Below are 144,179 nucleotides of genomic sequence, written 5' to 3'. Positions count from 1 at the left end.
GCCGTAATAATGTTCCCTATTTCTATTGCATATTAAGTTGACTCATACCTATGATCTTTTTAAACCAAATTTTGGGCTCTACTAGTTTTAATTTAAATGAATTCACTGAACAACTTTGAGTTGATTGGCAGGTTGGCGTCATTCTTTTCATGTTCTGATGCCATATAGTGGTTTATTCAATAATATGAGGAAATCTAGGTGACATATTGATTCATATCACAGGTCTCATAATAAACAAAATTCAGCTAATGAGTTTGAGTTTTTTGGTGATATTTTTCTTGCACACCAGTTAACTAGTTTTCGTTTCTGATATAATAAGTGATCAGCTTAATAAAAAAGTCTTCATGAAGTTCTATAGTGTTCTTGTGGCTTATTGTCCTCAGAACTTTTTTTTTTCATATGATTTGTGGTCCTTATTTGCTCAAATTTGATTGAGCATAGATAACCCTTATGGTTGTTGAAATGTATATCATTGTCAACCTGAAGTGGATGACGGTGAAACTTTATTTTTTTATTTGTGATAATAATATATATGATCCTGTATTTGTATATACTCCAATATTTTCATCCTTGATAGTAGAATTTCATGTAAATGTTTAAGTACATACATTGCCATTGAAAATTTTTGCGTTACAAGTGTCATAAATCTTAAAAATTTCGTTGGGCCATTTTATATGTCTAATCTCATATTTAGGATTAAGATGTTTATATGTCAAGTGCATTGGGCCATTTTATACATAATGTGGTGCAAGTTTTGAAATAAATTGACAATTCAATTGGATTGAGTTCGATAAAATAAACATTAGATTCTAAAAGATATAGTCATGACACTTTCATTTAAGTAACTTTTGGTGAATTACTCTTGAGAGGAAGACCTTTAATCTTTTTGGTGGGCATCTTTGGTCTCATGAATAGATGAAACACAATTTCTCCAATTAGAAATGAGGGCAGATGTTAACTATCATTCTAAATATCACTAACAATTAAATGATAATCAAAGGGCAATCTCCTTTTAATGTACATACAACAACAATTTCATAAAAGATGAAAGAAATTAAAATCTTGTCCCCTAAAATGATAACTCTTGGTTAAAACTGAAAATAATTTTAAATGTTTCATTTCTAAAATTAGGTGAGATACTTTGGTGGACAAAATTAAAATTTCATCCCCTAAATTGATCATTATAGGACAAAACTAAAATCTTCTCTAAATTAAATATTTGTTTTAGTAACAAATATTGTTCAATTTGTCATTTTGTGAACTTTATGTGCCTCAAACCACATTATTGCTTGTCATTTCTGTTTCAATGTAAATGAGGTGTGTTTTTGATGATTAAAAAATGACACATACTATTTTAATGAAATTTATGTTGTGGAAATAGATAAATATATCTCTAATTAGTTAAGTTTATTTAGAACTTATATAATATCTTAAAATCATTTTTTGTAAACTAGTTCTAGGCTTTCTCAATTTAATTTAGTATTTCACAAGGTAAAACAAATCTAAATTTTCATTTTACAGCAAGTATTTATTAAACTTTACCATATACATAGTTCATATGTCAAACTATAACCATCTATTAGGTTGATTTTGGGTGAGCTATTATGTCAACAATCGTTACCAAAGTAAGCCATGCTTGACTTGTGGTCTTGTACGATGCTTCTCAAGTTGATTTTCATTTGATCTCTAAAGATTTTAGTATAAATTTTTTATTCATTAATTGCAAGAGGATGTTTGTTTACTCTCTAAAAGGAGTAAGACTATGTAACTAACATTGATTACAAATATGCGTATTAATGACTATATATTACTATATGATCGAATTATGTTTGAATTCTAATTTAAAATTATTCAATTTTATAATGACATATCATTTTTAGTACATAGATTTGTATTCATTATTAAGATATATAGTTTTTTTTTTTTTGTTTTGAATGTTGCATCTTTATGACAAAAAGTTGGTCATTGGCATTTGTGCTTAAATTCTAATTAGGATGTAAAAAACTTTTACTGAAATCATTTCTCTGTCAATGCAACATTGAAGGAAAATCATTTTTCATGTTTTGTGAATCTAGTCTAAAGCTTGAATGGTTTCATAAGATATTTAGCAGGGGTATGTATCCACTTCCAGAAACATACATAAAGACTTGTATTTTCACATTGAAGGTTGAGATTTTAATATTAATGTTAAACCTCTACCTACTAGCTTGAATGTTAGGGTTAAGTGGTCATATAATGTTAAAGCAAAAGCTTTTTAGAGTTAATGTGAACCTAACTGAAGGAATTATACAATATTGTAAATCCTTGGAGACTTATCTTTTAAGCTTATTTTAGGTCAAGTATTAACTTAATAGAGACAATCTTGCAATATTGTAAACCTAAGAAGCTAATCTTTTTTATCTATCAACTAGCTTAAGCTTTTAGGTTAGGTGATAATTTATTGTCGTATAGGTTAGATTAGCCATTAAAGAAGGATTTAAGAAACTTGTTGAGCATAAAATTTAATGGGCACACAAAGGGGAATTGTTAATCAATTTGCAACAGAATTGTATTTGTTCACCCTAGATTTTAGACTTTTGCTTCTGATTTTGGGTTTTCTTCCCCCTTCAGTTAAGTACTTTTTTAACTTGCATCTTCAATGATGATAAATTTCGTGGGATTAATTTACATATTTTCCTTTTGAAGATGTGATCTTATGCAATTTCCATGTGTTGGCTCACTTAGAAACTGACTTTCTTATTATTAGTTTGTTTTTGACTTGCTATAATAATGTTCCCTATTTCCATTGGATAACACGTTGACTCATACTTGTGATCTTTTTTAACTAAATTTTGAGCACCACTAGTTTTAGTTCAAATGAATTCACTGAACAAGTTTGAGTTGGTTTGCGGGTTGGTGTCAATTTTTTCAAGTTCTGATGCCATTACTAGTTTATTTAATAATGTTAGGAATTCCAGATGACATATTGAGTCATATCACAGGTCTTATAATATGCAAAATTCAGTTAATAAGGTTGAGTTTTTTGGTAGGTGGGTTGGGATTTTTCATGCATACTTGTTAATGAAAAAGTCTTGATGAAGTTCTACGGTGTTCTTGTGGCTTATTGTCCTCAGACCCTTTTCTTTTTTCTATGATTATTTGCTCAAGTTTGATTAGGCATAGATAACCCTTATGGTTGTTTAAACATATTTCATTGTCATCTCAAGTGGATGAAAGTGGAACTTCATTTTCTTTGTGATTATAATATATAGAATCCTGAATTTATACATTCTCCAATATTTTCATCCTTGATAAATAAAATTTCATGTAAATGTTTAAGTTCATAGATTACCATTGAATTTTTTGCTTTAAAAATGTCATACATATTAAAAATTGCTACTTTAATTTCTTAATTGGTGCAAGAATTTAAGTATTTGCATAGCTTCATGAGGAATGTGGCTGCAGATTGATGACAAGGGATAAGAAATCATGTGTGCTTTGACATTAGAGTATTGAATTGGAATTTCATATATACATAAATACATACATACATACATATATATATGTGTGTGTGTGTGTGTGTGTGTGTGTGAAATTTGCTGTGCATGATGCCTATATATGAAATTGTATCTCTTTCTGGAATTTATTTCTACATTTATTCTTCTTGGAGATAATTGCATGTGCTGAGCATGAGGTGCTAAATCAATCCTCATAACATTCTTGAAATTGTTAATAATTATTATATAACTGGTAAACTTTCTCTCATAAATATGAACTATCCTACTAGAAGTGGATTCTAGCCAAGTTAGTTTGGGCTCAAATGCATGTTTAGCTTGTGTTTGGGTTCATCAACAATTTTTCATCATAGCTCTTTTTCCTGATAATTTTTTTTTGATGATTCTTCTTCTTCTATTTTTTTAGCATAACTTTTTTTTTCTTGTGTCACTATTTACCATTCAAACTGGTTTAAAATTGAATTTGCACTTATCATTTCATTTCAAGCAAGTTTGATCTGCCTTTGTTTAGGCTTAACTTGACTCAAATAACCCATACTCATCAATAGAATCTGACTCAAAACCCTTAAATATGGTTTTAATTACAATTAAGAATGATGTGATTATAGTATTAAAAAATAATGACCTATTTGAACTTGTAATTTATATTACAATATGGTTCCATATATTTCATTAGCATTGTTGATGTTTTGTTCAAGACTTAATTATTTAATTTTTTTCTATGACTAATTTATTAATAAAGTGTGATAAGTATTTGAAAAATATTATGTGCATCTAGTTTTAAGTATTTAATTGAATATTCATATAATATATTATTATATAATTATGTATTATTTTATCTTTAATTCAAAATTATTTAATCACATAACATATCAATTGAATAGTCAATTATATACTTAAATTTGGGTTTACATAGTTTTATTGTTAAAATTTTAATTGATATATGTAAATTATGAGTCATTTCATAGATTGAATTTCATATAATATTATATTGTATTTTAAATTTTTGTAATATTCCCAATGTCAAGAATATTGTTGATAATATTGTTGATATTTATGGTTCAAAATTTCAATAGTTCTATGAAAGTTAGCCATGATCAACATCGAAAAAACTTTTTTGAAGGAAAAATTGATTATATGAAATATCAAATACTCACTAGCAATGCTTTTATATTCAAAGCAGACATTAACTAAATCAAACGATTTGTTTAGAGTTTGATCAATCAATTGGTTGTTCAAATCAATAATATTAAAGATATTAAATATATATATAAAATTATATATATTAAATATTTTATTAAATAATTATAAATATGAATATTTCTAATGAGCAGTTGGTTTTTTTTTTTGGACATTAACAATTTAATTAATTTTTGTTGTAAATAGATGTTTTTTTTCTAATTAAGATCCCTCATAAAAATTAAAGGAGATGGTGCCAAACTTTCCATGTGCCAAGAATAGCTCAATGACAGGTGCCCTTTCAGACGAACCAATTTTTTCCGTCCGCGCATTGTCTTATTCTAACTTAACAAGAACTCCATTCTCTCTCTCTCTCTTTGCCCAATTGATTATGGGGTGTTTCTTCATTTTCAAACTTGGCAACACCAAAAACAGTTCCTAAAACACCTTCTTGGCTGCAAACGCAGGCAATTGTATGAGAAAATACCTTTGCGGGTGCGTGCTAACGCTCTTTCTGTCAGCTCAAAACTCTTCACGTCTCTCTCGTCTTTACAACCCAGACTACTGAAATTTTTTCTTCCGCTTATATCTCTTCACGTTCGCTTTTCTCTCTAAATATGCTTCTATAGAGCTCTTGACTTATCTCAATATTGAGTGTTAAAACTGAGAAGAAAATGAAGAAGGAACAGAAGTCACACATTGAGGGTTGAGCTCTTCAACATGAAGAGAGAAGCTAAAATTGACTTAAGATCGTATTTAATTGATTTGATGAATATGTATATATGTACGTTAATCTTATTTTATAATAATAAGAATAATATGTGCTGGAGCTTGAAATTGGAAAGCGTGACTTTCCATGGTCCTCTATCTGTCTTTGAAGAGGAAGAGCTACTTGAAGGTACGCTTGGTGACTGTTTATACTTTAACGGAAAACTATAATTTTCTTTTGGAATTTTTATATTCTTTCTCATTTTCTCCTTCTTCTTTGCTTATCAAATTCAAAACCCTCTTCTTCTTCCTTTTTCTCTTTTTTTTTTTTTTGACATCCAATTTTGGGTATTTTCTCCTCTTTTTAGCTTGGGTTTTCTCTCGAAAGTTCTTAAGTTTTTGCTTTTTGTGAATCTTGCTGATATCTGTTTAATTTTGTTTTCTTTTATGTGTTGCAGCTTCCCTACCTTATGTTTTTGCTTCGTCTTTGTGATCTGGATTTGGTTGACATGAAAACTTTTGTAACTTTGACTCGATATTTACTATCCCTAAAATGAGAAAAATGGTCTGCTTTCAGTTCTGGGAAAATATGCTCGACTTTGTAGCCATGAATGATGTTTCCCAAGAAGGCAATCTTCTTGTACAGGTTGGGAATCCCTTCTCTGGGCACGCCGATTTTTGTCGACTCTTATTTTGTTTCCTTCTTAGGGCAGGAGCAAATTAGGTCTGTTTTTGTTTCCAGCACCATTTGTTGTTTGGTTCTGGGGGATAACAACAAACAACTTCTATTTCCTGGAGCAAATTAGGTAAGTTTACCCGCTAATATCTTTTCATGTTAGCTTTGTTTCCACATGTATTATGCAGCAATATTCTTCTGATTTTATGTGATTTATTTGGTGGATTTGTTCTAAGTTTAGATGCAATTAATCTTTTTCCCCTTGATGGGGTAGTTTCAATATGAATGAGCTGTTATCATGGAAGATTAGCCATTAAAGAAGGATTTAAGGAACTTGTTGAGTATAAAATTTAATTGGGACACATAAGGGGACTTGTTAATCAATTTGTATTTGTTCAGTCTAGATTTTAGACTTTTGCTTCCTGTTTTGGGTTGTCTTCCCTCTTCAATTAGGTGCTCTTTTAACTTGCAATCCTCACTGATAATAAATTTCATGGTATTGATTTAGATATTTGCCTTTTGAAGATATGATCTTAGGCAATTTCCATGTATTGGCTCACTTTGAAACTGAATTTCTTAATGGTAGTTTGTTTTTGACTTGTCGTAATAATGTCCCCTATTTCCACTGGATAACAGGTTGACTCATACTAGTGATCTTGTTAAACTAAATGTTGAGTTCCATTAGTTTTAATTTAAATGAATTCACTGAACAAGTTAGTGTTGCTTGACAGGTTGATGTCATTCTTTTCATGTTCTGATGCCATTATTAGTTCATTTAATAATGTGAGGAAGTCTAGGTGACATATTGATTCATATCACAGGTCTCATAATATACAAAATTCAGCTAATAAGGTTGAGTTTTTTGGTGGTGGGTTGGATATTTTCCTTGCATACCAGTTAACTAGTATTTATTTCTGGTATAATCAGTGATGAGCTGAATAAAAAAGTCTTGATGAAGTTCTATACTGTTCATGTGGTTGATTATCCTCAGAACCATCTTTTTTTCTATGATTTGTGGTCCTTATTTGCCCACATTTAATTAAGCATGGATAACCCTTATGGTTATTGAAACATATTTTATTGACAACTCAAGTGGTCAACTGTGGAGCCTTAGCTGCATAAATTTCTTAATTGGTGGAAGAATTAACTCTGTGCATAGCTTCACTAGGAATGTGGCTGTAGATTGAAGTCAAGGGATATGAAATCATGTGTACTTTGACATATTTTCATATGATAGTGTTGAATAGGACTTTTATATATTTGCAGCGTTTGTTTTTTTTTGGTTAAAAACTAAAATTTGCTTTGCATGAGGCCTGTGTATTGAAATTGTATCTCTCTCTGGAATTTTTTTCTAGATTTGTTCTTCTTGGAGATAACTGCATGTACTGGAATGAGATGCTGAATCATCAAAAACATTCTAAACATTTTATGCAAAAGCAATAGCATGAGCTTTCATGGCATTTTCATTTATGAAAGCCGTATAGCATAGTTTCTTGCATGCTATGAAACTTTATATCACGCAATTCTTTATGTCATTGTTCTATATCATCTCTTAGCTCATTTTCTTTCCATGGATCCTCAGTGAGTGCTTTATGACTCAAAACCAGAATATTGAAACATCAAAAGGTGTGGAAATGGTGAAACAAACAATCATCCAAGGATGAAATTTCCTGGATTTAATTGCAGCTATACTTTGGATAAGATGCTTATGTGTCAAGTGCATTGGGTCATTTTATACATAATGAGCTAACAGTTCTATAATAATTGATGATTCAACTGGAATGAGATTGACCATATGAAAAATTAAATTCCAACAAATGTTTTCATGCCCCTTTTCTTTAAGTAACTTTTGATGAATTCCTCTTGATAGGAAGACCGTTCATCTATTTGGCGGGCATATTTGGTCACATGAATAGATAGAAGCACAATTCCTTTTGTTAGAGAGATGGGTAGAGGACACTAACCATTAAGTATTAATCAAAGGATCGTATCTTTTTAATTCACATACTATAATAAATTTCATAAAAGGTGGATGAAATTACAATCTTGTCTCATAAAATGATCATTTTGAGATAAAATTGAAAACGTTTCTACATATTTCATGTCTAAAATTAAGTGTTATGATTTGGTGGGCGAAAATTAAATTCTTTTCACCTAAAATGATCATTATAGGATAAAACTAAAAACATTCCTAAATATTTTGTTCCTAAAATTAAGTGTTATACTTTGGTGGATGAAATCAAAATTTTGTCCCTTAAATTGATCATCTGGGATGAAACTGAAATTGTCCCTAAATTGAATATTTTTTGTCGCAGCAAATATTGTTCAATTTTTTATGTCATGAGCTTTACATGCCTTTAACCACATTATTGCATGCCATTTCTGTTTCATTCTTAGTAAGGTGTGTTTTTGGTGATTAAACAATGTGAGATGCTGTTATGTTGACATTTATGATTTGGAAATACATAAAAATGTCTAATTAGCAAAGTTAAGTTAGAATTTATCACACATAATAACTTAGATTCATTTGTCATAAACAAGTTCTAGGCTTCCCTTATTTAATTGAATATTTTAACAAGCAAAACTAATCTAAAAATTCATTTTAAATCAAGGTGTTTATTATACTTTACCGTATGCATAGTTCATGTGTTAAACTAAAACCATCTATTGGTATATTTTGGGTGAGCTACCATGTCAACAGTTGTGACCAAAGTCTTTCGAGTTCATCTTGCAGTTTGCTAGAAGTTTCTCAACTTGATTTCATTTTAATCTTTAAAGATTTTAGTATAATTTTTTTACACATTAATTGTGAGATGTTTGTTCACTATCTGAAAGAAGTAAAATTATGTGTACTAACATTGAGTACGAATATATATACTAATGATAACTTGTTATTTTTTAAAATTAAAAATCATTCAATCACATAATGACATACTATTATTAGTACATGAATTAATATTCGTTATTCAGAGCCATAGTTTTATTGCTATTATCGTTGCATTTGTATGGCAAAAAGTTGGTCATTGGTATTTGTACCTAAATACTAATTATGAAGTAAAAAATTTCATTGAAATCTTTCTCTATCAATGCAGAATTAAAGGAAAACCATTTAACATGCTATGTGAATCTAGTCTAAAGCTTGAAAGGTTCCATAAGACATTTAACAATGGTACATATTCACTAACGCTAACACACATAAGGACTTGCTTTCACATTGGAGATTGAGATATTAGTAGTAATGTTAAGCCTCCACTTACTAGCTTGAACTTTAGGGTTAAGTGGTAACATAATATTAGAGCTAAAACTTTTCAGTTTAGATATGAGCTTAACTAAAGGAATTATGAAAGACTGTAAATCCTTTGACGGTTATCTTATTAAGCTTATTTTAGGTCCATTATTTACTTAATAGAGACAATCGATTAGCATTGTAAACTTAAGAAGCTAATCTTTTTATCTATTTACTGGCTTGAGTTTTTAGGTCAGGTGGTAACTTATTGTGATATTATTAGGAACTTGGAACCTTTAACACCTGAATTAGAACAGGAAATTAAAGCAAGCTAACACGTCATAAATTGAATGAACGAGCCTTTACTACTGCTATTTTATATATGAAGAAGGACACATTTACAAGATTGGTCCCTTGTGGTTGATTAAAAAAAAAAGAAGAAGAAGAAAGAAAAAAAACAAAACTCAAAATGCTTACTCGCAATTCAATGAGCCAGAACCCCCTAAATTAGCTAAAAGCTAACCTAACAAAACCCAAATTCTTTTCTTGCTTTTCCGCTGTTGCAACCATCTCTAATAAATATTCTAGTTCAATTTGGACTTACTAAACAATGTTGTATAGCACTCCAAAACACAACATTTCCAATTTACCTGCTACCTACCAATTACATCTACTTATTACTTGCATCTTCACTCCAATCCTTATAATTCTATCTATTTACTTGCTACCCTCATCTTCACTTTAATCTACATAATTCTATCCACAGACAATCCTAACAAGTATCAAAGCCAAAGATTTCAAATTTAACTTCCAAAATTTTAACCAAATGAAAACAAAACCAAAGCCTCCACCAACTAGTTTAATAATCTTTTAATTTAATTATTTACTAAACATAAGGAATGGTGCAACTTTGTAAAACATAAAAGGCCGATTTTTTATCTAAAGCACAGGGAAGATCGATGCATAAATTAATTAAAGTTTCCTATTAGTGGTTGGTAACATAAAGAAATAAAACATTTAACTCAATGAGGTCTGCTATCTTTTTCACTATTGTGAGCTTTTTTTAATGAGAAATATTTGCATGTTGTATGTTGACTAATAGATTTTGACTTCTTCACTACTGTGAGCTTCCTTTAATGAGAAATATTGTATGTTGACTAATGGATTTTGTTTTTCTTGAATTAATACACACTTTCATCCACTTATTCATGATTTTAAATTAGTTTTTGGTGTTGTGAGAGCTGAAATTGTTTAAGTGTAACTTAAAACTATGAAAATTAGTTGGCATAAAAGACCATTTTACAATGAATGACAATGACAATTCATTCGTGGCCTTTAGGGGTAGATTTCCACCATGCTCATGGCTAGCTTAAGCTTGACTCAAATCCATAATATATAACTTGAACTCAAGCTTTTTTGAGCTAGTGTGTTGTATTACTGAAGGGTTGTCAATGTGATAAACAATTTTTGCTAGCAAGGTAACAATATCAGTGGAGTGATAAATAGTGTTATAGAAGAGACAAACAAGCCGAAATCGAGAGTTTGGCTTGAATCCACCCCTATGATCTTAATTAGATACATTGAAAAAAAAGAAGGAATTTAGATTCTCTCATCTGGTAATAATATTTAGTGGACTAGGAATAATAATTTTAGTTATCAGAAAATGTTTTATCCATTGGGACAAAGAAATTTGGATTGCTTTTGTTGTCTTCACTCACTGTCTTTGTAGCTTGTGGTTGATAGGCTATTTTAATCAATATTTTTAAATATTTGGGATTCCTAGTTTACTCACTGCTTAAGATAAGTTGATAGTGCCCTAAATATCCATTGTTTATGTCAAAAGGGCTATTGTTGTGAAGATGGAACTGGAATGTACTAGTTGTATAGATGTGTGCTTCTATTGACATAATTTGAAGTTGGTGTAGGTTGTGATTGAGGTTAAGATATGGAGTATGGTTTGTGCAAGTTTTCATTCTCCAATGTCTTTTTTTTTTTTTCCTTTTTAGAGTTGTACATAAGCTGATGTTAGGAAAGCATTCATGCTTATATAATACTCCATTTAACTAGTTTTAGTAGTGTAACATGTGCATGGCACATTGAAAATGTTAACAAATAAAATAAGAATAAAACTTGCATGAAGTGATATGCTCCATGTTTCATGAAACTTGGTTCTAAAGTTGTTTACTGCATTTTTATTTTTCATCTAATTGTGATTTTCTTTTTCTCAAAGTTTGAGGTTGACTTGATTACTCAAAGACAGTAAACTAGGGTTTGAAAATCAAGAATTAGTTGTGAGATGTCAAATCAGGGCTGAAAATCTGCATATTTAAACTATTTACTATAGTAGGATGTAATTTGGAAAAATAAAAACCTTGAATTTGTGCATCAATCTAGTTTTACTAGCTTGATGCTGCCCATGGTTAAGAAAATGCCAGTGAGCCATTTAGGTCTCTCTCTTGGCCATTGTGAAACTATATATGAGCCCAAACCTAATCCTTTCGCTAAGCTTGCCCTAAAATCTTTTATGGTGGCTTAGTGTTGAACTTGGAATGATCCTACAAGTATGTCTTTTACATTCTGTCAAAACCTCTTCATATCATGTTCCAGAAAACCTAGATAGCATTCAAATTGAGTTGAGCCTGTATAGGAAGTAGTTTGAACTCGATTCAAATTTATAACATTCAGTTCGAGTCTAAGCTCATTCGAGCTAGATAAACATTCTTCGAAGGGTCTTTAGTAGGATGAACAGTGTTGTTAGAGGATAATTCGAACCAAACTCAAATTGGGCTACCATGTTAAAGCTCCAATTCAAATTTGGTTTGAATTGAACCGATCATCTAACCTAGCTGAGCTGGCTAGGCTTATATAAAAATGTCTCAAATTAGCAAAGTTGATTTAGAATTTATCTTATATAATAACTTAGAATCATTTATCGTAAACCAATTCTAGGCTTTGTTAATTTAATTTAATACTTCAAGAAGCAAAACTAATCTAAAAGGTCATTTCAAATAAAGTGTTTATTATACTTTACCATATACATGTTCCATGTGTTAGACTAAAACTATCTATTAGGTAGATTTTGGGTGAGCAACTACAATGTCAGTAATCGATACCAAGATATGTCATATTTGTCTTGAGGTCTTGTTAGAAGTTTCTCAACTTGATTTTAGTTTGATCTTTAAATTTTGGTATAAATTTTTTACTCATAAATTGTAAGAGGATGATTGTTCGCTCTATAAAAGGAGTAAGATTATGTGTATTAACATTGAGTAATATTTTATTTCTAATTGAAAATTATTCTATCACACAATTATTGTTAATATATAAATTAGTTCTCATTGTTAAGACACATGGTTTTATTTTTCTGAACTTTGCATCTATATGATAAAATGTTAGCCATTGGTGTTTGTGCTTAAATTCTAATTAGAAAGTCAAAAATTTCTCTAAAAACATTATTCGTAAATGCAAAATTGATGGCAAATCATTTTACATGATATGTGAATGTGGTATGAAAATTGAAAAGGTTTCATAAGGCATTTAGTAGTAGTACATATTCACTTACACAAACGCAGAGACTTGTATTCACACTCAAGGTAGAGATTTAGGTATTATTGTTAAGTCTCTACCTACTAGCTTGAATTTTAGGGTTAGGTCGAAACATAAAATTAGAGCCTTTTAGATTACATGTGACCCTAACTGAAGGAATTATGCAAGAGTGTAAATCCTTGGAGGTTTATCTTATTGAGCTTATTTTAGGTTAAGTACTAATTTAATAGGGATAATTGAACAACATTGTAAACCAAGAAAGCTAATCTTTTTATCTATCTATTAGATTAAGCTTTTAGGTCAGGTGGTAATTTTTAGTAACTTAGGATCTTCAAGACTTGAATCACAACACTCCAGCAAAATAAAATACAAATAGTCTATTTCCAAGGCATTAAAGCAGATCAACACACTATTAATTGAATAAAATAACCTAAAATGTTGTTTTATATAAGAACAAGGAGAACTACAACACATTTACAAGTTTGATCCCTTGCAGTAGGTGACAAATAAAAAAAGAAAATTAAATAGAATCCAAAATGATAATCGACAATTTGAGGAGTTGTGAACAAAACCCAAATTCTTCTCCTGTTTTTCTGTTATTACAACCAAATCTAATAAATGTTCCAATTCAATCTAGACTTAACTAAACGATGTGGCATAACACTTTAAAACAAAGTGTTAATTTATTCCATTTTACCCGTCGCCCACTTATTACATCTACCCTTTACTTGCCTTTGCATTCGAGTCCACATGATTCTATCAATGTATTTGCTGCCCATATCTTCACTCTAATCAACATTCTTCTCATAATAATTCTAACAAATATAAAATCAAAATTTTCAAATTCAACTTCTCAAATTTCAAGCATATAAAAATAAAACCGATGAGGTCTCCTACCTTTTTCGCTACTATGAGCTTCCTTTATTGAGAAATATTTGAATATGGTATGTTTACAAATGAATTTTGTATTTCTTAATTAATATGCATTTTTAGCCTTTTATTCAAGGTTTGAAATCAATTATTGGTGTAGTAAGAGCTGAAATTGATTAAACGCAATTGAAAACTATGAAAATCAATTGGTGTAGAAGACCAGTTTTCTAATAGTGTGCATAAAAAAACATTTTACATTGAACAACAAGGAAAATTCAATTATTGTCTTTAGGGGTGGATTCAAGCTAAGTGTAGGGCTGGCTTTAGTTTTATTTAAATTCATATTTCCCAATTTGCGACTAAACTTGTTTGAGTTGTTGTATTGTATTACTGGAGGGTTGTCTATTAGATAAATGGTATTGCTAGCAGAGTAACAATATCAGTGGAGGGATGAATAATGTCACCAAGAGTTTAGCTTGAATCCACCCCCTAATGGCCTTAATTACATACATTGAAAAAGAAGAAAAAATTAGATTATTTCATCTAGTGATAATGTTTGGTGGATTAGTAATAATAATATTTTAGTTATTAAAAAATGTTCTATCCATTGAGACAAAAAAATTTGAATTGAATATGTTGTCTTTCCTCACTGTTTTTGCAGCTTGTGGTTAATTCACTTATAAGTGTCAAGATAGGTTTTAATGATATCTGTAATTATTTTGGACTAGTTTACTCATAAGTTAACTTATGTTGTTAGTGCCCTTGATGTCCACTCTTTACTCCAAAATGGCTATTATTTTAAAGATAAAACTAGAATATGCTTAGTTTTATAGATGTGCGCTTATGTCAACATGGTTTATAAGTTGGTGTATGTAGTGATTGAAGAGAAGGAGTATGGTTTGCACAGGTTTTCATTCTCTAATGCTTTTTTTTTTTTTTCAATTTTCTTTTTTATTTGTATATAAGCTTATGCTAGTGAATCATTCATTGTTATATATTGTGAAGAGTAAATTTAGTTCAAGTAATGGAGGAAGATGGTTTAACCAAAGTTGGAGTAGGTTGTTAGTCTTTTTAATAATATGATGCATTTGAGTTGAAAACGCATCGTATCACTTAAAACTTCAAATAAATAGGAAAAAGTTAAAATTTTCTTCTTGCTCTATGAAGAAAGACTATTGGTGTTTCAGTTTCATTATCACTTTTAACGAAAATAAAAGGAGAAGGACATGGAACTAGACTTGTCAAATGATTTTCTAATCTGAAGACTAAAGTTGAAGAGATTACCAAATTGAGGTATCACACTTATTTTTGACATTCTGCTACTGTTGTATACTATGTAAAAATGTATTAGGCCTATAAGTATAAAAATAGAATTTCATATTATATAAAATCAATTATCTTATATTAAGATCTAATCTGCTACACTTATATACCACTCACTTATATTGTTTTTATTTGATATGAAACTCTTCAGTCTCTAACACCTTTTTTCAAATGCAATCACCAATCAAAGAAATTGGTTACTTTAATTTTTCATTAACTCACACCATAATTGTTTTTTCACAAGAAAAATAAAATTTATACAAGTAGTCATCTGTTAAAAATACAACTAACTGTTGACTGTTGTCAACATAAATCTAACGACACACTGAAGACTAATCCAACAATGACCAAACTTTCTCTTTTAAAATTGTAAAATGATGGTTGCTACACTTTTGATTTTTTCACTTATGAACAAATGAAGCTAGAATACTAAGAGTCTTCTTTCATTGAGCAAGATAAAAACCTCAACTTTATTTTTATTTATTTGAAGTTTTAAGTGATACGATAATTTTTCAATTCAAACGCACCGTATTACTAAAAATAATAATAACTTACTCTAATTTCGATTAAACAATATTGATGGCAAGGTAACAATATTGCATGTTATTAATCTTATGCAACATGTTTGTTCCTCAGAATAAAAATGGAAGAAGAAATGTTAAGTGTGACGTTAAATGGTATAACAAATGTGATTACATAGTTGCCCAATTCAACTAGTAGTAATATCGATCCTGCATACAAGCCAAGTGAATAATGTTACCCTTGTAAAATTCAAAGGTGTTGTACTGCAACAAAATGGGCATTGGGATGCCAAATTATATGCCAATAGCTAGCATATATGGCTTGGTACCTTCAAAATCAAGATGGAAGTAGTTATGGCTTATGATAATGCATTAATTTGGTTTCATAGTGTATGCTTATACAGTAATTTTCCTTGGACAAATATTACTATTGAAGAATCTAATTTTCAAAGTCATTTTAGTACTGAAGTAGTGCATAACATGATCAGAGATGATTCCTATGAATCAAAATTTGCATATTTCTTGAGAAATTATTCCAAATATATGCCAAGAAATGTCGGCTTTAGTCTAATGAGCCTTATGGAAATGGATGACTTGTGTGTTAGCAACTATTCCAAAATGAGCTAACACCAAGTTATGTGGGTAAGCTTATGATAGTTACCTTGAGGTAAGTTGCATTTGATCCAAAACACAACAACCAAACTCCCTGTTGTTGCCCAAAGACTTAGTCCCTTAAATGTTCATAGGAAAATTATGTTGTGGTTGAAAATGTGAATAAACATTATAATATATGTACTCTTTATGTAATCAACCCTTACTATATCTGTCATTCACAATTGATATTAAACTCCCTTTATGGATGTTAATAGGTCATATGTAATGTCTCTGTGCTCATACTATACTTTAAGGAATATCTATGTTGCATGTTATAACTTTCGAATTAAATTATGTCCTATTTAGCCACTAAGGAATTATTTTTCAAATTTTTATCTAGCATGACCATATTGACTTGGTGAAAACTTTTGAATCGGGAAGCCATAATTGTAATTGTATGCTAGGTTGATTAATCTGGATCGGATACAAGGATTTAACACTTTGGTCATGTGAGTTATCTCTGTATTCCATTACACCATATTGTATCTTAATCTAGGCTTTACTACGAGCAAGCAACTTATAGTGGGTCTAATGTCTTATTATGGACGTGTCTATCTACAGGCAGTGTAAGAAATGTGTAGTTATGGTGCCCCTTTGTAACGATTCTTTGATATCTAACATGCATGCATTTTGAACCTTTACTCACTTGACTTGTTCTTGCTTCCACCTAACAATATATCTTGTGTCACACTATGACTTAACTCTTATGCATATGAAATACTACTGTGTATCCACGATTTGTGTACTGTCTTTTGGGATAAGCCATATATCCTTACCCTAATTTTCTTTCTCTTTTTCTTTGATCTGCTTCACACACACGGGCGTGTATCCATGGACACATAAGGGCATGTCTCTCATCACTCATACATAATCATCTATTATCATGGTATTTTCTTGTGTGTTAAATTTCTACACACACAGGCGTGTGCCCTTTTAGAGAATCATTTCTTTCCTTTTCTATTGTCTTCTCGATCGCACTACTTCTTAGAAGTATTATAGTTTTTTAACCCTACATGTAATCATGCTAAAACTATATAAAAGAAGTTCATGTGTCCTAGTTAACCATTAACTAGTCAATGATGTCCAACAATCATCGGATCGCTAGAAAACCTGACATAAATCTGGTGTTTGGGTACGCACGCATGTGTTCCATACCAAACAACCTTGTGGTGAACATAGATAACAAGTTGAGAGACCTAATTTTGCACTTTGATTTGGTTTTTTCATTTTCTTTAAGTTTAATACCTTAACCAAAGTGTCTCTAACGATTTTATAACTAATATAACACATCAGAAATCTCAACGAAGCATTTTATATTGCATTTGAATGCATCATTCTAACAAAATACAAAAGTACAACCCTAAACCCTTCATTCAAAGTTTCAAAATCATAGCTACAAATTAGTAGACAAGCGAATTATCCTTTATTAGACCATATATACACCTTTTGATTCTCATCTAAATAGATTCATGCTCTTATAAAAAAAAAAAAAACCTGAACATCTAAGTATATATAAATATGCAATTGCCATTAACAACTCACCATATCAATTATACTTACTCATGGCAACACACTTGAACCACACATTGAAATTCTCAATCAACACACATGTATGTACCAAAATCATAGGCATGCTTCTGGATTTAGCATAATATCATACACCAAAGAAGGATAGCAAAATCTCTACTTACCTTTATATGTCATAGAGTGAACATATAAAAAGACTTTCTTCTCTCTAGTTTTGCCTTGTCCATGTCACCAAAAAGTAATCATCGAAATTGCAATCATAGAGCTTGGTTGATCAATTCTCACACTTTCTAGAAAAAATCGTGCATTTGGGCATTAGAGATAATAATCCTTAAAAAGCAGCAACATCCTATATATAAACTGAAAATGTGTTCAATAGATATAACTGTGTATCACTTAAATTTAAAATTTACACAGAACTATCTCATCTGGTTGATGTGACAATGACACACTGGTATGAAGTCATGGTCGTGTGTTACTGAAAACTCACGCTTTAACTTTTAAATCACATTTAATCTTTCACACAATAATTAAACTCATGCAAAAGGATTTTTTTGCCTTCAAGACATACTTATGAGTGTTACACTTTCTTCTCTTTCGTTAGAATTCTGACCCAAAATTCACTGAAAAAAGCTCAAGTAACTTATCTCTTATAGTTTGCTCCATCTCCCAAGTAGCCTTTTCAATCTTATGGTTCTTTCAAAAATACCTTGATTCCTTAATTGCTTGATCTTTTTATCTAAGATTTGGATTGGTCTCTCATCACAACTTAAATCCTCTAATAATTGAGTCTTCTTAGTCCTTAGCACATGAGAAGGATCACTAATGTACTTACACAATGATGAAATATGGAACATATCATGAATACAATTCATGCTCATTAGTAGTACAAGTCTATAAGCTATCTTACTGACCTGCTCTACTATCTCATATAGGTCAATGTACCTAGGAGCAAATTTACCCTTTCTCCCAAACCTCATCATATGGCAAAAAATGGTTTCTCTAAAAAAAAACTCTATCACCCATATATAACTTCAGATTTTAACATCTCTGATTGGTATAACTCTTTTACCAATCTTGGGCCTATTTTATTCTCTATCTGATCAGTTGGACTTCTTCAATAATTTTTTGAGTCATCTCTGGTCTAGAGATTAAACCAAGACATCTCTCTCATCTAACTCTTGCCAATGTAGAGGAAAATGATACTTCTTACCATAGAGTGTCTTATAGGGCATCATATAAATTGTTCCTAAAAACTGTTACTGTAGGTGAACTCTATTAAAGGCATCATCTCAAATCAACTCATCTTATAGTCCAAACAATAAGTTTTTAATATATCCTCTAACATTATATTAGTCATCTTAGCCTATGGGTGAGAAATTGTACTGAAAGCCAAATTAGTGTCCAATGATTTATGTAAACTCTTCAAAAAAAATTGACATAACTTTGTGTCTTTATTTAATACTATCGTCTTGGGCATACCATGCAATCTAATAATCTCTCAAATATATAGTTTTTCCAACTGATCAATAGGGGTGGTGTCTTTAATAGGCAAGAAATGCATTGTCTTAGTTAATTTATCAACTACTACCTACAATGCATTAACACCATTCTGAAGTCTTGAGAGCCTAATAATAAAGTCTATGGAAAAATGTTTCTACTTTTACTTGGGTACATTTAGAGACTAAAGTAATCTTAATAGTCTCTAGTGTTTGGTCTCAACCTACTGATAGGTGAGACACTTAGCCACAAATTCACCCACTCTCTTTTCATGCTGGACTATTAAAAACTCTTCCTTAGATCCCAATACATTTTTATGCCCTTAGGATGGGACGGTGTAAAAAAAACTGGGAGTCTTTACAAGAATCCTTTGTTGTAACTTTATCACCAGTGAGACACATATTGTACCTCTAAACTTAAGGACATCATCTACCTACTAAAAATCTATTTTGAAACCATCTTGAATCTTTTGAATTCTCTACCTACTCCAATCATCTTGTAGTTGAATCGTTTTGATCTCCTTCCCCAAAGTGGATTCGATCTTCAATCTTGCTAAAGCCCCAATCACTAGCACAATTTACTCAGTTTAAATCTGACTGTATCTCCCCCTGAACCGTCAACTGTGATACAAATACTTTTTGGTTAAGGGCATTTGTGACTACATTAGCTTTGCCTGAGTGATATTTGATATCATACTCATAATTCTTCATATGGAAATGACTCTATATTTTCATATGAACTATGTTATGGAATTCTCTTTATCCTTTTCATTTTGTTTCTAGGCAAATGCCATAAATTCATTATCAGTAAGATCATATTTTGTAACCTTTACGAAAGAATGACTTCGTTTTTAGTTCCTTCACCAGTATTTCTCCTACAAATACCTCTAAATATAACTATCAAATTATGTCTCTACTTGTCATTTCATCTGCCAATCCAAGGACTACTAAAGGTCACTTAAATTTTATTGGATGTGTTTTTTTCTGGGGGTGGACTCAATCTAAGCTTGCATAAGTGTAGATTGTTGTTCAACTGGAATGAGTGGAATTTAAATAGAAGTTTTAGCTTATCAAGTTTGGTTTGAGATCAATATCACATTGACATCATTTCATTGGATGCGAAAGCTCTGACAACTTTTCTTCTTATCCGATAATGATTCTTCTTTCATGATGTCACTAAATGACTAACTTGAGTGAGCGTAGCATAATCTTAAGTTGATTGTTATTTATTTAAGTTGAACTTAAAGTACTCTTTAGTTTAGGGTCAGTTTAACTCAAATCTATTATAAGTTTTTGTTACTATTTTGTAGGGGTTAGAGAAGTAAGTTACACTTTTAGGCCAAAGTTAGTTCAAATTTTTAGGGGGGTATAGGGAACTCTAAATTTTTATGGATATCGAGGTAAAGGCTTAAACTTGATACTTTACATATGACATGCTCATACTTGTTATCAAACTAAATTTGATTTCACTTAAATATAATTTAAAATTCATATTTAATGATTAAAAAATAAAACTATTTAAACTATTATTTTAATATTTATTTAAAAGTTCAACGATTCAAGTATTGATCAGAGGAGGATTAATTCAGACCGATTTCATGACTAGGTTCAAAAACATTGGTGTGATAATTGAAAAGAATTTAGACATGATGAAGAAAAAAAAAAGCCATTCTCGCTTCGATTTTTATAGCCTGATTTCATATTTTTCTTGGCCCAATAAGCATCTTTAGGAAGTATCCGGGCTAGGGCTTATCTTGTCTCAACTCTTAGCCTTCCCTTGTCATGATTCATGCCCCAAAATTCAATTAAGTCACTAATCACCTCGGTCACACTTTAATTAATTAGGAAGTAGGTAATTATTGATACTTGTTATTAGTAGGTAGGATTCTCTTTGCCATACCCCCCCTCCCCGACCCCCCAAAAAAAGAATAAAATAAAATGAAATGAAACTCAAAATTATATTTGCAAATTTCTCATACTTGCTTAAATTGGATAATCAATACCGATAACATTATTGTAACTGTTAATCATCATTATATAGTTGATAAATATTCTTTCATGAAAATGGATCATCATATCATTAAAAATGAATTCGAATCAAATTAATTTAAATTTGAATATATGTTTTACTCAAGTTTGGATTCACTAATAATTTTTCAGTGTAACTATTCTTTTTTAGTAATTTTTGAATTTAAATTTAAAAATTTAATTATATAACACACATTGTCGGATATAAAAAGTAGGACCTAGTTAATAAAAACGTGAATTATTCTCGTTTTAAATATATTATTCTAAATTTTTGAACTTACAATATATTAAATACGTATTTTATTTGTTTTTGTATTAAATACATATTAATATCATTTTTATGTTTTCTATTTTTTTATGAATTTTTAAAGTATAAAAATATTCCTTTTAATTTTAATCAATTATCATTATATTGTAACTATCAAAAACAAAAAGATTCAGTTTTTTCTCATCTAAATCTCTAACATCTCTTAATAATTTTTAGTGATAATTAAATCTTAATTATATATTATGTTATATTAGATTTAACAGTTAATTATATGTTTTATATTTAAATTATTAATCAAAAGATTAATAAATAATACTAAAATTATTATCGATATTATCATATTTTTTAAAAAATATTATTGATGATATATTATTTAGATCTATATATACATATTTTGTATTTTTTTTCATATTTAAATCTTATGATCATATATTTATTGTATTATACTCATATAATTTTCACAAATTTTTTTTCTTGTTTCTGAATTCACTAACCAGGAGTAGGTAACTTCTTCAACGAACAACACAAAATCTTCCGAGCGAAAATCTTTCCATTTTTCACAATATCTAGATATACGATAGCTTGATATATGTAGCTATAGAGAGCCCAGAATAATAAAGAGGAAGAGAGGCTGACAGAAGAGAGTGAGCGCACGCAGGCAATTGTCTGAGAAAATACCTTTGCGGGTGCGTGCTCACTTATCTTTCTGTCAGCTCAAAACCCTTCACTTGTCTCTCGTCCTTACAACTCAGACTACAGAAAATTTTTCTTCCGCTTATATGTCTGCACGTCCACTTCTCTCTCCACATTTATCTGTAGAACGCTTGAGTTCTATAAAAGAGAAGTTAAAATTGACTTATGTTCTTTGTATTGTTTGGATTTCTTATATTATAATAATAAGAATAATATGTGATAGAGCTTGGAATTGGAAAGCGTGACTTTTCATGGTCCTCTATTAGTCTTTGACGAGGACGAACTACTTCAAGGTACGCTTGGTTACTGTTCATACCCTAACGGAAAACTATGATTTTCTTTTGGAATTTTTATGTTCTTTCCCGTTTTCACCTTCTTCTTTGCTTATCAAATTCATAACCCTCTTCTTCCTCCTCCTTGTCTTTATTTTGGCCTCCAATTTTGGGTGTTTTCTCCTCTCTTTAGCTTGTACCAAGTGGGTTTTCGCTATAAAGTTTTCAATTTTTTTGTTTATTGTGAATCTTGCTGACATCGTTTTGATTTTGTTTGATTTTATGTGTTGCAGCTTTGCTACTTTATGTTTTTGCTTCCTCTTTGTGATCTGGATTTGGTTGACATCAAAACTTTTGTGTCTTTGACTCGATAATTTTTTTTCCTAAAATTAGAAAAATGGTTTGTTTTCACTTCTGGGAAAATATGCTCGACTTTGTAGCCATGAATGAAGTTTCCCAAGAAGCCAATCTTCTTGTAAAGGTTGGGAATCCCTTCTCTGAGCATGCTGATTTTTCTCGATTCTTATTTTGTTTTCTTTTTAGGGCAGGAGCAAATTAGGTCTGTCTTTGTTTCCACTTTATTTAAGTGTATAATTGTTTTCAGCACCATTTGTTGTTTGGTTCTGGGGAGCAACAACAAACAACTTCTATTTCCGGAAGCTTAATCATCAGGTAATTTTGCTTGCTAATATCTTTTCATTTTCGCGTTGTTTCCTCATGCATTTTGCAGCAATATTCTTCTGATTTTATGTGATTTATTTGGTGGATTTGTTCTATATTTAGATGCAATTAATCTTTTTCCACTTGATGGAGTAGTTTCAATATGAATAAGCTGTTATTGTGGAAGATTAGCCATTAAAGAAGGATTTAAGAAACTTGTTGAGCATAAAATTTAATGGGGACACATAGGTGACTTTTAAATCAAATTGTAACGAAATTGTATCTGTTCAGGCTAGATTTTAGACTTTTGCTTCTGGTTCTGGGTTGTCTTCTCATTTCAACTAAATGCTTTTTCAACTTGCATCTTCACTTATGATGAATTTCGTGGGATTGATTTAGATATTGGCCTTTCGAAGATATTATGTTGAGCAGTTTCCGTGTATTGGCCCACTTAGAAACTTTCTTATTAGTAGTTTGTTTTTGACTTGCCGTAATAATGTTCCCTATTTCCATTGCATAACAAGTTGACTCATACCTATGATCTTTTTAAACTAAATTTTGGGCTCTACCAGTTTTAATTTAAATGAATTCACTGAACAATTTTGAGTTGATTGGCAGGTTGGCATCATTCTTTTCATGTTCTGATGCCATATAGTGGTTTATTCAATAATATGAGGAAGTCGGTCTCATAGTAAACAAAATTCAGCTAATGAGGTTGAGTTTTTTGGTGATATTTTTCTTGCACACCAGTTAACTAGTCTTCGTTTCTGATATAATAAGTGATCAGCTTAATAAAAAAGTCTTGATGAAGTTCTATAGTGTTCTTGTGGCTTATTGTCCTCAGAACTTTTTTTTTTATATGATTTGTAGTCCTTATTTGCTCAAATTTGATTGAGCATGGATAACCCTTATGGTTGTTGAAATGTATATCATTGTCAACTTGAAGTGGATGACGGTGGAACTTTATTTTTTTATTTGTGATAATAATATATATGATCCTGTATTTATATATACTCCAATATTTTCATCCTTGATAGTAGAATTCCATGTAAATGTTTAAGTACATACATTGCCATTGAAAATTTTTGCGTTACAAGTGTCATACATCTTAAAAATTTCATTGGGCCATTTTATATGTCTAAGCTCATATTTAGGATTAAGATGTTTATATGTCAAGTGCATTGGGCCATTTTATACATAATGAGGTGCAAGTTTTGAAATAAACTGCAATTTAATTGGATTGAGTTTGATAAAATAAACATTAGATTCTAAAAGATATAGTCATGACACTTTCCTTTAAGTAACTTCTGATGAATTACTCTTGAGAGGAAGACCTTTAATCTTTTTGGGGGGCATCTCTGGACTCATGAATAGATGAAACACAATTTCTTCAATTAGAAATGAGGGCAGATGTTAACTTTCATTCTAAATATCACTAACAATTAAATGATAATCAAAAGGCAATCTACTTTTAATGTACATACAACGACAATTTCATAAAAGATGAAAGAAATTAAAATCTTGTCCCCTAAAATGATAACTCTTGGTTAAAACTGAAAATAATTTTAAATGTTTCATTTCTAAAATTAGGTGAGATACTTTGGTGGACAAAATTAAAATTTCATCCCCTAAATTGATCATTATAGGACAAAACTGAAATCTTCTCTAAATTGAATATTTCTTGTAGTAACAAATATTGTTCAATTTGTCATTTCTTGAACTTTATGTGCGTCAAGCCACATTATTGCTTGTCATTTCTGTTTCAATCTAAATGAGGTGTGTTTTTTATGATTAAAAAATGACACATACTATTTTAATGACATTTATGTTGTGGAAATAGATAAATATATCTCTAATTAGTTAAGTTTACTTAGAACTTATATAATATCTTAAAATCATTTTTTGTAAACTAGTTATAGGCTTTCTCAATTTAATTTAGTATTTCACGAGGTAAAACAAATCTAAATTTTCATTTTACAACAAGTATTTATTACACTTTATCATATACATGGTTCATGTGTCAAATTATAACCATTTGTTAGGTTGATTTTGGGTGAGCTATTATGTCAACAATCGCTACCAAAGTAAGCCATGTTTGACTTGTGGTCTTGTACGATGCTTCTCAAGTTGATTTTTATTTGATCTCTAAAGATTTTAATATAAATTTTTTATTCATTAATTGTAAGAAGATGTTTGTTTACTCTCTAAAAGGAGTAAGACTTTGTAACTAACATTGATTACAAATATCTGTATTAATGATTATATATTACTATATGATTGAATGATATTTGAATTCTAATTTAAAATTATTCGATTTTATGATGATATATCATTATTAATACATAGATTTGTACTCATTATTAAGGTAGATAGTTTTTTTTTGTTCTGAATGTTGCATCCTTATGACAAAAAGTTGGTCATTGGCATTTGTGCCTAAATTCTAATTAGGAAGTAAAAAACTTTTACTGAAAGCATTTCTCTGTCAATGCAACATTGAAGGAAAATCATTTTTCATGTTATGTGAATCTAGTCTAAAACTCGAATGGTTTCATAAGACATTTAGCAGGGGTATGTATCCACTTCCACAAACATACAGAAAGACTTGTATTTTCACATTGAAGGTTGAGATTTTAATATTAATGTTAAACCTCTACCTACTAGCTTGAACTTTAGGGTTAAGTGGTCATATAATGTTAAAGCGATAGCATTTTAGAGTTGATGTGAACCTAACTGAAGAAATTATACAAGATTATAAATCCTTAAAGGCTTATCTTTTAAGCTTATTTTATGTCAATTATTAACTTAATAGAGACAACCTTAAAACATTGTAAACCTAAAAAGTTAATCTTTTTTATCTATCTACTAGCTTAAACTTTTACATTAGGTGATAATTTATTTTCGTATAGGTTAGATTAGCCATTAAAGAAGGATTTAAGAAACTTGTTGAGCAAAAAATTTAATGGGCACACAAAGGGGACTTGTTAATCAATTTGCAACAGAATTGTATTTGTTCACCCTAGATTTTAGACTTTTGCTTCTGATTTTGGGTTTTCTTCCCCCTTCAGTTAAGTACTTTTTTAACTTGCATCTTCAATGATGATAAATTTCGTGGGATTAATTTACATATCTTCCTTTTGAAGATGTGATCTTATGCAATTTCCATGTGTTGGCTCACTTAGAAAATGACTTTCTTATTATTAGTTTGTTTTTGGACTTGCTGTAATAATGTTCCCTGTTTCCATTGGATAACACGTTGACTCATACTTGTGATCTTTTTTAACTAAATTTTGAGCACCACTAGTTTTAGTTCAAATGAATTCACTGAACAAGTTTGAGTTGGTTTGCGGGTTGGTGTCAATATTTTCAAGTTCTGATGCCATTACTAGTTTATTTAATAATGTTAGGAATTCCAGATGACATATTGAGTCATATCACAGGTCTTATAATATGCAAAATTCAGTTAATAAGGTTGAGTTTTTTGGTAGGTGGGTTGGGATTTTTCATGCATACTTGTTAATGAAAAAGTCTTGATGAAGTTCTGCAGTGTTCTTGTGGCTTATTGTCCTCAGAACCTTTTCTTTTTTCTATGATTATTTGCTCAAGTTTGATTAGGCATAGATAACCCTTATGGTTGTAAATGTATAGAATCCTGAATTTATACATTCTCCAATATTTTCATCCTTGATAAATAAAATTTCATGTAAATGTTTAAGTTCATAGATTACCATTGAATTTTTGCTTTAAAAATGTCACACATATTAAAAATTGCTACTTTAATTTCTTAATTGGTGCAAGAATTTAAGTATTTGCATAGCTTCATTAGGAATGTGGCTGCAGATTGATGACAAGGGATAAGAAATCATGTGTGCTTTGACATATTTTCATATTAGAGTATTGAATTGGAATTTTATATATACATAAATACATACATACATATATATATGTGTGTGTGTGTGTGTGTGTGTGTGTGTGAAATTTGCTCTGCATGATGCCTATATATGAAATTGTATCTCTTTCTGGAATTTATTTCTACATTTATTCTTCTTGGAGATAATTGCATGTGCTGGCATGAGGTGCTAAATGAATCCTCATAACATTCTTGAAATTGTTAATAATTATTATATAACTGGTAAACTTTCTCTCATGAATATGAACTATCCTACTAGAAGTGGATTCTAACCAAGTTAGTTTGGGCGCAAATGCATGTTTAGCTTGTGTTTGGGTTTATCAACAATTTTTCATCATTGCTCTTTTTTTCTAATAATTTTTTTTTTGATGATTCTTCTTCTTCTATTTTTTTAGCATAACTTTTTTTTTCTTGTGTCACTATTTACCATTTAAACTGGTTTGAAATTGAATTTGCGCTTATCATTTCATTTCAAACAAGTTCGATCTGCCTTTGTTTAGGCTCAACTTGACTCAAATTAACCATACTCATCAATAGAATCTGACTCAAAACCCATAAATATGCTTTTAATTACAATTAAGAATGATGTGATTAGAGTATTAAAAAATAATGACCTATTTGAACTTGTAATTTATATTACAATATGGTTTCGTATATTTCATTAGCATTGTTAATGTTTTGTTCAAGACTTAATTATTTAATTTTTTTCTATGACTAATTTATTAATAAAGTGTGATAAGTATTTGAATAATATTATGTGCATTTAGTTTTTAGTATTTAATTAAGTATTCAGATAATATATTATTATATAATTATATATTATTTTATCTTTAATTTTAAATGATTTAATCACGTAACATATCAATTGAATGTTCAATTATATACTTAAATTTGGGTTTACATAATTTTTTTGTTAAAATTTTAATAGATATATGTAACTTATGGGTCATTTTATAGATTGAATTTCATATAATATTATATTGTATTTTAAATTTTTGTAATATTCCCAATCTCAAGAATTATATAAGGGTTTCAATTTATTGTACTTCTAAATTTGCAATAATATTGTTGATATTTATGGTTCAAAATTTCAGTAATTCTATGAAGGTTAGCCATGATCAACATCAAAAAACTTTTTTGAAGGAAAAATTGATTATATGAAATATCAAATAGACATTAACTAAATTAAGTGATTTGTTTAGAGTTTGATCAATCAATTGATCGTTCGAGTCAATAATATTAAAGGTATTAAGGATATATATAAAATTATATGTATTAAATATTTTATTAAATAATTATAAATATGAATATTTCTAATGGCCAGTTGGTTTTTTTCTTTTTTGACATTAACAATATAATTAATTTTTGTTGTAAATAGATTTACTTTTTTTTCCTAATTAAGAACCCTCATACAAATTAGAGTAATACTATGTGTACCTACTTCAGGTACATAAATATATACATACTCATATGTGTCATCATATGATTGGTTATTATTTTATTTTTAATTCAAAATCATCCAATCGCATGATGACACATATAAATATGTACATATTTGTGTATCTAAAATAGGTACACATAGTTTTATTGTAAAAATTAAAGGAGATGGTGCCAAACTTTTCATGTGCCAAGAGTAGCTCAATGACAGGTGCCCTTTCAGACGAACCAATTTTTTCCATCCATGCATTGTCTTATTCTAACTTAACAAGAACTCCATTCTCTCTCTCTCTCTCTTTGCCCAATTGATTATGGGGTGTTTCTTCATTTTCAAACTTGGCAACACCAAAACAGTTCCTAAAACACCTTCTTTGCTGCAAACGCAGGTAATTGTATGAGAAAATACCTTTGCAGGTGCGTGCTAACGCTCTTTCTGTCAGCTCAAAACTCTTCACGTCTCTCTTGTCTTTACAACCCAGACTACTGAAACTTTTTCTTCCGCTTATGTCTCTTCACGTCCGCTTTTCTCTCTCTAAATGTTTCTATAGAGCTCTTGACTTAACTCAATATTGAGTGTTAAAAATGAGAAGAAAATGAAGAAGGAACAGAAGTCACACATTGAGGGTTGAGCTCTTCAACATGAAGAGAGAAGTTAAAATTGACTTAAGATCGTATTTAATTGATTTGATGAACATGTATATATGTATGTTGATCTTATGTTATAATAATAAGAATAATATGTGCTGGAGCTAAAAATTGGAAGGCGTGGCTTTTCATGGTCCTCTATCTGCCCTTGAAGAGGGCGAACCAATTGAAGATACGCTTGGTGACTGTTTATACCTTAACGGAAAACTATAATTTTCTTTTGGAATTTTTATATCCTTTCTCGTTTTCACCTTCTTCTTTGCTTATCAAATTCAAAACCCTCTTCTTCTTCCTTTTTCTCTTTTTTTTTTTTTTTGTTGACATCCAATTTTGGGTATTTTCTCCTCTTTTTAGCTTGGGTTTTCTCTCGAAAGTTCTTAAGTTTTTGCTTTTTGTGAATCTTGCCGATATCTGTTTAATTTTGTTTCCTTTTATGTGTTGCAGCTTCCCTACCTTATGTTTTTGCTTCGTCTTTGTGACTTGGATTTGGTTGACATGAAAACTTTTGTAACTTTGACTCGATAATTACTTTCCCTAAAATGAGAAAAATGGTCTGCTTTCAGTTCTGGGAAAATATGCTCGACTTTGTAGCCATGAATGAAGTTTCCCAATAAGGCAATCTTCTTGTACAGGTTGGGAATCCCTTCTCTGAGCACGCCGATTTTTGTCGATTCTTATTTTGTTTCCTTCTTAGGGCAGGAGCATATTAGATCTGTTTTTGTTTCCAGCACCATTTGTTGTTTGGTTCTGGGGGACAACAACAAACAACTTCTATTTCCTGGAGCAAATTAGGTAAGTTTACCCGCTAATATCTTTTCATGTTAGCTTTGTTTCCACATGTATTTTGCAGCAATATTCTTCTGATTTTATGTGATTTATTTGGTGGATTTGTTCTAAGTTTAGATGCAATTAATCTTTTTCCCCTTGATGGGGTAGTTTCAATATGAATGAGCTGTTATCATGGAAGATTAGCCATTAAAGAAGGATTTAAGGAACTTTTTGAGTATAAAATTTAATGGGGACACATAAGGGGACTTGTTAATCAATTTGTATTTGTTCAGGCTAGATTTTAGACTTTTGCTTCCTGTTTTGGGTTCTCTTCCCTCTTCAATTAGGTGCTCTTTTAACTTGCAATCCTCACCGATAATAAATTTCATGGGATTGATTTAGATATTTGCCTTTTGAAGATATGATCTTAGGCAATTTCCATGTATTGGCCCACAATGAAACTGAATTTCTTAATGGTAGTTTGCTTTTGACTTGTCGTAATAATGTCCCCTATTTCCACTGGATAACAGGTTGACTCATACTAGTGATCTTGTTAAACTAAATTTTGAGTTGCACTAGTTTTAATTTAAATGAATTCACTAAACAAGTTAGTGTTGCTTGACAGGTTGATGTCATTCTTTTCATGTTCTGATGCCATTATTAGTTCATTTAATAATGTGAGGAAGTCTAGGTGACATATTGATTCATATCACAGGTCTCATAATATACAAAATTCAGCTAATAAGGTTGAGTTTTTTGGTGGTGGGTTGGATATTTTTCTTGCATACCAGTTAACTAGTATTTGTTTCTGGTATAATCAGTGATGAGCTGAATAAAAAAGTCTTGATGAAGTTCTATACTGTTCATGTGGTTGATTATCCTCAGAACCATCTTTTTTTCTATGATTTGTTGTCCTTATTTGCCCACATTTAATTAAGCATGGATAACCCTTATGGTTATTGAAACATATTTTATTGACAACTCAAGTGGTCAACTGTGGAGCCTTAGCTGCATAAATTTCTTAATTGGTGGAAGAATTAACTCTGTGCATAGCTTCACTAGGAATGTGGCTGTAAATTGAAGTCAAGGGATATGAAATCATGTGTACTTTGACATATTTTCATATGATAGTGTTGAATTGGACTTTTACATATTTGCAGCGTTTGTTTTTTTTTTTTTTTAAACTAAAATTTGCTTTGCATGATGCCTGTGTATTGAAATTGTATCTCTCTCTGGGAAATTTTTTTTTCTAGATTTGTTCTTCTTGGAGATAACTGCATGTACTGGAATGAGATGCTGAATCATCAAAAACATTCTAAACATTTTATGCAAAAGCAATAGCATGAGCTTTCATGGAATTTTCATTTATGAAAGCCATATAGCATAGTTTCTTGCATGCTATGAAACTTTATATCAGGTGTGGAAATGGTGAAACAAACAATCATCCAAGGATGAAATTGCCTGGATTTAATTGCAACTATACTTTGGATAAGATGCTTATGTGTCAAGTGCATTGGGTCATTTTATACATAATGAGCTAACAGTTTTGTAATAATTGATTATTCAACTAGATTGAGATTGACCATATGAAAAATTAAATTCCAACAAATGTTCTCATGCCCCTTTTCTTTAAGTAACTTTTGATGAATTTCTCTTGGTAGGAAAACCGTTTATCTATTTGGTGGGCATATTTGGTCACATGAATAGATAGAAGTACAACTCCTTTTGTTAGAAAGATGGGTATAGGGCACTAACCATTAAGTAGTAATAAAAAGATAGTATCTTTTTAATTCACATACTATAATAAATTTCATAAAAGGTGGATGAAATTACAATCTTGTCTCATAAAATGATCATTTTGGGATAAAATTGAACACGTTTCTACATATTTTATGTCTAAAATTAAGTGTTATGATTTGGTGGGCGAAAATTAAATTCTTTTCAACTAAAATGATCATTCTAGGATAAAACTAAAAACATTCCTAAATATTTTGTTTATAAAATTAAGTGTTATACTTTGGTGGACGAAATCAAAATTTCATCCCCTAAATTGATCATGTGGGTTGAAACTGAAATTATCCCTAAATTGAAATTTTTTGTCATGGCAAATATTGTTCAACTTTTTATGTCATGAGCTTTACATGTCATTTCTGTTTAATTCCTAGTAAGGTGTGTTTTTGGTGGTTAAACAATGTGAGATGCTATTTTGTAGACATTTATGATTTGGAAATACATAAAAATGTCTAATTAGCAAAGTTAAGTTAGAATTTATCTCACATAATAACTTAGATTCATTTGTCATAAACAAGTTCTAGGCTTTCCTTATTTAATTGAATATTTTAACAAGCAAAACTAATCTAAAAATTCATTTTAAATCAAGGTATTTATTATACTTTACCATATACATAGTTCATGTGTTAAACTAAAACCATCTATTGGTATATTTTGGGTGAGCTACCATGTCAGCAATTGTGACCAAAGTCTTTCGAGCTCATCTTGTAGCTTGCTAGAAGTTTCTCAACTTGATTTCATTTTGATCTTTAAAGATTTTAGTATAAATTTTTTACTCATTATTTGTAAGATGTTTGTTCACTATTTGAAAGGAGTAAAATTATGTATACTAACATTGAGTACTAATATATGTACTAATGATAACTTGTTATTTTTTTTATTAAAAATTATTCATTCACATAATAACATACTATTGTTAGTACATAAATTAATATTTATTATTCAGAGCCATAGTTTTATTGCTATTATCGTTACATTTGTGTGGCAAAAAGTTGGCCATTGGTATTTGTACCTAAATACTAATTAGAAAGTAAAAAATTTCATTGAAATCTTTCTCTATCAATGCAGAATTGAAGGAAAACCATTTAACATGCTATGTGAATCTAGTCTAAAGCTTGAAAGGTTCCATAAGACATTTAACAATGGTACATATTCACTTACGCTAACACACATAAGGACTTGTTTTCGCATTGGAGATAAATATATTAGTAGTAATGTTAAGCCTCCACCTACTAGCTTGAACTTTAGGGTTAAGTGTAACATAATATTAGAGCTAAAACTTTTCAATTTAGATATGAGCCTAACTAAAGGAATTATGAAAGACTTTAAATCCTTCAAGGGTTATCTTATTGAGCTTATTTTAGGTCCATTATTAACATAATAAAGACAATCGATTAGCATTGTAAACTTAAGAAGCTAATCTTTTTATTTATTTACTGGCTTGAGTTTTTTGGTCAGGTGATAGCTTATTGTGATATTGTTAAGAACTTGGAACCTTTAACAGCTGAATTAGAACAGGAAATTAAAGCAAGCTAACACGCCATAAATTGAATGAACGAGCCTTTACTACTGCTATTTTATATATTAAGAAGGACACATTTACAAGATTGGTCCCTTGCACTGGATTAAAAAAAAAAAGAAGAAGAAGAAAGAAAAAAAAAACAAAACCCAAATTGCTTACTCGCAATTCAAAGAGCCAAAACCCCCTAAATTAGCTAAAAACTAACCTAACAAAACCCAAATTCTTCTCTTGCTTTTCTGTTGTTGCAACCATCTCTAATAAATATTCTAGTTCAATTTGGACTTACTAAACAATGTTGCATAGCACTCCAAAACACAATATTTCCAATTGATCTGCTACCTGCCTATTACATCTACTTATTACCTGTATTTTCACTCCAATCTTTATAATTCTATCAATTTACTTGCTACCCGCATCTTCACTCTAATCTACATAATTCTATCCACAAACAATTCTAACAAGTATCAAAGCCAAAGATTTCAAATTTAACTTCCAAAATTGTAACCAAATGAAAACAAAACTGACGCCTCCACCAACTAGTTTAATAATCTTTTAATTTAATTATTTACTAAACATAAGGAATGGTGCAACTTTCTAAAACCTAAGAGGTTGATCTTTTTATCTAAAGCACAGGGAAGATTGATACATAAATTAATTAAAGTTTCCTATTAGTGGTTGGTAACATAAAGAAATAAAACATTTAACTTAATGAGGTCTACTATCTTTTTCACTATTGTGAGCTTTTTTTAATGAGAGATATTTGAATGTGGTATGTTGACTAATGGATTTTGTCTTCTTCACTACTGTGAGCTTCCTTTAATGAGAAATATTTGAATGTGGTATGTTGACAAATGGATTTTGTTTTTCTTGAATTAATATGCCCTTTCATCCACTTATTCATGATTTTAAATTAGCTTTTTGGTGTTGTGAGAGCTGAAATTGTTTAAGTGCAATTTAAAACTATGAAAATTAGTTGGCATAAAAGACCATTTTACAATGAATGACAATGACAATTCATTTGTGGCCTTTAGGGGTAGATTTCCACCATGCTCATGGCTAGCTTGAGCTTGACTCAAATCCATAATATATAACTTGAACTCAAGCTTGTTTGAGCTAGTGTGTTGTATTACTAAAGGGTTGTCAATGCGATAAACAATTTTGCTGGCAAGGTAACAATATCAGTGGAGGGATAAATAGTGTTGTAAAAGAGACAAACAAGTCGAAATCGAGAGATTGGCTTGAATCCACCTCTATGACCTTAATTAGATACATTGAAAAAAAATGAGGAATTTAGATTCTCTCATCTAGTAATAATATTTAGTGGACTAGTAATAATAATTTTAGTTATCAGAAAATATTTTATCCATTGGGACAAAGAAATTTGGATTGCTTTTGTTGTCTTCACTTAGTGTCTTTGTAACTTGTGGTTGATAGGCTATTTTTATCAATATTTTTAAATATTTGGGATTCCTAGTTTACTCACTACTTAAGATAAGTTGATAGTGCCCTAAATATCCATTGTTTATGTCAGAAGGGCTATTGTTGTGAAGATGGAACTGGAATGTGCTAGGTGTATAGATGTGTGCTTCTATTGACATAATTTGAAGTTAGTGTAGGTTATGACTGAGGTCAAGATATGGAGTATGGTTTGTGCAAGTTTTCAATCTCTAGTGTCTTTTTTTTTTTTTTTCTGTTTTAGAGTTGTATATAAGCTGATGTTAGGGAAGCATTCATGGTTATATAATACTCCATTTAATTGGTTTTAGTAGTGTAACATGTGCATGGCACACTAAAAATGTTAAAAAATAAAATAATAATAAAACTTGCATGAAGTGATATGCTCCATGTTTCATGAAACTTGGTTTTAAAGTTGTTTACTGCATTTTTATTTTTCATCTAATTATGATTTTCTTTTTCTCAAAGTTTGAGGTTGACTTGATTACTCAAAGATAGTGAACTAGGGTTTGAAAATCAAGAATTAGCTATGAAATGTCACATCTGGGCTGAAAATCTGCATATTTAAACTATTTACTGTAGTAGGATGTAATTTGGAAAAATAAAAACCTTAAATTTGTGCATCAATCTAGTTTTACTAGCTTAATGCTCCCCATGATTAAGAAAATGCCATTGAGCCATTTAAGGCTCTCTCTTGACAATTGTGAAATTATATATGAACCCAAACCTAATCCTTTTGCTAAGCTTGCCCTAAAATCTTTTATGGTGGCTTAGTGTTGAACTTGGAATGATCCTACAGGTATGTCTTTTACATTATATCAAAACCTAGATCTATTCATATTAAGTCGAGCTTGAATAGGAAGTAGTTTGAACTCGATTCAAATCTATAACATTCAGTTTGAGTCTAAGCTCATTCGAGCTAGATAAACATTCTTCAAAGGGTCTTCAATAAGATAAATAGTATTGTTAGAGAATAATTTGAACCAAACTTAAATTGAGCTACCATGTTAAAGCTCCAATTCAAATTTGGTTTGAATTGAACCGATCATCTAACCTAGCTGAGCTAGCTAGGCTTATATAAAATTGTCTTCAATTAGCAAAGTTGATTTAGAATTTATCTTACATAATAACTTAGAATCATTTATCGTAAAGCAATTCTAGGTTTTCTTAATTTAATTGATTACTTCAAGAAGCAAAACTAATCTAAAAGGTCATTTCAAATCAAGTGTTTATTATACTTTACCATATACATATTTCATGTGTTCAACTAAAACTATCTATTAGGTAGATTTTGGGTGAGCAACTATTATGTTAGCAATCGATACCAAGATATGTTATATTTGTCTTGAGGTTTTGTTAGAAGTTTCTCAACTTAATTTTAGTTTGATCTCTAGATTTTTGTATAAATTTTTTACTCATAAATTGTAAGAGGATGATTGTTCACTCTATAAAAGGAGTAAAATTATGTGTACTAACATTGAGTACTAATATATATATATATAAAAATAATGATTTATCATTGTATGATTGAGTGACATTTTATTTCTAATGGAAAATTATTCTATCACACAATCATTGTTAAAACATAAATTAGTTATCATTGGTAAGACACATGGTTTTATTTTTCTGAACTTTGCATCTGTTTGATAAAATGTTACCCATTAGTGTTTGTACTTAAATTCTAATTAGAAAGTCAAAAATTTCTCTAAAAACATTATTTGTAAATGCAAAATTGATGGCAAATCAATTTACATGATATGTGAATCTGGTATGAAAATTAAAAAGGTTTCATAAGACATTTAATAGTGGTACATATTTACTTACACAAACGCTGAGACTTGTATTCATACTGAAGGTAGAGATTTAGGTATTATTGTGAAGTCTCTACCTATTAGCTTGAACTTTAGGGTTAAGTCGAAACATAAAATTAGAGCCTTTTAGATTACATGTGACCCTAACTAAAGGAATTATGCAAGAGTGTAAATCCTTGGAGGTTTATCTTATTGAGCTTATTTTAGGTTAAATACTAACTTAATAGGGATAATTGAGCAACATTGTAAACCAAGAAAGCTAATCTTTTTTTCTATCTACTAGATTAAGCTTTTAGGTCAGGTGATAACTTTTTAGTAACTTAGGATCTTCAAGACCTGAATCACAACACTTAAGCAAAACAAAATACAAATAGTCTATTTCTAAGACATTAAAGCAAACCAACACACTATTAATTGAATAAAATAACCTTAAATGTTGTTTTATATAATAACAAGGAGAACTGCAACACATTTACAAGTTTGATCCCTTGCAGTAGATGACAAATAAAAAAAGAAAATTAAATAGAATCCAAAATGATAATCGACAATTCGAGGAGTTGTGAACAAAACCCAAATTCTTCTCCTGTTTTTCTATTATTACAACCAAGTCTAATAAATTTCCAATTCAATCTAGACTTAACTAAACAATGCGACATAACACTTTAAAACAAAGTGTTCATTTATTCCATTTTACCCGCCACCCAGTTATTACATCTACCTTCTCCTTGCCTTTGCATTCGAGTCCACATGATTTTATCAATGTATCTGCTACCCATATCTTCACTCTAATCAACATTCTTCTCATAATCTTAACAAATATAAAATCAAAATTTTCAAATTCAACCTCTCAAATTTCAAGCAAATAAAAATAAAACCAATGAGGTCTCCTACCTTCTTCACTACTATGAGCTTCCTTTATTGAGAAATATTTGAATATGGTATGTTTACTAATGAATTTTGTATTTCTTAATTAATATGCATTTTTAGCCTTTTATTCAAGGTTTGAAATCAACTATTGGTGTTGTAAGAGCTGAAATTGATTAAATGCAATTAAAAACTATGAAAATCAATTGGTGTAGAAGACCATTTTTCTAGTAATGTGCATAAAAAAAATATTTTACATTGAACGACAAGGAAAATTCATTTATTGTCTTTAGGGGTGGATTCGAGCTAAGTATAAGGCTGACTCTAGTTTTACTTAAATTCATAATACCCAATTTGAGGATAAACTTGTTTGAGTTGTTATATTGTATTACTGGAGGGTTGCCAATGAGATAAATAGTATCACTAGTAGCGTAACAATATCAGTGGAGGGATGAATAATGTCACCAAGAGTTTAGCTTGAATCCACCCCTTAATGGCCTTAATTACATACATTGAAAAAAAAGAAAAAATTAGATTATTTCATCTAGTGATAATGTTTGGTGGATTAGTAATAATAATATTTTAGTTATTAAAAAATGTTCTATCCATTGAGACAAAAAATTTTGAATTGGATATGTTGTCTTTCCTCACTGCTTTTGCAGCTTGTGGTTAATTCACTTATAAGTGTCAAGATAGGTTTTAAATATATCTGTAATTATTTTGGACTAGTTTACTCATAAGTTAACTTATGTTGTTAGTGCCCTTGATGTCTACTCTTTACTCCAAAATGGCTATTATTTTAAAGATGGAATTGGAATATGCTTAGTTTTATAGATGTGTGCTTATGTCAACATAGTTCATAAGTTGGTGTATATAGTGATTGAAGAAAAGGAGTATGGTTTGCACAGGTTTTCATTCTCTAATGCATTCTTTTTTTCAATTTTCTTTTTTATTTGTATATAAGCTTATGCTAGTGAATCATTCATTGTTATATATTGTGAAGAGTAAATTTAGTTCAAGTAATGGAGGTAGATGGTTTAACCAAAGTTGGAGTAGGTTGTTAGTGTTTTTAATAATATGATGCATTTGAATTGAAAATGTATCGTGTCACTTAAAACTTCAAATAAATAGGAAAAAGTTAAAATTTTCTTCTTGCTCTATAAAGAAAGACTATTGGTGTTTCAGTTTCATTATCACTTTTAACAAAAATAAAAGGAGAAGGACATGGACCTAGACTTGTCAAATGATCTTCTAATTTGAAGACTAGAGGTGAAAAGATTACCAAATTGAGGTATCACACTCATTTGTGACATTCTACTACTGTTGTATACCATGTAGAGATGTATTAGACTTACAATTGTAAAGATAAAATTTCATATTATATAAAATCAATTACCTTGTATTAAGATACAATCTGCCATAGTGACTAGACTTTCTCTTTTAAAATTGTAAAATGATGGTTGTTATACTTTTTTTTTCACTCATGAATAAATGAAGCTGGAATACTAAGAGTCCTCTTTTATAGAGCAAGATAAAAACCTCGACTTTCTTTTTATTTATTTGAGGTTTTAAGTGATACGATAATTTTTCAATTCAAACGCACCTATTACTAAAAACAATAATAATTTACTCTAATTTCTATTAAACAATATTGATGGCAAGGTAACAGTATTGCATGTCATTAATCTTATGCAACATGTTTGTTCTTCGGAATAACAATGGAAGAAGAAATGTTAAGTGTGACGTTAAATGGTATAACAAATGTGATTACATAGTTGCCCAATTCAACTAGCAGTAATATCGATCCTGCATGCAAGCCATGTGAATAATGTTGCCCTTGTAAAATTCCAAGGTGTTGTACTACAACAAAATGGGCATTGGGATGTCCAATTATATGCCAATAACTAGCATATATGGCTTGGTACCTTCAAAATCGAGATGGAAGTAGTTATGGCTTATGATAATGCATCAATTAGGTTTCATAGTGTATGCTCCTACAAAAATTTTCCTTGGACAAATATTACTATTGAAGAATCTAATTTTCAAAGCTATTTTAGTACTAAAGTAGTGCATAACATGATCAGGGATGGTTCCTATAAATTAAAATTTGCATATTTCTCGAGAAATTATTCAAAATATATGCCAAGAAATGTTGGCTTTAGTCTAATGAGCCTTATAGAAATGGATGGCTTGTGTGTTAGCAACTATTCCAAAATGAGCTAACACCAAGTGATATGGGTAAGCTTATGATAGTTACCTTAAGGTAAGTTGCATTTGATCCAAAGCACAACAACCAAACTCCCTGTTGTTGCCCAAAGACTTACTCTCTTAAACGTTCATTGGAAAATTGTGTTGTGGTTGAAAATGTGAATAAACACTATAATATATATGTGCTCCTTATGTAATTAACCCTTACTATCTCTGTCATTCGCAATCGACATTAAACTCCCTTATGAATGGTGATGGGTCCTATACAATGTCTTTGTGCACATACTATACTCTAGAGAATATCTATGCTGCATGTTATAACTTTCGGATTGAATTATGTCCCGTTTAGTCACTAAGGAATTATTTTTCAAATTTTTATCTAGCACGACCATATTGACCCGGTGAAAACTTTTGAATCAGGAAGCCATAATTGTAACTGTATGCTAGGTTGATTAGTTTGGATTGAATACAATGATTTGACACTTTGGTCATGTGAATTATCTCTATATTTCATTACACCAAATTGTATTTTAATCTAGGCTTTACTATGAGCAAGTAACTTACAATAGGTTTAATGTCTTATGATGGACGTGCTTCTCTACAAGCAGTGTAAGGAATGTGTACTCATAGTGCCCCTTTGTAACGATTCTCTGATGTCTAACATGCATGCATTTTAAACCTTTACTCACTTGACTTGCTTTTGCTTCCACCTAACAATATATCTTGTGCCACCCTACGACTTAACTCTTACACATATGAAATACTATTATGTATCCATGATCTATGTACTATCTCTTAGGATAACCCATATATCCTTACCTTAATTTTCTTTCTCTTTTTCTCTGAACTGCTTCACACACACGAGTGTGTATCCATGGACACACAGGGGCATGTCTCTCATTACTCATACATAACCATCTATTATCGTGGCATTTCCTTATGTGTTAAATTTTTACACACATGAGTGTGTGCCCTTTCAGAGAATCATTTCTTTCATTTTCTATTGTCTTCTCGATCGCATTACTTCTTAAAAGTATTCTAGTTATTTTACCCTACATGCAGTCGTGCTAAAACTATATGAGGGAAGTTCATATGTCCTAGTTAACTGTTAACCAGTCAACGACGTCTAACAATCATTAGATCGCTAGAAAACCTGACATAAATCTGGTGTTTGGGCACACACGCATGTGTTCCATACCGTACAATCTTATGGCGAACATAGTTAACAAGCTGAGAGACCTAATTTTGCACTTTGATTTGGTTTTTTCGCCTTCTTTAAGTTTAATACCTTAACCAAAGTGTCTCTAACGATTTTATAACTAATACAACACATCAGAAATCTCAACGAAGCATTTTATATTGCATTTGAATGCATCATTCTAACAAAATACAAAAGCACAACCTTAACCCTTCATTCAAAGTTTCAAAATCATAACTACAAATTAGCAAACAAGCGAATTATCCTTCATTAGACCATATATACACCTTTTGATTCTCATCTAAACAGATTCATGCTTTTATTAAAAAAAAAAACTAAACATCTAAATATATATAAATATGCAATTGCCATTAACAACTTACCATATCAATTATACTTACTAATGGCAACACACTTGAACCACATTGAAATTCTCAATCAACAGACACCTATATACCAAAATCATAGGCATGCTTCTGGATTTAGCATAATATCATATACCAAAGAAGGATAGCAAAATCTCTACTTACCTCTGTATGTCATAGAGTGAACACACAAAAGGACTTTCTTCTCTCTAGTTTTCCCTTGTCCATGTCACCAAAAAGTAATCATTGAAATTGCAATCATAGAGCTTGGTTGATCAACTCTCACACTTTCTAGAAAAAATCATGTGTTTGGGGATTAGAGATAATAATCCTTAAAAAGCAGCAACATCCTATATATAAACTGAAAATATGTTTAATAGACATAACTATGTATCACTTAAATGTAAAATTTACATGGAATTATCTCCTTTGGTTGATGTGACAATGACACACTAGTATGAAGTTATGGTTGCGTCTTACTGAAAGCTCACACTTTAACTTTTAAATCATATTTAATCCTTCACATAACAATTAAACTCATGTAAAAAGATTTTTTTGCCTTTATGACATATCTATGGGTGTTACAATTTCTTCTCTCTTGTTTTCTGACCCAAAATTCACTAAAAAAAAGCTCAAGTAACTTATCTCTCATAGTTTGCTCCATCTCCCAAGTAGCCTCTTCAATCTTATGGTTCTTCCAAAAATACTTTGATTCCTTAGCTGTTTGATCTTTTTATCTAAGATTTGGACTAATCTCTCATCATAACTCAAATCCTCTAATAATTGAGTCTTCTTGGTCCTCAACACATGAGAAGGATCACTAATGTACTTACATAATGATGAAATATGGAACACATCATGAATACAATTTATGCTCGTTAGTAGTACAAATCTATAAGCTACCTTACTGACCTGCTCTACTATCTCATATAGGTCGATGTACCTAGGAGAAAATTTACCCTTTCTCCTAAACCTCATCATATGCTTAAAAATGGTTCTCTAATAAAAACTTTATCACCTATATAAAACTTCAGATTTTAACGTCTCTGATTGGTATAACTCTTCTACCAATCTTGGGCCTATTTTATTCTCTATCTGATTAGTTGGACTTCTTTAATCATTTTTTGAGTCATCTCTAGTCTTAGAGATTAAACCAAGACATCTCTCTCACCTAACTCTTCCCAATGTAGAGGAGAATGATACTTCTTACCATAGAGTGTCTTATAAGGGATTATTTAAATTGTTCCTAATAACCGTTATTGTAGATGAACTTCATTAAAGGCATCATCTCAAATCAACTCATCCTATGGTCCAAATAGTAAGTTCTTAATATATCCTCTAACATTATGTTGGTCATCTTAGCCTGTAGGTAAGGAGTTGTACTGAAGGCCAAATTATTCTCCAATGATCTATGTAAACTCCTCCAAAAACTGACATAACTTTGTGTCTTTATTTAATACCATCGTCTTAGGCATACTATGCAATTTGATAATCTCTCAAATATATAGCTTTTCCAACTGATCAATAGGGGTGGTGTCTTTAATAGGCAAGAAATTCATTATCTTAGTTAATTTATCAACTACTACCTACAATGCATTAACACTATTCTGAAGTCTCGAGAGCCTAATAATAAAGTCTATGGAAAGATGCTTCTACTTTTACTTGGGTACATTTAGAGACTAAAGTGATTTTGATAGTCTCTAGTGTTTGGTCTTAATCTACTGATAAGTGAGACACTTAGCCACATATTCACCTACCTTTCTTTTCATGTTAGACTATTAAAAACTCTTCTTTAGATCCCAATACATTTTTACACCCTTAGGATGGGACGGTGTAAAAAGAACTGGGAGCCTTTAAAAAAATCCTTTGTTGTAACTTTATCACTAGTGAGACACAAATTGTACCTCTAAACTTTAGCACATCATCTATCTACTAAAAATTTGTTTTGAAACCATCTTAAATCTTTTGAATTCTCTACCTACACCTATCATCTTGTAGTTGAATCGTCTTGATCTCCTTTATCAAAATGGATTCGATCTTCAATCTTGCTAAAGCCCCAATCACTAACTCAATTTATTCAGTCTAAATCTAACTATCTCTCCCTGAATCGTCAACTGTGATAAATATACTTTTTTGTTGAGGGCATTTGTGACTACATTAGCTTTGTCTGAGTGATATTTGATATCATGCTTATAATTTTTCATTTGGAAATGACTCTATGTTTTCATTTGAACTATGTTATGGAATTCTCTTTATCTTTTTTATTTTGTTTCTAGGCAAATACCATAAATTCATTATCAGTAAGATCATATTTTGTAACCTTTACTAACGAATGACTTCGTTTTTAGTTCCTTCACCAGTATTTCTCTTACAAATACCTCCAAATATAACTATCAAATTATGTCTCTACTTGTCATTTCATGTGCCAATCCAAGGACTACTAGCGATCAATTTAATTTTTTTGGATGTGTTTTTTTTTAGGGGTGGACTCAATTTAAGCTTGCATAAGTGTAGATTGTTGTTTAACTCGAATGAGTGGAATTTAAATAGAAGTTTTAGCTTGTCAAGTTTGGTTTGAGACCAATATCACATCGACATCATTGCATTGGATGCGAGATCTCTAGCAACTTTTCTTTTTATCCGATAATGATTCTTCTTCCATGATACCACTAAATGACAAACTTGAGTGAGCGTAGCGCAATCTTAAGCTGATTGTCATTTATTTAAGTTGAACTTAAACTACTCTTTAGTTTAGAGTCAGTTTAACTCAAATCTATTATGAGTTTTTGCTACTATTTAATAGGGGTTAGAGAAGTAAGTTACATTTTTAGGCTAAAGTTAGTTCAAATTTTGAGGGGGGTATAGGGAACTCTAAATTCTTATGGATATCGAGGTAAAGACTCAAACTTGATACTTTACACATGACATGCTCATGTTTGTTACCAAACTAAATTTAATTTTACTTAAATATAATTTGAAATTCATATTTAATGATTAAAAAAATAAAATTATTTAAAATATTATTTTAATATTTATTTAAAAGTTCACGTATTCAAGTATTGATTAGAGGAGGATTAATTTAGATCGACTTCATGACTAGGTTCAAAAACATTGGTGTGATAATTGAAAAGAATTTAGATATAATGAAAAAAAAAAAAAAAAAGCCATTCTCACTTCGATTTTTATAGGCCTGATTTCATGTTTTTCTTGGCCCAATAAGCATCTTTAGGAAATATCCGGGCTAGGGCTTGTCCTGTCTCAACTCTTAGCCTTCCCTTGTCATGATTCATGCCCCAAAATTCAATCAAGGCACTAATCACCTCGGTCCCAGTTTAATTAATTAGTAAGTAGGTAATTATTGATACTCTTTATTAGTAGGTAGGATTCTTTTTGCCATAACCCCCACTCCCCGCCCCCCAAAAAAATAAAAAAATAAAAAAAATAAAACTCAAAATTATATTTGCAAATTTCTCATACGTGCTTAAATTAAATAATCAATATCGGTAATATTGTTGTAACGGTTAATCATCATCATATAGTTGGTAAATATTCTTTCATGAAAATGGATCATTATATCATTAAAAATAAATTCGAATCAAATTAATTTAAATTTGAATATATGTTTAACTCAAGTTTAGGTTCACTAATAATTTTTTACCGTAACTATTCTTTTTCAATAATTTTTTCTCTTTGGTGATTATTGAATTTTAATTTTAAAATTTAATTATATAATACATATTGTTGGATATAAAAAGTAGAACTTAGTTACTAAAAACATGAATTATTCACGTTTTAAATATATTGTTCTGAATTTTGAACTTATAATGTATTAAATACGTATTTTATTCATTTTTGTATTAAATACATATTATTATCATTTTTACGTTTTTTACTTTTTTATGAATTTTTAAAATATAAAAATATCCTTTCTATTTTTAATTAATTATCAGAATATCGTAACTATCTAAAACAAAAAAACTCAATTTTTTGTTATTTAAATCTCTATCATCTCTTAATAATTTTTAATGATGATTAAATCTTAATTATATATAATGTTATATTAGATTTAATAATTGATTATATGTTTTACATTTAAATGGTTAATCAGAATATCCATAAAAAACATTAAAATTATTATTTATATTATCATATTTTTAAAAAAGTATTACTAATGATAGTATATTTATCATATTATACTCATATAATTTTCACACATTTTTTTTCTTGTTTCTGAATTTACTAACCGGGGAGTAGGTAACTTCAACTAACAACACAAAATCTTCCGAGCGAAAAATCTTTCCATTTTTCACAATACATAGATATACGTTTGGTTGATATATGTAGCTGTAGAGAGCCCAGAATAATAAAGAGGAAGAGAGGCTGACAGAAGAGAGTGAGCGCACGCAGGCAATTGTCTGAGAAAATACCTTTGCGGGTGCGTGCTCACTTATCTTTCTGTCAGCTCAAAACCCTTCACTTGTCTCTCGTCCTTACAACTCAGACTACTGAAAATTTTTCTTCCGCTTATATGTCTGCACGTCCACTTCTCTCTCTATATGTATCTGTAGAACGCTTGAGTTCTATGAAAGAGAAGTTAAAATTGACTTATGTTCTTTGTATTGTTTGGATTTCTTATATTATAATAATAAGAATAATATGTGATAGAGCTTGGAATTGGAAAGCGTGACTTTTCATGGTCCTCTATTAGTCTTTGACAAGGGCGAACTACTTCGAGGTACTCCTGGTTACTGTTCATACCCTAACGGAAAACTATGATTTTCTTTTGGAATTTTTATGTTCTTTCTCGTTTTCGCCTTCTTCTTTGCTTATCAAATTCATAACCCTTTTCTTCCTCCTCCTCATCTTTATTTTGACCTCCAATTTTGGGTGATTTCTCCTCTTTTTAGCTTGTCCCAGGTGGGTTTTCTGTATAAAGTTTTCAAGTTTTTGTTTATTGTGGATCTTGCTGACATCTTTTTCATTTGTTTGCTTTTATGTTTTTGCTTCTATTTTTGATCTGGATTTGGTTGACATAAAAACTTTTGTGTCTTTGACTCGATAATTTTTTTTCCTAAAATGAGAAAAATGGTTTGTTTTCACTTCTGGGAGAATATGCTCGACTTTGTAGCCATGAATGAAGTTTCCCAAGAAGGCAATCTTCTTGTACAGGTTGGGAATCCCTTCTTTCAGCATGCTGATTTTTCTCGATTCTTATTTTGTTTCCTTCTTAGGGCAGGAGCAAATTAGGTCTGTTTTTGTTTCCAATTTATTTAAGTGTATTGTTGTTTTCAGCACCATTTGTTGTTGGGTTTTTTGGGGGCAACAACAAACAACTTCCATTTCCTGGAGCTTAATCGCTAAGGTAATTTTACTTGCTAATATCTTTTCATGTTAGCTTTGTTTCCAGATGTACTTTGCAGCAATATTTTCTGATTTTATGTGATTTATTTGGTGGATATGTTATAAATTTAGATGCAATTAATCTTTTGCCACTTGATGGGGTAGTTTCAATATGAATAAGCTGTTATTGTGGAAGATTAGACATTAAAGAAGGATTTAAGAAACTTGTTGAGCATAAAATTTAATGGGGACGCATAGGTGGCTTTTTAAATCAAATTGCAACGAAATTGTATCTGTTCTGGTTCTGGGTTGTCTTCCTATTTCAATTAAATTCTTTTTCAACTTGCATCTTCACTGATGATAAATTTCATGGGATTGATTTAGATATTTGCCTTTCGAAGATTTTATTTTGAGCAGTTTCCATGTATTGGCCCACTTAGAAACTGACTTTCTTATTAATAGTTTGTTTTTGAGTTGCCGTAATAATGTTCCCTATTTCCATTGCATAGCAAGTTGACTCATACTTGTGACCTTTTTAAACCAAATATTGGGCTCCACTAGTTTTAATTTAAATGAATTCACTGAACAACTTTGAGTTGATTGGCAGGTTGGTGTCATTCTTTTCATGTTCTGATGCCATATACTAGTTTATTTAATAGTATGAGGAAGTCTAGGCGGCATATTGATTCATATCACAGGTCTCATAATGTACAAAATTCAGCTAATGAGGTTGAGTTTTTTGGTGGGTGGGTTGGATATTTTTCTTGCACACCAGTTAACTAGTCTTCGTTTCTTGTGGCTTATTGTCCTCATAACCTTCTTTTTTCTATGATTTGTGGTCCTTATTTGCTCAAATTTGATTAAGCATAGATAACCCTTATGGTTGTTGATACGTATATCATTGTCAACCTATATTTATTTGTGATAATAATATATAGGATCCTGTATTTATGTATACTCCAATATTTTCATCCTTGATAGTAGAATTTCTTGTAAATGTTTTACATACATTGCCATTGAAATTTTTGCGTTACAAGTGTCATGCATCTTAAAATTGCATTGGGCCATTTTATATGTCTAAGCTCATATTTAGGATTAAGACATTTATATGTCAAGTGCATTGGCCATTTTATACATAATAAGGTGCAAGTTTTGAAATAAACTGATAATTTAGTAGGATTGAGATCAATAAAATGAAACATTAGATTCTAAAAAATGTAGTCATAACACTTTCCTTTGAGTAACTTGTGGTGAATTACTTTTGAGAAGAAGACCCTTCATCTTTTTGGTGGGCATCTTTGGTCCCAGGAACAGAAGAAGCACAATTTCCCCAATTAGAAATGAAGGCAGATGTTAACTTTCATTCTAAATATCACTAACCATTAAATGATAATCAAAGGGCAATCTCCTTTTAATGTACATACAACAACAAATTTCATAAAAGATGGAAGAAATTAAAATCCTATCCCTTAAAATTATAATTCTAGGTGAAAACTAAAAACATTTTTAAATGTTTCATTTCTAAAATTAGGTCAGATACTTTGGTGGACAAAATTAAAATTTCATCCCCTAAATGGATTATTATAGGACGAAACTGAAATTTTCTCTAAATTAAATATTTGTTGTAGTGACAAATATCGTTCAATTTGTCCTTTTGTGAACTTTACATGCCCAAACCACATTACTACTTGTCATTTCCGTTTCAGTCTAAACAAAGTGTGTTTTTTATGATAAAACAATGGCACATCCTATTTTAGTGATATTTATGTTGTGGAAATAGATAAATATATCTCTAATTAGTAAAGTTGATTTAGAAGTTATATAATAACTTAAAATCATTTGTTGTAAGCTAGTTCTAAGCTTTCTCAATTTAATTTAGTATTTCAGGAGGTAAAACAAATCTAAATTTTCACTTTACATCAAGTATTTATTATACTTTACCATATACATGGTTCATGTGTCAAACTATAACTGTCTATTAGGTTGATTTTGGGTGAGCTACTATGTCAACAATCGTTACCAAAGAAATCCATGTTTGTCTTGTTGTCTTGTACAATGTTTCTCAACTTGATTTGTTTTATCTCTAAAGATTTTAGTATAAATGTTATACCCATTAATTGTGAGAGGATGTTTATTTACTCTCTAAAAGGAGTAAGACTATGTAAACTAACATTGATTACTAATATGTGTACTAATAATTACATATTATTATATGATTGAATGATATTTGAATTTTAATTTAAAATCATTCAATCTCATGATGACACATCATTCTTAGTACATAGATTTGTACTCATTATTAAGGCGGACAGTTTTTTTTTCTGAATATTGCATCCTTATGACAAAAAGTTGGTCATTGGCATTTGTGCTTAAATACTAATTAGGAAGTAAAAAAGTTTTGTTGAAAGCATTTTTCTATCAATGCAACATTGAAGGAAAATCATTTTTCATGTTATGTGAATCTAGTCTAAAGCTTGGAGGGTTTCATAAGACATTTAGTAGGGGTATGTATTTTCTTCCACAAACATACATAAAGACTTGTATTTTCACACTGAAGGTTGAGATTTTAATATTAATGTTAAACCTTTACCTACTAATTTGAACTTTAGGGTTAAATGGTCACATAATATCAGAGCTAAAGTTTTTTAGAGTTGATGTGAGCCTAACTGAAGGAATTATGCAAGATTGTAAATCCTTGAAGGCTTATCTTTTATGCTTATTTTAGGTCAAATACTAACTTAATAAAGACAGTTTTGCAACATTGTAACCCTAAGAAACTAATCTTTTTTATCTATTTACTACCTTAAGCTTTTAGATCAAGTGGTAATTTATCGTCTTATTATTAGAAATTTGGGACCTTAAACACCTGAATCACAATACTCTAGCAAAATAACACACAGGGTCTTTTTTCAAGAAATTAGGGTAGAGTAATACACTAGAAATTGAATAAAAGAACTTTCACCATTGTTTTATATCTGAACAAGGAGAACTACAACGCAATTACAAGGCTGGTCCCTAGGTTAAAATAAATAAATAAATGGAACCCAAAATGATAACCAACAATTCAGGGAGTTGTGACCTCCCAAATCAACCAAAGATTACCCAAACAAAACTTAAACTCTTATCATGCCTTTTCATTGTTACAACTCACAACCGACTAATAAATATTCTAATATTTTTCTGATTTTATGTGATTTATTTGGTGGATTTGTTCTAAATTTAGATGCAATTAATCTGTTTCCACTTGATGGGGTAGTTTAATATGAATAAGGAAGATTGGGTTCTTTCAATATGAATAAGTTGTTGTTATGGAAGATTAGCCATTAAGAAAGGATTTAAGAAACTTGTTGAGCATAAAATTTAATAGGCACACAGAGGGACTTGTTAATCAATTTGCAACGGAATTGTCTTTGTTCAGCCTAGATTTTAGACTTTCGCTTCTGATATTGGGTTCTCTTCCCTTTTCAATTAAGTGCTTTTTTAACTTGCATCTTCAATGATGATAAATTTCGTGGGATTGATTTACATATTTTCCTTTTGAAGATGTGATCTTATGCAATTTCCATGTGTTGGCTCACTTAGAAACTGACTTTCTTATTATTGGTTTGTTTTTGACTTCTATAATGATGTTCCCTATTTCCATTGGATAACAGGTTGACTCATACTTGTGATCTTTTTTAACTAAATTTTGAGCACCACTAGTTTTAGTTCAAATGAATTCACTGAACAAGTTTGAGCTGGTTTGCAGGTTGGTGTCAATTTTTGCAAGTTCTGATGCCATTACTAGTTTATTTAATAATGTTAGGAATTCCAGATGACACATTGATTCATATCACAGGTCTAATAATATATAAAATTCAGTTAATAAGGTTCAGTTTTTTGGTATGTGGTTTGGGATTTTTTATGCATACTTGTTCATGAAAAAGTCTTGATGAAGTTCTATAGTGTTCTTGTGGCTTATTGTCCTCAGAGCCTTCTCTTTTTTTAATGATTATTTGCTCAGGTTTTGATTAGGCATAGATAACCCTTATGGTTGTTTAAACATATTTCATTGTCATCTCAATTGGAAGAAAGTGGAACTTTATTTTCTTTGTGATTACCATTGAATTTTTTACTTTTAAAGTGTCATACATCTTAAAAATTGCTACTTTAATTTCTTAATTGGTGCAAGAATTAAGTATTTGCATAGCTTCATTAGGAATGTGGCTGCAGATTGATGACAAGGGATATGAAATCATGTGTGCTTCGGCATATTTTCATATTAGAGTATTGCGTTGGAATTTTATATATATATTATAGCTTCTGTGATTTTTTAACTAAAATTTGCCGTGCATGATGCCTATGTATGAAATTGTATCGCTTTCTGGAATTTATTTCTACATTTATTCTTCTTGGAGATAATTGCATGTGCTGGCGAGAGGTGCTGAATCAATCCTTATATCATTCTTGAAATTGTTAATCATCATTATATAATTTGTAAACCTTCTCACGTGAATATGAACCATTCTATTAGAGTAGAATCAAACCTAATCAGTTTGAGCTCCAATGCATGTTTAGATTGTATTTGGATTCATCAATAATTTTTCATTATAGCTTTTTTTTTTCAATAATTCTTCTGTTTTTCTGGTGATTCTTCTTTTTCTCTTTTTTTAGCATAACTTTTTTTTGTCTTGGTTTACCATTAAAACTGGTTTGGTCATGAATTTTTCATCGTAACTTTTTTTTCTCATGTCATTTCATATTTAATGTAAATTTGATATGCCCCTTCTTTGGGTTCAGTCTAACTCAAACCACCCATGCTCATCATTGGAACCTGACCCAATAACTATAAATATACTTTTAATTACGGTTAAGAATGGTGTGATTAGAGTATAAAAAATAATAACCAATTTGAACTTTGCAATTTATATTACAATATGGTTTCATATAAATTATGACTAATTTATTAATAAAGTGCGATAAAAATGAGAAAAATATTATGTGTATTCAGTTTTAAGTATTTAAATACTATATTATTATATAATTATATGTTATTTTATCCATAATTAAAACTTACTCAATCACATGATATATCAATTGAGATCCAATTAGATAGTTAAAATTAAGTATACATAATTTTATTATTAAAATTTTAATTAATATATATAATTTATGAGTCATTTTATAGATTGAATTTCATATAATATTGTATTGTATTTTAAATTTTGGCAATATTCTCAATCTCAAGAATTAGATAAGGATTTCAATTTATTGTGCTTCTAAATTTGTAATAATATCCTTGATATTGATAGCCCAAAATTTTCTCAATCTCAAGAATTAGATAAGGACTTCAATTTATTGTGCTTCTAAATTTGCAATAATATCGTTGATATTTATAGCGGAAAATTTCAGTGGTTCTATAAAAGTTAGCCATTCATTGTCAACATCAAATAACTGTTTTGAACAAAAAATTGATTATATTAAATATCAGATACTTTTGAGGAATGTTTTTATATTAAGCTAGATATTATTAAATCAAACTATTTGTTTAGAGTTTAATCGATTTATTGGCTGTTTAGATCAATAGTGTTAAAAATATATATAAAATTATAATTATTAAATAAACTATTAGATAATTTTAAACACCGGTATTTATAACTTTTTTTTTTGTGGATAGGCATTAACAATATAATTAATTTTTGTCGTAAGTAGATTGATTTTTTTTTTTTTTTTCTAATTAAGAACTCTCATAAAAGTGAAATGGGATGATGCTAGGCTTTCCATGCCAAAATAGTTCAATGACAGGTGCCCGTCCACACAAAGTCTTATCCGATATTAAAATACAGTAGTCTTATTTTTATATTCCCATTCAATCATTTTTTATTCAAATGATTTTTACTGGTTTTATTTATTATGGAAACAAACACAATACCATGAGAATTCCTCCTTGGTACAAAACAAGTCCTTGAATTAGTGCCTCCCCAGCATCCAAATCCTACATTTGAGCAATCATTTTTGTCAAATCAAAACATTTAATAAATTGTATCAATTTTTTTCCCAAATCAGAGAAAATAATATTAAAATTTATGAGCAATGTCTATTGGTTTTATATTTTTAAATACATAAATAAGTATATAAATAATAAAATAATATTATATATTTTTTAAATATATAAAATAAGTATACAAATAATATATAATTATGTGATTAAATATTATTTTATTTTTAATTTAAAAATATCTAATCATATAATAACATATTACTTATATATCAATTTTGTATAGTTAAAGTATGTGCGTATAATTTTATTACAAATAAAATATTATTATATAATTAAATATTATTTTATTTTAAATTAAAAATTATTTATTATATGATAACACATTATCTTTATACTCATTTATGTAATTAAAAATGCACCTACAATGTTGTTGCAGTTTTATCTTTAAAACAAAGTCGTTGCCTTTTCCCCTTGTTAGCACGAAATCAAGTCTTAATAACCAACTTTCTCTACATCTTACATTGCCACTAGACCTCCAAAAGGGAAGCAAACTTTCCACAATTCCGTTCTTTCTCTCTTTGCCCAATTGGTTATGAGGTGTTTCTTCATTTTCAAACTTGGCAACACCAAAATCAGTTCCTAAAACACCTTCTTGGCTGCAAACGCAGGCAATTGTTTGAGAAAATGCCTTTGTGGGTGCGTGCTCACTTCCCCTTCTGTTAGCTCAAAACTCTTCACGTCTCTCTCGTCTTTACAACTGAGACTACAGAAACTTTTTCTTCCGCTTATATGTCTTCACGTCCACTTTTCTCTCTCTATATGTATCTATAGAACTCTTGACTTATCTCAATGTTGAGTGTTAAAAATGAGAACAAAATGAAAAAGGAAAAGAAGTGAGACATTGAGGGTTGAGCTCTTCATCATGAAAAGAGAAGTTAAAATTGACTTATGTTCTTTGTATTGTTTGGATTTCTTATATTATAATAATAAGAATAGCAAGTGATGGAGCTTGAAATTGGGCAGCGTGACTTTTCATGGTCCTCTATCTGTCTTTGAAGAGGGCGAACTACTTGAAGGTATGCTTGGTGAGTGTTAACGGAAAACTATAATTTTCTTTTGGAATTTTTATGTTCTTTCCATTTTCACCTTCTTCTTTGCTTATCAAATTCAAAACCATCTTCTTCCACCTCTTTCTCTTTTTATTATTATTATTTTTTGACATCCAATTTTGGGTATTTTCTCCTCTTTTTAGCTTGGGTTTTCTCTCCAAAGCTCTTAAGTTTTTGCTTTTCGTGAATCTTGCTGATATTTGTTTGATTTTGTTTCCTTTTATGTGTTGCAGCTTCGCTACCTTATGTTTTTGCTTCTTCTTTGTGATCTGGATTTGGTTGACATGAAAACTTTTGTAACTTCGACTCGATAATTACTTCCCTAAAGTGAGAAACATGGTTTGTTTTCACTTCTGGGAAAATATGCCAGACTTTGTAGCCATGAATGAAGTTTCCCAAGAAGGCAATCTTCTTGTGCAGGTTGAGAATCTCTTCTCTGAGAATGCTGATTTTTCTCTGTTCTTATTTTGTTTCCTTCTTAGGGCAGGAGCAAATTAGGTCTGTTTTTGTTTCCAATTTATTTAAGTGTATTATTGTTTTCAGCACCATTTGTTGTTGGGTTTTTTGGGGGCAACAGCAAACAACTTCCATTTCCTGTAGCTTAATCACTCAGGTAATTTTACTTGCTAATATCTTTTCATGTTAGCTTTGTTTCCAGATGTATTTTGCAGCAATATTCTTCTGATTTTATGTGATTTATTTGGTGGATTTGTTCTAAATTTAGATGCAATTAATCTTTTTCCACGTATGGGGTAGTTCAATATGAATAAGCTGTTGAAACGGAAGATTAGGCATTACGGAAGGATTTAAGAAGCTTGTTGAGTATAAAATTTAATTGGGACACATTGGGGGACTGGTTAATCAATTTGTATTTGTTCAGGCTAGATTTTAGACTTTTGCTTCTGATTTTGGGTTCTCTTCCCTCTTCAATTAAGTGCTCTTTTAACTTGCAATCCTCTCTGATGATAAATTTCATGGGATTGATTTAGATATTTGCCTTTTGAAGGTATGATCTTAAGGAATTTCCATGTATTGGCCCACTTAGAAGCTGACTTTCTTAATGATAGCTTGTTTTTGACTTGTCGTAATAATGTCCTCTATTTCCATTGGATAACAGGTCGACTCATACTAGTGATCTTCCTAAACGAAATTTTGAGCTCCACAAGTTTTAATTTAAATGAATTCACTGAACAAGTTAGCGTTGCTTGACAGGTTGGTGTCATTACTTTCATGTTCCGATGCCATTACTAGTTCATTTAATAATGTGAGGAAGTCTAGGTGACATATTGATTCATATCACAGGTCTCATAATATACAAAATTCAGCTAATAAGGTTCAGTTTTTTGGTGGTGGGTTGGATATCTTTCTTGCATACAAGTTAACTAGTCTTTGTTTCTGATAATCAGTGATGAGCTTAATAAAAAAGTCATGATGAAGTTCTATAGTGTTCTTGTGGCTTATTATCCTCACAACCATCTTTATTTCCATGATTTGTGGTCCTTGTTCAAATTTAATTAAGCATAGATAACCCTTATGGTTATTGAAACATATTTCTTTGACAACTCAAGTGGTCAACCATGGAGCTTTAGCTGCATAAATTTCTTAATTGGTGGAAGAATTAACTTTTTGCATAACTTCACTAGGAATGTGGCTGTAGATTGAAGTCAAGGGATACGAAATCATGTGTACTTTGACATATTTTCATTTGATAGTATTGAACTGGAATATATACATACATACATACATATATATACACACACACACTCTCTTTTAGCTTTTGTTTTTTTTTTTTTTAAACTAAAATTTACTTTGCACGATGCTTATGTATTGTAATTGTATCTCTCTCTGGAATTTTTTCTACATCTTCTTGGAGATAATTGCATGCACTTGCATGAGGTGCTGAATCATAAACAACATTCTAAACCTCATATGCAAAAGCATCAACATGAGCTTTCATGGCATTTTCATTTATGAAAGCCATATAACATAGTTTCTTGCATACTGTGAAATTTTTTATTTCACGCAATTCTTTATGTCATTCTTCCGTATCATCTCTTAACTCATTTTCTTTTCATGGATCCTGAGTAAGTGCTTTATGACTCAAAACCAGAATATTGTAGCATAAAAAGGTGTGGAAATGATGAAACAAACAATCATCCAAGGATGAAATTGCCTGGATTTAATTGCAACCATACTTAGGATAAGATGCTTATATGCTAATTGCATTGAGTCATTTTATACATAATGAACTAACAATTTTGTAATAATTGATAATTCAACTACATTGAGATCGACCACATGAAAAATTAGAATCTAATAGATGTTGTCATGCCCCTTTTTTTAAAGTAATTTTTGGTAAATTTCTCTTGATAGAAAAACCTTTAATCTATTTTGTGGGCATCCTTGCTCCCATGAATAGATGGAAGCACAATTCCTCTAGTTAGAAAGAAGGATAGCTGTTAGCTTTCATTCTAAATATCACTAACCATTAAGTAGTATTCAAAAGACAATATCCTTTTAATTCATATATTATAACAAATTTTATAAAAGGTGGATAAAATTACAATCTTGTCTCCTAAAATGATCATTTTGGGATAAAATTGAAAACTTTTCTACATATTTCATGTCTAAAATTAAGTGTTATGTTTTTGTGGACAAAAATTAAATTCTTATCCCCCAAAATGATCATTTTGGGATAAAACTAAAAACATTCATAAATATTTCGTTCATAAAATTCAGTGTTATATTTCGGTGGACGAAATCAAAATTTCGTCTCCTAAATTAATCATTATGGGACAAATTGAAACTGTCCCTTAATTGAGTATTTTTTGTAGTGACAAATGTTGTTCAATTTTTCATTTCATGAGCTTTACATGTGTCTAACCATATTATTGCATGTCATTTTTATTTTATTCTGAGTATGGTGTGTTTCTAATGATTAAACAATGTGACATACTATTTTGTTGACATTTATGATTTGGAAATACATAAAATTGTCTCTAATTGGCAAAGTTGAATTAGAATTTATCTCACATAATAATCTAGGCTTTCTTAATTTAAATGAATATTTTAAAAAGCAAAATTAATCTAAAAATTCATTTTAGATCAAGTGTTTATTATACTTTACCATATACATGGTTCATGTGTTAAACTAAAACCATCTATTGCCATATTTTGGGTGAGCTACTATGTCAACAATTGTGACCAAAGTCTTTCGAGTTCATCTTGTGGCTTACTAGAAGTTTCTCAACTTTATTTCATTTTGATCTTTAAAGATTTTAGTATAAATTTTGTACTCATTAATTGTAAGATGTTTGTTTACTATAAGAAATAAATAAAATTATGTGTATTAATACTGAGTACTAATATATGTATTAATGATAACGTGTTATTTTATTTTTTAATTAAAAATCATTTACTCATATGATGATACGTTATTGCTAGTACATATATTAACGCACGTATGGACTTGTCTTCACATTGGACGTAGAGATATTAGTATTGATGTTAAGCTTCCACCTACTAACTTGAACTTTAAGGTTAAGAGTAACATAATATTAGAGCCAAAACTTTTCATATTAGACGTGAGTGTAACTAAAGGAATTTTGCATGATTGTAAATTCTTGGAGGGTTATTTTATTGAGCATATTTTAGGTCCATTATTAACTTAATAGAGGCAATCGAGTAACATTGTAAACCTAAGAAGCTAATCTTTTTTCTATATATTGGCGTAAGTTTTTAGATTAGGTGGTAACTTATTGTGATAGTGTTAGAAACTTGGAACCTTTAACACTTGAATCACAACAGGAAATAAAAGCAAACTAACACACTAGAAATTAAATGAAATGACCTTCACTACTACTATTTTATATATGAAGAAGGACACATTTTCAAGGTTGGTCCCTTGTAGTAGGTAAAAAAAAAAAAGAATAAGAAATAAAACAAACAAAACCCAAAATGATTGTTGGCAATTCGAGGAGTTAAAACCCCTTAAAAGGTTACTTCTATGATGAAAACTCCATCACCCACACAGAACTCTAAATCTGGACGTCTCTAATCGGTATAACTCTTCTATTAATCTTAGGCCTATTTTATTCTCTGTTTAATGAATTGGATATCGTTAGTCATTTTTTTAGTCATCTCTGGTCCTAAAGACTAAACCAAGACATCTCTCTCACCTAACTTATCCCAATTTAGAAGAGAATGACATTTTCTATCGTAGAGTGTCTCATAAGGTATCATCTAAATTGTCGTCTAATAATTGCTATTATAGGCAAACTCCACTAAAGGCAACATCTCATACTAACTTGTCCTATGGTCTAAATAGTAAGCTCTTAATATATCCTCTACACCTAGTTAGTCCTCTCACTTTGTGGGTGATGCGTTGCACTAAAAGCCAAATTAGTTCCTAATGATCTATGTAAACTATTTCAAAAAGCTGACACAACCTTGTGTCTTTATCTGGTACCATCATTTTGGGCATACCATGCAATATGACAATCTTTTAAACATATAACTTTTCTAACTAATTTACAAGGGTGGTGTCTTTAATAGGCAAAAAAAACACTGTCTTGATCAATTATCAAATATTACCTACAACACATTAACAACACTCTGAATTCTTGGGAGCATAAAAAAAAAAGGTCTATGAAAATATGCTCCTACTTTCACTCGGGTACATTTAGAGACTAAAATAATTCTAACAATCTTTGGTGTTTGGCCTTAATCTATTGACAAGTGAGACATTTAGCCATATGCTCACCCACCTTTCCTTTCATGTTAGATCACTAGAAACCCTTCCTCAAATCCTAATATATCTTTACACCCCTTATAAAAGGTGGTGTAAAAAGAACTATGAGTGTTTGCAAGAATCCTTTGTCTTAACTCTAGCATCAGTGAGACACAAACTCTACCTCTGAACTTAAGGACACCATCTACCAACTAAAAATCTGTCTTGAGACCATCTTGAATCTTTTAAATTTTATGCTCACACTAATCATTCTATAGCTAAATTGTCTTGATCTCCTTCACCAAAGTGGATTTGATCGTCAATCAGGCTAGGGCCCCAGTCACTAACACAATTTGCTCTTGATCTAGATCCCTTTAAACCGTCAACTTGATAAAAACACTTTTCTATTAAGGGCATATAAGACTATATTTGCTTTGCCCAAGTGATATTTGATAGCATAGTCATAATCCTTCATTTGAAAATGGCTCTAAGTTTTTATTTGAGCTATGTTATAGAATTCTATTTATTTTTTTCATTTTATTTCTAGACAAATGTCATAAATTTATTATCAGTAAGATCATATTTTGTAACCACTACTAAAGAATGACTTCATTTTCAGTTCATTCACTAATATTTCTCCTGCAAATACTTCTAAATATGATTGCCAAATTATGCCTCTACTTGTTATTTCATGTATCAATCCAAAGACTATTGAAGGTCACTTTAATTTTCTTGGATGTGTTTTTTGTTAGGGTTGGACTCAATCTAAGTTTGCACAAGTTCAGATCATTATTCAACTTTAATGAGTGGAATTCAAACAGAAGTTTTTGCTTGTCAAGTTTGATTTGAGATCAATATCACATTGACATCATTGCATTGGGTGCGAGATCTCTAGCAACTTTTTTCTTATCCGATGATGATTCTTCTTCCAAGACATCATTAAATGACTAGCTAGAGTAAGCATGCTCAGTCTTAAGTTGATTGTCTTTTATTTGAGTCGAACTCAAAGGGTCAATTTGATATAAATCCATTCTTAGTTTTTGCTACCATTCAGTAGGGGCTAGAGAAGTAAGTTATATTTTTTCAGCCAAAGTTAGTTCAAATTTTGCGGGGGGTATAAGGAATTCTAAATTCTTATGGACATAAAGGTAAAATTTTTGCAATTGTCAGGATTTGACCTTGAGAACTGATACTTGCAATTTTTTTTTGGTAAAAATTTGTAATTATAAGGACTCAAACTTGATGCTCTACACAACATGGTCATGTGTGCTACCAAACTAAATTCGATTTTACTTAAATGTAATTTGAAATTCATATTTGACGATTAATATTTATTTAAAAGTTTGCCAATGTAAGTATTGATCAAATCAGAATTGATTTGAATTGACTCCATGACTAGGTCCAAAAAACATTGGTATAGCAACAATTGGTTATCTGATAATCGAGAAGAATTTAGATAAAATAATTTTAAAAAACCATTCTCACTTTGATTTTTATTGGTCTGATTTCATATTTTTCTTGGCCTGATAAGCATCTTTAAGAGATATCTTGGCTTCGGCTTCAGCGGCTTCAGCTTGGGCTTGGGCTTATCCTTATCTCATTCCTCCTTATTATATTTGCAAATTTCTCATACCTCATGATTTTTTATACCTAATTTCGATAATCAATTCCTATAACATTGTTGAAACTTATTTTCACCTATATATAGTTGGTAAACCTTCTTTCATGGGTATGGATCATCATACATTAGAGATGAATTCAAATCAAATTAATTTGGACTCAAATATATGTTTTGCTTAAGTTTAGATTTACCAATAATTTTTCACTGTAACTCTTCTCTTCCAATATTTTTCCCTCTTCTTTGGTGATTGTGTTGTTATGGATTTTAATTTTAATATTTAATTATATGAAACCCATTGTAGGGTATAAAGAGTAGGGTGTAGTTAGTAAAAACGTGAATTATTCACGTTTATATTTAATTTGCGTTTTAAACACATTGTTTTGAATTTTTGAACTCAAAACTTATTAAATGCGTAATTTATCTGTTTTTGAATTAAACGCATATTTTAACGATTTTTACATTTTTCATTTTTTATGAATTTTTAAAGTTTGTAAAATGTCCCTTTTATTTTAATTAATTACCATAACTATGTAAAACAAAAAACCCAATTTTTATCATCCAAATCTTTAACATCTCTTGATAATTTTTAGTGATTATTAAGTCTTGATTATATATTATGTTATATTAGGTTTAATAGTCAATTAGGTATTTTGCATTTAAATTGTTAATTAGAAAATCTATGAAATGTGCTAAAATTATAATTAATATTATTATATTTTTAAAAACGTATTACTAATAATGTATTATATTATACTCATTTATACACATTTTGTATTTTTTTCATATTTGAATATTATGATCGTTTTTTCATAAACATATTTTTTTACTACTTATCATACTATACAAATAATTTTCATACTTTTTTTTTTTCTTGTTTCCTTATTTACTAAATAGGGAGCAGGTAAGTTATGATTTCTATTTGATCTCTAAAGATTTTTGTATAAATGTTTTACTCATTAATTGTAAGAGGATGTTTGTTTATTCTCTAAAAGGAGTAAAACCATGTAGACTAACATTGATTACTAAAATGTGTATTAATGATTACATGTTACTATATGATTGAATGATATTTGAATTCTAATTTAATTTTATAATGACACGTCATTACTACTACATAGATTTGTACTCATTGTTAAGATAGATATTTTTTTTTTTAAATTTTGAATGTTGCATCCTTATGACAAAAAGTTGGTCATTGGTGTTTGTGCTTAAATACTAATTAGAAAGTAAAAAGCTTTTGCTGAAAGCATTTCTGTGTCAATGCAGGATTGAAGGAAAATCATTTTCATGTTATGTGAATCTAGTCTGAAGCTTGATAGGTTTCATGAGACATTTAGTAGGGGTATGTATTCACTTTCACAAACATACATAAGGAATTGTATTTTCACATTGAAGGTAAAGATTTAAATATTAATGTTAAGACTCTACCAAAGCTTTTTAGAGTTGATATGAGCCTAATTAAAGGAATTATGCAAGATTGTAAATCCTTGGAGGCTTATCTTTTAAGCTTATGTTAGGTCAAGTATTAACTTAACAGAGACAATCCTACAACATTGTAAACCTAAGAGACTAATTTTTTTTATCTATCTACTAGTTTAAGCTTTTAGATTAGGTGGTAACTTATCGTCGTATTGTTAGAAATCTGAGACCTTAAACACCTGAATCACAATACTCTAGCAAAATAACACAGAGTCTTTTTTCAGGATATTAGAGTAGACCAATATACTAGAAATTGAATAAAAGAACCTTTACTATTGTTTTATATTTGAACAAGGAGAACAACAACACATTTACATGGCTGGTCCCTAGGTTAAAAATTAAAAAATGAAAATAAATAGAACCCAAAATGATAACCAACAATTCAGGGAGCTGAGACCTCCCAAATCAGCCAAGGGTTACCTAAACAAAACCTAAACTCTTTTCATGCTTTTTCATTGTTACAACAGACTAATCAATATTCTAATAGTCTTCTGATTTTATGTGATTTATTTGGTGGATTTGTTCTAAATTTAGATGCAATTAATCTGTTTCCACTTGATGGGGTAGTTTCAATATAAATATTTTAGGTTCTTTGAATATGAGTAAGTTGTTATTATGGAAGATTAGCCATTAAAGAAGCATTTAAGAAACTTGTTGAGCATAAGATTTAATGGGCTCATGTGGGGGGACTTGTTAATCAATTTGCAACTGAATTGTGTATGTTCAGCCTAGATTTTAGACTTTTGCTTCTGGTTTTGGGTTGTCTTCCCTCTTCAATAAAGTGCTTTTTTAACTTGCATCTTCAGTGTTGATAAATTTCATGGGATTAATTTACATATTTTCCTTTTGAAGATGTGATCTTATGCAATTTCCATGTGTTGGCTCACGTAGAAACTGACTTTCTTATTATTAGTTTGTTTTAGCTCAAATGAATTCACCGAGCAAGTTTGAGTTGGCTGGCAGGTTGGTGTCAATTTTTTCAAGTCTGATGCCATTACTAGTTTATTTAATAATGTTAGGAATTCCAGATGACATATTGATTCATATCACAGGTCTCATAATATAAAAAATTCAGCTAAGAAGGTTGAGTTTTTTGGTAGGTGGGTTGGGATTTTTCATGCATACTTGTTAGTAAAAAAGTCTAGATGAAGTTCTATAGTGTTCTTGTGGCTTATTGTCTTCGGAACCTTCTCTTTTTTCTATGATTATTGTCCTCGGAACATATTTCATTGTCATCTCAAGTGGATGACAGTGGAACTTTATTTTCTTTGTGATTACAATATATAGAATCCTGAATTTATACATTCTCCAATATTTTCATCCTTGATAACTAAAATTTCATGTAAATGTTTAAGTTCATAGATTACCATTGAATTTTTTGCTTTAAAAGTGTCATACATCTTAAAAATTGCTACATTAATTTCTTAATTGGTGCAAGAATTAAGTATTTGCATAGCTTCGTTACGAATGTGGCTGTAGATTGATGACAAGGGATATGAAATCATGTGTACTTTCATATATAAAACACTGTAGCTTGTTTTATTTTTTAACTAAAATTTGCTGTGCATGATGCCTATGTAAGAAATTGTATCGCTTTCTGGAATTTATTTCTACATTTATTCTTCTTGGAGATAACTGCATGTGCTGGATCAATTCCTTATAACATTCTTGAAATTGTTAATCATCATTATGTAATTGGTAAACTCTCTCATGAATATGAGCCATCCTATTAGAAGCGGATTCAAGCAAAGTTTTTTTTTTTTTTTCCGATGATTATTCTTCTTCTCTTTTTTAGCATAATTTTTTTGTCTATTAAGTTCATCGTTTCATATTCAAGATAAATTCAATCTGCCCCTTCTTTGAGGTCAACTTGACTCGAACTACCAATACTCATAATTAGAAAATTAAAAATTGATGTGATTAGAGTATATTTGAACTTGTAATTTATATTACAATATGGTTTCATATATTTCCTTAGCATCATTAATGTTTTGTTCAATATTGAATTATGTAATTTTCTCTATGACTAATTTATTAATAAATTGTGATAAAATTTTAAACAATATTATATGCATTCAATTTATATAATATATCAATTATCTAATCATATGTTTTTTTATCTTTAATTCAAAATCATTCAATCATATAATATATCAATTAAGTATCTAGTTAGATACTTAAAATTAGTGTACATAATTTTATTATTAAAATTTTAATTGATATATGTAATTTATGAGCCATTTTATAGACTGAATTTTATGTATTGTATTTTAATTAAGTATTATATTGTATTTTAAATTTTGGCAATATTCCCAATCTCAAGAATTAGATTAAGGATTTCAGTTTATCTTACTTCCATGTTTGCAATAATATTCTTGATATCTATAGCCCAAATTTTCAATAGTTGTATGAAAGTTAGCCATGCTCAACATCAAAACTACTTTTCTCGCACAAAAAATTGATTATATGAAATATCAAATATTTATGAGCAATATGTTTATTTTAAAACTGAATACTGGTTAGATTAGACAACTTATCAAAAAATTGATCGATCAATTAGTCATTGATTCGATGAATAATGTTTAAGAGGTATATAAAATTATATATATTAAATATTTTAAACATGAACATTTCTAACCAATGGTTTTTTTATTGGTTGATATTAACAATATAGTTAATTTTTGTTGTAAATAGATTGATTTTTTTTTTCTAATTAAGAACTCTCATTAGATATGAAAGGAGATGATGCCAAACTTTCCACGTGGCATGAATATCAAATTGAAGTGAACATGCCAAAATAGCTCAATGGTAGGTGCCATTTCAGATGGACCAATTTTTTCTGTCCATCCGTGAGCGTGCTCACTTCTCTTTCTGACAGCTCAAAACTCTTCACATCTCCCTCGTCTTCACAGCTCAGGCTACTGAAACTTTTTCTTTCGCTTATATACCTCCACCTCCACTTTTCTCTCTCTATATGTATCTGTAGAACTCTTGACTTAACTCAATATTGAGTGTTAAAAATGGGAAGAAAATGAAAAAGTGACACACTGAGGGTTGAGCTCTTCATCATGAAGAGAGAAGTTAAAACTGACTTAAGATCGTATTTAATTGATTTGATGAATATGTATATATGTACGTTAATCTTATATTATAATAATAAGAATAATATATGATGGAGCTTGAAATTGGAAAGCGTGACTTTTCATGGTCCTCTATCTGTCCTTGAAGAGGGCGAACTTCTTGTGGTACGCTTGGTTACTGTTTAACTTTAACGGAAAACTACAATTTTCTTTTGGAATTTTTATGCTTTTTCTCGTTTTCACCTTCTTCTTTGCTTATCAAATTCAAAACCTGTTCTTGCTCCTCTTTCTCTTGTTTTCGACATCCAATTTTCGGTATTTTCTCCTCTTTTTAGCTTGTCCCAGGTGGGTATTCACTCCAAAGTTTGTAAGTTTTTGCTTTTTGTGAATCTTGCTGATATCTGTTTGATTTTGTTTCCTTTTATGTGCTTGCAGCTTCGCTACCTTATGTTTTTGCTTCGTCTTTGTGATCTGGATTTGGTTGACATGAAAACTTTTGTAACTTTGACTCGATAATTACTTTTCCTAAAATGAGAAAAATGGTTTGTTTTCACTTCTGGGAAAATATGCGCGACTTTGTAGCCATGAATGAAGTTACCCAAGAAGGCAGTCTTCTTGTACAAGTTGGGAATCCCTTCTCTGAGCATGCTGATTTTGCTCTATTCTTATTTTGTTTCCTTCCTAGGGCAGGAGCAAATTAGGTCTGTTTTTGTTTCCAATTTATTTAAGTGTATTATTGTTTTCAGCACCATTTGTTGTTTGGTTCTGGGGGGCAACAACAAACAACTTCTATTTCCTGGAGCTTAATCACTCAGGTAATTTTACTTGCTAATATCTTTTCATGTTAGCTTTGTTTCCACATGTATTTTGCAGCAATATTCTTCTGACTCTATGTGATTTTTTGGGTAGATTTGTTCTAAATTTAGATGCAATTAATCTTTTTCTACTTGATGGGGTAGTTTCAATATGAATAAGCTATTATCATGGAAGATTAGGTATTAAGGAAGGATTTAAGAAACCTGTTGAGTATAAAATTTAATTGGGACATATAAGGGGACTTGTAAATCAATTTGTATTTGTTACAGCCTAGATTTTAGACTTTTGCTTCTGATTTTGGGTTCTCTTCCCTCTTCAATCAAGTGCTCTTTTAACTTGCAATCCTCACTGATGATAAATTTCCTGGGATTGATTTAGATATTTGCCTTTTGAAGATATGATCTTAAGCAGTTTTCATGTATTGGCCCACTTAGAAACTGGCTTTCTCAATGAAAGTTTGTTTTTGTGTTGTCGTGATAATGTCCCCTATTTTCATTGGATAACAGGTTGACTCATACTAGTGATCTTCTTAATCTAAATTTTGAGCTCCACTAGTATTAATTTAAATGAATTCACTGAACAAGTTTGCGTTGCTTGACAGGTTGGTGTCATTCTTATCATGTTCTGATGCCATTACTTGTCCAGTTAATAATGTGAAGAAGTCTAGGTGACACATAGATTCACATCACAGGTCTCATAATATACAAAATTCAGCTAATAAGGTTGAGTTTTTTGGTGGGTGGGTTGGATATTTTTCTTGCATACCAATTAACTAGTCATTGTTTCTGATATAATCAGTGATCAGCTTAATAAAAAAGTCTTGATGAAGTTCTATAGTGTTCTTGTGGCTTATTATCATCAAAACCTTTTTTTTTTTGTATATGATTTGAGGTCCTTATTTGCGAAAATTTAATTAAGCATAGATAACCCTTATGGTTATTGAAACATATTTCATTGACAACTCAAGTGGTCAACTGTAGAGCTTTAGGTTCACTAGGAATGTGGCTGTAGATTGAAGTCAAGGAACATGAAATCATGTGTACTTTGACATATTTTCATATGATAGTACTGAATTGGAATTTTATATGTATATTTTTTTAAAACTAAAACTTACTTTGCATGATGCCAAGGTATTGAATTTGTGTCTCTCTCTGGGACTTTTGTCTACATTTGTTCTTGTTGGAGATGATTGCATGTACTGGAATGAGGTGCTGAATCATAAACAACATTCTAAGCCTTTTATGCAAAATCAATAGCATGAGCTTTCATGGCATTTTCATTTATGAAATCCATATAACATAGTTTCTTGCATGCTATGAAACTTTATATCACGCAATTCTTTATGTCATTCTTCTATATCATCTCTTAGCTCATTTTCTTTCTATGGATCTTGAGTAGGTGCTTTGTTATGACTTGTGCCTTATGACTCAAAACCAGAATACTGAAGCATAAAAAGGTGTGGAAATGATGAAACAAACAATCATCCAAGGATGAAATTGCCTGGATTTAATTGCAACTATACTTAGGATAAGATGCTTATATGTCAAGTGCATTGAGTCATTTTATACATAATGAGCTAACAGTTTTGTAATAATTGATGATTCAACTAGGTTGAGATCAACCACATGAAAAATTAGATTCTAACAGATGTTGTCATGCCCCTTAATTTTAAGTAACTTTTGGTGAATTCCTCTTGATAGAAAGACCCTTCATTTGTTTGGTGGGCATCTTTGGTCCCATGAATAGATGGCAGCACAATTCCTCCTGTTAGAAAAAAGGGTAGATGTTACCTTTCATTGTAAAGATCACTAACCATTAAGTAGTAATCAAAAGATAATATCCCCTTAATTCACATACTACAACAAATTTCATAAAAGGTGGAATAAATTACAATCTTATCTTTTAAAATGATCATTTTGGGATAAAACTGAAAACGTGTCTACATATTTCATGTCTAAAATTGAGTGTTATGCTTTGGTGAACAAAAATTAAATTCTTATCCCCTGCAAAGATCATTTTAGAATAAAACTAAAAACTTTCCTAAATATTTTGTTCCTAAAATTTAAGTGCTATACTTTGGTGGATGAAATCAAACTTTTGTCCCCTAAATTGAACATTCTGGGATGAAATTGAGATCATCACTAAATTGAATATTTTTTGTAGTTGCAAATATTGTTCAGTTTTTCATTTCATGAGCTTTACATGCCTCTAACCATATTATTGCATGTCATTTCTGTTTCATTCTTAGAAAGGTGTGTTTTTGATGATTAAACAGTGTGACATACTATTTTGTTGACATTTATGATTTGGAAATACATAAAAATGTCTCTAATTAGCAAAGTTGAGTTAGAATTTATGTTGCATAATAACTTAGATTCATTTGTTATAAACAAGTTCTAGGCTTTCTTAATTTAATTGAATATTTTAAGAAGCAAAACTAATCTAAAAATTCATTTTATATCAAGTGTTTATTATATTTTACCATATATATGGTTCATGTGTTAAACTAAAACCATCTATTGTTGTATTTTGGGTGAGCTGCTATGTCAACAATTGTGACCAAAGTCTTTCGAGTTCGCCTTGTAGCTTGCTAGAAGTTTCTCAACTTGATTTCATTTTGATCTTTAAAGCCTTTAGTATAAATTTTTTACTCATCAATTGTAAGATGTTTGTTCACTATTTGAAAGGAGTAAAATTATGTGTACTAACATTGAGTACTAATATATGTACTAATGGTAATGTGTTATTTTATTTTTAATTAAAAATTATCCAATCATATAATGATATGTTATTGGTAGTATATAAATTAATATTCATTATTTAAACCCATAGTTCTATTGATTTTATCATTGCATCCGTATGACAAAAAGTTGGGCATTGGTGTTTGTGCCTAAATACTAATTAGGAAGCAAAAAAATTTCTCTGAAATCTTTCTCTGTCAATGTAGAATTGAAGAAAAACCATTTAACATGTTATTTGAATCTAGTCTAAAGCCTAAAGGGTTCCATAAGACATTTAGCGGTGGTACATATTCACTTACACTAACACACATAAGGACTTGTTTTCACATTGGAGGTAGAGATATTAGTATTAATGTTAAACCTCTACCTATTAGCTTGAACTTTAGGGTTAACTGGTAACATAATATTCAAGCCAAAACTTTTCAGATTAGATGTAAGCCTGACTAAAGGAATTATGCAAGATTGTAAATCATTGGAGGGTTATCTTATTGAGCTTATTTTAGGTCCATTGTTAACTTAATAGAGGCAATCGAACAACATTGTAAACCTAAGAAGCTAATTTTTTTATCTATTTACTAGTTTAAGTTTTTAGGTTAGGTGGTAACTTATCGTGATAATGTTAGGAACTTGGAACCTTTAACACCTGAATCAGAATAGGAAACTAAAGCAAACCAACATACTAGAAATTGAATGAAAGAACCTTCACTACTGCTATTTTATATATGAAGAAGAACACATTTACAAGATTGGTCCCTTGCAATAGGTAAAAAAAAAAAGAAGAAAAAGAAAAAGAAGAATAAGAAAGAAAACAAACAAAACACAAAATGATTACTAACAATTTAAGGAGCTAGAACCCCCCAAATTAGCTAAAGGCTAACCAAACAAAACTCAAATTCTTCTCTTGCTTTTTCGTTGTTGCAACCAACTCTAATAAATATTCCAATTCAATTTGGATCAATTAAACGATGTTGCATAGCACTCCAAAACACAACATTCACTTATTCCAATTCCAATTTACCTGTTACTTGCCTATTACATCTACTTGTCACCTATATCTTCACTCCAATCTTTACAATTCTATCAATTTACCTGCTACCTTCATCTTCACTCTAATCTACATAATTCTATCTATAAACAATCCTAACAAGTATCAAAGCCAAAGATTTCAAATTTAACTTCCACAATTTTAACCAGATAAAAATAAAACCGAAGGCTCCACGAACTAGTTTAATAATCTTTTAATTTAATTATTTACTGAACATAAGGAATGGTGCAACTTTGTAAAACCTAAGAGGCTGATCTTTTTATCTAAAACATGGGGAAAATTGATATATAAATTAATAAAAGTTTCTTATTAGTGGTTGGTAACATAAAGAAATAAAACATTTAACTCAATGAGGTGTCCTACCTTCTTCACTATTTTAAGCTTCCTTTGACAAGAAATATTTGAATGTGGTGTGTTAACTAATGGATTTTATCTTCTTCACTACTATGAGCTACGTTTAATGAGAAATATTTGAATGTGGTCTGTTGACTAATGGGTTTTGTTTTTCTTGAATTAATATGCATTTTCATCCATTTATTTAAGATTTTAAATTAGCTTTTGGTATTGTGAGAGCTGAAATTGTTTCAGTGTAACTTAAATCTATGAAAATTAGTTAGTGTAGAAGACCATTTTTCTAGTTGTGTGCATGAAAAAACATTTTACAATAAATGACAATGACAATTCATTCGTGGCCTTTAGGGGTGGATTTGCACCATGCTTATGGCCAACTCGAGCTTGACTCAAATTCATAATATACAACTCGAGCTCAAGCTTCTTTGAGCTAGTTTACTGTATTGTTAGAGGGTTGTCAATGCAATAAACAATTTTACTAGCAAGGTAACAATATCAATGGAGGGATAAGTAGTGTTGTACAAAAGACAGTAAGTTGAAATTGAGAGTTTGGCTTGAATCAACCCCTATGACCTTAATTAGATACACGAGAAAAAGGAGGAATTTAGATTCTCTCATCTGGTAATAATATTTGGTGGACTTGTAATAATAATATTAGTTATTAGAAAATGTTCTATCCATTAGGACAAAGAAATTTGGATTGCTTATGTTATCTTCACTCACTATCTTTGTAGCTTGTGGTCAATTGGCAGTTTTTATCAATATCTTTAAATATTTGGGATTCCTAGTTTATTCACAGCTTAAGATAAGTTGATAGTGCCCTAAATACCCACTGTTTACCCCAGAAAGGTTATTCTTCTAAAGATGGAACTAGAATGTGCTAGTTGTATAGATGTGTGCTTCTATTGACATAATTTGAAATTGGTGTAGGTTGTGATTGAGGTCAAGATATGGAGTATGGTTTGTGCAACTTTTCATTCTCCAGTGTCTTTTTTTTGTTTTAGAGTTGTATATAAGTTGATGCTAAGGAAACATTCATGGTTATATAATACTCCATTAAACTGGTTTTTGTAGTGTAACATGTGCATGGCACACTGAAAATGTTAAAAAATGAAATAACAATAAAACTTGCATGAAGTGATATGATCCATGTTTCATGACACTTGGTTCTAAGGTTGTTTGCTGCACTTTTATTTTTCACCTAATTATGATATTCTTTTTCTCAAAGTTTGAGGTTGACTTGATTACTCAAAGCTCGTGAACTAGGGTTTGAAAATCAAGAATAAGTTGTGACATGTCAAATCAAGTAATTCTGGTGCTGAAAATCTGCATATTTAAACTATCTATTGTAGTAGGATATAATTTGGAAAAAAAATAACCTTAAATTTGTGCATCAATCTAACTTTACTAGCTTGATGCTCCTCATGGTTAAGAACATGCCACAGGGCGGGGTAGGGCTCTCTTTTGACCGTTGTGAAACTATATATGAACCCAAACTTAATCCTTTTGCTAAGCTTGCCCTAATATCTTTTATGGTGGCTTAGTGTTGAACCTGGAATGATCCTGCAGGTATGTCTTTTACATTCTGTTAGAACATCTTCATGTCATGTCCTAGAAAACTTAGGATTGCATTCAAATTTAGTCGAGCATGAACATGAACTAGTTTGAACTTAATTCAAATCTATAATATGCAGTTCGAGTCTAAGCTCATTCGAGCTACATGAACATTCTTAGGAGGATCTTCAGTAACATGAATAGTGCTATTAGAGGATGATTCTAACCAAACTCAAATTGAGCTATCATGTTAAAGCTCCAATTCAAATTCAGTTTGAATTGAATTGATCATCAAATCAAGCTGAGTTGGCTTGAATTTGGATCCAGCCCTACTGCCACTTATCTTTCAGCTTTTCATCATCAGTGGATATGTCTTTGTGCCTTTGGAGTGAAAATAACTTGCTCGACAGGAAAGCATAAGGTACCAGCTGCGCCAAACGTTTTGTTCATATCTGATATAGTAGAAAGTCTTTAATGGTTGTTTTGTTGTCTAAACATAATTTAGTAACTTCACTAAATTGTGACTATCTAAAATTAATATCTCTTAGCTCATATTCTTTCCATGGATCTTGAGTAAATGCTTTATATCAGACATTCTAAACTTGCCTTAAAATCTTTTATAGTGGCTTAGTGTTCTTTCCATGATTTCACATGTAGTTAAATCAGATTTTCTTCTATATTATCTCTTTCCATGGATCCTAAGTAAACGTTTTATTATGACTTGTGTTACAACTTAAAATCCAGCATATTGAAACATAAAAAGGTGTGGAATTAATGAAACAAACAATTATCCGAGATTTGAAATTGCCTGGATTTAACTACAACCATACTTAGGATTAAGATGTTTATATGTCAAGCGCATTGGGCCATTTTATACATAATGAGCTGCAAGTTTGTAATAAACTGATGATGCACAAAATTAAGATCGACAAAATGAAAAATTGGATTCTAAATGTAGTCATGCCTCTTTTCTTTAAGTAACTTCTGGTGAATTCCTCTTGAGAGGAAAAATCTTCATCTATTTGATGGGCATCTTTGGTTTCATGAATAGATGAAAGCATAATTTCTCCACTTAGAGGCAGAGGTAGATTTTAACTTTCATTCTAAAGATCACTAACTATTAGATGGTCCTCATAGAACAATCTTTTTTAAATGTACATACTACAACAGATATCATAAAAAGTGGACAAAAATTAATATATCGTCCTTTAAAATGATAATTCTAGAATGAAACTAAAATTGTTATTTAATATTTAATCCCTATAATTGAATGCTAAACTTGATTGGATGAATTAAAATTTTGTCCATTAAAATTATCATTCTGAGATGAAACTAAAAGTATTCATAAAGTGAATATTAGTTGTAGAGACAAATATTGTTCAGTTTATCATTTCCTGAGCTTTACATATCTTAAACCACATTATTGATTCTCATTTCTGTTTCATTTTGAGTAAAGTGTGTTTTTTATGATTAAATAATGTGACATACTATTTTACTTACATTTATATTGTGGAAATACATAAAAATGTCTCCAATTAGTAAAGTTAATTTAGAATTTATCTCATATAATAATTTAGAATCATTTATTATAAGCCAATTCTAAGCTTTCCTAATTTAATTGAATACTTCAATAAGCAAAACTAATTTAAAAGGTCATTTCAAATAAAGTGTTTATTATACTTTACCATATGCATGTTTCATGTGTTAGACTAAAACCTCTACTAGGCAGATTTTGGGTGAGCTACTACTATGTCAGCAATCGGTATCAAGCTATATCATATTTGTCTTGAGGTTTTGTTATAAGTTTTTCAACTTGATTTTAGTTTGATTTTTAAATTTTAGTATAAATTTTTTACTCATAAATTGTAAGAGAATGTTTGTTCACTCTATAAAAGGAGTAAGATTATGTGTACTCAAGTACTAATATATGTATTAATGATGACATGTCATTGTATGATTGAGTGATATTTTATTTTTAATTCAAAATTATTTAATCACAAGATCATTGATAATACATAAATTAGTTCTCATTGTTAAGACACACAATTTTAATTCTTTGAACTTTGCATCTGTATGATAAAAAGTTAGCTATTAGTGTTTGTGCTTAATTCTAATTAGGAAGACAACAATTTCTCTAAAAGCATTCTTTGTAAATGCAAAATTGAATGAAAATCATTTTACATGTTATGTGAATTTGGTATGAAGCTTGAAAGGATTCGATAAGATAGTTAGTAATGGTACATATTCACTTACACAAACATATGTAGTCGTGTATTCATATTGAAGGTAGAGATTTAAGTATTATTGTTAACCCTTCACCTACTAGCTTGAACTTCAGGGTTAAGTGGTAATATAAAATCAGAGCCTTTTAGATTACATGTTATCCTAACTGAAGGAATTATGCGAGATTGCAAATCCTTAGAGGCTTATCTTATTGAGTTTATTTTAATTCAAGTACTAACTTAATAGAGACAATTGTGCAACATTGTAAACCAAAAAAGCTAATCTTTTTATCTATCTACTAGCTTAAGCTTTTAGGTCAGGTGGTAACTTTTAGTAACCTGGGATCTTTAACACCTGAATCACAACACTCTAGCATAATAACACACGAACAGTCTACTTCTAGGACATTAAAGCATGCCAACACACTATTAATTGAATAAAAGAACCTTCAATGTTGTTGTTTTATATAAGAACAAGGAGAACTACAACACATTTACAAGGTTGATCCCTTAAAGTAGGTAACAAATAAAAAAAAAATAAACGGAATCCAAAATAATAATAAATGATTCGAGGAGTTAGGACCTTTCAAATCAATCAAAGGTTGCTTAAACAAAACTCATATTTTTCTCCTATTTTTTCATTGTTACAACCGAATCTAATAAATATTCCAATTCAATCTAGACTCAACTAAACGATGTTGCATAACACCTTAAAACAAAGTGTTCATTTATTCCATTTTACTCGTTACCCGCCTATTACATCTACCCTCTACTTGCCTTTGCACTCAAGTCCACATGATTCTATCAATGTATATGCTGCCCATATCTTCACTCTAATCGACATTCTATCTGTAACAATCCTAACAAGTATCAAAGCCAAAGTTTTCAAATTCAACTTCCCAAATTTCAAGCAGATAAAAATAAAACCAAAACCAAAACCTCTACCTACTAGTTTAATAATCTTTAGATCAATTATTGACAACACAAAAGGAATGGTGCAACTTTGTAGAAGCTAATCTTTTTAATTGAAGTATGGGGAAAATTGAAAGATAAATTGGTTAAAGTTTCCTCCTAATGGTTGGTGACATACAATAATAAAATATTTAACTCAATGAGATCTTCTACCTTATTCACTACTATGAGCTTCCTTTAACGAAAAATATTTGAATATGGTATGTTTACTAATGAATTTTGTATTTCTTGAATTAGTATGCATTTTTACCTTTTTATTCAAGATTTGAAATCGGCTATTGGTATTGTGAGAGTTAAAATTGATTAAATGCAATTGAAAACTATGAAAATTAGTTGGTGTGGAAGATCATTTTTCTAGTAGTGTGCATGAAAAACATTTTACATTGAATGGCAATAACAATTCATTTATGGTCTTTGGGGGTGGATTTAAGCCAAACTCAGTGCTAACTTTAGTTTTACTTAAATTTATAATATCCAATTTGAGTACAAACTTATTTGAGCTGGTGTATTGTATCATTGAAAGGTTATCAATGAGATAAACAGTATTGTTAGTAGAGTAACAATATTAGTGGAAGGATGAACAATGTCACCAAAACTTCAATTTGAATCCACCTCTAATGGTCTTAATCACATGCACTAAAAAGAAAAAAAGTGGTAATTAGATTTTTTTCAACTGGTAATAATGTTTGGTGGATTAGTAACAATAATATTTTAATTGCCAGAAAATGTTCTATCCATTGAAATAAATAAATTTGAATTGGATATGTTGTCTTCCTTCACTGTTTTTGTAGCCTATGGTCAATTCACTTATAAGTGTTAAGGCAAGTTTTAACAATATCTCTAAATATTTTGGACTATTTACTCATAAGTTAAAATATGTTATTAGTGCCCTTGATATTCACTCTTTACTCTAGAATGGCTATTATTCTAAAGATGGAACTGAAATTTTCTCTTATTGTTGTCGGAATCTTCCATTTCTAGTAGTTCAACCTTTTTTTTTTTTTGGTTCCTCCATTAAACTCAATTAGAATATCCTCCCCTTACAAATCATCTTCCTTTATCATAAGGACAATCCATGACTTGTGTTTATAGTTATGGTTCGAGTCCTTCTTGCCTTCATAATGGATACAAATTCCTTTCTCTCATCGTTTTCTCATCTCCCACTGCATTAGTTATCGGACAAGCCTCTATTTACATAATCAGGTGCTCATAATCCAAGTTGATAGGTACCTAAAGGTAAGTTAGATTTAATCTAAAATAGAGTAACCAAACACCTTGTTGTTGCTCAAAGACCTACTTCTTTAAATATTTACTGGAAAATTGTGTTATGGTTGGAAATGTGAATAAGCATTGCAATATATATGTACTCCTTATGTAATCAACAACTCAAATGTAATAGTAAAGGAAATTGTATTGATTATACTTTGAAATATTAATGAAAGAGTTTTTACGTCAAGTTCTTTTTCTCACTTCTTTATTTACATAAGAAAACTAGAAAAATGACATAATAATCCAAAAAACTTATAAGTAAAACCTAGAAATTCTATAGCAACATTCCTTCCAGCTTTTAAGAGGCCAAAAATTTCTCCTAAATGGCCTAGCTTTTTAAGAGGCTAAAGGCTCTCCCAATTTAGTTAAAGTTACCCCAATTTTTTCTAGAAAGTTCTCTCCCTCTATCTTTGCTCACTTTTATATTTGGGTAGCATTCTATTAATCTCCATTTCATGCTCCACTTTATATAGTTCCTTTTAGTTGAATTACCTGATTTTGTCACTTCATTTGAGTTAGAATTTTTCTACATTAACTCTTATGTTTATTCTTATACATCTTAGGTCATATCAGCTTAATAGACTCGTCATCCAAAAAAAGTGTGTCGTTAAATATTTCCAATATATTTTTGAGATTGGAGAAAAACATATTGTGACTAATAAAGAAGATGTGTTACTAGTTTTCCATGACAAGTTGATGGGGTTTTGGAAATTTTGGTATTGCTATTGGAAGAGCAGCCAAAGCTTTGTCTTCACAAAGGATTGAAATTGGTTTGTGAAGGAAAACCAATTAAGGACCAATGATACTACTATCTTCAATTCATGACCATGACATCTCAATGCAGATCGCCGACAATCATGTTGTTGATGAGGATGAAAAAAAGACATCCAGTTGTAACATTTCCCTCTAGAAGTATTGTTCTCCTCCAAAGGAAAGTATAACTAAATTGACTATTTGAACATATATGACCTTTCAAAACATTTAAAACTTTATAAACAAACTAACATATGAACTCGAATAAATATACTCATAGGCATGCTTCTGGATATAGCATGACATCATATACCAACGAGGGATAGAAAAATCTCTATTTACCTTTATATGTCATAGATTAAACACACAAGAGGGTCTTTTTCTCTCTAGTTTTCCCTTCTTTATGTCACCAGAAAGCAGCTGCCAAAAATGCAATCATTAAGCTTGGTTGATCAACTCTCACGCTTTCTCTCTTTTTGGAAAAAATCGCGCATTTGGGGATTAGAGATAATAATCATTAAAAAGCAGCGATATGTTATATATAAATTGAAATACATTCAGCACACATAATCATGTATCACTTAAATTTGAAATTTACATTAATCATCTTATTTGGCTGATATGACAATAACACATAGGTTTGACCTTATTATGCATAGTCGTGTCACTAAAAACTCACATTTTAATTTTCAAATCATATTTAATCTTTCACACAATAATTAAACTTATGCAAAAAAATATTATTTTGCCCTTGACACATACTTGTGAATGTTACAATTCCTTCTTCTTTATTAGAATTCTAACCCAGAATTCACTAAAAAATGCTCAGGATACTTATCTTTTATGGTATGCTCTATTTCCCAAGTAACTTTCTCAATCTTATAGGTCTTCCAAAACACCTTGATCAAGAAAATATGTCGGTTCCTTAGCTATTTGATCTTCTTATCTAAGATTTAGACCGGTCTCTCATTATAACTCAAATCTTCTGATAGTTGATCCTTGGTTCTTAATATATGGGAAAGATCACTAATGTACTTGCACAATGATAAAACATGATACACATCATGAATATGGATCAGCCTCATTAGTAGTGCAAGCATATAAGCTACTTTACCAACCCGTTTTACTATCTCATATAGGTTGATTTACCCAGGAGCAAATTTACCATTTCTCCCAAACCTCATTATATACTTGAAAAGGCTTCTCTGATAAAAACTTTATTATGCATATAGAATCTAGATCTTGATGTATCTACTCGGTATAGCTCTTTTGTCAATCTTGGGCTTATTTTATTCTCTATCTGATCAGTAACAGATTCTCAATCATTTTCTAAGTCATCTCTAGTCCTAGAGATTGAACCAATGCATCTCTCTCACCCAATTCATCTTAATGTAAAGGAGAATAACACTTCCTATCATTGAGTGCCTCATAAGAAGTTATCTGAATCGTCACCTAGTAACTATTATTGTAAGGGAACTCTACTAAAGACAACATCTCAAACTAACTTGTCTTATGGTCCAAACAATAAGCTTTTAATATATCCTCCAACATCTGGTTGGTCTGCTCAATCTATGGGTGATAAATTGTACTAAAGGCTAAATTAGTGTCTAATGATCTATGTAAACTCTTCTAAAAAGCTGACATAACCTTATGTCTCTATCTGATATTATCGTCTTGAGCATACCATGCAATCTGACAATCTCTCAAACATATAGTTTTTCCAACTTATCTATAGGGGTGGTGTCCTTAATAGGCAGAAAATGCATTATCTTGGTTAATTCGTCAACTACTACCTATAACACATTAACACCATTCAGAACTCTAGGGGAGCTTAATAATAAAGTCTATGGAAATATGCCCCTACTTTCACTTGGGTATATTTAGAGAATAAAGTAATCCTGATGGTTTTGGGTGTTTGGCCTTAATCTACTAATAAGTGAGACACTTAACGACACACTCATCTACCTCTCTTCTCATACTGGACCACCAGAAACTCCTTCTCATATCCTAATGAATCTTTACACCTCTAAGATAAGGCAATGTAAAAAGAACTGTAGGGCGTTGCAAGAATCCTTTGTCTTAACTCTATCACCAGTGAAACACAAACTCTACCTTTGAACTTAGAGACACTATTTACCAACTAAAAATCTGTCTTAAGACTATTTTGAATCTTTTGAATTCTCTACTTACACCAATTATCCTGTAGTTGAATTGTCTTGATCTCCTCCACCAAAGTGGATTTGATTTTCAATCTAGCTAGAGCTCCAATCACTAACTCAATCTACTTTTGGTCTAGATCTGATTGTATTTCCTTCTAAATTGTCAACTGTGATAAAAACACTTTTCTATTGAGGGTATCTGTGATTACATTAGCTTTGCTTGAGTGATATTTGATATCACATTGTAATCCTTCATTTGGAGATGGCTCTATATTTTCATTTGAGCTATATTATGAAATTCTCTTTATCTTTTTCATTTTGTTTTTAGGCAAATGTCATAGATTCATTATCAATAAGATCATATTTTGTAACCTTTACAAAAGAATGACTTCATTTTTAGTTAAGTCACTAGTATTTCTCCTGCAAATACCTCCAAATATAACTGTCAAATTATGCCTCCACTTGTTGTTTCATATGCCAATCCAAAGACTACTGAAGGCCACTTTAATTTTCTTGGATGTGTTTTTTGTTAGGGTTGGACTCAATCCAAGCTTGCATAAGTTCAAATCATTGTTCAACTGGAATGAGTGAAATTCAAACAGAAGTTTTAACTTGTCATGTTTAGTTTGAGATCAATATCACATCGACATCTCTCTAGTAACTTTTCTTCTTATCTAATGATGATTCTTCTTCCATGACATCATTAAATGATTAGCTTGAGTGAGTATAGCTCAATCTTAAGCTAATTGTCTTTTGTTTGAGTCGAACTCAAACTAGTGTTTAGTTTGGGGTTAATTTGACTCAAATCTATTTTTAGCTTTTGCTACAATTTAGCAGGGGCTAGAGAAGTAAGTTACATTTTTTTGGCCAAAGTTAGCTTAAATATTGAAGGGGGTATTAGGAATTCTAAATTTTTATGGTCATCGAGGTAAAATTTTTACAATTGTTTGGATTTGACATCATGTACCTATACTTGCAAGGAAAAGTTGTTTTTTTAAAGTAAAAATTTGTAATTACAAGGACTCAAACTTGATACTCTACACATGAGATGGTCATGTGTGCTACCTAGGACTGAAATCGAACTGAACCCATTCAAACTCGAGTTCAAGCTCAGTTCGAACGAGCTCAAAATGAGTCAGCCCTTGTCAAGCTCAGTTGAGCTTGAGTTCGAGCTTGAGCTATTCGTCAGATTTTTCAATTAAAAATTTTGATATAAAACGATGTTGTTTTGACCAATATATATTAAAACGACGTTATTTTAATAACAAAAAACAAATCGAATCGAATTCAAATTGAGTTCGAGCTTGACTTTCACGAGCTCGAGCTTAGCTATATATGAACCAAACCGAGCTTAACTCGGTTCGAATCTAACCCTAGTGCTACCAAACTAAATTTGATTTTTCTTAAATGTAATTTGAAATTTATATTTGATAATTAAATAGGTAAAACTATTTTAAATATTATTCTAATACTTATTTAAAAGTTCACCAATTCAAATATTGATCTGATTAGGATTGATTCGAACGGACTCTATGATTAGGTCCAAAAACATTGGTATTGCAACAATTGGTTATATGATAATTGTGAAGAATTCAGATAAAATAATTTAAGAAAAAACAAAAAAGGCCCTTCTCCTTTGAGTTTTCTCGGCCTGATCTCATATTTTTCTTGGCCCGATAAGCATCTTCAGGATATATCTGGGCTAGGGCTTATCCTGGCTCAACCCTTAGCCTTCCCTTGTCATGATTCATGACCCAAAATTAAATTAAGGCACTAATCACCTTGGTCCCACTTTAATTAATTAGTAAGAAGGTAATTATTGCTACTCGTTATTGGTAGGTAGGATTCCTTTTGCCATACCCCAAAAAAAATTAATAATAAAATGAAATAAATTATATTTGCAAATTTCTCATTACTCATAACTTTTTGGGATATTAATTAAAATAGATAAAATTTTATCCGTTTAAATCTTTTTAGGTAAATTCATAGTCATTTTACTTTTATAAGCAAATTTATTTGTAATTCCAAAAATACCTTCCCATTTATGTAGGTGTCACGGGAAGGAATGCTTGAGTGCTTACGAGTGCGTACAGAGTACGCGCACCTTCATATATATATATATATATATATATATATATAAACAGAGTGTGAGAGTGTGCAAGTTTGGATTCACCAATAATTTTTCTTAGTAACTCTTCTTTTCAAATAATTTTTTCTCTTCTTTAGTGATTGGCTTGTTATGAATTTTAATTTTAAAATTTAATTATATGACACCCATTGTAGGGTATAAAGAGTAGGCTCTAACTATTAAAAATGTAAATTATTCGTGTTTCTATTTAGTTTACGATTTAAACACATCGTTCTGAATTTTTGAACTAAAAATATGTTAAACATGTATTTTATTTGTTTTTGCATTAAACGTGTACTATTGCCCTTCTTTACATTTTATGTTTTTTATGAATTGTTAAAGTATGAAAATGTCCCTTATTTTTTTAATTAATTACCATAATTATACAAAACAAAAAGCTCAATTTTTTATTATCCAAATCTCTAACATCTTTTGCTATTTTTTAATAATGATTGAATAATTATTATATATTATATTATATTAATTTTAATAGTCAATTAGATATTTTATATTTAAATTATTAAAAAAATATATAAATAAAATATTAAAATTATTATTGATATTATCATATTTTTTAAAATATATTACTAATGATACGTATCATATTACAATCACATAATTTTCACACTTTTTCACATACTTGGGAGTAGGTAACTTCTACGTACAACGCAAAATCTTCCGGGCGAAAAATCTTTCATTTTTCGTAATATATAGATATACCATAGCCATTGAGAGCCCAAAATAATAAAGAGGAAGAGAGACTGACAGAAGAGAGTGAGCGCACGCAGGCAATTGTCTGAGAAAATACCTTTGCGGGTGCGTGCTCACTTATCTTTCTGTCAGCTCAAAACTCTTCACTTCTCTCTCGTCTTTACAACTCAGACTACTGAAAATTTTTCCTCCGCTTATATCTTTTCACGTCCACTTTTCTCTCTCTGTATGTATCTACAGAACGCTTGAGTTATATAAAAGAGAAGTTAAAATTGACTTATGTTCTTTGTATTGTTTGGATTTCTTATATTATAATAATAAGAATAATATCTGATAGAGCTTGGAATTGGAAAGCGTGACTTTTCATGGTCCTCTAGTAGTCTTTGATGAGGACGAACTACTTGAAGGTACGCTTGGTTACTGTTCATACCTTAACGGAAAACTGTAATTTTCTTTTGGAATTTTTATGTTCTTTCTCGTTTTCACCTTCTTCTTTGCTTATCAAATTCAAAACCCTCTTCTTCTTCCTCCTCCTCATCTTTATTTTGACCTCCAATTTTGGGTGTTTTCTCCTGTTTTAGCTTGTCCCAGGTGGGTTTTCTCTATAAAGTTTTCAAGTTTTTGTTTATTGTGAATCTTGCTGACATCTGCTTGATTTTGTTTGCTTTTATGTGTCGCAGCTTTGCTACTTGATGTTTTTGCTTCCTCTTTGTGATCTGGATTTGGTTGACATCAAAACTTTTGTGTCTTTGGCTTGATAATTTTTTTTCCTAAAATGAGAAAAATGGTTTTCACTTCTGGGAAAATATGCTTGACTTTGTAGCCATGAATGAAGTTTCCCAAGAAGGCAATCTTCTTGTACAGGTTGGGAATCTCCTCTCTGAGCATGCTGATTTTTCCCGATTCTTATTTTGTTTCCTTTTTAGGGCAGGAGCAAATTAGGTCTGTTTTGTTCCCACTTTATTTAAGTGTATTATTGTTTTCAGCACCATTTGTTGTTTGATTTTGGGGGGCAACAACAAACAACTTTTTTTTCCTGGAGCTCAATCACTCAGGTAATTTTGCTTGCTAATATCTTTTCATCTTAACTTTGTTTCCTCATGTATTTTGCAGCAATATTTTTCTGATTTTATGTGATTTATTTGGTGGATTTGTTCTATATTTAGATGCAATTAATCTGTTTCCACTTGATGGGGTAGTTTCAATATGAATAAGCTGTTATTTGGAAGATTAGCCATTAAAGAAGGATTTAAGAAACTTGTTGAGCATAAAATTTATTGGGGACACATAGGGGGTTTTGTTAATCAAATTGTAACGAAATTGTATCTGTTCAGGCTAGATTTTAGACTTTTGCTTCTGGTTCTGGGTTGTCTTCCCATTTCAATTAAGTGCTTTTTCAACTTGCATCTTCACTGATGATAAATTTCATGGGATTGATTTAGATATTTGCCTTTCGAAGATGTTATCTTAAGCAGTTTCCATGTATTGGCCCACTTAGAAACTGATTTTCTTTTTAATAGTTTGCTTTTGACTTGCCGCAATAATGGTCCCTATTTCCATTGGATAACAGGTTGACCCTTACTTGTGATCTTTTTAAACTAAATTTTGAGCTCCACTAGTTTTAATTCAAATGAATTCACTAAACAACTTTGAGTTGATTGGCAGGTTGGCGTCATTTTTTTCATGTTCTGATGCCATTACTGGTTTATTTAATAATGTTAGGAAGTCTAGATGACATATTGATTCATATCACAAGTGTCATATTATACAAAATTCAATTAGTAAGGTTGAGTTTCTTGGTAGGTGGGTTGGATTTTTTTCTTGCATATCAGTTAACTAGTCTTTGTTTCTGATATAATCAGTGATCAGCATAGTGAAAAAGTCTTGATGAAGTTCTGTACTAATCTTGTGGCTTATTGTCCTCAGAACCTTCTTTTTTTCTATGATTTGTGGTCCTTATTTGCTCAAATTTGATTAAGCATAGATAACCCTTATGATTGTTGAAACTTATATCATTTGTCAACCTCAAGTGGATGACAGTAGAACTTTATTTATTTTTGTGATAATAATATATTGAATCCTGAATTTATACATCCTCTAATATTTTCATTCTTGATACTAGAATTTCATGTAAATGTTTAAGTATATACATTACCATTGAAAATTTTTGCGTTAAAGTGTCATACATCTTAAAAATTGCATTGGGCCATTTTATACATAATGAGGTGCAAGTTTTGCAATAAACTCACAATTCAACTAGATTGAGATCGACAAAATGAAACATTAGATTCTAATGTAGTCATGCCACTTTCCTTTGTAATTTCTGATAAATTACTCTTGAGAGGAAGACCCTTCATCTTTTTAGTGGGCATCTTTGGTCCTATGAATAGATGAAGCATAATTTCTCCAGTTAGAAATGAGGGTAGATGTTGATTTTCATTCTAAATATCACTAGCCATTAAATGGTAGTCAAAGGGCAACCTCCTTTTAATGTACATACGACAATAAATTTCATAAAATATAGAAGTAATAAAAATCTTGTCCCCTAAAATGATAATTCTAGGTTAAAACTAAAAACGTTTTCAAATGTTTCATTCCTAAAATTAGGTTATATGCTTTGGTGGACAAAATTAAAATTTCATGCCCTAAATTGATCATCGTATGACAAAACTAAAATTTTCTCTAAATTGAATATTTTTTGAAGTGGCAAATATTGTTCAATTTATCATTTCATGAACTTTACATGTCTCAGACCACATTACTGCTTGTCATTTCTATTTCAATCTGAATAAAGTGTATTTTTTATGATTAAATAATGACACATACTATTTTAATGACATTTATGTTGGGGAAATACATAAATATATCTCTAATTAGTAAAGTTGGTTTAGAACTTATATTATAACTTAAAATCATTTGTTGTAAACTAGGTCTAGGCTTTTTCAATTTAATTTAGTATTTCAAGAGGTAAAACTAATCTAAATTTTCATTTTACATCAAGTATTTATTATACTTTACCATAAACATGGTTCATGTGTCAAACTTTAACCATCTCTTAGGTTGATTTTGGGTGAGCTACTATGTCAATAATCGTTACCAAAGTAAGCCATGTTTGTCTTGTGGTCTTGTAAAATGTTTCTCAACTTGATTTCTGTTTGATCTCTAAATATTTTAGTATAAATTTTTCACTCATTAAATGTAAAAAGGTGTTTGTTTACTCTCTAAAATAAGTAAGACTATATAGACTACATTGATTACTAATATGTGTACTAATGGTTATATGTTACTATATGATTAAGTGATATTTGAATTCTAATTTAAAATCACTCAATCCTAGAATAACATATTATTATTAGTACACAAATTTGTGCTTTGTTAAGGTAGATAGTTTTTTTGTTCTGAATGTTGCATCCTTATGAAAAAAAAGTTGGTCATTGGCGTTTGTGCTTAAATACTAATTAGGAAGTAAAAAACTTTTGCCGAAAGCATTTCTCTGTCAATACAGCATTGAAGGAAAATTATTTTCATATTATGTGAATCTAGTCTGAAGCTTGAAGGTTTTCATAAGATATTTAGCAGGCGTATGTATTCACTTCCATAAAAATACATAAAGACTTGTATTTTCACATTGAAGGTAGAGATTTAAATGTTAATGTTAAGCCTCTACCTACTAGCTTGAACTTTAGGGTTAAGTGGTCACATAATATCAAAGCTAAAGCTTTTTAGAGTTGATGTGAGTCTAACTGAAGGAATTATGCAAGATTGTAAATCCTTGGAGGCTTAGCTTTTAAGCTTATTTTAGGTCAAATATTAACTTAATAGAGGCAATCTTGCAACATTGTAAACCAAAGAAGTTAATTTTTTTTAATCTATCTACTAGTGTAAGCTTTTAGATCAGGTGGTAACTTATTGTCGAATCTGGGACCTTAAACACCTGAATCACAGTACTCTCACAAAATAACACATAGAGAGTTTTTTCAGGAAATTAAAGTAGACCAATACACTAGAAATTGAACAAAAGAACCTTCACTATGTTTTATATTTGAACAAGGAGAACTACAACACATTTACAAGGCTGGTCCCTAGGCTAAAAAAAAAAAAGAAAATAAATATAACCCAAAATGATAACCAATAATTCGAGGAGTTGAGACCTCCCAAATCAGCCAAAGGTTACCCAAAAAAAACCTAACTCTTATCATGCTTTTTCATTGTTACAACAGACTAATAAATATTCTAATATTCTTCTGATTTTATGTGATTTATTTGGTGGATTTGTTCTAAATTTAGATACAATTAATCTGTTTCCACTTGATGGGTGATACGAACCTTAGGAGAACCACACCCCAAAAGCTAGCTATTGAGATGGGAGAGCTCAAGGCCATATAAACCCCACACTAGTTGCCCATACTTTCCAATGTGGGATCCAAGTCCCATACCTTGCACTTGGGATCCTAACATACCACCACGCTCCGCAGCCCCGGCGCCCACGCGGGCTGGCTGTGCGCTAGCTCCCTGCTAGCCCCGGGCGAACACTGCAATGCCGGCGTCACCACCCGCTCCGCACGATTGCGACTGGGAGACGTGGTGATGGCTCTGATACCAAATGATACGAACCTTAGGAGAACCACACCCCAAAAGCTAGCTATTGAGATGGGAGAGCCCAAGGCCATATAAACCCCACACTAGTTGCCCATACTTTCCAATGTGGGATCCAAGTCCCATACCTTGCACTTGGGATCCTAACAATGGGGTAGTTTCAATATAAATATTTTGGGTTCTTTGAATATGAGTAAGTTGTTATTATGGAAGATTAGCCATAAAAGAAGGATTTAGGAAACTTGCTGAGCATAGGATTTAATGGGCTCATATAGGGGGACTTGTTAATCAATTTGCAACGGAATTGTATTTGTTCAGCCTAGATTTTAGACTTTTGCTTCTGATTTTGGGTTCTCTTCCCTCTTCAATTAAGTGCTTTTTTAACTTGCATCTTCAATGATGATAAATTTCATGGGATTAATTTACATATTTTCCTTTTGAAGATGTGAACTTATGCAATTTCCATGTGTTGGCTCACTCTGAAACTGACTTTCTTATTATTAGTTTGTTTTTGACTTGCTATAATAATGTTCTCTATTTCCATTGGATAACAGGTTGACTCATACTTGTGATCCTTTTTAACTAAATTTTGAGCACCACTAGTTTTAGTTCAAATGAATTCACCGAACAAGTTTGAGTTGGTTGGCAGGTTGGTGTCAATTTTTTCAAGTTCTGATGCCATTACTAGTTTAATAATGTTAGGAATTCCAGATGACATATTGATTCATATCACAGGTCTCATAATATACAAAATTCAGTTAATAAGGTTGAGCTTTTTGGTAGGTGGGTTGGGATTTTTCATGCATACCTGTTAATAACAGAGTCTTGATGAAGTTCTACAGTGTTCTTGTGGCTTATTGTCCTCAGAACCTTCTCTTTTTTTCTACGATTATTTGCTCAAGTTTGATTAGGCATAGATAACCCTTATGGTTATTTAAACATATTTCATTTTCATCTCAAGTGGATAACAGTGGAACTTTATTTCCTTTGTGATTATAATATATAGAATCCTAAATTTATACATCCTCCAATATTTTCATCCTTGATAACTAAAATTTCATGTAAATGTTACACAGATTACCATTGAATTTTTTGCTTTAAAAGTGTCATACATCTTAAAAATTACTACATTAATTTCTTAATTGGTGCAAGAATTAAGTATTTGCATAGCTTCATTAGGAATATGAAATCATGTGTACTTCGACATATTTTCATATTAGAGTATTGAATTGGAATTTTATATATATATATATATAGAGTATTGAATTGGAATATTTTATATATATTGTGGCTTTTGTGATTTTTTAACTAAAATTTGCTGTGCATGATGCCTATGTATGAAACTGTATGGCTTTCGGGAATTGATTTCTACAATTATTCTTGGAGATAATTGCATGTGCTGGCATGAGGTGTTGAATCAATCCTTATAACATTCTTGAAGTTATTAATCATCATTATATAATTGGTAAACTTTCTTTGATGAACATAGACCATCCTATTAGGAGTGAATTCGAGCTAAGTTAGTTTGAATTTAAATACATGTTTAGCTTGAGTTTGGAATCATCAATAAATTTTTATCATAGTTCTTCTTTTCTAATAATTCTTTTTTTTTTTCAGTGATTCTTCATTTTTTTTCTCTTTTTTTAGTATAACTTTTTTTCCTCTGTTACGGCTTATCATTCAAAATGTTTTGAACTTGAATTTGAATTTTCTCGTTTTATATTCAAGGTAAGTTTGATATGTCCCTTACTTGGACTTAACTTGACTCAAACCACCCATACTCATCATTAAAACCTAACCCAATACCCTTAAATAAGTTTTTAATTACAATTAAGAATGACGTGATTAGAGTATAAGAAATAATAACCTATTTGAACTTATAATTTATATTACAATTTATATTAATCTTTCGTTCAAAACCAAATTATGTTATTTTCTCTATAACTAATTTATATGTACACAGTTTTAAGTATTCGATTGAGTATTTAGATAATATAGTATTATATAATTATATATTATTTTATTGTTAATTTAAAATTATATAATCACATGATAATATATTAATTAAATATCTAATTAGATTATTAAAATTAAGCGCATATAATTTTATTATTAAAATTTTAATTGGTATGTGTAACTTATGAGTCATTTTATGGACTGAATTTCATATACTATTTCATTATATTTTAAATTTTGGCAATATTCCCAATCTCAAGAATTGGATAAGGATTTCAATTTATTTTACTTCTAAGTTCGCAATAATATTCTTGATATCAAATACACATGAGCAATGGTTTTATAGTCAAACTGAACATTAACTAGATCAAACTGCTTATCTAGAGTTTGACTCGTTAATTGATCAATTAAATAATCAGATTTATAATTTAAAGACAAATAAAATTATATATATTAAATATTTTATTAGATAACTTTAAATATGAATATTTCTAGCGGGCGGTTGATTTTATTTTATTTTTGACATCAACAATATAAATTAATTTTTGTTGTAAATAGATTGATTTTCTTTTTCTTATTAATGACTCTCATGAAAATTAAGGGACACGATGCCAAACTTTCCATGTGCCATGAAGATCAAATTGAATTGAACATGCCAAAATAGCTCAATGAGAGGGGCCTTTTACATGAACCAATTTTTTCTGTCCATGCAATGTCTTATTCTAACTTAACAAGAATTCCATTCTCTCTCTTTGCCCAATTGATTATGAGGTGTTTCCTCATTTTCAAACCTGGCAAAACCAAAAATAATTCCTAAAACTCCTTCTTGGCTGCAAACGCAGGCAATTGTATGAGAAAATACCTTTGCGGGTGCGTGCTCACTTCTCTTTCTGTCAGCCCAAAACTCCACTTCTCTCTTGTCTTTACAGCTCAGACTACTGAAACTTTCTCTTCTGCTTATATCTCTTCACGTCCACTTTTCTTTCTCTAGATGTATCTATAGAACTCTTGACTTATCTTAGTATTGAGGGTTGAGCTCTTCATCATGATGACTATGTTCTTTCGTTTGTTTGGATTACTGCATATGGATAAGATCGTATTTAATTTTTTTGATGAATGTGTATGTATGTATATTAATCTCATACTATAATAATAAGAATAATATGTGATGGAGCTTGAAATTGGAAAGCGTGACTTTTCATTGTTCTCTATTTGCCTTTGATGAGGACGAACCACTTGAAGGTACGCCTGGTTACTGTTCATACCTTAACGGAAAACTATGATTTTCTTTGGAATTTTTTTGTCCTTTCTCGTTTTCACCTTCTTCTTTGCTTATCAAATTCAAAACCGTCTTCTTCCCCCTCCTCCTCTTTGTTTTGACCTCCAATTTTGGGTGTTTTCTCCCCTTTTAGCTTGTCCCAGGTGGGTTTTACCTCTAAAGTTTTTAGGTTTTTGTTTTTTGTGAATCTTGCTGATATCTGTTTGATTTTGTCTCCTTTTATTTGTTGCAGCTTCGCTACCTTATGTTTTTGCTTCGTCTTTGTGATCTGGATTTGGTTGACATGAAAACTTGTGTCTTTGACTTGATAATTATTTACCCTAAAATGAGAAAAATGGTTTGTTTTCACTTCTGGGAAAATATGCTCGACTTTGTAGCCATCAATGAAGTTTCCCAAGAAGGCAATCTTCTTGTACAGGTTGAGAATCCCTTCTCTGAGCATGCTGGTTTTTCCCGATTCTTATTTTGCTTCCTTCTTAGGGCAGGAGCAAATTAGGTCTGTTTTTGTTTCCAATTTATTTAAGTGTATTATTGTTTTCAGCACCATTTGTTGTTTGGTTCTGGGGAGCAACAACAAACAGCTTCTATTTCCTGGGGTTTAATCACTCAGGTAATTTTACTTGCTAATATCTTTTCATGTTAGCTTTGTTTCCTCATGTATTTTGCAGCAATATTCTTCTGATTTTATGTGATTTATTTAGTGGATTTGTTCTAAATTTAGATGCAATTAATCTTTTTCCACTTGATGGGGTAGTTTCAATATGAATAAGCTGTTGTCATGGAAGATTAGCCATTAAAGAAGGATTTAAGAAACTTGTTGAGTATAAAATTTAATTGGGACACATAAGGGGACTTGTTGATCAATTTGTATTTATTCAGGCTAGATTTTAGACTTTTGTTTCTGAAATTGGGTTCTCTTCCCTCTTCAATTAAGTGCTTTTTTAACTTGCAATCCTCACTGATGATAAATTTCATGGGATTGATTTAGATATTTGCCTTCTGAAGATATGATCTTAAGCAATTTCCATGTATTGGCCCACTTAGAAACTGACTTTCTTAATGATAGTTTGTTTTTGACTTGTCGTAATAATGTCCCCTATTTCCATTGGATAACAGGTGGACTCATACTAGTGATCTTCTTAAACTAAATTTTGAGCTCCACTAGTTTTAATTTAAATGAATTCACTGAACAAGTTAGCGTTGCTTGACAGGTTGGTGTCATTACTTTCATGTTCTGATGCCATTACTAGTTCATTTAATAATGTGAGGAACTCTAGGTGACATATTGATTCATATCACAGGTCTCATAATATACAAAATTCAGCTAATAAGGTTGAGTTTTTTGTGGGTTGGTTGTATATTTTTCTTGCATACCGGTTAACTAGTCTTTGTTTCTGATATAATCAGTGATCAGCTTAATAAAAAAGTCTTGATGGAGTTCTATAGTGTTCTTGTGGCTTATTATCCTCAGGACCTTCTTTTTTTCTATGATTTGTGGTCCTTATTTGCTCAAATTTAATTAAGCATAGATAACCCTTATGGTTATTGAAATATATTTCATAGACAACTCAAGTGGTCAATTGTGGAGCTTTAACTGCATAAATTTCTTTTATTGGTGGAAGAATTAACTCTGTGCATAGCTTCACTAGGACTGTGGCTGTAGATTGAAGTCAGGGGATATGAAATCATGTGTACTTTGACATATATGTTCATATGATAGTACTGAATTGGAATTACATATATATATATATATATATATGGCTTTTTTTTTTAAAACTAAAATTTACTTTGCATGATGCCTATGTATTGTAATTGTATCTCTCTCTGGAGTTTTTTCTACATTTATCCTTCTTGGAGATAATTGCATGCTGTGAAATTTTATATTACGCTATTCTTTATGTCATTCATCTATATCATCTCTTAACTCATTTTCTTTCCATGGATCCTGAGTAAGTGCTTTATTATGACTCAAAACCAGAATATTGAAGCATACAAAGGTGTGGAAATGATGAAACAAACAATCATCCAAGGATGAAATTGCTTGGATTTAATTGCAACCATACTTAGGACTAAGATGCTTATATGTCAAGTGCATTAGCTCATTTTATACATAATGAGCAATCAGTTTCATAATAACTAATGATTCAACTAGATTGAGATCAATCACATAAAAAATTAGATTCTAACAAATGTTGTAATGCCCCTTTTCTTTAAGTAGCTTTTGGTGAATTCCTCTTGATAGGAAGGCCCTTCATCTATGTGGTGGACATCTGTAGTCCCATAAATAGATGGAAGCACAATTTCTCCATATAGAAAGAACGGTAGATGTTAACTTTGATTCTAAAGATCACTAATCATTAAGTAGTAATCAAAGGACAATGTCCTTTTAATTCACATATGATGGGTGTCGAATCAACAAAAAATAAAATTTTTTACTCTCTCAATGAAAACTTGTAGATAGGGCAAACAGAGTCGTATTCACAAAGATTGGGCTATTTATCTGAAATCTAACAAAATAAAGCAAGAGGGATTTTGTTGTTTTAAATCCTACCAATAAACAAAAATAATTAATTCAGAATTAAATAATCAAAGCAATCAAAAAACTAGATTGAAACAATAATAAGACGAGTTCTAGCCAAGTAATTCAGGTATGGTTCAATTCAATTGATCATCGATAAAAAAATTAATCTTTCCTTTTAAATAAACCAGTTATGAAACATCGAGACGCTCGTTGTTCTGCTTTTCCTTGGGTGTTGGTAATTAAGAAATGTTCTTTAATTACTTCTCTTATTTTTCAATCAGTTCTAGATACGATCTTAGAATTTAAATTGAAAACAGAATTAAGAATTAGAAAAGCCACCGATTCTAATCAACAAAACACAGACGTTGTTTTCATTTAAATTAGATTAACCTATTCTACTAACATACAATAATTAATCTACTTCACAAAGCATGCTAGTCAGCCACTTATGATTAAACCATCAAACAATTACGGATTCAATAATTTAATCTAGCAAAGTTGTTTTTAATCCAAAATAAATAAGACGTCTCATATTTAATTGAACAAGACAACAATAAATAAAATCAGGAATAAATTAAATATTTAAAAGAAAAGAACGGGTAAAGAAGATCTCACAATCGTCGTAGAACCATGATCATGATTACTCAACTAAAGAAAAGAGTTAACCACTCATATTCATGGCTTCACAAAAAAAAAAAAAAAATCCTATCCTAATTGAAGAAGAACCAGCAAAGGGTCACGACTATTTTTATTTCTGAAAGAAAATAATGCTAAAAAAATCCAGATCCCTAAAACAGAGAGTAATTTTCCTTTTTATAGTGTCAAGTCTGCTTCAGTCATTGAGAATTTTTTTTGTGCCAAATATCCTCCAAAGGACCTGAACTTTCTCCAATTGTCAGTTAAGTCTCCAACTGTGAATTTCTCAACAAATAGTGAGATTCTCCCCTTTCTGCAATTAGTCATCTCCTATGTATAGGGTTGGACCCAGCTCGGCTTGGTTTATTTATGGGCGGCTCAAGTTCGGCTCGAGCTTGACTCAGCTCGGCTCAAGTTCGGCTCATTTTCGGCTCGTTTTCGGTTCGGTTCGGCTCATTTTTCATTATCAAAATGACATCGTTTTTAATATATATGGATCAAAACGATGTCGTTTTGTATAAAAAATTTAAAAAGAAAATCTACCTAGCCAACCCGAGTTAGCTCGAGCTCGGCTCGAGCTCAATCGAGCAGAGCAGAGCCCGGCTCGTTTCGGGCTCGAACCGAGCTCGAGCTCAAGCTGGCTCGGCTCGAGTCCAGCCCTACCTATGTATCTTGCTGTCTTTCCGTCTTGATACGTGACAATTCTAAATTCTTTTTATTTCGCATCTTTTCTCAAAATAATGCACTTAATGCCCAATTTCCTAAAACAAACAATTAATCGAATAATTAACGAATTAAATATCACAAATCAAGGAAATTAAATGCCAAAAAATATGGAATTTCACACATTAACAACATACTACAATAAATTTCATAAAAGGTTTACAAAATTACAATCTTGTCTCCTAAAATGATCATTTTGGGATAAAAATGAAAACTTTTTGACATATTTCATGTCTAAAATTAAGTGTTATGCTTTGGTAGACAAAAATTAAATTCTTGTCCCCTAAAATGCTCATCTTGGGATAAAACTAAAAACATTATTAAATATTTCGTTCCTAAAATTAAATATTATACTTTGGTGGATGAAACCAAAATGTTGTCCCCTAAATTGATCATTCTAGGATGAAACTGGAATTGTCCCAAAATGGAATACTTTTTGTAGTGGCAAATATTGTTCAATTTTTAATTTCATGAGCTTTACATGCCTTTAACCATGTTGTTGCATGTCATTTTTATTTCTTTCTGAGTAAGGTGTGTTTCTAATTATTAAACAATGTGACATACTATTTTAGTAACATTTATGATTTGGAAATACATAAAAATGTCTTTAATTAGCAAAGTTTAGTTAGAATTTATCTCATATAATAACTTAGATTTATTTGTTATAAACAAGTTCTAGGCTTTCTTAGTTTAATTGAATATTTTAAGAAGCAAAACTAACTAAAAATTCATTTTAAATCAAGTGTTTATTATACTTTACCATAAACATGGTTCATGTGTTAAACTAAAACCATCTATTGGTATATTTTAGGTGAGCTACTATGTCAACGATTTTGAGCAACGTCTTTTGGGTTCGTTTTGCGATCTTACTAGAAGTTTCTCAACTTGATTTTATTTTGATCTTTAAAGATTTTATTATAAATTTTTTACTCATTAATTGTAAGATGTTTGTTCATTATCTGAAAAGAGTAAAACTATGTACTAATGTTGAGTACTAACGTATGTATTAATAATAACATATTGTTTTATTTTAATTCAAAATCATCCAATCACATAATGACACGTTATTGTTAGTACACAAATTAATATTCATTATTTAAACCCATAGTTTTATTGCTTTTATCATTGCATCCATATGACAAAAAGTTGGTCAATGGTGTTTGTGCCTAAATACTAATTAGGAAGTAAAAAATTTCTGTGAAATCATTCTCTGTCAATGTAGAATTGAAGGAAAACCATTTAACATGTTATGTGAATCTGGTCTAAAGCCTGTAGGGTTCCATAAAACATTTAGCAGTGGTACATATTTACTTACTCAAACACACATAAGGACTTTCTTTTCACATTGGAGGTAAAGATATTAGTATTAATGTTAAGCTTCCACCTACTAGCTTGAACTTTAGGGTTAAGTGGTAACATAATATTAGAGTCAAAACTTTTTAGATTAGATGTGAGTCTAACTAAAGGAATTATGCAAAACTATAAATCCTTGGAGGCTTATCTTATTGAGCTTATTTTAGGTCCACTATTAACTTAAGAGAGGCAATCGAGCACTATTGTAAAGCTAAAAAGCTAATCTTTTTATCTATCTACTAGCTTAAGTTTTTAGATCAGGTGGTAACTTATCATGATATTGTTAGGAACTTGGAACCTTTAACATCTGAATAACAACAGGAAATTAAAGCAAACCAACACCCCAAAAATTGAATGAAGGAACCTTTTATACTAGTATTTTATATATGAACAAGGACACATTTACAAGATTGGTCCCTTGTAGTAGGTTAAAAAAAAAGAAACAAAAGAATAAGAAAGAAAACAAACAAAACTCAAAATGATTATTTGCAATTCAAGGAGCCAGAACCCCCCAAATCAACTAAAGGCTAACCAAACAAAACCCAAATTCTTCTCTTGTTTTTCCAATGGTGCAACAAACTCTTAATAAATATTCCAATTCCATTTAGACTCAACTAAATGATATTGCATAACACTCCAAAATGCAACATTCACTTATTCCAATTTTCCAGCTACTTTCCCATTGAATTTACTTGTTACCTGTATCCTTATAATTCTATCAATTTACCTGTTACTCGCATTTTCACTCTAATCTACATAATTCTATCCACAAACAATCCTAACAAGTATCAAAGCCAAAGATTTCAAATTCAACTTCCCAAATTTCAACCAAATAAAAATAAAATTGAAGCCTCTACCAACTCGTTTAATAATCTTTTAGTTCAATTATTTAATGAACATAAGGAATGGTGCAACTTTGTAATACCTAAGAGGTTCAATTAATCTTTTTATCTAAAGCATGGGAAAAATCAATATATAAATTGGTTAAAGTTTCCTGATTGTGGTTGGTGACGCAAAGAAATAAAACATTTAACATAATGAGGTCTCTGATAAGTACCTGGGCAGAACAACTGACTGCAGAACCCTCTCTGGACTGCCTCTTCTGCACTCAATACAACAACAAACCAAATATCAACAGCAATAAAGACATGCAATAGAATAGAAACTGTAATGTAATCAAGGAATAGAATGAAAGTATGTATTGTATTGAATATTCCTTAATGTAGTTTACAGAATCAATTCTTCAATACAATGACTATTTTCAATTGCTACTGCTAGTTAATTACAATTCCAGCAACGTGATCAATCAACAAATATCACAAAACACAGTTGAATCCCCACTGTTCATGCTCAGCTTCCGAGAGAACTGCTCTCTCCACACATCCCTTCTATTGTTGCACCTTCCCCCTCCCTGTAGCACCTGCTCCCTTTTTCTTCTTTTTCCACAGCTACTCCTTTCTCTTTTTCCCCTGTTTTGCCACGTTTCCATACTTTTTGTGGCCGGCTTTGCATTAGAGCGATGACCTCCTGATCCCTTTTCCAGCTGCCACGTGTCTTCTCTTTTTAACTCTCTCTTTTCCTGTGAGAAATGTATGTATGAGTTCTAACGGTCTCCTACCTTCTTCACTACCATGTGTTTCCTTTAGTGAGTTATATTTTAATGTGGTATGTGGACTAATGGGTTTTTATCTTAAATTAATATGCATTTTCATCCTTTTATTCAAGATTTGAAATCAGCTTTTGGTGTTGTGAGAGCTGAAATTGTTTGAGCGCAACTTAAAATTATGAAAGTTAGTTGGCGTAGAAGACCATTTTTCTGTTAGTATGTGTGAAAAACATTTTACAATGAATGACAATGACAATTCAATTGTGGCCTTTTGAGGTGGATTTTGCACTATTCTCATGGCCGGCTTAAGCTTTACTCAAATCCATAATACTTCATTAAACTGGTTTTAGTAGCGTAACATGTGTATGACACACTGAAAATGTACAATAATAATAATAATAAAAAAACTTCCATGGACTGATATGATCCATTTTCATGAAATTTAGTTCTGAAGCTGTTTGCTGCATTTTTATTTTTTAACTAATTATGATTTGCTTTTTCTCAAAGTTTGAGGTTGACTTGATTACTCTAAGTAGGGCTGGATTCGAGCCGAGCCAGCTCGGGCTCGAGCTCGGCTCGGCTCGGTTCGAGCCCGAAACGAGCCGGGCTCAGCTCGGCTCGATCGAGCTCGAGCCGAGCCCGAGCTAGCTCGGGTTGGCTCGGTATATTTTTTTAAAAATTTTTTTATACAAAACGACGTCGTTTTGATTTTTATATATATACAAAACGGTGTCGTTTTGATATAAAAAACGAGCCGAGCCGAGCCGTTACCGAGCCGAACTGAAAACGAGCCGAACTCGAGCCGAGCCGAATTCGGCTCGAGTCGAGCTCGAGCCGAACTCGAGCCGGACCTCAAAAAGCCGAGCCGAGCCCGAGCTGGCTGCGAGCCGAGCTCGGCTCGGCTCGAATCCAGCCCTAACTCTAAGATAGCGAACTACGGTTTGAAAATCAAGAATTAGCTATGAGATATCAAATCAAGTAATTCTGGTGCTAAAAATCCACATATTTAAACTATCTACTGTAGTAGAGGATGTAATTTGGAAAAAAAAAAAAAAACCTTAAATTTGTGCATCAATCTAATTTTACTAGCTTGATGCTCCCCATGTTTAAGAAAATGCCACAGAGCGGGTTAGGGCTCTCTCTTGACCATTGTGAAACTATATATGAACCCGAACCTAATCCTTTTGCTAAGTTTGCCCTAAAATCTTTTATGGTGGCTTAGTTTTGAACCTGGAATGATCCTGCAGGTATGTCTTTTACATTCTGTCAGAACCTCTTCATGTCATATTATGGAAAACTTAAGGTTGCATTCAATCGAGTCCAAACATAGATTGGTTTGAACTTAGTTCGACTCTATAATGTCCAGTTCGATTTTAAGCTCGTTTGAGCTAGATGAACATTCATCGGAGGGTCATCAATAAGAGGAATAGTGTTGTTAAAGGATGATTCGAAACAAACTCAAATTGAGCTATCATATTGAAGCTCCTATTCAAATTCGGTTTGAATTGAACCAATCATCAAACAGATCTAAGTTGAGCTGGCTCAAATTTGGATCCAGTCCTACTGCCACTTACCTTTCAGCTTTTCATCATCAGTCCTGCTTACGTCTTTGTGCCTTTCGTGTAAAAATAACTTGCTCAACAGGAAAGCATGAGGTACCTGCTGCCCTAACTTTTTGTTCATTTCTCATGTAGTAGAAAGTCTTTAATAGCTGTTTTGTTATCTAATCATAATTTAGTAACCTCATTAAATTGTGACTGTCTAAAGTTAATAACAAATTGTCTGTGTTTTATTAACCTTATATGGTTTATAGACTGATTGTCTTTCAATGGTATGTGGATATATACATACATACACATATATATTGTAGCTTTGTGATTTTTAAACTAAAATTTGCTTTGCATGATGCCTATGTATTGAAATTGTATCTCTCTCTGGAATTTTTCTCTGCATTTATTCTTCTTGGAGATAATTACATGTATGGGCATGAAGTGCTGAATCATAAACAACATTCTAAGCCTTTTATATGCCGAGCAGGACCTGTGTTATTTAGTTAACAGCTTTGAATATAGCAACAAATTTTCTTATCTCATAGCTTCGTAATAATTCTGTGCCTGCTTTATGATTAATCAAGTCAAAATAGTTTTCCTGAACTCCATGCAAAAGCATTAGCATGAGCTTTCGTGGCATTTTCATTTATGAAGGCCATATAATATAGTTTCTTGCATGCTGTGAAATTTATTTTTTTCATAGAGTGCATGATTTCCATGGATCCTAAGCGCCTTATTCTTTCCATGCAGTTATATCAGACATTCTTCTATAATATCTCTTAGCTCGTATTCTTTCCATGGATCCTGAGTAAATGTTTTATATCAGACATTCTAAGCTTGCCCTAAGATCTTTTATGGTGGCTCAGTGTTGTTTCCATGATTTCATATGCAGTTATATCAGATATTCTTCTATAATATCTCTTAGCTCATATTCTTTCCACGGATCCTGAGTAAATGCTTTATTATGACCTGTGTTATGACTGAAAAAGGGGCATATTGAAGCATCAAAAGGTGTGGAAATGATGAAACAAACAATTATCGGAGAATGAAATTGCCTGGATTTAACTACAACCATACTTAGGATTAACATGTTTATATGTCAAGTGCACTAGGTCATTTTATACAAAATGAGCTGCAAGTTTGTAATAAACTGTTGATTCACTAAATTAAGATGGACAACATGAAAAATGAGATTCTAATAGATGTAGTCATGTCTCTTTTCTTTAAGTAACTTCTAGTGAACTCCTCTTGAGAGGAAGGATCTTTATCTAGTTGGTGGACATCTTTGGTCCCATGAATAGATGAAAGCACAATTTCTCTATTTAGGAACAAAGGTAAATGTTAATTTTCATTCTAAAGATCGCTAACCTTTTGATAGTAATCATCCAATAGTCTCCTTTTAATGTACATACTACAATAGATATCATAAAAAGTGGACAAAATTAATATATCGTCCTCTATAATGATAATTGTAAATGAAACTAAAATCGTCATTAAATATTTAATCCCTGTAATTGAATGCTAAACTTTATTGGATGAATTAAAATTTTATCCACTAAAATTATTATTTTGAGACAAAGTTGAAATCACTCCTAAATTGAATATTAGTTGTAGTGACAAATATTGTTCAATTTGTCATTTCGTGAGCTTTACATGCCTTAAACCAAATTATTGCTTGTCATTTCTGTTTCATTCTAAGGTGTGTTTCTGATGATTAAATAGTATGACATACTAATTTGTTGACATTTATATTGTGGAAATACATAAAAATGGCTCCAATTAGCAAAGTTGATTTAAATTTTGTCTTATACAATAATTTATAATCATTCACCGTAAACCAGTTCTAGGTTTTTTTAATTTAATTGAATACTTCAAAAAGCAAAACTAATTTAAAAGGTCATTTCAAATCAAGTGTTTATTATACTTTACGATATACAAGGTTCATGTGTTAAAGAGTAAAACCGTCTATTAGGTAGATTTTGGGTGAGCTACTATGTCAACAATCAATATCAAGATATGTCATATTTGTCTTGAGGTCTTGTTAGAAGTTTCTCAACTTAATTTTAGGTTGAACTTTAAATTTTAATATATTTTTTTTACTCATAAATGGTAAGATGATGTTTATTCACTCTATAAAATGAGTAAGATTATGTGCATTAACATTAAGTATTAATATGTATACTAGTGATGACATGTCATCGTATAATTGAGTAATATTTTATTTCTAATTCAAAATTATTTAATTACATAATCATTGATATTACATAAGTTAGTACTCATTGTTTAAGACTAAGTTTTATTTCTTTGAATTTTCCATCCGCGTGATAAAAAGTTGGCCATTGGTGTTTATGCTTAAATTCTAATTAGGAAGTCCAAAATTTCTCTAAAAGGATTCTCTAAATGAAAAATTGAAGGAAAATCATTTTTACATGTTGTGTGAATCTGGTATGAAGCCTGAAAGGGTTCCATAAGACATTTAGCAGTGATACATATTCACTTACACAGACACGCATAGAGACTTGTTTTCACATTGAAGGTACAGATTTAAGTTTTATTGTTAAGCCTCTACATACTAGCTTAGATTTTAGGGTTAAGCGGTAACATAAAATTTGAGTCTTTTCGATCAATTATTCACAACACAGAAGGAATACTGCAACTTTGTAGAAGCTAATCTTTTTAATTGAAGCATGGGGAAAATTGATGGATAAATTGGTTAAAGTTTCCTCCTAGTGGTTTGTGACATAAAGAAATGAAACATTTAACTCAATGAGGTCTCCTAGCTTCTTCACTACTATAAGCTTCTTTTAATAAGAAATATTTGAATGTGGTATGTTGACTAATGAATTTTGTATTTCTTGAATTAATATGCATTTTTACCATTTTATTCAAGGTTTGAAATCAACTATTGGTGTTGTCAGATCTAAAATTGATTAAATGCAACTTAAAACTATGAAAATCAATTATGGTAGAAGACCATTTTTTTAGTAATGTGCATGAAAAACATTTTGCATTGAATGAAATGACAATTCATTCATGGTTTTTAAGGGTGGATTCAAGTCAAGCTCAGGGTCGACTCTAGCTTTACTCAAATTCATAATACCTAACTCGGACACGAATTTGTTTGAGCTGGTGTATTGTATCGCTAAAGGGTTGTCAACAGGATAAACAATATTGTTAGTGGAATAACAATACTGAACAATGTCACTAAGAGCTCAGTTCGAATCCAACCCTAGTGGTCATAATTACATACAATGAAAAAAAGTGAAAATTAGATTCTCTCATCTGGTAATAATGTTTGGTGGATCTGTAATAATAATATTTTAGTTACCAAAAAATGTTTTATCCATTGAGACAAATAAATTTGAATTGGATATGTTGTCTTCCCTCACTGTTTTTGTAGCTTGTGGTCAATTCATTTATAAGTATCAGTGCAGATTTTATCAATATCTGTAAATATTTTGGACTAGTTTACTCACAGTTAAGATATGTTATAAGTGCCCTTGATATCCACTCTTTACTCTAGAATGGCTATTGTTTTGAAGACGAAACTGGAATATGTTAGTTTTATATATGTGTGCTTATGACGATATAGTTTAGAAGTTGGTGTAGGTAGTGACTGAGGTCAAGAGATGGAGTATGATTTGTGTAGGTTTTCATTCTCCAATGTTTTTTTTTTCAATTTTTTTTTTAGTTGTATATAAGCTAATGCTAGTGAATCCTTCATTGTTATATATAATGTTCCATTAAACTGGTTTTGGTAGTGTAACATGTGCATGGAAATCTGAAAATGTTAAAAAAAAAAACTTGCATGGATTGATATGATCCATGTTTCATGAAACTGGGTTTTGAAGCTGTTTGCTGCATTCATATTTTTCATCTAATTATAATTTTCTTTTTCTCAAAGGTTGAGGTTGAAGATCATATATCTACTTGATCACTTTTGTGGTCGTATTCTTAAAGACATTGAACTAGGGTTTGCAAATCAAGAATTAGCTCTGAGAAGTCAAATGAAATAACTCTGGTGCTAAATCTGCATTTCTAAAATTTTAACTGTAGCAAAAGATGTAATTTGTCAAAAAAAAAACCCTTAAATTGGTGCATCAATCTAGTTTTATTTATTTGACACTCCCCATGGTTACAAACATGCCATGGAGCGGGTTATGGCTCTCTCTTCACCATCGTAATACTATGAACCAAGACCTACTCCTTTTTCTAAGCTTGCCCTAAAAAATCTCTTACCAAACCTTGAGCTGAGCTGAGTTGGCTCAGGTTTAGATCCAACCCTACTACCATTTACCTTTCAGCTTTTTATCATCACTATTTTTTTGTCTTTATGCCTTCGGCGAGAAAACAACTTGCTCGACAGGAAAGCATAAGGTACCTGCTGCGCCAAGCTTTTTTCGCGCATCTTCTGTAGTAGAAAGTCTTTAATAGTTGTTTTTTGGTTCAATCATATTTTAGAAACTTCATCAAATTGTGATTGCCCTAAGTCAATAACAAATTTTCAGTATTTTAACCTTCTATGGTTTATAGACTGATTGTCTTTGAATGATATATAGATATGGGAGAAATCTGTTGTCATTTTATGAAGAAAAATTATTTTACTTTTCACACGTCCATCTTTAAGTAACCATTTTGGTATACTGAATGAGGTGAAACATTTTGAAGATCTGTACTATATTTTGACATAATTCATGGCATTGCAGGCACACAAGGTATGACAGATTGAAAATGAATGAGAATTGCTCATGATGTTGTCTTAGGACCTGGTTAAAATCGAAACTAACATCGCTTGAGCTGATGCGACATATTTTTGGCATAATTAATGCATGAGACATGAGTTTCTTATGTAGGGTTGCAAACAAGCAAAAGAACCCAAAAAAATTAGATTTCAGAGAAAGAGAGTTTCTTTTTTCCTTCTGGGTCAAATCTTCTCTGTAAAAGTATATATAGTTAGAATTTTTTCTAAAAATGGCCTTGATAGGTCTTATCAATCTTAGCATAATGTGTTAACATATGAAAATAATACTATCTCGACTTTGTTTGATGATTTTTAATAATTTTTTATTTCTTTATTTTAAATTTTCAGTTTGTGGGATCGAAAAGTTTAATATTCATGTGGGTTCTCTCTTTTTCCTTTTGTCTTCAAGCCACACAATCATTTTATGAGTCCGTTTGAGGCTTGTGTTATGCATGGAATGATTTCATTATGATTGTTTGTAGACATTTGAGGCTTATGATTTGTAACTTTGAAATTGCTAAGACTAGAATTTTGAGATAATGCATATTATTAACCTTTTGCAACATGTTTGATCCTTAGCATAACAAAGGAAGAAGAAATGTTAAGTGTGATTTCAAATTGTATATCGAATGTGATTGTAGAGTTATCGGTTGCAACTAACAGTAGTATCAATCTCACAAGCAAGCATGCAAAGCTAAGTATCACCTCCCCAGTAAAATTCAAAGGTGTCGTACTTTAGCAAAATAGGCATTGGGGTGCCCAATTATATGTCAACCGCTAGCGTATATAGCTTGGTACCCTCAAAACAAAGAAAGAAGTTGCTATGTCTTATGATAGTGCATCAATCAGGTTTTATAGTGTAGACTCTAACATAAATTTTCCTTGTACAAATATCACTATTGAAGAATCCAATTTTCAAAGCCATTTCAGTACTGGAGTGGTGTTGAACATGATTAGGAACGATTCCTATGAATCAAAATTTGCATATTTCTTGAGAAATTGTTCCAAATATATGCTAAGAAATGTTGGTTTCAGTCTAATGAAGGCTTATGGCAATGGATGGCTTGTGTCAACAACTGTTCTAGAAGGAGCTAACACTAAATGATGTGGATAGGCATAACAGAATTGTTATCCCAAAAAAGTGCATCATTAGGTACTTCCAACGCACTTCTAAAAGCGGAGAAGAGCATATTGTGACTAATAAGGAAGATGTGTAGCTAGTTTTCCATGATAGTGTGATGAGGTGTTAATGTTTTATTGTTACCAAGTTCGAATATTAATCAAATATCTATATCATAAATCAGCCAAGAATTGCACAATAACCGTATAATAAACCATACACAAATCAACATATCAAATTTACTTGGTTCGGGTTTAAAAGATTAAAACCCTATATCCAAAGCAGAGGAATCCTCTAGCAAATGCACTAATCAGTAAGAATATAGTACAATTTACAGATTTAAAAGCCAATTTAACATTATGGATGCAAACGGAATCGAATTCAGCCTTTTCAACTCAAATCCTTCCTAAACCCTAGCACCACAGTGACCATGTACACTGATCCAAGAGTTTAGACAGCTAGATTGAAATAAAACTAGTGGATTTATGCATTTCCTAGCAACCCTAACAGAGAAAATATGAAGACCTCAAGAGAAATATACGCCCAAAAGCACCTTGTGTTTTTTACTTTTAAAACAGCCAACGAATACCTTTCTTTCTCTCTTTTTCTCAATAAACCAACTAATGGTTTATATCCATTAGTTAAAAGACTTAACCAAGCAAAAACTAAACTGCCCTTGGACATTAACTACAACCCAAACTTTGCTCAAACTTTTTCTCCTAATTACAAGTCACAGATTCACATGAGGCCTTGGAAATTTTGGCATTGCTATTGGAAGAATAGCCAAAGCTTTGTCTTTATAAGGAGTTAGAACCAGGGCTGGACTCAAACCAAGCCCGTTCGAGCTTGAGCTAAAGCTCAACTCGAATAAGCCCGAAACAAGCTTAATCGAGCTCAAGCTTGAGCTCGAGTTATTTCCCAAATTTTTCAATAAAAAATTTTGATATAAAATGACGTCGTTTTAACCAATATGTATTAAAATAATGTTGTTTTAATAACGAAAAACGAGTCAAGTCAAATTCGAACTAAGTTCGAGCTTGGCTTTAACGAGCTCGAGCTCAACTATAAGTAAACTGCGCCGAGTTTGAGCTCAACTCGACTCGAATTCAACCTTAGTTAGAACCGGCTTGTGAAGGAAAGCCAATTGAAGAAATTTGATACTATTGTTTTTTATTCATGCAAACACATAAACAAGGCTCAAGTGACTAAGATATTTCGAATGATTGACATAAACAAGGTCGATTGCCATGACAACTCAATACAAATGTTTGGTCATCATGTTGGCCAACAAATAGATTCGATGTTTGAATCAAGCTATCGTGTTGTTAATAAAGATGAAAATGAGGCACTTGGTCGTGAGCCCAAGGCTATAAAACTTTTTGGTGTACAGCTCTTCTCTGGTAGACATTCTTCATCTGGAAGTGGTTCTATATTTTCATTTGAGTTATGCTATAATTCTCTTTATCTTTTTTCATTTTGTTTCCAGGCTATGACTGTAACTTCTTTATCAATAAGATCATATACTTTGTAACCTCAACAAAAGAATTAATTCTTTTTTAGTTAATTCATCAGTATTTCTCCTGCAAATAACTCCCACTATGACAGTCAAATTCTGCTCCTACCTGTCATTTCATGTACCAATCCAAAGACTATTGAAGGTCACTTTAAATTTTTTGTTTGTGTTTTTGCTAAGGGTGAACTCAATCTAAACTTGCTCAAGTTTAGATCATTGCTCAATTTGAATGAGCGAAATTCGAGCAAAAGTTTTAACTTATTAAATTTTGTTCGAGATCAATATCTTATCTGTATTGTTGCATCAGATGTGAGATTTTTGATAATTTTTTTTCTTCTCTAGTGATGATTCTTTTTTCATAACATTATTGAATGACTAGCTTGAATGAACATATCATTACAAGGAAATAAATTTTTTTTGGCAAGAATTTGTAATTACAAGAACTCGAACTTGATACCTTGCACATGGCATGGTCATGTGTGCTATCAAACTAAATTCAGTTTTACTTAAATGTAAAGCAAAATTTATATTTGATGTAAAACTATTTTAAATGTTATTCTAATATTTATTTAAAAGTTGTCACTTTGATTTTTATAGGCCTGATTTCATGCTTTTCTTGGCCCAATAAGCATTTTAGGAGATATCTGGGCTGGGGCTTATCCTGGCCCAACTCTCAGCCTTCCCTTGTCATGATTCATAGCTGAAAATTAAATAAATTAAGGCATCACTCACCTTTGTCCCACTTTAATTAATTAGTAATTAGGTAATTATTGATACGCATTATTAGTAGGTAGGATTCTCTTTGCCATACCCCGAAAAAAAAAAATTACACTCAAATGTCTCATATCTCATGATTTTTTATACCGGAATTAGAGAACCAATCCTTATAACATTGTAGAAAGGCCAAAAGATTTATTCTCACCCAAGGTTTAGTGTATCTCTAAATTTTTACTTGTAAAGTTTAAAAAACTAGCACTCTCTATCACTCCAATCAATAGAAAGGCTAGTGGAATCGATCGACTTCTCAACAAATCTTGTTCATCTTTGACAAACACAAGCGGTTGACTTCTCAATCAAATATCATTCATCATTGGCTCCTAAAATGAAACAAACAACAAACACAAGCGATCAACGAAGATGAAACTTAGTTGATTCTTAACAGATTGAATCAACAACTACAGAGCTTGAAGGAGATATCAATCCAGAGAGAGATAATGTTGGGAGGGAGAGACGAAGTTAATCTTTGCTGGAGCAAATGAGACATCGATAGATTTCGGTCGTCGACAAAGATGAAAAAAAAAGTAAAACCTTAACATGGGGAATTTGTAACTTTTCAAAACTTAAGTTTTAGGGTAAATTGTTATTTTTTAAAACTAAAAGGTTAAAATAAGATAAAATTTTATTTTTTTAAATATTATGATTAAATGATGGTTTTATCTTTATCACTAATAGAGAATTTTAACAAAAAATAAGTGAGTGTTTGAGTTTTTAAAATTTTACAGATAAAAATTTGAAAATACACCAAACCTTGAATGAGAATAAGTTTTTTGGCCTTGTTGAAATTGTTAATCATTATTATATTATTGGTAAACTTTCTTTTATAAAAATATAGAGTATCTATTATTAAGAGTATATTTAAACTAAGTTAATTTAAATTCGAATATATGTTTTATTCAAGTTTGGATTCATCAATAATTTTTTATCATAATTTTTCTTTTTTAATAATTCTTTCTCGTGATTGCTTTGGTGTAGATTTTTATTTTAAAATTCAATTATATAACACCCGTTGTAGGGTATAAGGAGTTGGGTACTTTTTCGATGTACGACACAAAATCTTCCAGGCGAAAAATCTTTCTATTTTACCCAATATATAGATATACTATAGCTTGATGTGTATAGCTGTAGAGAGCTCAAAATAATAAAGGGGAAGAAAGACTGACAGAAGAGAGTGAGCGCACGCAGGCAATTGTCTCAGAAAACACTTTTGCGGGTGCGTGCTCACTTATCTTTCTGTCGGGTCGAAACTCTTCACTTCTCTCTCTCATCTTTACAACTCAGACTACTGAAAATTTTTCTTCCGCTTATCTGTTGACGTCCACTCTTCTCTCTCTATAAGTTTCTATAGAACCCTTGACTTATATCGATATTGAGGGTTAAAAATTAGAAGAGAATGAAAAACGAAAAGAAGTGACACGTTGAGGGTTGAGCTCTGCATCATGAAGAGAGAAGTTACAGTAAGATCGTATTTAATTTTTTTATGAATGTGTACGTATGTATATTAATCTTATATTATAATAATGAGAATAATATCTGATGGAGCTTGAAATTGGAAAGCGTGACTTTTCATGGTCCTCTATTTGTCTTTGAAGATGGCGAACAACTTGAAGGTACGCTTGGTTACTGTTCATACCTTAACGGAAAACTATAATTTTCTTTTGGAATTTTTATGTTCTTTTTCGTTTTCACCTTTTTCTGTGCTTATGAAATTCAAAACCCTCTTCTTCCTCCTCCTCATCTTTATTTTGACCTCCAATTTTGGGTGTTTTCTCCTCTTTTTAGCTTGTCCCAGTGGGTTTTGTCTATAAAGTTTTCAAGTTTTTGTTTATTGTGAATCTTGCTGACATCTGTTTGATTTTGTTTCCTTTTATGTGTTGCAGCTTTGCTACTTTATGTTTTTGCTTCCTCTTTGTGATCTGGATTTGGTTGGCATCAAAACTTTTGTGTCTTTGACTCGATAATTTTTTTTCCTTAAATGAGAAAAATAGTTTGTTTTCACTTCTGGGAAAATATGCTTGACTTTGTAGCCATGAATGAAGTTTCCCAAGAAGGCAATCTTTTTGTTCAGGTTGGGAATCCCTTCTGAGCATGCTGATTTTTGTCGATTCTTATTTTGTTCCCATTTTAGGGCAGGAGCAAATTAGGTCTGTTTTTGTTTTTATTTATTTTGTTTTGGAGAAATTAAGAAATTTATAAAATATAAAAGAAAATACAAGATAGGAGGGGCATACCCCAAGCAAAGTCACAAAAACTCACCATTCGTTTCCAATTCATTTAAGTGTATTATTGTTTTCAGAACCATTTGTTGTTTGGTTCTGGGGGGCAACAACAAACATCTTCTATTTCCTGGAGCGTAATTACTCAGGTAATTTTCTTGCTAATATCTTTTCATCTTAGCTTTGTTTCCTCATGTATTTTGCAGCAATATTCTTCTGATTTTATGTGATTTATTTGGTGGATTTGTTTTAATTTAAATGAATTCACTAAACAAGTTTGAGTTGATTGGCAGGTTGGTGTCATGTTTTTCATGTTCTGATGCCATTACTAGTTTATTTAATAATGTTAGGAAGTCTAGATGACATATTGATTCATATCATAGGTCTCATAATTTACACAATTCAATTAGTAAGGTTGAGTTTTTTGGTAGGTGGGTTGGATATTTTTCATGCATACCAGTTATCTAGTTTGTGTTTCTGATATAATCAGTGACCAGATTAATAAAAAAGTCTTGATGAAGTTCTATAGTGTTCTTGTGGCTTATTATCCTCATAACCTTCCCTTTTTCTATGATGTGTGGTCCTTATTTGCTCAACTGTGCAGCTTTAGCTGCATAAATTTTTTAATTGGTGGAAGAATTAACTCTTTCAACAACTTCACTGGGAAAGTGGCTGTAGATTGAAGTCAAGGGATATGAAATCTTGTGTGCTTTGACATATTTTCATATGATAGTATTGAATTGGAATTTTATATATATATATATATATATATATATATATATATATATATATATATATATATTTGTAGCTTTTTTTTTTTTTAAACTAAAATTTGCTTTGCATGATGCCTGTGTATTGTAATTATATGTCTCTCTGGAATTCTTTTTCACATTTATTCTTCTTGGAGATATTTGCATCTACTGGCATGAGGTGCTGAATCATAAACAACATTCTAAACCTTTTATGCAAAAGCATTAGCATGAGTTTTCATGGCATGTTCATTTATGAAACCCATATAACATGGTTTCTTGCATGCTATGAAACTTCATATCACGCAATTCTTTATGTCATTCTTCTATATCATCTCTTAACTCATTTTCTTTCCATGGATCCTGAGTAAGTGCTTTATTATGACTCAAAACCAGAATATTGAAGCAGAAAAAGGTGTGGAAATGATGAAACAAACAATCATCCAAGGATGAAATTGCCTGGATTTAATTGCAACCATGCTTAGGATTAAGATGCTTATATGTCAAGTGCATTGGGTCATTTTATACATAATGAGCGATCAGTTTTGTAATAACTAATGATTCAATAGATTGAGATTGACCACATGAAAAATTAGATTCTAAAAGATGTTGTCGTGCCCCTTTTCTTTAAGTAACTTTTGGTGAATTTGTCTTGAGAGGAAGACCCTTCATTTATTTGGTGGGCATCTTTGGTCCCATGAATAGATGGAAGCACAATTTCTCATGTTAGAAAGAAGAGTAGAGGTTAGCTTTCATTTTAAATGTCACTAACCATTGAGGAGTAATCAAAGGACAGCATCCTTTTAATTCACATATTTCAACAAATTTCATTAAAGGTGGACAAAATTACAATTTTATCTCCTAAAATGATCATTTTGAGATAAAAAGTTAAAATATTCCTGCATATTTCATGTCTAAAATTAAGTGTTATACTTTGGTAGACAAAAATTAATTTTTTGTCCCCTAAAATGATTACTCTAAAATAAAACTAAAAACGTTCCTAAAATTAAGTGCTATACTTTGGTGGGCAAACATTGGTCATTCTGAGACGAAACTGAAATCATCCCTAAATTGAATTTTTTATGTAGTGGCAAATATTGTTCAATTTTTCATTTAATGAGCTTTACATGTCTTTACCCACATTACTACATGTCAATTCTGTTTCATTCTGAGTAAGGTGTGTTTCTGATGATTAAACAATGTGACATACTATTTTGCTGACATTTATGCTATGGAAATACATAAAAATGTCTCTAATTAGCAAAGTTGGGTTAGAATTTATCTCGTATAATAACTTAGATTCATTTGTCATAAATAAATTCTAGGCTTTCTTAATTTAATTGAATATTTTAAGAAGCAAAACTAATCTGAAAATTCATTTTAAATCAAGTGTTTATTATACTTTACCATATACATGGTTCATGTGTTAAACTAAAACCATCTATTGGTATATTTGGGGTGAGCTACTATGTCAATTATTGTGACCAAAGTCCTTCATGTTCATCTTACAGTCTTGTTAAAAGTTTCTCAACTTGATTTCAGTTTGATCTTTAAAGATTTTAGTATAATTTTTTTGCTCATTAATTGTAAGATGTTTGTTCACTATCTAAAATGAGTAAAACTATGTGTACTAACATTGAGTACTAATATATATACTAATGGTAATGTGTTATTTTATTTTTAATTCAAAATCACCAAATGATATGATGATATGCTATTGTTAGTACACAAATTAATATTCATTATTTAGACCCGTAGTTTATTGTTTTTATCATTGCATCCGTATGACAAAAAGTTGGCCATTGGTGTTTGTGCCTGAATACTAATTAGGAAGTAAAAATTTTCTCTGAAATCTTTCTCTATCAAGGCAAAATTGAAGGAAAACCATTTAACATGCTATGTGAAACTGGTTTGAAGATGGTTCCATAAGACATTTAGCAATGGTACATATTCACTTACACAAACATAGATAGGGACTTGTTTTCACATTGAAGGTAGAGATATTAGTATTAATGTTGAGCCTCCACTTACTAACTTGAACTTTAGGGTTAAGTGGTAACATAATATTAGAGTCAAAGCTTTTTAGATTAGATGTGAGCCTAACTGAAGGAATTATGCAAGACAGTTAATCCTTGGAGGCTTATCTTATTGAGTTTATTTTAGGTCAAGTATTAACTTAGTAGAAACAATCAAGCAATATCGTAAACCTAAGAAGCTAATCTTTTTATCTATCTACTAACTTAAGCTTTTAGGTCAGATGGTAACTTATTGTGATATTGTTAGAAACTTGAAACCTTCAACACCTGAATCACAACATGAAATTAAAGCAAACCAACACACCAAAAATTGAATGAAAGAGCCTTCACCACTGCTATTTTATATATGAACAAGGACACATTTACAAGATTGGTCCCTTGTAGTAAGTAAAAAAAAAACAAAAGAAGAAGAATAAGAAAGAAAACAAATACCTAAAATGATTATTAGCAATTCGAGAAGCCATAACCTCTCAAATCAGCTAAAGGCTAACCAAACAAAACCCAAACTCTTCTCTTGCTTTTTCGTTGTTATAACCGACTCTGATGAATATTCCAATTCAGTTTGGACTCAACTAACGATGTAGCATAACACTCCAAAACGCAACATTCACTTATTCCGGTTTACCCACTACCTATCTATTACATCTTCACTCCAATCCTTATAATTCTATCAATTTACCCGCTACTCGCATCTTCACTCTAATCTACATAATTCTATCCACAAACAATCCTAACAAGTATCAAAGCCAAAGATTTCAAATTCAACTTCCAAAATTTGAACCAGATAAAAATAAAACCGAAGCCTCCACCAACTAGTTTAATAATTTAATTCAATTATTTACTAAACATAAGGAATGGTGCAACTTTGTAAAACCTAAGTGGCTAATTTTTTTATCTAAAGCACGGGAAAAATCGATATATAAATTAATTAAAGTTTCCTACTAGTGGTTGGTAACATAAAGAAATAAAACATTTAACTCAATGAAGTCTCCTACCTTCTTCACTATTGTGAGCTTCCTTTAGTGAGAAATATTTGAATGCGGTATGTTGACTAATGGATTTTGTTTTTCTTGAATTAATATGCATTTTCATCCTTTTGTTTGAGATTTTTTGGTGTTGTGAGAGCTAAGATTATTTAAATGCAACTTAAAACTATGAAATCATCCAACATAGAAGACCATTTTTCTAGTAGTGTGTGTGAAAATTTTTTTACAATGAATGACAATGACAATTCATTCATGACCTTTAGTGGTGGATTTTCACTGAGCTTATGGTCAGCTTGAGCTTGACTTAAATCCATATTATCCAATTTAAACTCAAGCTTGTTTGAGCTAGTGTACTATATTACTGGAGGGTTGTCAATAGAATAAATAATTTTGCTAGCGAGGTAACAATATCAGCAGAGGGATAAATAATGTTGTAGAAGAGACAAGCAAGCCAAAATCGAGAGTTTGGCTTGAATCCACCCCTATGGCCTTAATTAGATAGACCAAAAAAAGGAGGAATTTAGATTTTCTCATCTAGTAATAATGTTTAGTTGACTAGTAATAATAATATTTTAGTTATCAGAAAATTATCTATCCATTGGGACAAAGAAATTTGGTTTGCTTATGTTGTCTTCACTCACTGTTTTTGTAGTTTGTGATCAATTTACTTACAAGTATCAAGGCTGTTTTTATCAATATTTTTTAAATATTTGGGATTTCTAGTTTACTCCAGCTTAAGATAAGTTGATAGTGCCCTAAATATCCACTGTTTACCCCAGAAGGACTATTGTTCTGAAGATGGAACTGGAATGTGCTAGTTTTATAGATGTGTGTTTCTGTTGACATGATTTGAAGTTGGTGTAGGTTGTGACTGAGGTCAAGAGATGGAGTATGGTTTGTGCAAGTTTTCATTCTCCAGTGTCTTTTTTTATATCCCCCTCTTTTAGAGTTGTACATAAGCTGATGCTAGTGAAGCATTCATGGTTATATAATGCTCCATTAAACTGGTTTTGTAGTGTAACATGTGCATGGTTCTGAAACTGAAAATATAAAAAATAATAAAACTTGCATGAAGTGATATGATCCATGTTTCATGAAACTTGGTTCTGAAGCTGTTGCTGCATTTTTATTTTTCATCTAATTATAACTTTCTTTTTCTCAAAGTTTGAGGTTGACTTGATGACTTAAAGACACGGATCTAGGGTTTGCAAATAAAGAATTAGTTGTGAGATGTCAAATCAAGTAATTCTAGTGCTAAAAATCTGCATATTTAAACTGTCTACCATAGTAGAAGCTGTAATTTGGAAAAATAATAATCTTAAAGTTGTGCATCAATCTAGTTTTGCTTGCTTGATCCTCCCCATGGTTAAGAACATGCCACAGAGTGGATTAGGGCTTGCTCTTGACCATTGTGAAACTATATATGAACCCAAACCTAATCTTTTTCGCTAAGCTTGCACTAAAATCTTTTATGGTGGCTTTATGTTGAACCTGGATTGATCCTGCAGGTATGTCTTTTACATTCTGTCTGAACCTCTTCATGTCATATTCTGAATTGCCTTTTCTTTTTTTTATTTTTGCTGTAGTGTTTGTTTCATTATTTACACCTTTTTTGCTCCTATATTGCATTTCTTTACTTGACCATCTGTCATGTTTTTCTCGTGGACCTACTGCATTGATCTTATATACTCGTATATTGTGTAAAAGAGGCATTGCATTTAGTATTTTACCTTAACCAGACATTGTTATTGTATTGATAATCATCTACAACTTAAGATTGCATTCGAGTCGAGTCAAGCCTAGAAATGACTGGTTTGAACTCGGTTCAAATTAGTAATGTCTAATTCAAGTTTAAGAATAGACTGACGCAACTACCTAAAGAAACTATACAAAGCTAGGGATGTTTTCTTTTGAAGACCTATCAGAGTATCTACAATTATAGAGTTCAAGAGAAAGACCTAACAAAAAGATATCAAAAAACCAAAAGAGGACCTAAGCCAGTTGCTCATGCTCAAACTATAAAAAAAATCATTTACAACATAATGCATAACAAAGGCAACTATGAAAAGGTTAATGACCATGTCATTGGCATTGCTAGGACAAAATGAGGACACTTGAAGAACAGGCAGATGACAGGTACTGGGATTGGTCTGAAATAGGAGATAAAGAGTCATCCAAGGATCTGCAGACTTTGACAAAAAGGAGACTATTGTAATAACTTTCCAAGATAGTGTGAAACAGGCAGCAAAAATAATGGTCTGTCTTGTGGGAAGAAGCTGCTGCACTGGAAACAATAGCATGAAATTGGGACTGTATTTTGGAATCAAGATAAAGCAATCAGGAGCAGCAGATAGCACACAGAGACAGCAGGAAATTCCAAGATCTGTCAAGGTTCCCAGTTGCAACAGGACTTCAGACAATTCGCCAAAACATTTTGTCAACACAACTTCAATCCCTGGCTCAGGAAAGAAAAGAAGGCTTGAGGCAGAATCTGCAGAATTTTGCAGAAAATTTTCAGGATACGGCTGGCCTGAGACTCCAAACTCTGCTGCAAAAACAAAACTGCAGAACCAACACCTGCAGAATATGGGCTGAAATTGAAACCTAGGGAGACTGCACACATAGTTGCTTCGGCTGAAAATACTGGTCACCAAAGCCAGAGAACAGAGGCAGGAGAGATCAATGATGGAGCAGCAACCCTGAACAACAGCTACCTTAGAAGAAAGCAACCAGCAAAGAAGGAAAGCCAGGAGGAGAAGACTGAGAACACAGAAGGCAAGGTTGTGCAAAAAATGCAGAACCTGCAGGACACCAGAACCTATCCAGAAACTCTTGCAACAAAGAACAGTCTGTATCCAGAGCAAAAACCTGCAGAGGGCCAGCACCAGAGGGACCATGCAGAAGCAGAAGCAGGGAGCCTGTGGCAAAAAAGTTGGCAGTTGAATGATGCAGCAGGATGGAGAACTGAAAAAACCATACTCTGGGGGTGGAGACAGCATGGCTGCAGCAATTTGGCATAATTAAATGGCAGCATACAACCATAGAAGTCATCCTGATGTGGATAGGAACAGCTGGTTGTAACAAGGACTTCTTCAAGGAGTGTCTCTGCAAAACAGCTAAACATATTAGAACCAAGGAACTCCTGTGATGGGAAAACCTGTCCACCATCCAACGGCTTTTACACCTCCGCCAGGCAAGTATCCTCACTCCCAGCTGGAAATTACACATCTGATCTGAAAATGCTCTTTGGCAGTCCCCAATTCTTTGCTATGGATGCATTTTTATTGGTGAATTTGAATTTTGTGAGATCTGAACCTTTATCTCTAACCATTCTTCTAATATTGTCAACAATCCTCTCTTTAGTTTGCACGTGTGAAGACAAGCATCTATAATTACGCTCTCTCCAAATTGAATAAACACTAGCACCCAAACTAATCTTAGCCAATGTTTGCACGAGGCCTTCCCCTTTCCAATCCTTGGTGATAGCTTGGGTTCTATTACCCAGTAAGGATAGCCCAAGGATTTTAATCCATATAAACCAAGTAAAAGGGCATCAAAAGAACAGGTTGTCGCAATTCTCCTCACTTTAATTGCGAAGACAACAATTAGCATTGTTGATTAACCCATATCCTAGGAGTTTGTCTTTCATGTTGAGCCTCTCCATTATAGCTTTTGTCTTTTGTGTTGAGCCTCTCCCTTATAGCCAACCAAAGAATAATAGAGTGCTTATGGATATTCTTCTTGTGTCAAACCAAACCATCCCAACACACTCTTGTCTTCCTAGAATGCAACTCATTCCAAGCCAAGTTAATTGAAAAGTTACCATTGGAAGAAGGGTGGACAAATAGCTTTATTTTCCCCACTTGAAGGACTTATGGTAACCTTTTCTTTCAACTCAATCCAATCTCAAGAGTTTGTCTTCAGTCACTTCCAACGCCTCTCCTCGATGATGTCACTGACCTTAGCTAGGGTGCTAAAACCGAAGTTATCCATAATATGGCTACCAAAGTTTTCCATGATGGGACCTAGGGAATGCCAATTTTCATGCCAAAGGAAGGTACTACTCCCATTGCCAATGAGGATTTTAATTTTTCCTCTAATCTCTTCTCTGATCTTCATAAGCTTTTTCCAAAACCAAGGACTTTCCGCCAGCACATTAACTTCCCATAAGCTTTTCCTTTTCAATCTGTTATTTTTCACCCAATTCGCCCAAATGGAGTAGCTTTTGGATTGGGCAAGGTTCCAAAGATGTTTAGTGATAGCCGTTTTGTTTCATTTCTTATTAGTCATGAGGCTTAAACTGCCTTCTCCTTAGGAACACACACATCATCTCATGCCACCTTAGCTTTGTGTTTATTCATATCTACCCCTGCCCAAAAGAAGGTTCTCAAACTAGCATCAATATCAGTAAGGATCTTAGCAGGAAGGAAGAAAATGGAAGACCAATAAATTTGGATGCTAAAAAGAATGGCTTTTACAAGAGTGAGTCTTTTAGCGTAGGTGAGAGATTTACTTATCCAAGAAGTGATTCTTTCAATAATTTTTTCAGTAAGAACCTTGCAATTTTCTTTAAATAGCTTGGTGGAAACCATGAGGACCCCAAGATATTTTAAAGGAAGAGTGCCAACTTCAAAATTGAGGATCCCACTAATGCTAGCCTTCTCATCATTTGAAACACTGGAAAGGAAAATGTTGTTGTAATGATTAGCTTTGAGACCAGACCAGTTATGGAAATAATCCAAAGCTTCCTTGATGATCTTAACACCTTTGATATCAACCTTGCAAAAGAGAATTAAATCGTCTACAAAGCAATGATGAGTGATTTTGCTAGCCTTGCATCTCCAGTGGTACTCAAACTCCTTTCTTGTGGCTAACTTGTCAAGAAGTCTTGAAAACTCATCCATGACCATCACAAAAAGGTAAGGGGAAATTGAGTCTCCTTGTCTAAGGCCCCTTGTGCTCTTGAAGAATCCTGTAAGCTCCTTATTAATATAGATGGAAAAAAATGGTGTAGTAATACATTGTTCAATCCAATTCACAAAAGCCAAAGGAACACCAATAGTTTAAAGGATTGTAAGGATAAAGTCTCAATTCACCATATCATATGCTTTCATAAGGTCCACTTTGATAGCACATCTCTTCCTTCTTTACTCTTGCTTGTGATAGTTAAGGAAGAGCTCTTGACATAGGAGAATGTTGTTACCAATTTTCCTTCTCCCAATAAAAGTTGTTTAAGCCTTGTTAATAAAATTAGGTAGGATACCTTTGAGTCTATTAGCCAAAATCTTCGCAATACATTTATAGAGGATGTTGCAACACGAGATAAGCCTAAAGTCTTTACAAAGAGAAGGTTTATCACATTTCAAGACAAAAGCAATAGTTGTGCAATTTAATTCCTTAAGAAGGAAACCCGAAGAGAAGAATGATTTGATAGTTTCACAAATATCTTGGCCAGTGATATCTTTATAAAAAAAGAGCATTGAAACCATCGGGCCCAAGGGCTTTCTCCTTGCTTATACCAAATAACATGTTTTTGATTTCTTCAAAAGAAATTTCCTTTATCATTTCCTTAGCAATGTCATGTGGGACATGATAATCAAGAAGCCCCTCATAACCTTTGTCCCTAAACCCTAAGCTTAGTCCCTTCAAGTGTTTACTAAAGGCATCTTTTATCATCTCCTTATTAGTGGTGAACAAGCCATCCTCAAGAAAAATGTTATTGATGGAATTTCTATTTCTCCTTCCCTTGATACACTTAAAGAAATAGCTAGAGTTATTTTCTCATTCTTTAAGCCATTGGATCCTTGACTTCTGCTTGAGAAGAAAGACTTCTACTTAAGAAGAGAATCTTCTTCCCAACTAAGGTGCTTAAGATTGCTTGAAAGCCTTTTTTCCTCCTCATAAAGCACCATGTTCCTCGGGTTGTAAGCAAGTGTACTTTGAACATATTCAAGCGCAAATCTTGCAACCTTCACCCTTTTGGAAATACACCAATAATCTTTTTTATTGAGATCCTTCAAGGATTTTTTTTACATTTTTGACTTTACTAATGACCCGATACATAAGACTACCATTGATCTCCTCACTTCAAGCTTCTCTCACCAATGGAGAAAATTTTCATATTTCACCCAAAGATTGAATAATTTAACTGCATTCTCCTCTTACACTCAACAATATGAGGAGAGTGATCTGAGAGACCCCTTAGGTTTGAAACCACTAATGATCTAAGGAAAATGCCACCCCAATTGTCCTTGACAAGGACTCTATCAAGCTTGCACTCTATTCTTCTTTTGCCTTTGCTATTATTGCACCACGTAAAGAAATGGCTCATACATCTCAAGTCCTTAAGGTGAGAGTGGTAACAACACTAGTTAAGGTCATCACAATGAGCATCAAGAAGAACGGTCCCTCTATTTTCTCTTAAGCTTCTAATGGCATTGAAGTCCCCAAGCACTACCCAAGGGGAATTTCTAGAAGCACCCACTTGCCTTTTTAAGTCCTCCAACAAAAGCTTTCTTTCACTAGTGAAGTTAAAGCCATAAGCAAAGAAACAAAGTTTTTAAAAGACTTGCCTGTCAAGATTACCTCACAATGAACCACTTGCTCCAACTTACTCAAAATTTTAACATCAATCGATCTTCATTTGGTCCCACGCCAACCATATACGCCCTCTAGGATTGAGGTCATTATTGTTGACAAAGTTCCACTCTCCAAAATAGTTGTCTAACTCTATCCATATTAGCTTCTCTAACTCAGGTTTCCAATATAGCCATAAGAACAAGATTGTTGCTATTGATAAAATACTTCACTTTTTTTCGTTTAATAAGGGAATTGAGAACCCTAATATTCCAAGCGCCAAATCTAATCATGAGGAGTATCAAAGGGTGGGAGATCTCAAGTCTTCTTTGCAAGCGTCCTTTTTTGTTTTCTATTTGAGTTACCCTTGCCAACTAGTTGTATGTCCTTTTCATCAACTTTTAAATAGATTCCAAAGGGGACAATGGCAAGAGAGTCTAAATCTTCCACCTAGGTAGTTTGTTTGTCCGAGAGGTAACAAACTAACTTGTTCAGCAGAGATAGAGGAATAACCTTGCAAAATTATCTAACGCCAACTTGCCACCATTTGCCAAAACCTGTACGGTATCCTGCAAGGAAGCTGTATGAGCTCTTTTATCCTTTGTCACAACAGAACCAAAAAAGACCTATATAAAGCCAGGTGCAACAACCAAGAGGGAAGTCTAAACTTCTTCAACACACAATGAGGGCCCTTTCGCTGGATGGGACAAGCACTCTTTTTTTCGAACACAACCGTGGAACAGTTCTGAACTGCACTAAGACCAAAGACAGCAGCTTTACCTTTGGAAGAAATACTCAATGGAACACCAATTGAAGAAGCAGTCTCTAATACTTGTTCACTGGGCGGATACCCTTCCATGAGGTAGGCAAATATGTTAGAAACCTCAACACCCACGGAATCAGTTTTGGAGGTAGGCCTGGGAAAGGATTTAGCACTTGCAGTAACTCTTTACCATTTTTCCTTTTTGGCAACCATATTAAGGTTTCTAGTTCACTTTCTAACGATAAAAGGTTGCCCTCCAAGGAGTCTAGGACCATCCTCAATAATTTGAAGTAAATCATCCAAGTTGCTAAATTTAATTAAGAGCATATTTTGACAGCCCACAATTAGCCCAAAGTCTCTCAACAAAACACTGAGGCAAAAACCAACAGCAAGGTTGCCCCATTTCTTTGCTCCTAATATAGCTATTTCTTTGAGGGAACCGCACAAGCATAGCCAGAGGAAGAGCTAGCAAGCGAGTGGAAAAATTCAAAAGTCGAACAACCTTTTTTCTTCTCGAAAAGCTTGGCCCAAGGATGGCCAACCAAGGGTTTTGCACTTGAGATTTCATAAGAGCCATCGCCATAATCCACAAGACCCAAGGGGGTAGAAACATCCGAGAGAGGACCTTGGAAGAATTCTGAATACCTTTAGCAATTTGAGTACCTAAACTAGCAACAGAAACGATAGGAGGAGCCATGACCAAGGCCATCAACCAGAGAGCTGCAACCAAGAGAGCAAAAAACCAACACCTAGCCAAAGTAAATCAAGAGATCAGAAGGAATACCATGCAAAGCAACAAATAGAACATTGTATGGCAAAAGAAACAACCACTTCGAGGCATCCACATAGAAACACAAAAGCAAGCAAAACCACAATGGTAGCCACCCTAAGCAACACAAGAAAAGGCCCAGACTAAACCCCCAGCCTTAAACCTTAGGCAAGAAAACCAAATGCCAAAGAATGTAATCCAGGAGAAAAGCCCAAGAACTAGAAAACTAATTTAGAAACATAGCAAAATCGAAACCCAACCGACACACTAGCGCCACACTAATAGAAGAGGCTTAGAACCAAAGAAAGCCCAACCTAGAAGCAGGGTACCACACAAGCCCCACGTGGCAACCAATGCACCCAAATCAAACGAGGTGCCAAAAGATGAAAAAGCAGCAGGAGATGACAACTACAACCAGCCTTGAACAAACAACCTAAAACATGTTAGCCAGACGAAAATAAGGCAGAACAGCTCTAACACAAAGCAAGCAACCGCACAACAAACAAGAACTAGAGACAAACTAGGAGTGCCAACGTATCGATCCCCACAAACCAAATTAAGGTTGAAAACCCTTATTTGCAAGAAAAAATCCTCTCTACGTCCCCATATCCATGTGAAAAAATCTCCTCCTTATATCCTTTAAACATATAAATATATTAAATAACAAAATTAACTAAAATTAAAACCAACCCACTATTTCAAATTTCGCGAATAACATATGTTAACTGCCTTAATATGCACAATAAAAGCATAAATAATCTAAAACTATAATGATATATTAGTATTTTAAGTAAAGATATTAATATAAAGGACTAGAATGGGATGGGACGAGACGAGACAAGATGGGACGGGGCAGGGCGGGCCGAGGCGAAGCAAGGAATGGACATATGTATCCCTTCCCTAATTGCGAAGATATTTTTTATACTTGTCTTTACCCTTTTTCTCATTTCTATTAGAAATTTTTTTCCTGTTAGGGTCGCGGACCCAAAATTCGGATCAAAAATACCATTTCTAATAGGGACTTGTCTTCACATTGAAGGTACAGATTTAAATATTAATGTTAATCCTTTATCTACTAGCTTGAACTTTAGGGTCAAGTGGTAACATAATATTAGAGCCAAAGCTTTTTGGATTAAATGTGAACTTAACTGAAGGAGTTATACAAGACTATAAATCTTTGAAGGCTTATCTTGTTGAGCTAAAATAAGCTCAAGTATTATCTTAATGGAGGTAATCGTGCAACATTGTAAACCTAACAAACTAATCCTTTTATCTATCTATTAACTCAAAATTTTTAAGTTGGGTGGTATCTTATTGTGGTATTGTTAGGAACTTGGGACCTTCAGCACTTGAATCACAACACTCCAACAAACTAATGCACAAACAATCTATTTCCAAGAAATTGAAACAAACCAACACACTAGAAACTGAATGAAAGAACTTTTACTGTTGTTTTATATATGAACAAGGAGAACTACATCACATTTACAAATTTGGTCCCTTGCAGTAGGTAACCAAAAAGAAGAAAATAAATAGAATCCAAAATGATAACCAGCAATTCAAGGAATCAGGACCTTCCAAATCAAACAAAGGTTGCCAAAAAAAAAAACCCAAATTCTCTTGCTTTTGCATTGTTACAACCAACTCTAATAAATATTCTAATTTAATCTAGACTTAACTAAAAGACTCTGCATAACACTCAAAAATACAAAATTCATGTATTCCATTTTACCCGTTACACACCTATTACATTTGCCTGCTACTTGCATCTTCACTCCAATCCAAATAATTTTATATCAACATACCTGCTACATGTATCTTCACTCTAATCCACATTCTATTTTCAACAATCCTAACAAGTATCAAAGCCAAAGAAATCAAATTCAACTTCCTAAATTTCAAGCAGATAAAAATATAATTGAAGCCTCTACCTAATTATTTGATAATATTTTAAATCAATTATTTACTTAACTGAAGGAATGGTGTAACTTTGTAAAACCTAAAAGGCTAATCTTTTTATCTGAAGCATGGGGAAAATTGATAGATAAATTGGTTATAGTTTCCTCCTAGTGGTTGGTGCAATGAAGAAATAAAATATTTAACTTTATGAGGTCTCCTACCTAATTCGGTACTATGAGCTTCATTTAATAAGAAATATTTGAATGTGGTATGTTGACTAATGGATTTTGTTTCTCTTGCATTATTATTATGCATTTTTATCCTTTTATTCATGGTTTGAAATCATCTTTTGATTTTGTGTGAGCTGAAATTGTTTAAATGCAACTTAAAACTATGAAAATCAGTTGGCGTAGAAGGTCAATTTTTCAGTTGTGTGCATGAAAAAGGGTTTACATTAAATGGCAATGGCAATTCATTCATAGCCTTTAGGGGTGGATTCAAGCCAAGCTCAGGGCTAGCTTGAGCTTGACTCAAATCCATAATACTCAGTTCAAATTCGAGCTTGTTTGAGTTAGTAAATTTTATCGTTGGAGGGTTTGTCAACGAGATAAACAATACTGTTGATAGGATAACAATATAAGCAAAGGGATAGACAATGTCACCAAAGAGAAAAGGGAGCCAAACTCAAGAGTTTGGCTCAAATTCACCTCTGGTGGCCTTAATTACACACACTAAAAAGAAGTAGAATTTATATTCTCTTATCTGGAAATAATGTTTGGTGGGCGAGTAATAATATTATTTTAGCTATCAGAAACTATTATGTCCATTGGGACAAAGAAATTTGAATTGCATATGTTGTCTTCACTCACTGTTTTTGTAGCTTGTGGTCAATGCTCTTATAAGTATCAAGGGCAATTTTTATCAATATCTGTAAATATTTGGGATTACTTGTTTACTCACAACTTAAGATATGTTGATAGTGCCCTAAATATCCACTGTTTACCCCAGAAGGGCTGTTGTTCTAAAGATGGAACTGGAATGTGCTAGTTTTATATATGTGTGCTTGTGTCGACATAGTTTGAAGTTGGTGTAGGTTGTGACTGCGGTCAAGAGATGGAGTATGGTTTGTGCAAGTTTTCATTCTCCAATGTCTTTTTTTAACCTTTTAGAGTTGTATATAAGGTGATGCTAGTAAAGCATTCATGGTTATACAATGTTCCATTAAACAGATTTTGGTAGTGTGACATGTGCATGACACACTGAAAATGTAGAAAAAAAATAAAAATAAAAATAAAGTTGCATGAAGTGATATGATACATGTTAATTTCATGAAACTCGGCTCTGAAGCTGTTAGCTGCTGCTTCTTTTTTTTTTTTTTTTAAATTTTCATCTAATTATAATTTTCTTTTTTTCTCAAAGGTTTGAGTTTGAAGACCATATATCTACTACATTACTTTTGTGGTCATATTCTTAAAGACATTAAAATAGGGTTTGCTAATCAAGAACTAGCTGTGAGATGTCAAATCACGGAATTCTGGTGCTGAAAATCTGCATATTTAAACTATCTACTGTAATAGAGGATGTAATTTGAAAAAAGGAAAAACCTTAAATTTGTTCATCAATCTAGTTCTAGTTTTATTTGCTTGACACCCCCCACGGTTATGAACATGCCATGAAGCATGTTAGGGCTCTCACTTGACCACTGGAAAACTATATATGAACCAAGATCTAATCCTTTCTGCTAAGCTTGCACTAAAATCTTTTATGGTGGCTTGGTGTTGAACCTGGAATGATCCTGCAGGAATGTCTTTTACAGTCTGTCAGAACCTCATCATGTCATACTCTGAAATGGCCTTTTTTTTAAAGCTATAGTGTTTGTCTCATTATTTACACCTTTTTCGCTCCTATCTTGCATTTCTTTAGTTCACCATCTGTCATGCTTTTCTCCCGGACCTAGTGCATTGATCTTCTATACTCTTGTATATAGTGTAAAAGAGGACTTGCACTCATTATTTTGCCTTGACTGGACATTGTTATTGTTTCGATAATCATATGCCAGTTAGGGCTGCCTTAGAGCTAAACCAAACCTGAACATGGACTGATTTGAGCTCAGTTCAAATCTATAATGGCTAATTCGAGACTTCAAGTTTGTTTGAATTGACTAGATATGTTGTTGAAGGGTTGCTAAAAGGATAAACAAGATCGCCGGAAGAGGATTTGAGTTGAACTTGAATTGAGCTTCCGAATGAACTTGGATTTGGATCCAACCCAACTGCCACTTACCTTTCAGCTTTTCATCATTTTTGTTATGTCTTTATGCCTTTGATGTGAAAACAGCAAGCTCAACAGGAAGGTATGAGGTACCTGCTGCGCCAAACTTTTTGTTCATATCTTATGTAGTGGAAAGTCGATAATTGCAGTTTTATTGTCTAATCATGTTTTAGCATCTTCATCAAATTGTGACTGTCTTAAGTTAATAACAAATTGTCAGTATTTTATTATCCTCTTAAGGTTTAAAGGCTGATTGTCTTTGAATGATATGTAGATATAGCAGAAATGTGTGATCAATTTATGAAGAAAATTTATGTTACTTTGCTTCCACACGTCCATCTTTGAGTGACCATTTTATTCAGTATGTTGAAGTCAAAAATCTCATATCCAACAGGAGTCAAGGGCTTTCAGTTAGTATAAACCCATTATTTTCCTCTCTCCCTCATGAATAGCTTGTAGCTCTAAGTAGTCTGCTATGTGCGAATTAAGGCAACACTAACAAAATATGTTAAATTGAAACCGAGTGAACTTCAGTCACTGATTTACTAAATGCACTGAATGAGGCAAAACATTTCGGAGATCTATAGCATTGACATAAATCAAGGCATTGGAGGCACAGAAGGTATGATAGATTGAAAATGAATGAGAATTTGCTCATAAGCATGATAGACATGAGTTTCTTGTGTAGGGTTGCAAATAAAAGGATTTTAGAGAAAAATGACTTTCTTTCTCCTTCTGGGTCCATTCTTTTCTGTAAAAAGCATATGTAGTTAAAATTTTTTCTGAAATTGGCCCTTATTAGTCAACCATATAGTGCTAACATATGAAACTAATACTTCATGACTTTGATAGACGATTTCTTCCTAAATTTTTAACTTATACGAACGGTTAATGAGTCCATTTGAGGTTTGTGTTATGCATGGAATGATTTTATTATCATTGTTTGTAGACATTTAAGGCTTATTACTTGAAACTTCGGAACTGTTAAGACTAGAACTTTGAGAAAATGCCAAGTTAATATCATTTTCAATCATTGTCAATTTGGTTTTTATTTCAGCAATCTTATACTATTGTATATTATTAACCTTCTACAACATGTTTGTTCCTTAGAATAACGATGGAAGAAGAAATGTTAAATGTGATTTCAAATGGTATACCAAATGTGATTGCAGAGTAATCGGATTCAACTAGCAATAGTATCGATCCTACGAGCAAGCATATAAGGCATGTGAGTATTGCCTCCCACGTAAAATTCAGAGTGTTGCACCACAACAAAATGGGCATTGGGGTGCCCAAATATATGCCGACAGCTATGTATAGCTTGGTACCTTCAAAACCGAGAAGGAAGCAACTATGACTTATGATAGTGCATCAATCAGGTTTCATAGTGCAGGCTTCCACAGAAATTATGCTTGGACAAATATAACTATTAAAGAATCCAATTTTTAAAGCCATTCTAGTATTGAAGTGGTGCTAAACATGATTATGAACGGTCCCAATGAATCAAAATTTGCATATTTCTTGAAAAATTGTTCCAAATATGTGCCAAGAAATGTTGGTTTCAGTCTAATGAAGGCTTATGGCAATGGATGGCTTATGTGTCAGCAACTATTCCAGAAGGAGCTAACAGCAAGTGATATGGGTAAGTTTAATATACTTGTCATCCCAAAAAAGTGCGTTGTTACCAAAAGGAGCTAACACCAAGTGATATGGTTAAGTTTAATATATTTGTCATCCCAAAAAAGTGCGTTGTTAAGTACTTCCAATGCCTTTTTGAAAGTGAAGAAGAGCATATTTTTACTAATAAGGAAAATGTGTATCCAGTTTTCTATAATAGGTTGATAAGGCTATGGAAATTTCGGTATTGCTATTGGAAAAGCAGTTAGAGCTTTGTTTTCACAAGGGGTTGGAAATGGTTTGTGAAGGAAAACCAATTGAAGACCAATGATATTATTGCTTTCTATTCATACAAATACGTAGAGAAGACTCAGGTGACTAAGATGTTCCAAATATTTGATGTAAACAAGGTCAATCGTTGTGACACTTTAATGCAGATGTTTGGCCATCATGTTGACGTAGAAATAGATTAGATCCTTGAATCAAACAGTCATGTTGATGAGGATGAAAATGAGGCGCTTGGTCTCGAGCACAATGCTATTGAACTTTTTGGTGTAGAAATCTTCGGAGGTAGATATTCTTCGTCTGGAAATGGCTCTATATTTTCATTTGAGCTGTGCTATGGAATTCTCTATTTTTTTTCATTTTGTTTCCAGGTTAAAGCTATAGATTCTTTATCAATAAAATCATATTTTGTTAGGGGTGGACACAATCCAAGTTGGCCCAGGTTCAAATTGTTGTTCGATTTGAACAAATTGAATCCAAGTAAAGGTTTTAGCTTGTTAAGTTAGATTTGAAATCAATATCTTATCAGCATTATTGCGTTGGATGCGAGATCTGTGACTACTTTTCCTCTTCTTTCATAATGATTCTTCTTTATTTTTAACAACACTTCTTCTATGATGTCATTAAAAGATTAGCTCAAGTAAGTCAAGCGTAATCTTAAGCTAATGATTCTTGTTTTGAGCCAAATGTGAACTCATTTTTAGTTTTGGCTCATATTGGCTTAAATCTCCTTGATTTTTTCCACCATGCATTTGGCAGAAGCTAAAGAAGTGACATTTTTTAGTGTAAGGTTAACTTCGAAATTTGAGGGTGCTATAGGGAAATTTGAATTCTTATAAAGAAAAATTTATGGTAAATTATCAAAAAAATTTGTGCCACTCAGGGTGGTAATTAATCCGATTCAAGTTGAGTTATATTTAAATATCTACCCTAGAGTAGATAAATTTGTAGTTGAATTGGGCGAATCACACTGAGTTGTAGTTCAATTGTCAGATTAAACCTTCAAATTGAATCAGCATGGCATCAATGTAAAATCTTGTAATTATTGTGACTTGACATGAAGTCTTAGTAATTGTAAGAGGAAATTGTTGTTTTCTTTTTTGTAAATTTTAGAATTGTAGAAATTCGAACTTCACACCCGGCACACCCATGGTCATTTGTACTACCAAACTAAAGTCCATTTTGATTAAATGTAATTTACAATTCATATTTAATAATTAAATAAGAAAAATTATTTTGAATAATATTTGAGTGAATTACATTTTCGAACCCAAGGTTTGCTACAAAACACTTTTTCACCCCTAGTTAACATAAATAAATTTTTTTAACCAGAAAATCAAATATCAATAACAACTTTTCACCCAAATATAAACTATGTTAATAAAATAATAGTATCAAGGAGTAAAATTATCATTTTATTTTTCAAAATTATCGTATAACCTTAAATTAACAAAAATTGAAAATAACCTTTTAAATATCTAAATTATATTAAAAATCACAAATTTTCCTTTTTATTACATTCTCATCATTTTTTCATCTCAATTTATAGATAGAGGTGTTTTTATTGTATAATCGTATATTAGGGGATAGATTGTAAATTTTAAAAATATAATGGATCTTTATGAAAGTTTTTAGAGATTGTTGTAAATTTTTAAAAAATTAGGGGTCTTTTAAAAAAATTTTAAATATCATTTTGCCTCTTAATAGTTTTAAAGATGATAATTATACTCCTAAAGAATTGAATAAAATAAAGTAGTATTTTTTTATGGATTAAATTATTATGTTTAAAACGTTTGAGTATGATAGAAATTTGTTGTTTTTTATTTTGAAAACTAACAAATATTAAAATTACTATTTTATTTTTATGTGGTTAATTTTTTTAATAGAGTTTGAATTTGAGTGAAAAAATGTTATTTATGTAACTTAAAGGTGGAAAAATTTTTAGACCAAAACTTTGGTATGAAAATGTTATTTACTCATATTATTTTAATGTTTATTTAAAAATTTGACCTATTCCATTAATGATTTGGTTAAGGTAGACCTTGACCGGCTTCTTGACTAAGTCCAAAAACATTAGTATAGCAACAATCGGTTTTATCGTGAGCAAACATGATAATTAAGAAGAATTTAGATAGAATTAAAAAATGAAGCCATTCGTACTTTGATTGTTACGAGCCTGATTTTATATTTTTCTTGGCCCAATTAGCACCTTTAGGAGATATCGGGCCTAGGGCTTATCCTGCCCAACTCTGAGTCTCCCAATGTCATGATTCATCATCATGACCAAAATTAAAATTAATTAAGGCACTAATCACCTTGGTCCCACTTTAATTAACTATTAATTAGGTAATTACCCACTAATTATAATGTAATACTCACTCATTATTAATTAGGTAGGATTCTCTTTTCCATAAAAAAAAAAATAATAAAATAAAAAACAAAATTAGAGTAATGTTATATGTATACAATTTTGGTATATAATTTGGGTACATAGATGATATGTCATTATATAATCGACTATTATTTTATCTTTAATTTAAAATTATCGATTACATGATAATATATTATTATTAATATACATAAATTATATATTAAAAGTGTATACTCATAGTTCTATTAACAAAATTATACTTATAAATTTCTTATACCTCAAGATTTTTTATACTTAAATTAGATAATCAATCCCTGTAACATGGTTGAAATTGTTAATCATCATTATATAATTGGTAAACTTTCATAGATGAATATAGATTGTCTCATCATTAGGGTTGGATTTAAGTCAAATCAATTTGAAATTAAATATATGTTTTGCTCAAGTTTGAAAGCTCGTCAAAAATTTTTCACCAAAACTTTTTTCTTTGATAATTATTATTCTTTTTTTTCTCTTTTTTTTTTAAGTGACTGATCATCTTTTTTGATATTACTATTCACCATTTAAGCCAATTAAAGTTTAAATCAAACTTGTCATTTTATATTCAAGTAAACTCATCTTAAACTTTATACGGTTTTGACTCGACTCAAACCACTGCTACTCATTATTAGAACCGACGCAATAACTGTAATTATGCTTTGAATTACAATTAAGAATGATGTGATTAGAGAATAAAGAAATAATAACCTAGTTGAACTTATAAATTCATGATACAATATGGTTTTATGTATTTCCTGCGCATGATTAATGTCTTGTGCTAGGCCAATTATGTAATTTTCTCTGTGGCTAATAAATTAAAATTTTAATTGATACGTGTAACTTATGAGTCATTTTAGAGATTGAATTTCATATAATATTATATTGTATTTAAAATTTTGGCAATATTCCCAATCTCTAGAATTAGATAAGGATTTCAATTTAAAGTAACACTTCTAAATTTGCAAAAATATTCTTGATATTTATAGCCCAAAATTTCAATAGCTCTATGAAAGTTAGCCATGGTCAACATCAAAATAATTCTTTTGAAGAAAAAATTGATTATATAAAATATTAAATACTCATAAATAATATTTTTATATTCACATTAAATATCAACCAAATCAAATTATTGGTTTAAGATTTAATCGATTGATTGATCGATCAGAATAATAATATCAAAAATATAAATAAAATTATTTATATTAAATATTTTATTAGATAACTATTCACAAAAATATTTCTAACCAATGGTTGATTTTTGTTGACATCAGCAATATAAATAAATTTTTGTTGTAAATAGATTCTTTTTTTTTTTTTTTGAGCTATTTAAGAAGTCTCATAAAAATGAAAGAAGGTGATGCCAAACTTTCCATGTGCCATGAACATGAAGATCAAAGTGAATTGAACATGACAAAATCAGCTCAATGACAGGTGCCTTTTCACACGAAACAATTTTTTCTGTCTATGCAATGTCTTATTCTAGCTTAACAAGAATTCCCCTCTCTCTTTCTCTCTTTGCCCAATTGATTATGAGGTCTTTCTTCATTTTCAAAATTGGCAACACAAAAAAGGGTCCCTAAAACACTTTCTTGGCTGTAAATGCTTAAAGCATGTGCTCCATAGCCCACCAGTTTGGCTTGCATTTGGATAGCTCCACTTAACCTATCTTGATGAGTACTAGAATTGACTGTGGTCACTAAGTTCTGTTCAATTGGACAAAGACTTCTCCCATTCTACATGTGCAATTGGATAACGGTATGTTAGTAATATTATTTTTTCTTTAGATTTTTGTTCAAAAGAATTTGATGTTGAGATTTTTTAATTTTTCATATTGGGTTTGAAGATAGCTTCAGACTCTATTCCCTTTACTTGTTAGTCCCAGAAGTAAAGTCCTTGCACCCTTTAGTGATGTGACATGCAAGTATAACTTGATATCAAGGCTTTTGATATCCTAAGTTTCAATAATACTCACACAAATGGTCGGATATTAATTGATACAAATAAACTGATATGATATGTCAATTATTTTAAGCCAATTTGAGTTAAAGGACAATTGAACCAACAAATTAGTCCGAACATTGAACTACCTAGAAATGATTTTGTCTCTTTTGTTTTGTTGAAGGGTTAAAATTATATATTCTTAAAGGTGATTTTGTCATTTTTTATTTGTACAAGGACCGTAGTATTTTCTCTGGAGGGTATAAAAAATTGGTGAGAGGTAGCAAAGACCCTATTTCTCATCAAATGGTTAGTTTCACTTTTCTCTTGGCCATTGATTCTTTGGCAACTCCTCCCAATGCCCATATAGTCATTTCAAACTTCTACGTTGATCTCCTAGTTGTCATTGTGTCATTCTTACCTTTGATAGCTTCATCCCACACCAATCTCATCATCACGAACTAGCTCTATGCGTTAATTTAAGTGACTCACTTCCAAAATCTCATACAAAGATTAAGAAATTGTAGTTAAATCGATGATTTATCCACGACCTAATACGACTTTCTTGGCTAAAGCCATTAGATGATGTCTAAAACCATTGCCGCCTTTAAATTCAAATCGAACTAGTTAAACTATTTTAGTGTTATCTGAATTTTAAAATCACGTATATTCATTAGTACTCATGATTCGTATATATAATATTACTCTCTGAGTGTTTATGAATGAATATGAGGACTGGGTGGAGTAAATGATTCTAAATCTTTTAACTCGATAATGAAAGGATTGCCATGAAAATTTTATCCAATGAACATGCAAAAGTAGTATAAAGCACTCCAAGGGAAGACAAGTTGAGTTAGTGATGGGAAATTTTGGGAGAATTATTGAGAGAGAGAGGGAGAGAGATGGAGATATATCATCATCAACTTTAGGCAAATTCTGGCCCTAATCCAACTATGCAAAGCCACTTGGACCTCTGAGAAGATAAACGACACACAACTTTTTTATCATTGAAGGGATTCAGAATTACAACTGCAAGGCTGTGATAATAGCCTCTGGTTTTCCATTTTGAATCTATGGATTCAAAAAGCAATATCATGGACATTCAGTTTTGAGTATTGAGTTAATTAATCATTATGTCTATTATGTTATTCTATCACCTCACCCAAAAGATTGAGGGTTCAGAGAAATTCATAATGTTAATAGATTGATGTTTCCAAGGCAATATTTGGTGGGCACTAGTTAAAAAGCATTATAAATGCAATTTGGAAATAATTTTATTAAATTGCATGAATGGTTTTAGGTATTTAAAACGTTTTTACTACTGCTCTTGAATGTACCAATGTGAAGATAATTTATTTGCTTATTGAGATATCATGGGACAGAAATGACATATTAGAAATGCAAGAAGAGAAACAAAGACACATACCATCAATCCACCTAAACATGAAAGCATCATTTCAATGGTGGCTACCATGATTTATCCAAGTAATATAAGTTCAAATTTTGTTTTCAGGAGTCCGACTATCAATCTGATAAACCCGCTATGAGGGTTTTTGATTTCAATACGAGCATATTAAAAGATGTTAATATATACACTCAAATTCATTTGTGAAAAAAAACGAATCAAATATTGGTTGCGAGTACAAAAGAAACCATAAATTCACATAGAAGCATCACAAGTTTAATGATTCAAACAAGAACAATAATTTTCTGTCACAACCACCAAACAAACACAACTATAACACAACATAATGTGATGAAAGAAAGAACCCCATATGGTCTTTGCTTTTTTCTTCCAATTTCTTCAACAACAATAATCTAATTCAACACAATCATTAACAATCTCTAACCTTGCAATCAAATCCTCTTTCTCCTTTTTATTCTGCTTCTTCTTCTTCAAGCAAGTGTAGAATTTTTCTCATTCGACATCCAAACAATGTCTTTAAGGGCAGGTCGAAGCTCCTTGCTGCAGAACTGATTATATTCCAAGGTGTCGCCGTTGTCTTTCTTCACTTCCACAACCACAAACGACGGTGTTACAGAGAATATATCAGCATTAATGGCTAGTTTCCCTTTTCGCCCACACTCTTGGCCTTGCAATCTGACTCTTGACTCACTCTTTTTCACATTAAATTTCACATTTTTTGCCACTTCTTCAAGCTTCGAAATCACACTACTTGCCGGCCTTGTTGTGGCGAATCTCAACTCTTCTTTTTCCTCCCTTTTTTTCTCCTCAAACAACGGCGACAAATCAAATCCCTCTGACAAAGAAATGATATGGAAAGCGTTCAACGTTTCAGGCTGCTTCAATTTGTCGCCGTGGTTTATGTCATCAACTTCAAAATCATTCTCCTGTTTGTTGTTGGATTTGATGTTCTTCGGCACAGGCTTCTTGAACCAGGATGATTCCATAATTTTCGAGATGGAAATTCTTGTATTCGGATTCGGATCAAGAAGTTTTGTGATCAATCTTCTGGCTTCTGGAGAAAACCAGGGTGGACACTTGAAATCTCCTCGATAAATCTTCCTATACATAGCCACAATGTTATCATCCTGGAATGGCAAAAAACCTGCAAGAAGAACATATAAAATAACCCCACAAGACCAAATATCCGCCTTAGCTCCGTCGTATCCCTTTTTCCCGATGACTTCCGGTGCTACATAAGCCGGTGTACCGCAAGTTGTGTGCAATAATCCATCCTGTTTCAGATGCTCAGAAAAAGCAGTAAGCCCGAAATCTGTTACTTTCAGATTTCCATCTTCGTCTAGTAAAAGATTTTCCGGCTTCAAATCTCGGTGATAAACCCCTCGGCTATGGCAAAAATCGATGGCGGAGATCAACTGTTGGAAATAAACTCTTGCTAAATCCTCCCTTAATCGACCTTTGGCAATTTTGTTGAAAAGTTCGCCGCCTCGAACCAGCTCCATGGCGAAATAAATCTTGGATTTGCTTGCCATAACCTCGTGAAGCTCGACGATATTTTTGTGTTTCACCATCTTCATTACCGAGATCTCTCGCTTGACTTGCTCCATCATGCCTACTTTAATCACCTTTTCTTTGCCGACGACTTTCATGGCGACGCTTTTGCCGGTTTGTAAGTGGCGGGCGAGGTAGACTTTGGCGAAAGTTCCATGGCCTAACAACCGACCCAACTCGTATCTTCCATGAAGCAACGACGGCTGAGAGTTCTCCGTGGATGCCATTTAATAAAAATATTTTTTTTACAGAAATTATACGATTACAGAAAGAGAATAACAGAAAAAGAACGAAAGAAAGAGAGAGAGCACAAGATCACCCGTCTTCAACGTGTTTCCGGTGGCAATTCCGGCCGCCAATGCACCGTTTAACACGTCCGTACAGCTCAGGCTTTGTCAACGAAGGTCCTCCCATCTCTCTGCATTCCCTAAAGGGCTTGCAGTGATTGAAATTCTGAAATGAAATCAGTGAGTTTATGTTGAAGATGACAAAGGGTGGCAGAGACAGAGAGTTTTGCTTTATTCTTTTGATTCGATGTACAAAGAAGCTGTCTTATAGGAGGTTTTGTTGAGGATTGCATCACCACAGTCGGCACCGAGTCCACCAATTTACTGCCACGTGTTGGGATCATAACGGTGGAGATAGAAATCTCTACATGATTGACGTAATGGCTTTTTGACACGTATAAGTTATTGGGAAACCAACACCTTGCATTGCAAATTATTATTTGTGTCTTAATATGGTAGTATGAATGAAAATTTACTAATTATGTGGACCAATGACTGTCAATTTTTTTTCGGCCAAATAAAGAGTGAATGACATTTCCCATTCGATAGGATTGAAAAATCTATTTTTCCACCCATTCAACATAGTTGGATTTTAGTTTTAATAGTCAAATAGTATTTTTATCACATTGTACAATATAAATAGGGTTAATATCTAGTTAAACTTCTAATAATATGAAGATAAAATTCGATTGCAATAGGAGAAGTTATAACAAAACTTTGTAAAAAAATACCCCAAAAAATCTAGATGAAATTCAATTGCAACAAGTAGCCAAAATGGTCAATTGTGTCAATGGATTCTTTGGCACAATAGTGTGGGAGGAAAATGGTGAAATAATTAATAGACGTTTAATTTGGGTAATATTTTATTACTAAAATTAAAAAATTATCTTAGATATAGATACTAGATATAAATTATTGCCATATTTAATAAAATTTACCAAAATAATCTTTTTTTTTTCTGAGAGCTAAACGGGTCCTTAAGGTATTCTTTGAAGGAGGGCTTCTAATTTTTTTTTTTTAACATATAAAGTAATTACATACAATTAAAACTTTCAAGTCAAACATTAAAGGGCATTTTCATCTTCAATAAGACTATGACATCAAGTTTTAAGTATTTAATTAAGTATTTATATAATGTATTATCATATAATTGTGAGATTTTGAATTAAGAATATAATAACATTTAATCATATAATAACACATTATTTAGATATTTAATTAAATATTGAAAACTAGATATACATAATGTTACTCTATTATCTTTTTCAAAATCTATCATAAAATCTAATGAATTTCACTAACAAAATTGTTGGCTGTGTTGAAAAATGAACTATTTAAACTTAAAGGGTAAGAAAGTTATTTCATCAGAGTTTCGGTGGGAAACAGTCACAGGCTTTTTTTTTTTTTTTTTTTTCCTAAGGATAAGTTATTGGGTATGAATTGATAATGCTGTCAAATGAAGGTGATAAAGCTTTAAAAAACAAATGAATAAAAAGGGAATATGCGGTGGCTTTGAATTTAACGATAAACAGTGTATCATCCATGTGCGTCAACTTGTACAAAGCTGAATTACTCAGTATCAGGTCCTTCCCCTCCCCCTCCCCCTTTTCCTTCTGAGCCCACACAGTAATTGTTAATATTTAAAAATTATTGATAATTCAACTTTCACCTACGATACGTACGAAGATGAATGTAATCTCATGCAGACAATTAAGAATAAAGGAGAATTTTTAAAGTAATTTAATTAATATTTCGAAAACTAATATTCATTTTTACCTTATTAATAATTTTTTATAAAAATTTGACAAAGTATAAAAATACAATTCACCGTATCTTCATAATTCACAATACAAGTATAATAATATAATTATATAATAAAATCTTTATACATTAAATTTCTATATTCAAACAAAAATTATTGATTAATTATTCTATTAATATAGGTTATAATTATATTGTTCATATAATGATAAGGGACATATGTGAAATTTGATACGTGAAAATATAGAATGAAAACAATATATTGAGGAGAATGTTAAAACCGATGTTTTTAAAGTTAGATTGGTAATTGAATCGATTATCTTACTTATTCATAGTTTAATTAGTTTTTAAATTATAAAATGTTTTTTTTGAATACTATTAAATATTTATCATATTTTTTAAATATAAATAATATATATTTAAATATAATAATTTAATATCACTCATTTACATTTCTTCTATTAAAAGCACTTGTATAAATAATTAATTTATTTCAACCCACCAAAATTAATTCAATTCAATTCAATTATTCTCTTTAATTAATTTTTGTTTATTTTTAGTAACTCTCTCTCTAATTAATATTTTTTTTATTTTTAATGACAACTGTTTAACTTTCATTCAATTAGTCAATTATATTCTTTTAATGTTATTTATTATGATTTTGATTTTTCTTTTTTTATAAATATATATAAGATAAAAACTGGTCTTTTATAAGTGAATTAGACTGGATCAAAACTCAGTTTACGGTCAAACTTATTGAATCGATCAATCTGATCTGATTTTAATAACAAGAGTTAAAATTATTAAAACCGTCAAAAATCACTCTTTTTGTTTATAGATAGAATGATTTTTATCACATCTTCGATTAAGTTATACGGAGATGATATACTTAGTCCTAATTAACCAATTATTTTTTGATACGATGCTCATTTACACAACAAAATTACAGGATGGCCATGTATTATTTGTATGCCTTGTAGGATCAAATTTTATTGAAAATTAAAAAAATTAATTTATCAAACATCATTTTCAAAGAAACTTCAATAATATCCATCTTTCCAAGGAAGAAATCCCTCTATATTCAATTTTCAAGAAGATTATTATTGCATTAAAAACAGATGAAAAATATCTGTGCATGTGATGCACAAAATTGAGATGATAAACCAGAACGTTCTAGGAATTGCCAGAAAATGGAAAGGTTGCAGGCTGCTGCAGCGGTGGTTGTCCAACTTCTTTTGCGGCTGCCACCACCCGACAAAACCCAAATTATTCACTATTTTATTAAGTAATTATAAAAATCCGAATTTAAATTGAATATATAATCAATGATTATCCCGACGTACTGAATAAAGAAACTTTGTATTATCAAACTCTATGTAAAAATTACCCCGATACAACTTTGATAATATTATTTAATAGTGCTTAATCAGAGTAAGTTTAAATTCAATTTGAATTACTCTCAAATAAGAATCAACTCAAATTCAATTCAAATTTTAAAAAATTAATTTGAGATCAATGTTTAACTCATTCAACTAATAAATAATATTACAATTCAATTAAAAAATATTATAAAAAAAATCATCACAAAAAAAAACCATCAAAGATGAAAAAAAAAAAAACATAATAACACTGATAAAATGTTAATTTTGAATCGTGTAACCATGCATACTTGAGTTACCTCGGATCTAATTATTACTGTCTAATAAATATTCTTTACTTCCTTTAGATTCTTAGGCTAAAAACAATAGTGGAACAGGAGCAATATAAATAACAAAAAGAATTAAAAAAAAATGGTTAGAGAAGAAACATATGGTGGCAGGTTTTTTCTGGTTCAGTTGGCTTCTAAATTGGTAGATCTGGGGTCCCAACCCATATGATACAATTTTTTTTTTTTTGTCATTTTGTTCATTTGATTGGCCTCTCTAATGTCCCACATGTAGGGTTTCATATACATGAAATTATATATATTTATTTAATTTTGTGAGCATACATAGAAAATTCCAAACTACAACCACCGAAACAAGTTTCATTAGGATTTCCAAACTGGTTCAGATCATGCCTTAAAAAGGACGATCAAATAGTGAAAGATCCATGATTATGGAATTAAATATTATACTAATCACAAACTCAAACTTTCTTTATTTAATTTACCATAAACCCTAAAAATATACAGAAGTCCTAAAACATAACCATTTTTTAATATATATTATATTCATTGGTGTCAATTATCGATTTATTATTATTTACATATGAATCATTTTTACCAATGATAATTCATGATTTATTATCATAGTAAATTTATATTCTTTTGTATATAGAGTTTTTTTTTTTAACTAATTCAAAATTAAAGAATAGGATTTTAACTTTTCTATTTATATTCATCTCTCGATAAAAAAAAAAAAAAAACTAATTTAGTGACTTAAAATCATCAATCTTACTTCGTTCAGAAAATTTTTTACAGCCAAAATTGTTTTCGACAATAATTGTCAATTTATCAAAAACGAACTGTCTATATAATAAAAATTTAATTGTCAATTTGATTTTGAGAACTGAATTCTTTGTCATTTGGGTTTAATTTATTTTTATACAAGGCCACGTAGAGCTTGATTTATTGATCAAAGTCACTTTCACTAGTGTAATCTTGACTTAAATGATCAAATAAATTACAATTATATACGGCAAGAAGATGAGTGCCACTTTTTTTTTTTTTCTCTTTAAACAATTATTGGTCATACTTATGTTGATTTTTGTCCAAGGAGATCAGGTTCAATGGAAGTTGATAAGCTCACGCCACGTAAAGCACTTATTGTCAATATATATGCCTATAAAAGTTACACATAATAAATAAAACTATGCATTCTATTGAATCCAAATTGGCCAATTACCTTAGATGAAGTAAATATGAAGAACAAGTTGTACAAAGCTATCACTTATATTTCCTCGTGATTTTTTTTTAAGCCTCGGAGTGTCTCTTGGTAAGCGATCCACTAGTGAAAAGACAGCCAATTTTGGAATGTATTTTGCCAGTTAACACCACTTTAATACCATCTATCTATGACAAAAAATAATAATAACGTATTAATCAGATAATTTATCTTTTATTATTAATATTATCTTTTTTAATAAATAATAAAATATTTTAATAATTTTATAATATCAAAATAATGTGACAAAGATTATTGTTATTATTATATATATAATTATTTATATATATATATATATATCAATTTTAATAAATTATTTATTTTTTATAATTAAAGATTATTTGAAACGAATTAACACACCCTTAACAAAAGCATATTCAAAAGCAAGAGGGGTCAGCTGACCCCTTGTCCCTATAATTCTGCCATTTAAAACAAAGTATGAGATGGACCTCACATGGGTGCCAATATTGTTCTAATATTACATTTTGATGATACAATGCAACATTTTTTATCCAATCAAATTAAGCCTTCAAATCTTTGGTCGATCTGAATTCTGAAATTTGCTGACATGAATCTGTTTAAACAAAAACTGTCCACAATTTTCGAGCTCGACGACAGAAAACTCCCTGCCCTTCTCTTTTGTAATCTTCTTCTCCTACCGCTAGGTTCGGGAATCCCACGTGCTTATGCATGTTTTATTAGCTGTTAGATTGGATCCAATTCGAGCTATTCCAATGAAATAATATAATTTGTTTTTATTCATTTAAATGAAAACAAACAAAAATATTTTAATTCATGCAAATAAGTTTGCTTTGATTTTGCTCCCAATCTTGTTAGTATTGTTAAATTTGTAATTTGAGTTTGAATTTGAATTTATATCAAATAAGTTGAATTTAAAGTAAAAATTTTATATATTTTTATAAATGAGTTAAGTTTGCTTTGATTAAAATATTTTAATTCAAGCCAATTTAAATCAAATTTTAAGTTAAAATTATTTTTGAGTCTGATTTATATTTTAGTTTATTGATTTTAAACTAATCTTGAGTTAAATATTATTTGTGTTCGATTTAAATCGAATCTACCGATCTCTGGCCATCCGATAAATTCATTTCATGCAGAGAATTTTTTTATTATTTTCAGAATAATTATTTATTATATATTCATTATTGTATGTTGAATGCTTTTTGTGGGCACCCGAATATAATTAGATATAATAAATAATTCCAAATATTTGTTGCATTGTTCATAGTGGACATAATGATCTAGTGAGTTATTTAAAGTGTATTCTTAGATAAATGATGAAGAGTCTGAAAGGTTTCTCACATTTTTCAACAAATCTTGCACAAGATGCCCAGGAGTTTTTGTCAATTTAGTCTCTGAAAAGCCAAAAAGAAAGCTCAGTTTTCGCTTATTTTCGTGCATGAATGAGCTTTGAATTATGTGTTGGATTCTGAATCTGGATAATTATGTGTAAATATACGACAAGATAGATGACTGACAGTTTGCCAGAAATTATGTTCTATAGCATTGTAAATCATAAGCTACCATGTGATCAAAGTTCCAGAGGGTCTAAACCATGATTTCAATCCCAACGGGGTGGACCAAAAGACAAATTTTTTGGTGCAATTCTCACAATTAGGCGTAGATTCTATTTTAATCGACTCAAACTCAAACTTAGTTTAGTTTAAATTTGATTATTTTTATAATCATCGTAAGATTAACACATTGTCTGTATTGATATATTCAAACTTAACTCAAATATATCCTTATTCACAAAACTTAAATAGAGTTTCATTCAAACTTAACTCAAATATATCCTTGTTCACAAAACTATATCCAACCTAAGGCGGTTTAAAATCAGCGTGGTGCTCGATTTGAAATTTATGTCTTGTCAACGTTATTACACTAGTGTTGGTCTGGTTACCGACTGTTGATATAAAAGAAAGCTTCTCTCTATGTCAGCCTCTTGTTCTTTTTCAATAATTGCAGGTGATTCATCAATTCATTACAATTTAATGCTTTGAAGCGTAACCAGCCATAGCCATTTGGATAAATAGACCAACCTTGTTACATTTATACCAACAATCAATCTGAAAAAATATACATCTGAATTTTTTCCTCACTTCCTGACGTTTGTTGTCAGTTTTTATTCCTCAATTAAATTTAATTGTTTTGTTAATACCAATTTTGAAGTCAAATCTAATATTGGCCTAGTTAAGAGACCAGTCTAAATCTTGATTAGTCTGACTGACTGATGGTAAATTAAATAAACATTACAATAATATTAACTAAACAAATTTAAGTCTTTTAGTATGGTACATATTCCTTGTCAGATAGAGTTGGTTCGAGTTACAATAATTATAAAATTTTTCACTCTCTAACAATCAACATAACAGTTTCATCGAATTAACTCAATGTGATTCATCTTATTTAACCATAAATCTATCTAATCTAATAACTAAAATGAGTTTAAGAATAAACTCAAATTGAATTTGAATAAATTAAGTTCTTGATATAAACAAAACTATTAAACTAAGGCAAGGTGTATTTTATTAATACATAGTATAATGGCAAATTAATTTACTATTTTCTTAGATATTTTGGATATAAAATTAGTAAATTATGTTATTTGAATATTTCTTCCTCGTCGGTAATTTTTTATGCTAACTCATTGAGATTTTGATAATGAAATTGCAAATTAATTTACTATTTTCTTAAACAAGGAAGTAGAAAACACAATTTGATTAAAAAAAATAAGAATGAATTAAGAATTAAGGAAATATTTTACACTGAGAAGGGCCACTGAGGGAAGTGGAAAAGATCTTGGCATGATTGGAGCCTCACATTTGTGATATAAATCCATGAAGTAAAATAAAATATAAACCCAAATGGTAGATCTCAAATGGGAAGAACCGCGTTCCCAAGTAGCTACGAAGGAAAAAACAAACAATAAAATCCATATAAAATACTCTGAAATAAAAGTATTTATATAAAAACCCTAATATGAGAAAAACCATAGGGGTGTTTGTCATTAATCTTCTAGAGAATGAAGACAAATCAATGAAAATGGGTGTCGACGCCCAAAGATGGTGGGAACGCTAGTTGTCAGCCGAAACAAAGACGGTCACCAGATAGGGAGAAAAAAATCCTAGTGAAGTAAAGGTAACTTTTCAAATTTTAAATGAAAAAAATATTAGTTTTTTAAATTAAAAAGAAATATAATAAAATTTTAGTTTTTTTAATTTTTTTACTAAATAACGTTTTTATCTTTATAACTAACAATAAATTTTAAATTAAAAGATGAATAATTATTTTGGTTTTCAAAAATTAATAAAAGTCACTCTAACAATATACATAACTTTGAGCGGGCATAAGTCTTTTAATTATCATATTAATATCAACATAATTAAAACTTATATTAAATTTTAATTGGAACCTTTTTAATCAAGTCAAAACCCAATTTGAATTTAGATATATTATAGGTAGGAAAAGGACTACTTCCTAGCAAAGTTTTAGCTAAAAGTCAAAATCACACTTGTGGCAGTTGAAAAAATCAAACTTCCACCCATGATCCAACTTCTATTAACTTTTTCTGTTTGAAATAAAAGTAAAATGTTTATTTTACTTTTAAATTAAAAATATTTAAAATTTGTTACTCCCCCGAAGGTTTTAGAAATTAATATTTCACTCTTGTCTAAAGTTTTTAAACTTTAAAAAATAATATTTTTACCTCCAAACCTAGGGTTTTCATATTTTTGAAACTTAACCGCACCCCATAACTTTCAAAAATAGTAATTTCACCTATACTCTTCAACTTCAGCTTCCGACATCCTCTCTATCCTCCTCATTTTCCTAATGCCACAGTAAGTGGTGTGACGAAGAGACAGAGATCTCTTCATTGCAGTTGAAGGAGGGGGCCGGAGACGATGTTGGAAAGGATGTCAAAAGTTGAAATTGAAGAGTAAGGGTGAAACTAGTATTTTTTAAAGTGGGTTATACATAGCTTGTTTTTTATTGGCTTTTACCAACAAATTTAGCACAAATTCAAAATATATTCTAACATACAAAAATATATATTTGAAATATATTATAATATCTTGTAACAATTCTTCTATCCACATAATATATCCCCAAAAAACATCTCTTCGAGAAAATTTGTTTGAACAACTATGACTAGCGACTAATTGCATGACCAACAATCAAGGAACAACTCCGATCGATCAAACAAGGGAGATGTTCCAATTTGAGATAGTGAGAAAACCTTTGTTTAACAGTATACCAATTTTGAATTTTCCACTATGATTTTCCTATTATATTCCTTGCCAACAATGGAAATCTTTCCAACATTCCAATCGGGATATTTTTAATATTGTAAACATTCTATTAGAGTACAAATCAATCCATCGAATCATGTTTGAATTAGGATCCTTTGCTCATCCTCACTTTGTTGTAACTTTTTCTCATCAATCCTATAAATATAAATTATTATTGTGACAAAATCAATTACATATACATCTACACATATCACACTGTCAAGGCCTCCTATTTTTTTTCATAAAAAAAAACATATTAAAATTCAAATCCTCTAATTCTATATTTGAAATTTCACACCTTAATCAAATTTGAAATTTCACACCTTAATCAATTGTTATTCATAGTGAGTTATCTAAAGTGTATTCTTAGATGATATACCGCAAAATGATGAAGAGTCTGAAAGGTTTCTTACATTTTTCAACTAACCTTGCACAAGATGCCCGGGAATTTTTGTCGATTTAGTCAGTGAAAAACCGAAAAGAAAGCTCAGCTTTCGCTTATTTTCGTGCATGAATGAGCTTTGAATTATGCGTTGGATTCTGAATCTTGATAATTATGTATAAATATACGACGAGAGAGATGACTGACAGTTCACCAGAAATTAAGTTCTCCAGCATTGTCAATCATAAGCCACCATGTGAGCAAAGTTCCAGAGGATCTAAACCATGATTTCAATCCCAACGGGTGGACCCAAAATCAAAATTTTTTGGTGCAATTCTCACAGTTAGATATAGATTCTATCTTAATCAGGTTAAGCTCAGAGTCAGTTTAGTCTAAATTTGATTATTTTTATAATCATCTTAAGATTGACACATCATTTGTATTATTATATTAAAGTTCGTTTTATTATGAGTTTTTTATTTTTCTTTAATGATTTTTTATCCCTTTGATATCGTTGTTCTTAAATTCGAACAAATCTTTGGTCAAAGTCAACTCAAGTTTATACTTATTCACAAAACTAAATCCAACCAGAAGCAATGTAAAATCAGCGTGGTACTGGATTTGAGTTTTATGTCTTGTCAACGTCATTACACTAGAGCTGGTCTTGTTCCCCGATTGTTTATATAAAAGAAAGCTTCTCTCTATGTCATCCTCTTGCCCTTTTTCAATAATTGCGGGTGATTCATCAATTCATTACAATTTAATGCTTTGAATGTAACCAGTCATAGCTATTAAGATAAATGGACCAACCTTGTTACATTTATACCAACAATCAATCTGAAAATATGTACATCTGAATTTTTTCCCCACTTCCTGACGTTGGAGGAGATCCACACAGACCTTTTATTGAAAATTATTAGTTTTTATTCCTCAATTAAAGTTAGTTTCTTTGATAGTATATTGATTTAGCTAAGAGATCAATCTAAATTAAATAAATATTATAATAATATCAATTAAACAAATTTATAATCTTATGTTATGGTATATATTCATTGAATTGACTTAATGTTATTTGTTTTATTTGACCATAAATTTATCTAAACCAATAACTAAAACTGAGTTTAAGAATTGACTCAAATTGAATTTGGATAAATTAAGTTGTTGATATAAACAAAACATTTGAACTAAGGCAAGTTGTATTTTTATTAATAGATAGTATATTCGCAAATTAATTTACTATTTTCTTAGATATTTTCGATATAAAATTAGTAAATTATGTTATCTGAATATTTCTTCCTCGTCAGTAATTTTTGTTAGATATAAAATTAGCAAATTAATTTATTATTTTCTTAGATATTTTATATATATATTATTATATAATTAATTAATTTTAAATTAAAAATAAAATAATATTTAATTATATAATAATACATATAAATATATATATTTATATATTCAAAATAAATATACATAAC

At 31.0% G+C, this 144,179-nt stretch overlaps 2 protein-coding genes and 8 long non-coding RNA genes across 23 annotated transcripts in view; 9 read left to right on the top strand and 1 right to left on the bottom strand.

Annotated features, from left to right (window-relative positions):
* LOC123200402 overlaps positions 1 to 531 on the top strand; it is a 2,052-nt gene extending 1,521 nt beyond the window's left edge. Inside the window, exon 3 of the long non-coding RNA XR_006498547.1 lies at positions 132 to 531. This is a non-coding gene — a long non-coding RNA (uncharacterized LOC123200402). The remainder of the gene's footprint in view (positions 1 to 131) is intronic.
* A 4,399-nt stretch (positions 532 to 4,930) lies between these two features.
* LOC123200401 lies at positions 4,931 to 6,339 on the top strand. Its single transcript, XR_006498545.1, has 2 exons — positions 4,931 to 5,571; positions 5,840 to 6,339. It is a non-coding gene; the product is annotated as an uncharacterized LOC123200401 (long non-coding RNA).
* A 15,792-nt stretch (positions 6,340 to 22,131) lies between these two features.
* LOC123201110 lies at positions 22,132 to 24,105 on the top strand. Of its 2 annotated transcripts, none has more exons than XR_006498712.1 (4): positions 22,132 to 22,505; positions 22,778 to 22,965; positions 23,089 to 23,156; positions 23,763 to 24,105. It is a non-coding gene; the product is annotated as an uncharacterized LOC123201110 (long non-coding RNA). The 2 variants fall into 2 exon arrangements; XR_006498713.1 differs by having other exon boundaries at positions 23,033 to 23,156.
* Positions 24,106 to 46,106: 22,001 nt separating this feature from the next.
* Positions 46,107 to 50,329, top strand: LOC123199974. The gene is made up of 2 exons (XR_006498483.1): positions 46,107 to 46,284; positions 46,408 to 50,329. It is a non-coding gene; the product is annotated as an uncharacterized LOC123199974 (long non-coding RNA).
* A 2,586-nt stretch (positions 50,330 to 52,915) lies between these two features.
* Positions 52,916 to 62,685, top strand: LOC123199972. Of its 4 annotated transcripts, XR_006498481.1 has the most exons (6): positions 52,916 to 53,520; positions 53,778 to 53,964; positions 54,088 to 54,157; positions 54,662 to 54,756; positions 61,161 to 62,336; positions 62,426 to 62,685. It is a non-coding gene; the product is annotated as an uncharacterized LOC123199972 (long non-coding RNA). The 4 variants fall into 4 exon arrangements; XR_006498480.1 differs by having other exon boundaries at positions 52,916 to 53,511; positions 61,161 to 62,685; XR_006498479.1 differs by having other exon boundaries at positions 61,161 to 62,685.
* Positions 62,686 to 64,070: 1,385 nt separating this feature from the next.
* On the top strand, positions 64,071 to 70,502 carry LOC123199971. 3 transcript variants are annotated; one of them, XR_006498478.1, is made up of 3 exons: positions 64,071 to 64,798; positions 64,889 to 65,268; positions 66,668 to 70,502. It is a non-coding gene; the product is annotated as an uncharacterized LOC123199971 (long non-coding RNA). The 3 variants fall into 3 exon arrangements; XR_006498477.1 differs by lacking the exon at positions 66,668 to 70,502 and adding an exon at positions 65,871 to 66,095 and having other exon boundaries at positions 64,073 to 64,618; XR_006498476.1 differs by lacking the exon at positions 66,668 to 70,502 and adding an exon at positions 65,871 to 66,095 and having other exon boundaries at positions 64,074 to 64,798.
* Positions 70,503 to 81,185: 10,683 nt separating this feature from the next.
* On the top strand, positions 81,186 to 102,461 carry LOC123199970. 7 transcript variants are annotated; one of them, XM_044615029.1, is made up of 6 exons: positions 81,186 to 81,581; positions 81,855 to 82,038; positions 82,161 to 82,229; positions 89,238 to 89,423; positions 89,547 to 89,615; positions 93,697 to 93,863. In XM_044615029.1, the coding sequence occupies exons 2-6, from the start codon at positions 81,982 to 81,984 to the stop codon at positions 93,772 to 93,774; spliced, it is 459 nt and encodes a 152-aa protein (XP_044470964.1). In that variant the 5' UTR covers positions 81,186 to 81,581; positions 81,855 to 81,981; the 3' UTR covers positions 93,775 to 93,863. The 7 variants fall into 7 exon arrangements, 6 of the variants coding, with proteins under 6 accessions (XP_044470964.1, XP_044470965.1, XP_044470968.1 ...); XM_044615030.1 differs by lacking the exon at positions 93,697 to 93,863 and adding an exon at positions 90,984 to 91,195 and having other exon boundaries at positions 81,188 to 81,581; XM_044615031.1 differs by lacking the exon at positions 93,697 to 93,863 and adding an exon at positions 102,101 to 102,461 and having other exon boundaries at positions 81,197 to 81,581.
* Positions 102,462 to 106,691: 4,230 nt separating this feature from the next.
* LOC123199968 lies at positions 106,692 to 124,049 on the top strand. Of its 2 annotated transcripts, XR_006498473.1 has the most exons (4): positions 106,692 to 107,155; positions 107,426 to 107,613; positions 107,842 to 107,910; positions 108,907 to 124,049. It is a non-coding gene; the product is annotated as an uncharacterized LOC123199968 (long non-coding RNA). The 2 variants fall into 2 exon arrangements; XR_006498472.1 differs by having other exon boundaries at positions 107,426 to 107,910.
* Positions 124,050 to 124,983: 934 nt separating this feature from the next.
* LOC123199969 lies at positions 124,984 to 126,240 on the top strand. Its single transcript, XR_006498474.1, has 2 exons — positions 124,984 to 125,452; positions 125,635 to 126,240. It is a non-coding gene; the product is annotated as an uncharacterized LOC123199969 (long non-coding RNA).
* Positions 126,241 to 131,719: 5,479 nt separating this feature from the next.
* On the bottom strand, positions 131,720 to 133,576 carry LOC123200666 (CBL-interacting serine/threonine-protein kinase 6-like). The gene has a single exon (XM_044615987.1). The coding sequence runs from the start codon at positions 133,262 to 133,264 to the stop codon at positions 131,957 to 131,959; it is 1,308 nt and encodes a 435-aa protein (XP_044471922.1). The 5' UTR covers positions 133,265 to 133,576; the 3' UTR covers positions 131,720 to 131,956.
* Positions 133,577 to 144,179: the final 10,603 nt, after the last annotated feature.

Source organism: Mangifera indica, chromosome 17 (genome assembly GCF_011075055.1).
Source record: "Mangifera indica cultivar Alphonso chromosome 17, CATAS_Mindica_2.1, whole genome shotgun sequence".
Classification (NCBI taxonomy): domain Eukaryota; kingdom Viridiplantae; phylum Streptophyta; class Magnoliopsida; order Sapindales; family Anacardiaceae; genus Mangifera; species Mangifera indica.
Note: the sequence above shows the minus strand (reverse complement) of the source record. Positions and strands in the feature narration are given on the sequence as shown.

Excerpts from the sequence above, each read along its gene's own strand:
- LOC123199970 (XM_044615029.1), top strand. The coding sequence starts at position 81,982 with ATGCTTGACTTTGTAGCCATGAATGAAGTTTCCCAAGAAGGCAATCTT. Across the intron at positions 82,230-89,237 it reads CCTGGAGCTCAATCACTCAG|CTTCGCTACCTTATGTTTTT; the intron begins GTAATTTTGCTT and ends TATTTGTTGCAG. Across the intron at positions 89,616-93,696 it reads CCTGGGGTTTAATCACTCAG|GTGAGCTACTATGTCAACGA; the intron begins GTAATTTTACTT and ends GGTATATTTTAG.
- LOC123200666 (XM_044615987.1), bottom strand. The coding sequence starts at position 133,264 with ATGGCATCCACGGAGAACTCTCAGCCGTCGTTGCTTCATGGAAGATAC.